Here is a 103,528-nt window from a genome sequence, read left to right as displayed (position 1 = left end):
TGCACATAATCACGGAAACTGTCAGTGTGTCATTCTGTCAGTCAGTCATTCTGTCTGTCCCATGTTTTTCTACTCACTGACGTGGTCAATCTATGTGAAACTGCACATAGGCATTGAGGATTGGCATAGGTAGAAGGTGACAAAGCTACCAATGGGTATGGACTAGTGATACATATTATCAAGAAACAAATCCAGCAGTTATGCCAGGCAGGACTTTTTTTTTTTTAAATACCAGAAAACATCTGCGTTGCGGCAGACCGTCTGCATCTGGCATCTGTTTCTTCACCCCCTGTTATGGTACAGTGCATACAGTACAGATGCTTCAGCCTCAACCTAGATCAAAATGGACAGCAAATCAAGCACGACAGGCACTTTGCTGCCTCAGGGTTAAAAGTTTCCGCTCTATCCAACAAACCTTTAGTGTTCAGGCATGAGGATGCATTTGGTGTTTATGTACTATTTCACTGTATCACTTCCCTACAGTGCAAAAGTAAATCATGAAACCAAAAAAACAACTTTTCTGTAAACAAGCGTGCCTCATACCCCTCTCCTCTGTGGGAAAGTCCACAAAATGATGGGGAAAAGGGGATGGGGAGAGACATTTCAGAAGGGACTATTGAATAAAGTGTCTACTGGCTGTCAGAGTCAGTCTTGTGTAGTTCACTATATGCACAGCATGACACTGACACTCCACTACTCTCTCTTTAGTTCAGAGTAACTGTCTGTCTCCTCTACTCGGCCTGACAGCTGTGTTTAAGCAGAAGTGTCAAAAATGTTTTAATAATGGTAAATAACTGCCTTCTAAGGTATAAAAAAGAACAATATCTGGTATATCTAAGAAGCTGCTGTCTTTTTTAAAGCACATAACTGACTGCTTGCTTCCCATCCAACCGGCCTACTGCTGTAAATGCTTGCTGGGCTGAACTGTAGAGCTGAAAATGCTAACCCCCCATGACACTATCATTATCTGGGCCGGAGCCCAAGAGCTCCGTCTCATTCACATTTTAAATTCAGTGATTCTTTTGACACCAGCATCCCTCTAACGAAGTCAACTGGCCAAAGAAAAATGACAGCTTATCTCTAGTTTTCTAATAGTGGTCCTCCCATTCTAATTCTAATTAATGGATAAAGCAGCCACAGCTGACAGCAGCCCTTTGATGTAGGGCTATCAGCACGTAATATGCCCCTGCGGCTGAGTTTTTATTAGCCAGTGTTTTGATATAGTGAGCTGAGCTGAGGTTAAGGGGCTCCGTTGGTCCTGTGTCGCTGCAGGGAGCCTGTCTAATGACCCTGATTCCACCATCCACTCCATCCCAATCTCACACACCTCATGTGTTGATGATCAACCTATTTTCTCCCTTTTCATCCTCCTCTCAAATTTAGTCTTCCCTATTACATCCACAGTGAAACTCTGTCTCTCTGAAGTTGTGTTTCTCACTGACAGCTGTCAGTCACATGCAGGCAGATGGTAGCTTATACTGAGCCCAAATAGAAATATGGGACGTCTGAAATTCTGCACCAGTGCCAGCTCTTCCCACCAGTTACACTTGGCTCTGAACTTATACTGTAGGGATATTAAATGTAAAAGCATTTGCATGTTCAGGTGAGGTTTGATGACCCCAGAAAGAACTACAAATCTTCATTGTGAATTGTTTTGACTGTCTTACATAATCACAGAAGTATTCAATCAAACGGGTCCCAGTCCGAAGTCGTCGAAATCAGATGTGTGACGAGGTCAGAGTGAGAATGTGAATATTGTTCTGAATATTATGCACCAGACTAAACTGATTATATCCTCTACAGTAATTTATTGTAAAAGCGAAAGACATTCAAACATGCTGTCTTAGGATGATGGATTTAAAAATTAAAAATAAAAACTCTCACCTAAAAACTTCAAATTAACCTGTTTAAGCCCTCATCTGCAATATTTAGTTGTACCCAAGTGTAAAATTGAAATTCATGTTTGTATCCTGCAGTTACCAATGCCAAGTAAAGCCTGGACATGTCTACCTGCTGGAGAGCTGTCTAAGAAAATATCTCATTGATCCTCGCTGCCCTATATATCTATTTTTTACAGCGCTGAGTCTGGCAAGGTTGCCAGAATACAGTGAAAAAGCTAAACTAAAAACAGTGCTGTAAAACAGACTGACACCTGAGGCAGCTGCAAGGAGAAAACGCACAGAGATGTGGTACGAAATCAACGCTCATTTGACGCTGATAGCGTGTGCCAACATGGTCCTCACTGAAGGCAATGCTCTTTTAATGAGCCAGGCTCTGATGCTGGTACTGGGTTACTAGTGCTAATGACTACCCATGCTCCTTCATGGGAAAATGCAGAGCTGGGGGTGGAGAAGGTATTTTTAAAATGAGAATCTGTGTAATGCAGCCACACTACAGCATCGTTATTTTAGAAGGGTTTTACAGGCTTTCATGAAACTGTCTGCGAGCAATTTTCACATTCGCTCTAATGTGGAGTACCAGGCAGTGACTGTTTCCACACAGGATAATGTAGAGATTTACGGCTCAGCAACATAAATGGGTTGCACAACACAAATTAGTTCTAGCATAGAGCTTTGTTGCTGCTTACATGCAATGGCTGCACACAAAAACAATGTCCTTCTACTTCCTTTTGTGTAGTGCTGGCAAAAAAAATTAAGAAACAAATCTGTTTGTTTGTTTTTGAGTTTGTCATGTAGCGGTACTAGACAGCCAACACACGACTTGAGAAATAGCACACTGCGGATGTCAATTTAAATATATATGAGAGAAAGAATTAGACCGGATATGAAATTCCGCTATGTTTTATTTTTTGGATTAATTTATTTTAATGTATTTAAATGCAACCCACGTAACCTAATCCTACTCTACATTGTAAAAGCTGATGTGGTTTTGCTCATTCACTTTGCTTCTGCTGAACTCACTCATGCTTCTAATCATTTTTGCTCAGATGGTTTGGTGTCATGACTGTTTTTGTTCAGTGTGGCTCCCTGGTTTTCTCCCTTTTGTATAAAATGGCTTAGCACCTCAGAGCGTGCCAAACTCGCCGCTTTAGATACTTTAGGTAGTCATTAATCTCTTATTTGTGCTACATTTTTGATACAACGTGCATAACTGTTGTTGGATTTTTGTTTATTAATTGGAACTTGTGGGAGATTGGCCTGCGGTAGATTGATTGGGAAACTAGGTAGCCATACAAAGGTGGGTTGTACGCACTGATAGGCATGCAGAGTTACCTGAAAAGATTTTTTTTTTATACATAGGATTTGACAGCCATACCATTTTAATGAATTTCACACATAATTTGGTTAGGATCGGTGGGTGTGCATTGATGAAGCCATTATCTCTGACTTTTTTCCGATATATATCGAGTAATCTTTAGAGCCTTATACAGCACTGAGGGACAAATGTGCTTTCTTATAGCTTTAGGGTGTAATCTGCCCCCCCACCCCACAGGAATTACACGCCTGGGTTATATAGCTCGTGGCCAGGCCTAGTTTTGCCTCGAGGGTAATCAATTTTTAAAAAATTATTCTAAAATTAATCAGTAGCCAGCAAAAGGAGGCCAAGATAAATGCAATGTTTCCTTGAAATGGTGAAGCCTCGAGGCTGCATTTTGGACCAGTTGAGACAACTCTGGCTTAGACAGGAATAAATAAGATAAAAGCATGGTTACCTTTCGTGAGGGCAGCAGAGCATAAAAAGGTCGTTTCTCTGAGATATTTCTTATATTAAGAGGACAAGGATTTTACAACCACTGTAAGTGGAGCAGCAAAACAAAGGTCTGTATCAAATAGGTTTAGAGCAACAAGCATTATGAATTGTCGTGATGCATTACACGTCCAGGGTGAAGGATTTAGGGGGAGATATCAGCAGAAATGGACTATAATTTTATGTGGGTTTTCTTTAGTTTATAATCCGCTGAATAAAAGAATCATTGTGTTTTGTCACCTTAGAATGAGCCGTCTATATCAACACAGGGAGCTGGTCTGAAGCTATGGAGTGTGCCATGCTGCATCACCATGTTTCTAGAGTAGCCCAGAGTGGACAAACCAAACACTGGCTACAGATAGTGGCATCCATATTCTCAAGTTGGCCACCGTAGTTAGTTAGTTAATACATTTGCACCGACTTCGTCACATATGGACATTTTGGTCACATATGGACGTTTGTGGACGTCCACATATGACGTGCAAGGTACCCTGGGTGTGTTGGTTGTTGACATTCTAGGACAAAGTGTCAAGTTCTTTTCTTTCAAGATACACTTCCTGTTTTCACAGGAAATTTTCCGTTTACATACAGTCTCTTTCAAAATAGACGCACCGGGAATTGACGTTTTTTTTTTCCTCCAACAACAAACGCACATGGTTGGGTTTAGGCCACAAAAACACATGGGTAGGTTTAGGAAAAAAGAACAGGGTTTGGTTTTAGAATCTTATAGAATGTGAACACTCTCACTCTGTTTTCCGCTCTCTCGGGTGAAAGTTGGAGTTTGCTGGACCCATCCACAAACCACTCCCGCCCATCCCACTTGGACTTTCGCCACCTTAACTTTCTTCCTTGTCCCACCCTATGACAGCAACCAACTGCGTATTATGTTGGCATTAAAGGACATCTTTTTTTGTTGGTTTCTGACGCCGCAAGTCACCGCTCAAGCGTCTGATTTCAAAGACTTCGGAGTGAGACATGGCTTGTTTCTTCAGTGTTTTTACCAGTATAAATCACCAGATGTGTTTGTTTTGAAAAAGAAGAGACCTCTGCGGATAGTTCAGCTCCTGGTAAAAACCTCCTGAACATCTGGATCAGAAAAAAGGTGAGCCTCATCATCAAGCGCTCATCGCAGACAGACCAAACATCGTAGGAGAAACACTGATTTGTAAAGTGAAACTGCTTTATTTGATGTTTTTACTTGTTGCAATCTGTAATCCTCACAGCTAGATGCTACTATATTATCCTAAATCGTACACACTGGAGCTTTAAACCCCTCTTATCTGGTGTTCAAATAAGGAGAAAATCAAATCTGTCTATCGTCTAAATAATCAACTACACAGCTGCATGCTAAGCTTTTTTTCCTTATGTTTTTATGTTCCAAGTGGTTTTTGGACTTTAGAATCCCAGGGGGTTATACTATTCTGTAGAGTCTGTATATACTGTATATGCGTGCATGCATGTGTGCATGCATACGTGCATGTTCACCAATGTGAATGTGTGTGTGTGTGTGCATGCACATGTCTATATGTCCATGCTAATTAATTGGGACAGGAACCAAGGGAGAGTGGATCTCCAGCTGCTCTTCCCCGCCTCTGTACCCCTGGGTTAACGCTCTCCTTTGAGACCAATAAACACGCATGCACACACACACATGCACAAACACACACACACACACACACACAAGAAATAGAGAAAAAGAAAGAGAGAGGATGTTGGTGGGAGGGAAAGAGAACAAGAGGTTAAGACTGATAGAGTTTAGAAGAGGCAAAATGGGAGTGAAAAGTGACATTTGGAGCTCCGCATAGACCACTGAACTTGCTGTCAGAATCTTATTGAGAAAACAGCCCCCAGGATACTACTATGGGAGCTTGGTACTGAATACAAATCTGCAGTGGACTGTCAGTGCACACTTCAGATGAACAGTGATCAGTGACACTTTGACTTTGGCAGGCAATGATAACCAACTGCAAATATTCATATAGCACAATGAAGCATCACATTTTCTTGTGGTGATGGTTATGAACACAGTGTTGAGGGATTAAAACCAATATTTATCTATAGGCACCAAAGCTAAAGCCTTCTGACATGTGTGTCATGTGGCAGCTAGTGAAAAATGGGTCGACACTGGAGAACTCACCCAGGTGTTCTACGGCACCTGATCCATGTGTCTGTCAGTCATGCTTTGGGAAACATGGATTGAACACAGGTTCTTGATGTTCTTTGCATAGAGAGTTATAAGTCTGTCAACTCTAATGTAATTTCAAAACTAACTGGGACTGACACTGACAAGCATGTCACACCAGTGAGGGGGTTTTAAACTATCAGAGACTAAGACTGGTGACAACTCAGTGGTTAAACTGACAGCTCTCACAGAGCCACTCGCACTAACAACTAAAGCTAGGTTCGCTCCTCACAACTTTCAAAGTCATCAGATTGTCAGGTCTTGCAGTCGTTATGGTTTTCACACAACATGATTTACTGGCAAAAGGGGGTCAGACACTACAAGATCCTATACCAAGAGGAATCTACTGTATGTCATTAGACAACACAAGATAAGATAAGATATCTTAGGTAAGACATAATACCCATACCCATAAGATAACCCATAAGATTACTGTAGCTCAGGGGTCAGAAGCAAAAGAAAAAAGTGATTAAGTGCAAAACAGGGTAAAAATATTACAAAAATACAAATGAGATTAAATAAAAGATAAAATCTGCATACACTGTCTTCTTATACAGATACTGTCCATGATTGATAGGAGCGCAGGGTAATTGTAATACACACATGGTGTGTAGCATTTTTACTGTGAAAATATAGACATATATCAATATTATTGCACAGCAAGTGGTAAATATTTCAGAGTAGGAAATTGCACAGGAATGTAGCTGTCATGTAGTGAGCGGTTAGTGATGGAGACCGAGACATCAACAGTGTTACATTATGTTTTGTTGTCTTGTTAAAGAGTCTGACTGCTGTCAGAATGAAGGACCAGCAGTATATCACTCCTTCTTGCACTGTGGGTGTCACAGTCTGTTTCCAAAGGCCCCCACAGTGCCATGCAGGGGGTGAGAGGTGTTGACCACGATCGACGTCAGCTTGGCTAACATCCTCCTCTCACCCACCATCTCTGCTGAATCAAGAGGGCAGTCTAATACAGAGTGAGCCCTCCTGACCAGTTTGTTGACTCTTTTTCTGTCCGTCTTCATGCCTCCAGCTCCCCAGTGGACCACTGCGTAGACGTTTGTGGATGCAGCCACAATGTCATAAAATGTTTTCAACAGTGTCCTGTACACTCAAAAGGACCTGAGTCTCCTCAGGACATCCATGTTGTTTGACCAGTCTAGTGTATTGTTGAAGTGAATAGCAAGGTATTCATACGCTTGATGGAGGAAAGGCTTGGGTGTCGACCTGGCCTCTAAATGTCCCAGATCCCTATTTGATCGAGTGCCTATGAGAAGTTCCGGTACCACACCTCACAACACACAGGACTCAAATGATCTGCTGCTAATGCCCCAGTGCCAGACACCACAGGACACCCCCAAATGTCCTGTGTCAATGCCTTGATGGGTCAGAGCCAAAACCAATCTAAGGAGGCCCTAATAAGGATCAGGGGTACCTCTGGGGTACCAGCATGTCCCACACATGCTCGATCAGATTAGGATCTGGGAAATTTGTAGGCCAGGTAGAGGCCTAAAATCTTTGTGAAGTTCCTCAGGCTCCCATTAGGGTGCCAAATGCCAGGAACCAAGGTTTCGCGGAAGAATATTGCATTGTAACAAGATGATTGATTAAATGTTGTCTGGGCGAGTGACCCATAAAGAGTTTGAGTGTCTCAGGCTATGCAACCGGTTTGCATCCTATCTGACGGATGTTGTGGTGTTGTCATACGCCCCTTTAACACTGCCTCTTCTAGGCAGGAATTTGATGCCAGTATGCTGCCTCGCCGTTCTGTATAAAAGGAACTGTCACAAAATGGGGAGAGAGAATTGTCTTGTCTTTAAGACAGCATCAGATGTAGTAACAGTGCCAAAATGACCTCTGTATAAAGCTAAGCTAAGCTGACAGGACAGGATCATGGGCAACATGGGTGCGACATTTTGACAATGTGCTATATGTGCAATTTACCGTGGGAGTTTTAAAAAGTAGCTGATAGCGGTTAGCAGCTAACTAAAAAACAGAAGAACAGCAGCTAAAAATATCTGAAAAGTGGGAAAAGAATGAGGTCCGGGAGCTTCGTACCCTCTGAGCAGAGGATGAGATCAGCTGCTATTTAACAGGGAATACATGATGTTACTGCCATGTTAATGCTACTGTTATTGTTTATAAAGTGCTGCTGACGTGTATGTTTTATGTCACAGTAGAAGCAGATGCTGCTGTGTTACATGTCACGCCTGTCACGTCTGTCACGTCTGTCATGCCTCTTTTGCTTCTGCAATGCCAGCATGCTGTCTAAAATCACATACTGGTGCAGTATGATGTTTGGTTCTGTGTAAACATGCAAAGGCAGCATTAAGAAGGGAATTCGTAGCGGCCCTGTAGTGTGATCTCTGTGTAAAAAGGGCTATACACTCTCTTGGTTCCCCCCACCACTGCTATGCTGATGATACCCAACAATTCTTGTTATTTTCCACCATCCGACATGCATCACTGTTTACTTGACCCATATCTCGAAGTGAGTGTCAAAGCACAGCCAAAACTTGGCCTCTACCTGGACAAAACTGACCTTGTGTTCCTTCACGGAAGAGGATGCCCACGCTAAGGTCTGTTAGCTGACAGTACTGAGGCGATGCCTACTGGGGAAGCAAAGAACCTGAGTGTGACCCGAGATTGCAAACTGTCATTCTCAGCAAATGTGAAGCAGTAGAGTAGAAGGATACGGCCCAGATGCTCATTCAGGCATGTAGAAACTCAGAAGGTAACTGCAGATAGTGTAATTAGTGTGTATAATGTTATAAATAATGTATTTTAAAAATATATATTGTAATTCTTTACCTATAATGTCATAAAATGGTGCATAAATTATGTAATAGCTTTCAGCATATTTTAAGCAAGAAGGCAAGATGGACATTTACTGTTCTTTCATAACCAAGACGCCAAGGTTAACTTGTTACCACTCTGGAGGAATATATAACAATTCACAGAATTGCAATAATCATCTCGACTGGTAGGGTATTTGGTAGTATTACTTTAACTCTCTGAACTGAAAAATTGAATATGTCTCTACAAGAAACAAACTGCAAGACCAGTTACATCAATCTGTGTTTAAATGCAAACACAGGTTCTCGGGATTCACTGGTGCCTGACAAGAGAAAGTCACCCTTTCATCATGACCCAGAATCACACCATCAGCAAAGGCTGTCCTGTAGACACCCAAAACATGATTCATTGTTGCCTCGCTTCTTGTCGTGGTTACACCAGGCACAACACATTGCAGAACGTTCGAGATCCTTGAGATCTCATTGACTTATTGAAGCCCACAGTTTCTTCTTGAATCCACCGAGATGTAAAGCCATAATGTTGTATTCAATTTGGTGCCTCATGATAAGAAGGTAAATAGATTTCTAGATTTCCCAGTGTGCTGCCTCCCCCCTCTCTCTCTCTGTAACATAAAAGCAGACAATCTCTTACCAAGGTCTTTTTCATTGCCACGAGCCAGCTTTAGCATAGGGCCAGCTAATCAAGGTCCTGTCCCTCATCTGCTTACTGTAGCACTTTTTCTCCCACTTCAACAGGATGAAATAAATTCAGATGTGTCAGATGTGGTCTCCTTTTAAATAACCTGTAGGGAGGTAGAATACAGCAGGAGAGCGGACTACTAAGTATGTGTGGCCCTTACTCCACTGAGCGTATTGATGTTACTGGCTGGACCCCGACTCTTATTTAATCATGTTTGACAAAGTGGGTGGTGCTGCCATTTCTTTACAACTGCCTGTGCCTTTTATGGAGCAGGCTAAAAAAAAGGGGGGGTTAAGTTCACAGAAATCAGCAAATAGGGCAAGTAGATGGGCTCCACTGCTTCTAATGGCAGCATCATCTATCACTGTCATTTAAGGGCTCAGGGAGAAGAAGGCTTGAATCACTTTCAAGATAGCCCCAGATGGCTAAAAGTGAGCTTACAGCACAGTGAAAGTTTTGCTCTCCATATATATATATGTGGCAAAACTGAGATAGGAATATGGGAGATAAATACATAGAGACGGCAGCTGTAATGACAGCAACATATAGCAAATACTTGGTTGCTAAGGAGTAAAAGGCAACCCATATTTTGTAATGTCATTTCGCCCATTGTGGCATCTGACAGAGCCAAAGTTTGTTTAAGATAAGAGGGAAAACTTGTGACATTTTCACTGTCAATCACCAAAACAGCATAAAAGCTGTGTACAAAATAGACACTCCCATTACCGCGACAGTGCTGACGAGTGGATTTTGCAGAGGAGCTCTTTTGCCCCACTCAGAGTATTCGCTTATGAATATCATTTAGACAGGGAGAGAAAAATCATTCTGAGGTATTATGAAACCATCCACTTCTTGCGGTATTTTTACATTGTTTTGTACGGTCATTACTGAATCCTCTGTATTACAAGCAGACAGGGAGAGGGAGAAAGAGAGAATTGACCTCTTGATAACGTGGGTGGGCATTACCACATCAAGAGGTGGTTGACAGATACAAAAGGCTTCAGCTTATTCCAAAAAAGTCGATTGGATATTGAAAAAGCAGCGACACGTTATTATGTAAGTGCACATTACAAGCGAGAAAAACATTTTCCCGTAAGAGAGCCATATGCCGCTCAATTACACAAAGCAACTCTGAGGCAGAAAAGGATGCAGAGAAAAAAGTTTGCCTCGACCTTACAATATCAACACGCATGCAGTCTCTTATTTATCTGTATATAACAATAACAGTGAAATCCCACGCAGCACGGCAGAGCCCATCATCACTCTTCTCCAACCATTCGTCTGGATTTACAGTCAACACATAGCTGATGAGTGAAGTGCTCCCATGTGTCAGCAAGGAGGAACAAATACTCCCAGTGAGCCATAAAAGAACAAGAAACATAAGGGACTGTCTCTGCATACCCTGCTCGTGTCTCACATCAGTCACGTTGTAATGTACAGTAGTGTACAATTATAATACAGAACTATTCAGTTTCCTTTATGACGGCTTCAGCTATCTGTATGAAGCAGTGATGTTATATAAACTAGATATGATAGATGAAGATTAATAATGAGTACAAATTGAACATTATATCCATCTCTCTTTCTCCAGCTCTCCTCTCCCAGAGTGAGGAGGAGGCAGCGTCTGTCTTCCAATAGGTCAACTCATAATGTACTGTACGCCAATAGCTCCGATGTAAATTTTTTATCAACTAATGTGGAGGTGGAAGGTCTAAACTTTGGAGGCCTGGGACTGGACTGCAATGTTGATGTTTATGACTGGTTTCATTGAGGGTAAAAAAAATGTTTCTTTTTTACATTTAAGCTATACTTGGTGAATACAAAGTTTCCCAGTTTTACATTGAGACTATGTTATTAAGGACTGCCTCTGCTGCCCAAATTAAGAGGCCAGCAACAAATGGATCACTTCAGACGCTTCGACGTGATGCTTCGCTGCCATGAGAGCGAGCAGTAACTCAAGACCGATGACGTTGAGACAACTGCTCCAAGTGGCAACACTCTGCCCCCTGTGGTCATCCCTGCTGAGGCAAAGGTTTCATTTATAGACGATGACAAGTTTGACAACATCTCATCATCAGTATCCCGCGGGATCCCACACCCCCACCCAGTCTCTCTGCTGGGATTTCTCGCTGGTGATGGGTATCGCAGCGGGCTTCCCCTACTCTGGCTGCTTACAAACTGGGTGTGTTGGGGCTTTTCGCTCACTGTCTTGGAATGACATTTTGTAAATTGCAAATGACACAATATGGTGGGTGCATGGATTTTAAGTAAATAATGTTAAGTATTAAGACTTTTTAGCAGTTTAACCATTTCTCGAACATTAGTTTTATTGTCTTTAAATTAGGGCAGCCAAAATAACGCATTCATTTTGATTAATTAATCAGAGAAAAAAATAACGCGTTTAAAAAAAATTAACGCTAATTAATTTTGTTCCGTGGTGACCTTTGGTTCCATGCATTATTGAAGGCCACGGTGGCAGGACTGCTTGGCCCAGATGGAACTGTTGATAGGAGCACCGCTCTGTGCAATTTCTGCAGAAAGGAATTTTTGTGCCGTCGGAGCACTTGAAACGCGAAACGTCAACTCAACGTAAAACATTTAGCAGTAAACCCAGAGACCCGACCTAGCACAGCCTCTGATGCTAGCGCTAGCAGCCAGCCTCGTTAAGCCACACTTGACCAGGTGTTCAGACGCAAACTGAGCAGGCCTAACCGTGACCGATAAACTAACTGCGTTGCAAATGGACAGGGGGGCAATTGTGTCCAAAATCCAGCAGCTTTACTAAGACACATCTGCCAAAATTACTTTGACTTGACATTTTTTAAATACTTTCACAACAGTTGATATATGCGATTAATTTAGATTTATTAATCACAGAGCATTTAATTAATTAGATTCATTTTTTAATTGCTTGACAGCCCTACTTTAAACACAATTTTATGGTTTTAATGAGTTCTCAAAAAATTATTATGATCTTTTTATCATATAACAGACTGTAGATTTACTATGTTTTAACTTGAAACAAACTGTGATTATATTATCTTTTAATTTAACCTTGTATTCTCATTCAAATCTGATCATAGCCCACACACCACCTGATGAAACAGTAACAAACTCATTAAATAAAAAATACCCTAAATGTCTCCACAAACCCTGCACATCCACATCACTCTGCCACCACAGTGTGGAGCTGCATTGTATTCAGGTCATGCAGCATGTGTGAGGTCCTTTTGCCATCTCCACTGACACAAAATAAAATAAAAATACTGGGTCGTATGTTATAGAGGAACAGTACACACTGCCACCTCCAGTCATCCAGTCCTCTAGGACAAGCAGACAGATGTACCAACAGACTGACAGACAGAGTGGTGCCAGGATGAAAAAAAAAAAAAAAAAAACTCCACCCTCTTTGGCGCAACAGAAGGAGGACAGGATTGTCTAGTCACACTCCATGTGTAGAGCGGGATAACCGTCTTATGTGGCTTTGTGGTACAAGCAACCTGGAGATCCGCACATGGAGCCAGAACAAATCGGTGCATCCAAACACACAGAAAATATACACAGTGTGATTTGTATTCCGTACTGTTTTTGGAGGTCATTCAGAAATGACAGGAAATCACCCGGCCTATTCTCTGACCTCTGACCTGCTCTGCCATGGCTGGGGCTCAAAATGTGTCATCTGTCTGTCTCACTGCCTCAGCACACAGATTGTTGCATATTTACACTATGTGTTTCTTAAATCAGACGTGACTTGCCTTAACGCTAACTTATGACTCAACATGCACTCAAAGCAGGTCCTGTTTCCTCCAGTGTTTACTCCACAGTGACTTTATGTCTTTGTTACAGCATTTATCAAGAGAAAAAAAGAGGAACATAACCTTCATAAGACCTGATAATAAAACCGTCATTCAAACCCAAATTTACATCCTAGCAGCCCACACTGAATTCACAGCGTTTCATAATTCATTTTTAATGAGTACACAGCAAAAAACAAACACTGAGCTCACAGAAAATGCTCCTTTGGCTGCCTGTGAGGAAACAATGATGGCGTGTTAGCCTTTAAATCAGCTGAGTTGGCTGACCTTTTGGGCTGTGCAACAGATACATGGAACCACTTAGCATAAAGTGTTGCGAATTAGTGTGTTTCTATTTTTTGTTCCCTTTTTTTTTCCACTCTGTTGCTATTTTTGACAGCTGTCCTTTTCAGTTACGGAAGAAAACTGTGCATTACACACTGCTTCTTTTTTTCTCAGCCCAAAGCCTCTCTGCAGGGAGGACTGGATGGAAATCATACTGAGCGTCACATGGAGGCAGTGCCCACATGAGAGTCAGGAAAAGGGGCTTTATGAAGGAAAAAGCAGAACTAGCAAAACTCACACTGGAGAAAAGCAGCTTATCTTTTTCTTTTTTTTTCTTACCCTCACTCTTCTTATTTCCTACTTATTCTCCTGGTTCCCATGGTAGTGTTGTGTTTTCATGAGCACCTGACTCACGGCAGCTCTCTGGGCTGTGGGGGAGTTATCAGTGAGCCAAGCCAGATGCCCTCTCTCTGGGTAGCTGGCTGCATGCAGTACTGTACCTCTCCTGCCTATTCCCACACAAACTGTCCACTGGACTCCTTACACAGACACAACGTAGAGCCACATTGTGCGTCTTCTTTTGTTTTTAACAATGATGAGGAAAAAAGAGGCCCCGGGTGTCTTCGCTAGATCTCTGTGTACCTGATATCAAGTCAGTGACTCAGAGTAGAGAGCCGACACCAGCGATGCTTCTCAGGCTTTTTTGGCTTATGGCACCTTAAATAAAGTGTTCCGGCTACTGATCCTCTTTACACAACACTCACTGCATAAAAATTTCCACTTGCAATGCATTTTCATCAACCTAAATGAAATAGAAATGTGTATGACAGTATTGCAGGGTGTGCAACGTCGTCAAGTGATCTATGAGAGGATGATGACTTCTGGAAAGCAAGTGTTTTAAAGTAAGATATTGCACTGGCAGCCTAAGAGCACTGTGCAGAGAGCAGATGGTGTAATGAGATATGCTGTAATAACAATCTTACTGTCAGAGCCTCTGCCTGCATGAGACTGCACTTACACAGTGGCACAGCAATCATCACGGGCCATGTATTTTTCTATAAAATCGCTGCTTTGTAAAATTACAACCAATGCATACAGGGTCACGGTGCACCGGGGGTCTTCCTGAAAGTTCAAAGCTATGCATTTCAAATGAATTTTATTGTTAAGTGCAGCCACAGGCTCATTTGGTCACTATAGCATACATAAATGGGCTTGTAGGGCTCAGTTGGTACACCACAGTTTGATCAGTGCCAGGGTTAGGAGTTTAATTCACAGGGGAGCTACCCAGGCTAAAAATATGCGCAGTCACTGTACCGTAAGATGCTTCAGTTAAGAGTACTGTACATAACATGTTCCTTCTGTAGCATACTGAAGCACACTGTGGACTTTGGGGTTCAAAGGTGTGCTTACAGTACAATAGATTCCTCTGAAAAGTCTGACCTGATTTTCAGTTGTCATATAAACAGCCCGCAGATTCACACAAATCCTGTTCAATTATGTAACTCCCTGTTGTGTTAGGGAAGTGAACACAGCCCATCAAGCGTGACGTGACTGGGCTCCGTCTTCACCACTTTCCCCTGTGTTGTTTGGAAAACAAATACATATCAAAACCGCAGCTTATTCACAAATTATGACCAGAGAATACAGGCAAGGTGTTTTCGGTGTTTGTACGGAAAACCAAAAACACCTCAGAAACATGTTGAGCTTGTGCTTGTGTGCTTTTCTAGACACGTCTGAGAGCATGAGGGGGTTGAAAAAGGATGGTTTTACAGTATGAGACAATACCCCCTCCACACATAATGGATAGCTCTCAGAAGTGAAATGATGAGCTTTAAATGGGCTGAAAAGGATGTTTTGTTTGTCAGATTGGCTTTCAGTGGCAAGAAAATCAGTTAGTGCCAACAATGGACAATTCTGGTGAAGTGAATACGGAGGGTAGGCGTATGATTGTGGTCTCTACCCCGCCGCAAACAGGATTCCCCTCCGTATCAGCAGTATGCAGGCAAAACACACGGATTTAGGCAGAAGAGAACACACAGCTGAGCTAATGTGCAAGAGCAGAATTAGTGCATTGTAGTAAAAACACCCCATTCATAGCAATGAGTTCGGCTAGCGTATTAGCTGACACTGGCACATTACATCTTTCTTTCATCTTTCTTAGAGTCTGACCTTGAGGAGAAAGTCTGCATCACTATTCAGAACACACAATACACTCTGGTGTGCGTCACTTGAGATTTTCTCTCTGTCAAAGAACACATTCACACAAGAATCTATAGATACATACTTTTGTTATTATTAGTAGTAGTAGGCCAGTAGCTGTTGTTGTGGTAGTAGTGCTGTGACATCATTTACCATAAACCCCTGTGATTGAAAGCACAACATGTGTCATTCTGATCTCAGCTGATGAACTGGACCCATCACAGCTGATGTTGTACCACCATGTGAGAGAGCTGCATTTATACATGCCAAGGCCACAACTCCATTCATGTCAACATTAACAGAAGGCCGCGCACACGAGTAGAAACCGTCATTAACATCTATCGCTGCTGGCAAATGTATGTTAGTCATTCTCAATTATTAGCATTGTGCAATTTCCTGGTCTTCCAGATGTTCATACTGTACATGTGTTCCCTAGCACATGTGCTGCTGCTAGTTTTGTTGTTACTATCACCCCAGGCACTTTAAGATGGGCTGCTGCATGACTGCACCATGTGCAGTGCAGTAGATTACCTACTGTATAATATGCATGCAATAGAGGCTCTCTGCCATCTAGTGGTGTACAGCGATATTAAAATTAATGGCAAACTTCAGCAGCTCAATTCAAGTTCACTCAGGTCAATTGATGCCAGTGTAGTGATTTGCATCCAGTTGATATATGAGCCTGTTCGATAGCCCATGTGAAAATAAATGAGTTTATGTTGAATGAGAATCAAAGTACATTCATTCTGATTTCATTTCAATTAAAAATTTATTTAATTCTGTACAATAAAAAATATCCAGTGGTACCATTTCACAGGTACTATTTCTCAAAAAAAGATTGAATAAATTAAACCCCCCAGAAAACTGTAATCAAAACTCTAACAAATAGGCAAAATACAAGTTGTATTTCCAGTCCAAGAAATCTAAAAGTAAGGTGGATCTGATCCTGTGTGAATCAGGTCTGCGATCAGCTCATTTTGATTTCATTTACACTAACATGTACATTGAAAGTGAAGTTCACATAAAGTCCCCACAGATTCTAAAACACCTCTTTACCATAAAACAGATTCTGACTTGATAAATCTGAAAAATGAATCTCAAACCGTGGTGAGTGTATACAGTGAGAAATGATCTGGTCTGATTAGTTTCGCAGCTCAATGATATGCATGAAATCTCTGCACAAAAATAACAGCCCACATTAATCACATGGCCCTAAAAACAACATCAAAGCACTGGAATTACCCAAAATGCAGACATAATCTGACATAATTTTGCTATTACATAGTTAGTGTCCTGCAAAGTCACTTTGAAAGTCGTGGTTTAAAACCCATAAAAGTTACAAATCTTTTTAAGCAATTTGCAAAACACTGGGCCGTATTACCAAACGTCACTGTATTTGACAAATTGAAGGAACGCCATTTTAAAAAAGCAGTTAAATCACTTCTCATTTTTTTCTGTTTGACAGAATGTAAGGCGCCGGGGAGATAAACATTCATCAGAGTTGATCTGTGACACTTGTATCACCAGATGATGGCGCAAAAGGTCTTGTATCTCACCGCAGAAGGCACATTGAGATCTGATTTGGACAGGATGACCCAAACCAAATTCAGTCATGATTTGGTGTTCAATCGTTTTTTGGATTAAATCAAACTGTAAAAGTGTGTGTATCATAAATGTGGGTGCAGGTACAAAATAGCTCCCAAATCCTCCAGTCTTTTTAAGGCTTCTGCTTCGTGATTGAGGTCATGGTAAGAATTCTGCAACAGAGAGAAAGAGGAGCATGGGTATGTCATAACACAGCCTGCTATAACAGCAACCACTTTACATTTGAAGTACTGCAGATGACCGCTACCCACCTTCATAGACTTCATGGTGTCATATCCATAGTAATGGATAGGCTGCCTTTGGCTCTTTGTGTTAGGGTATCCAAAACCAGCAATGTGGACCACATCACAGTAGTTGAGCGCAACAAACACAGCGAGGATACCTGTCGTAGGATGCACTGGCTGCTGAAACAAAGACAAGTTATTGACAGTACACTGCAGTGATTCTGTGTCTTGTGACAAACATATTAAAGCCCCTATGTGCAGGATTTAAACATTTCTGACACTGGTGACTCCTGGTGGTGGTATCAAACAAGACAGCACAAAAAGTAACACAAAGACTGCACCAAATGTCACTGGGATTTTGGCTTTTGCTACAAACAAAAGCATATGCCATCTGAAGCACATAAACATTCTACTCATACAGTAAGGGCTCTAGCTTAATGAAACCGCAGACAGATGAAGCAGCTTGCATGAAATTGTTAGTTAAATACAGGAGGTGCTACAATCTACATCTGCAGACAAGTGAAAGAGGTGATGAAATGAGCATTCATGTAAAAAAAAAAAAAAAAAAAAAAAAAACGCTAAATGCTAATTGCACATCTGTTGTGTCGTGAAAGCTTAAATGTTTTAAACAGGCAGGGAAACTATAACGCAACTGCAACCTCTCATTTCGCCACTAGATGGAAACAGAGGGCAACAGAAACTCCTGCCGCTGACCTTCACTTGCAGTTCAACACAAGTCTTCCCCATGTGCACAGTACTATCCAATGACCTCAGCATTAATTATTGGGCCCGCATGCAAAACTTACAGCAGTATGCAATCATTTTTTGATGACATCTAGCTCTTGTTTCAACAGAGGTTGAAAGCACTTACTATAAGTTGCTTTGAATAAAAGTATGTGCCAGATGACTGTTACGTAATGTTAGACATCATGTGAGCTTTTTGCAAAACAAAACAAGCCCGACATGTTAACAGAGCACTCTGAAATTTGCAAACTTGCAAAGCAGACCTTTTCAAAGTATTCAAATTCTTTATCCTCATATTGTCTTTGAGCTTTTTTCAGAGACAGAGTGACTTAATATCAGGTGAAGTATACAGCCAAAGCAAGACATACTTGTGTGCACTTTACTGCTTTGATGCAGTGCTAATTTGTTTAACACAATGGTATCATCTTTTACACAACACTGCTTGAACCCTTGACCCCTCCTCCTAGCAGCTTCCCAGAGGTCTTGGTTGTGTGACGGATGAGTTACTTCACATTAGCAAGTCTCATCCCACAAACTGGGTTTTTTCCAGCAGCTTACTCACTCCCTTAGTCCGGCCTCCTCTCAAGAAAAGCACTCTTGATGCCAGTAACAAGTCACAACTTCAGGCTAATTTCCCACTTTGTGTTTGAGCAAATACTCGAGGAAACTTGTTCACCTTCAGCTAAAAAATGTAGGCAAACTCTATTTTTGAGAACATGAGAGGGCACTTGGCTCAGACCCAAAGTGCTCGCTGACAGTTTTGTTCAAAGTTGTAAAAATGATCAGAACAGACTTGGATACCAGAAATTCGGGAATGTTGTCTTTTTACATTAGATTACTGTGTCCTTATTTAAAGTTACACAAAAACATAAGTCGTTGACTCATCAGAGACCATGGGCTGTTTGTTCGGTTAGAGTATTTACTACTTTACTTTACTTTTACTTTGATCATGGCACAACAGAGGAAAACTGTTTGTTTAGACTATTTAAATCTGAGGATGAGCCAAGGATGAAGTATGTCATCTCAACTCTGAGGGGGTTGTCACACAAAAACATGACTAATGAAAGACATCACTATGTTCAGCTAACTCAGAGCCCACAGTGATGTTACAACTGCTACATATGACCAATAATTATTATAATGACTAAAGGAAAATCTCTTTATGACAAAGTGAAAGCAAAAATAACTATTGACGCACTTAATTCAATTCAACTTCAATTCAATTTCATTTATAAAGCCCAATATCACGAGTCACAATTTGCCTCAGAGGGCTTTACAGCATACAACATCCCTTTTTCTTGTGAGTCTCACAGTGAATAAGGAAAAACTCCCCCCAAAAAACTCTTTAAGCAGCCGACGGAGTTATAGTTGAGACAGTATAGTCGAAGCAATGTGGGCCCCAACTCCTGCCTCGATTTGATGTGGAGAGGTCTGCACATCTGGACAGTGATGTTGTCCACATTCACACACACAGGGGATCCCTATTCGATGACGACTTCTGGCGTGTCATGGTGAAGGGATGAATTCAGAGTTGTGAAAAACATTAGCATGCTAAACTCCAAGAGGAGGCTTGAATGTTAACAACTGTAACTGTAAACATAAACTGTTATCACAGACACACAACTTTATCCCTGCTATCTTCCAAAGGAGCTGGTCGGAAATAGAGGTATAAAGAGATAAAAGAAAGCAGATGAAGAGACAACAAACTCCAGCCCTGATGACATCCAGCCCTCTGGCTGACTCAAAGTCTCAAAGATACAAATCACAGGGCATCTTGGTGGACTGAGTGTACCGAGTAATTACCCTGCTTTCAATCCAGCTGGGGACCTTTGTCGCATGTCTGCCATATCTGCCTGTTTCCAATGTTTCATGTCTATTTTCTATTTTGTAAAGAAAATGGCAATATCCTGTGTGGCCCTATACAAAAGTAATCTTGGTCCCAAAAATTTTACTAAAATACTTCTGTTTTCTTGCTTGTCACTTGTGATTCGCCTCTGATAAAAACACAAAAAATGAAGGGACCCCACTGACATCGTTTTAGAAAAAAAAGAAAAAAAACTAATGTGAGATTTAATGAGTTGAGACATGTTTGTTGTGTTGTCTCTACCGGGCTCTTACTGTGCTCAGAGATTTCCCTGAGTTGTTTGCCATTTCCCATATGACTGTCAGTGATTATCCATGTTCGCAGGGGCAAGAAGGAGAATCACTTCCACATGACCGCGAGATACAAGAAACTTTCTCTTTCCCGTCTCTCTCCAAAATGTGCTCACTTTCCCCAATGGCCTTACACATCTCTCCCCTCTAAGCCTTTCCGTGTTATCAACAGTATTTTCTCTGCAAGAGCCGTGTCTGCAAGGACGTGTTTACAATGGCCGGCTTCCAACATTTTGTCAAGTCGAGGTTTACTGATTGCTTAAACCATTGATTTTTAACAATAGTCAATCGCCTATAGATTCAGAGTAGATGATGTGTATAAATAGACAACACCAATGGAAAACTCCAGCTGCAAAGAAGTGTACACACACCAGCGGGCTTGCCATGCTTTTTCTCTTTAAAGGAGTAGTTCAACATTTTAGTAAATACATACAAATGAAGCCGCTAATCGTGATCAGGTCTGTGCGGGTCAAATTGATCACCATAAGCAGAAATAAATATTAATCTTTATTTCTCATGCAGATTATCGTCTAACTGGCCACAACCACAGGTGCTTTACCCATGTGCATTTATTTGCTGTCTCCATCACTAACAGCCAGCAGCCATAAGCTTTGAGGAGACATTTATCACTGAGAGAAAACAACTTTCTTTTTGCGTCATGATTTTAATGTGCACAAAACACCAGCCTCAAGTAGCCAGTCGGGAGCAGACAGGTGACTGTGAGGCAAGGTATCATGGGAGTAAAGAGAAATAAAAATACAATTACTGTGGTTTTAAAATTGTTTTCCATATGTTATCATGTCTGCAAAGACCCATACTGAACACTGTACACAGACTGGTCGATTACTATAAGTGAATCACTTAAACGGTATTTGTAAAAAATGATTCTTTTTGAAGCTTTTGATCCATATTAGCATTTTATTACTGTAACATTGATCAGTATAAGTGATTTCCAATGTACCTGTCTCTTGCTGCGAGTTAGATCTTTTATCTGTCCCTCCAATATGTAGCTACAGCTATCGGCCAGTTATCTTAGCTTAGCATTAACACTGAAAACAAGGGAGGACCTCTTTTATTTATTCATTCATTTTCCATAGCTGCTTATCCTGTTGGGGGTCGCTGGGGGGGTGGAGCCAAGAGGCGGGGTACACCCTGGACAGGTCACCAGGCTATCACAGGGCTGACACATAGAGACAGACAACCATTCACGCTCACATTCACACCTACGGACAATTTAGAGTCACCAATTAACCTGCATGTCTTTGGACTGTGGGAGGAAGCTGGAGTACCCAAAGTGGGCCCATCGTATCTCATTAGTTTAATTCATACAAAGACAAGAATGACAAGTCGAACTTTCTCGAATCTCTGGTGATTTTTCTGACAACCCCGAGGACACTGTTGCAAGGCAGGTTTTTAACCTTGGACAGAGGAGGCTGTTTCCCCATCCCCAGTCTTTATGCTAAGCTAACTGGCTGCTGGCTTTATCTTCATGTTTATCTTCAGATATGAGAGTTGTGTAGATCCTTTTATCTCGGCAAGCAAGCAAATAAGCATTTTTTTTTTTTTAACTATTGCTTCAAACATCGCTGACAAGACGCTTTTTGAAATGTGTTTATTTAGACAAGCCTATGAACTAAGCGTGTGTTTTTTCTGCATGTGTGTGCATTTTTCACATATGTGCATCTGTCAGAACTAAAGCTGCATTTGAAAAGAAATTTGCAACATCCTACTTGAGAATTCACGGGAATAAAATATTCAGTGTTGGATTTATGCAAATTATTCAGCCTACAAGACCTTCACCAAAGCACACTGCCTAATAATTGGCCATAGAGGTGTAAACAGTTCAGATGTAACAGCGCAAAAAGAAGTTTTCTCAAGTGTTCAGCTCTTGAGACATGGCTCTCAGATGGATAAGAGATAGGCTCTCTACTTCTAGTTTGCATAATGATGCAAAACAAGCTAAAGGAAGAGCACACACACGCACGTAGCAGTGTGTTTTCCTTTGTGTACATGTTGCTGGGCTTAAGTGCACTTGTGGTTTGTTTTTTACCTAATCTAAACAACTATGAGCTCTGCTGCACTGACACAGAAGGCGATCTGACCATGACAGCCTCGATAAGAATCCAAAACACAGCCTCCTTCCTGTTCTCTTCTTTCCTCTCTCAAACATTACACCGTATCAATTTGCTATTGCACTGAGCCTGACTGATGAGCACCCCGCAATGGGACACAGCTGACATTCTGTGTGTATTAGCTTCATGTGGTCGCCAGCACACGGGCGAACACCAGAGCTCTGCAGCGGCTCGGCGCATAGTTTGGACGCAGGCCCATGGAGCCTTGGTGAGAGAAGGGGGGGGGGGGGCTGCGTAGTGTCACCACTGCGAGCCAGACCTACAAGAGCTCAACACAGGCCTGTGTTTGGGGAGACGGGTGTGAACATAAGAGTTATGTGTGTGTGTGTGTGTGTGTGTGTGTGTGCGTGTGTGCAATGCAAAAAAGAAAGGGAGGAAAGAGGAGAGAAGTGGCTGCATGTGTGAGAGTGAGTTTGTGCTTGCGTGTGTGTGTTGAGGGGGTCCTTGTCTATCTGGCAGGGTCATTAGCTGAGGGAGGTTTCTGCAAAGAGGAGGTCTGCTACAGTCAGAACTCCTGCTGGTATTTGGCAGATGAGGAATACCCAAGGACAGAAAAGAGGGAAGAGACAGAAAAAGACAAGACAGAATGAAGCTAGTGAGCGAAATCTAGGTTTTAGAGTGTGTTAAGCATGTTAAATTATTATCGTATAAAAACAAAGCATACATATTTGCAGCCCTGAATAAAGCGAAACCAGTTTCTGATATTTTAATGCTGCTAAAGCAAGCACACATCTTCCTATTGCTGTATCCCTCCATCTTTCTCCTCCTCTTTCTGCCCACCATTCTCTCCCCCTGACCCTTTCCATAGTGTGTGCAGATGGTGCAGAGCTCCTGTCGGGCGAGCCCGCTGATCGCCTGTAGGATCGCTGCCTTCCCACTGCTCACTCTTCTCATGCACCAGCCAGTTGTGTTTGTACTGCAGTCCAAAAGGGTAACAGCCCCCCCCCCTCTTCCCTCCCGACTCTTTCACAAAAAGGGCTCAGGAGAGGGGAACATGCAGAACCAAAACAAAACTTGGCTCAGGCCCAGGTCAGAGACGATCCCCACCAAACACACAACAAGCCCCACTTGGCAGATGGGATGCAATGGGCCAATAAAAACTTCTATGTGAGTAATGGTCCAAGTCAAATCCCAGGGTGTTTCAAAACCCAGCCCCCTCAGCCAAAGAGGCGAGTTCCAGTATATCAGTCATTGTTTCATAAGTTAATTTATGATTATGTTTCTACATTTGTTTGTTGTAATCTGATGAAGCTAACGTGTCTTTCCTTTACTATCATATTTGTTTCATTGAGCCAAAAGTCACAAAACATGCTCAGTGAAGACTGAGTAAACCTTGAAATCCTGGGAAAAAAGTGATAGTAATTTTTCCCAATTAATCAGCGATAATCAGCTTTGCAGAGAAGGAACACTGGGAATTGTCCCTCTTTTAAACAGAGCATCTGTTTGAAATTTATACAATATTTTGGCTTTCCTTCAAAAGCCAATTATTTTCCGAAGGATTCACTGTGCAGCCTGGAAGACACGAGAAGCTTATCTTGTGTCTCTTGTAATGAGATGCCAGAATGCCAAGCAGAAGCTAATCTTCAACATGTTTTGCTGTAATTGGATCGACAAAATTGCTATTGACCCGGCTACAATTCAAGAGAAACGCCTCTTCCAGGAAACTGTTTATCACAGCGCTCAAGACATATCATTCGAGGAGCTGTGGCTAATCAGTGGATGCTCCATTCAGCCTTGTTAACATTCATGTGGGGAGTACTGAAGGGCAAAAGGGGGAAAGGGGAGGTATGGGAGAAAGGGAACAAACAAGAGAGAAGGTTGTGGTGGGAAAGTTCCTTTGAGGCTGACAGAATGGTCACTATCAATAAGCTAAGGAGGAGGCACTACCATCACAGTGACAGTTCAGTGACGTGGAAGCGATCTCTCACCTGTTTACTCCTGGGGTGCAAAGGGATCTGAAGCAGTCTGTCTGCAGTGTGGTGCAGAAAGTGGGGGTCCAGCACTCTGATATTATTAACGTCACCCAACCAGATTTGGGGAGGGGGCTTCCAGAAGCCTTTCCTGACCTGGGAAGTACACAAAAACATGAAGAAAGATAAGACACAGGATGTTGTGAAACTGAAATGAACAAAAGGACAGAAAGGGGAGTAAAAGATTGCTGTTTTTAGTTAGCACACAGAGTTCATTTGCACAAACAGAGATGCAATTGAGCCTATGACTCCCCCATGTCTGGAGGCGACCGAATCGATGTGCAAATTAGAAGGTAATGACCCTGCAACTATTAGCACAAGAAGGCCGGAGGTGCCGGGAGCAGCAGAGTGAAGGATGCCTGCGATGGAAACTGCATTTAAGTCTGAAGGGCACCAGCATCACTGAAGTCGAACCTTTTAAGTATTTGTTCCTGATATGGATGGCTGGCAAGGGCTGGAAAAGAAGCTAAATGGAGAGTGTTTATGTGAGGCTGAGAGGGAGAGAAAGAAAGTCAGAGAGAGTGAGATGGAAAGAGTGTGTGTTTGTGTGAGAGAGAGTGCATTCTCACACATATCCTGTACCCTCTTCTCGTTATAGAGGATCTCTTTGAGCCAGCGGAGGTCTTGCTGCTTAAAAGGCACCAGGACCATAAGCGTGCCGGGCTCGTTGTGCAGTGCAGGGTTGTAAGAGGCCGACTCGGGGTAGAAGAACCTCATGGTGGTCTTGTTCCCCACGTCCTCCTCATAGCCTCTCACTGGGGCATCATTCAACCTGAGGCAGGGAGAGGACACAAGACTTTTCAGGTTTGTTTAATTTTCACTGTTATTTTCATTTTTGCAATCATTCATCCAGAAATTGGGATTTATTTTTAAATCAGTATTATTTCATCGTGATCTTTGAAATGCTTTTGAGCATGAAAGGCAACATTTTCAACCTGGATTCCCATATTTGTGTCTACTCTTTCTCACCTTGCATTCGCCACCTCTCTCAGAGAGTTGGGAAACGCAACTCTGGCTCACACATTTGTCACTGAGTCCAACCAAAAATATACAAAGAAATAGAGGGCCGAAGTGAAACCGCAACTTTCGAGTTTTGTTTCGGAAGTTTCAAAAAACCTAATTCAAAATCCCACTAACATTTGAAATAACACACATTGCTAAAAATACAACTTTGGAACAAACCCTTTCTACGCAGTATATTGTGTTGTACGCTCAATACAATACAGATATATAGTTGTTTACTCAACACTCCTGTTTTTAGTGGTCTTTAAAGGACACTGATTCCCATAAGCCCACAAACTACCACAGGCTGAAGTCAACAGTTTGACAAAAGAGACAAGTCAGAAGGTGAAGAAGTGTATAGCTGGCGGAGACTAAATATTATAGATATGGATGGAATACAAAGTTACAACGATGTAGCCATTTTCATGGAGCTGTAGGTTTTACATCCTAACAAAGTAACTATTGCCGTAGGATATTGAGATTAAAATTCCAGGAGCATGCTTCCGAGATGCTGATGAAAGAAATACTCCATGACAGACTGCAGAGGAGTTACAGAAGCTAGTAAAACAGAGGCAAGACCATGACGTCAGGACTTTGACTCCAAGCTACGAGGAGTTCTATCGCCTAACCAAGCTAGCAGTTTGGTTAGCCAATGAGCATGCTGTCCATCTGAAGTAATAACCAGGCCCCCAGGAAGCACAGTGAACTCTGAAGCCAATTTGACATAGTGGCCAAACTGTGTAACTACAACTTCTGGATCCATCAGGTGATGGACTCCCGCACGGTCTGACAAGGCAAATGCCTGTCTGATGAAAGTTTAGTCACTGATACCTTGCAACAGCATTAAAATCATTATTTTTGCAAGTTAGACAGTGTGCGGGAGTCTTTTCTACAAGTTTATTCTTCTCGTCCCTCTCCTACGCACTTGTTTGAAAATAGATGTGCGAAGTATTCCTTCACCATAGAGATTTGATCCATTTGTTCGGATAATATTTCTAAAGATTAGAAGAGCCACACAATTAAATATATTATTATACTAAGGGGCTAAAGTGGGCTCTTGAGAGGCCACTATGTTTGAATAGTTTTTGTTTTATTGTGGATTCTTGTATTATATGTTGTATTTGTTGCATTTTAAATGTGTTTTGATTGGCTGCTACCTTGGCCAGGTTTCTCTTACAAAAGATTTTCAATCTCAATGGGACTTCCTGGTTAAATAAAGGTTAAATAAATAATTTTTTTTTTTTTTTTAAACGGAAGTGGCCAGCCTGGCCGGTGAAAAAGTCTCCAGTGTGCTTGTTCTATGGGTTCAACGATGTGAAAGATACAGATAATTTTACACCATTGAAGTCAAACTTTTTTGGCTTCACCGCAACTGAGCAACTTTCAAAGGAATGAACAGGGCCCCGCCTCCAATGCTGTATCCAGTTTTCTGTATTCATTACTTTTAATGACAGACATTTATTATGCTTTCACATGATTCCTGTAACAGTGTAAGAGGTATAAAAACATCCTTGTCACTGTGACCTGATTCCCCAGCCAGATGATTCATACAGTCTCTTCAGTTAATGTTTGTTCTAAGGAATCATGTTAATCCAAATTAAATATTGTTAAGGTGGCCTCTTGATCTAGGGTTTATACTTGATTAACAACCAGGATACTTTTATATTCAGGTTCTTCTTTTCTCTCTAGATATGTCCTGTCATTTTCCAGAGCTGACTCTCTAAAAAAGGGAGAGTTACCTGCAAATAGGATAACTAACTCACATTAGAGCGTTGTAACACATCTTCTAAAAACACACATCAAAACTCATTCTTTGATCCAATAATTAACACAGACTGACACCTTGTTTGGTCAAATGATTAGTTTGCACTTGGGAACTTGACTCTCAACAGGCTTTAACAGAATCTAGCCGTGTTTCTATGACAGAACAGGCCTGATGACGTCAAACTCTCAGGCATGCATTGAATTCTGAATGTCAATAACCTTACTCCACTTGGCCAGGGAACGATTAGGAAAGGGCGAGATGTGAGTCAGGGGGGAGGAGGGACTGATGGGGGGAGAAAAATGCATTGTGGCCAGGCCAAATTCTGGCTGTTTGAAAGAGGCTTATAAAAACTCAGAATGCATGTGCTCATTCCAAGGCTGTAAAGTCAGATTTGCAGAGTGCCTTTGTCCTTAAGTAAACTAAACGCATTCTTTTCTCTTTTGAAAGAACTGAGGAAAAGTTTTGCTAATTGCCGAGAGGGCGGCTCGATGTCAGGGTCAGACGGTCACACAGTCGGATACTGTCCGTCATTAGTCAACAGCCAAGCAAATTTATATCCCACTTTCAGCGGCAGGGAAAATCACCGCATTCCCTTTTTAAGGTCATCTAGCAAGGATCCTTCTGTTCCTAATTTATCAGTCCTAACCATCCTGAAACATGATGGTAGTTATGAAGAGGCCTTAGGTTAAGAAATTGTTGTATTTGTAAGACATGAAATTATAGTACAGTCACCTCCTAAAAATGCAGCTTGGAGTGGAAACAAAAGGCAAAACAGCAAGTTTACAAAAATTGTATGTTTTACCCTAATTCATCTTCTTCTCCATGATCAGCATGCCAAGTAACAACAATAACTGAATATGACAGTACTAGCAACAATACTTCTCTGAGGTTTCCTCCATTGTACTTACCGAATGACCACATCATATTTGTTGATGATGCCTCCCAACGAGCTGTTTTTAATGGCAAAGCCGTTGCCTATGACTACACAGGTTCTGCATTCCAGGCTGCGGAGAAGAACACCACAGACAAACATGAGTGTTTTGTACAATGAGGAGAAAAAAAATGTCACCCTAACTGAAAACATATTCATCAATGCAAAAGCACCCGAGGGTCTTCGCTTGACCATAATGACGGACAGTTATGTGGCTAAGCACTAACAGCTACCATAAGTACCCATAATCAGTGATGAAGTCATGCAGAACTGAAAGCGTATTACAGGATGTGTACCACAGCTGGAAAACATCTTCGACCAATCAATGTTGAAAATATTCCTGTTGTATAGCATCAATTATTAGATATGTGTTGGTGCCAATTCTGGACTTATAGTATAGTAGTCGTAATTATCACTGTACTGCACTACGGACTTAAATCAGTAGAGAGGTCCTAGGTTAAAGAAGTATTTTACTACTGGGTAGGTGGTCTTTTCATAATACTAGGGTGCCTTCGCAGTAGAAATATGCAAATACTTTTGAGATTGATGCTACATGATCAGAGAAAACAGAGAAAAGGGACTGTGGTATTTGGTTTTGCACAAGAGGTAGAAAATCTGCAACTACCAGAAAGCATTGTGCCGCACCAGACCAATAAACGGTCCTGCAGGTAAGTGACATGAGGCGAATTTGTGAATTTGACACAATGGCAACCGGCTGGTTATAAACAGTCTCACGTTTTTGAAAACAAGTGAGAAATAGGCAACACAGTAACAGAATTTTGGTTTATATTTGATTAGCACTGTTTAGTTTTACCACCTTTTTTTTTATCCCTCGTTTTCACAATACAGGAAACAGTATGGCACCCACTTCCTGTTCACAGACTCTCTCATTACACCTAAACAGGGCACTAAAATATGTTTCCAATGACATTTTTGGTGAGAAATAGGAAGCGCAGTGACATAATGTTGATTCATATTTGAACTCGTTTTGCCGGATTACGCGTTTTGCGTCATCAGTGTCATGTTTCAAGTTTCGCAATGAGGGAAGCAGGGAGATCTGGGCTCTGGTTACAAGACGGGTGGTTTACCACAGTTCATTCACACATACCACCCATATTGTTATGACACCAATCTGGTTAAAAAACTGAAGTATCCCTTTATAAAATGTTGAGCCTTAGCATCATAAACCAGGCTGGCTGAAGTGTGCTGACACTTACTTTTCAATGTTGGCTGGCACCTGGTAATTTGCAATTACAGAAAGAACTTTGAGTAGCAGCAGCTCTGGAAGGGAAAGAGAGAAACGTTTGAATACAGAAGTGCAACTCACATAAAAGTCTGTTGTTTTGTACTTCAGAGCTAAAGATCATAAATCCTAAATCTAATTACAACAGATACACGGTTGAAGTCACAGAGGAACTTTGCGTTTATGGCAGTAAAGTAGCACTGTCAGGTCCGGTCTTTAATTCGGTCTTAGAATACAAAGATTTATTTTTAAGTTCTGTGAACGTGACATGTTAAGATAAGTGAATATATGCATAAAAAAGTAGACGCCTTTATAAAATAACCAGTAATACCAGCATGTGCTGAGTAAACTGAGCAGAATAAGCCGGGGATAATTGTAAAGTCAACATACCACTGCCCTTAATGCCATAAGGTAATGCCAGCTTTGACAGATGCTCCCGCCAGAAGAAATCCTCCAGTTTCAAGAAGAGCTGCGTCTGTCGGCTAATGCTGCGTGAAAAATGTCAGAGCAGGAATTACAACACAATACTGCAGTGCACAGGCTTTCACTGTATAGATGAGTTATATTACAGGAGGGTTTGCGGCTGGGAGAGAAGGGAGGATATGAATGAGGCGTAAGACAGCGAGGATGGAGGAAAACTAAAAAAAAATCTGGCTATAACAACTATCAAACCACACAATGGACAACACTGACTGTGCTGCCAAACAGCACAGTGTTCATATTGGCACATGGAGAGGCCTGCCTTAGCTTTCCCAAATGTTCTGGTATCTATTAAGCAGGTAAACCAGACTCATTATAAGTAAACCAGCCCTTTTCATGATGTCATTCAATAGCAATTTCCCTCATTAAAAGCCCCTGTTGGCATCTCTCTGCTGAGGAGAGAGGAAAGAAACAATAACATTCACAGAGCCTGTGGAGTGAGACAAATGTGTCAGGTTGTAATATGTGAAACAGTTGCTTTTCTGTGTTCGCTGGCTTCAGACTCCAGCTGTTTATGACCTACTGTCTTTGACAGTGAGTCCCTCAGACATTTATTACCCTCGTGTGTCAGCTAGCTCATCGCGGGAGATCAGGATAAATCTCCAGGGAGGGGTCTAATTAGAGAAATGTCACTCTTGATTGCCTGGAAGGCCTCCCTGTGACTGTAATGACTGATGGGAAAACCCAAGAACAACCAGCCGGCAACTTTATGTGAGAATGCAAATCATGTTGTTTAACAAGGGTTAAGCACAGTCATTATGAATCTTAAAAGGTCAAAGGGTGGGCAGTGGACGGTCCACTGAGTTGAAGAAATAAACAGTGACCTTGGAGGAGGCTGGGACAAACCACAGATGGATACCATATCGCTATTTTGTAACAGAACAGATCCCACAAAAGGACTAACAGTAAATATACAGCTGAATAAACTGATAATAGAGCGAGAGAAAATAAATGAGAGGGGGCTCAGGGCTGTGGAACATTGATTACTTAACAAGGCAAAACCTGAGGAGGACAAACAAGCTGTCGTCTGGCCTCCAAAAATCCAACTTTATCAAGAGCTCATTCTTAGCCAACATTGGGTTTTATATTAACTCTCCCTCTCACCCATTTCATCAGCACATTCCATATGAGTTACTGAAACTTACATGATTTAGATGGAAAATCAGTTTTCGTAATAAGTCCTGTTCTTTCTCACTGAAACATGCTTTTTCTCCATGACTGGTAAAGACCAGTCTTAACAGAGCCTGGCACCTTATGTTCAAATAAAAAAGCTGGCATACCTTCCTCCCTTAATAAGCCATCCACTCCCTCAAGTTTATATATATATATATATATATATATATAAAAAAAACAAAAAAAAAACAGGCATGCCATTACTCACTTAAAGTTAAGACTCTCCCACTTCTTCTGGGTTAGCCAACCACCACACAGCGACTTGCTACTGTTCGGAGACTTGCTGGTGCCTCCGTAGCTGAAAGACAGACAATCAGCACAACTGGCATGAGAGTTACTGCTGAATCCATAAAAACACAGCGTGCCAGTAACTGGATCCAGAACACTCAGAAAGTGCAAGAATGGGCATGTGCGCAGGCCTAAATTGACCAGCAGCTCAGACCGCCGGATGATCAGAATCTGGGTTTGTCCTCTCGACTTTTAGTGACTCAGCACTGCACAAACCTCACGAGCTTATTTCTTACCAGAAATTTCTGTAATTGTGTGACCTCAATACCGAGAGCGACCGAGACAGGAAGAAATGGTTGTGTTAGCGTGTGTGTAATTACCTCTGAAGTATGGCATAGGAGCAGTAGTATGTGACGAAGGAGATGAAGAAGAGGAGGATTGGGAGAAGCCTAAGGCACCATGCTGGAGTCAAAGATGACAAAAACAGAGGCAGAGGAACAAGAATTTAAAATACACACATAATACACGCTGGCTTCAATTTTCACATTAAAAGAGATATTTCATCTATGTTGTGGCCATGGATGTACAAGGTGCTGCAGTGAATGACCCCATGACAGAAAATAATTTTCATTGAATGATGAAGTGTACTTTTAGCCAGCGACAAATAAAAGCTTTTAAAATAATTTAGTGTTCAACAGTTGGCTTCCCCCTTAACACAGGTGTTGTATCGGTACTAGAATGGATACTGAAAAATGACACTGAAATGAATACTAATGGATTTCTAGCAAGTGCCACTTGCTATTTAGAGATAACTGCAGAGGTCCATGCGAAACACTCCATCTATTTCAGTCTCTTATTTATTAGCAGAGACTGAAACTCACAAATGTGGGAGAAACTGTCTGTATCCAAACGTATTACTTATTCAGTAAGACCTAAAAGTGTTCTTCTTAAAATCCCATCACATTTAAAGAACATGTACATATTAAGTGTCACATACTCGAGTGAAATTTGGAAAAATTGGTGAGCTTGATTTAAAGGTCCAGTGTTTAGGTTTTAGGGGGATATACTGGCAGAGATGGAATAATATAATAAATGTGTTTTCTTTAGTGTGTAATTGTCTGGAAATAAGAATAGCTGTGTTTTTGTTTCCTTAGAATGAGCATTTATATCTACACAGGGAGCAGGCCCTCGTCTGCCGAGATCACCATGTTGCACCCCCATGTTTCTGCAGTAGACAAAAGGACAAACACTGGCTGTAGATAGGGCCATTCGCATTTTAACATTTTCGAGTTGGCCACCATAGTAAGAAGTCCCTCTATGACAAGCAGCGTCCAGAAACTACAGATTTTTTTTAACATGAAACTGCTTTATTTAGAGTTTTTACCGGTTTATTTCGTTTTGGAAACCTCTGCGGATCATTCAACATCTGGCCCTTAACTTATTAGAGAAAATAGTCAAGCACATAGCAGCTGAGGGGCGAGCTGCCTGTCTATGACGTGCCAAACAGCATAGAATAAACACGGATTTGTAATATGAAACTGCTTTATTAAGTGTTTTTACCAGTTTTAATCAGCAGGTTCGTTTGTTTTGGAGAGGAAGAGAGCTCTGTGGATAGTTTGAGCTCCCGGTAAAAACCTCCTGAACAATGAATACTGACAGAATTCTAACCAGGAGTGGATTTAGTGGGTTGCAAGTGAGTGCGTGAGTGCATGAGGTAAGGAGTCCTCCATGAATTCATATCTACGTGCAATGAATTAATGTTCCATTCTTCCCATCAACAACAGGACAGCAAGAGAGATATCACAGTTTTTTAGGGAGGATACATACACAGTTTAACCTTTTTGGAAAAATGCATATTGGCTTTCTTTCCAAGAGTTAGATGAGAAGACTGATACCACTTTCATATGTGCACGCTGCATAGGAAGCTACAGCCATTTGCTGGTTAGCCTAGCACAAAGACTGGAAGACAGGGGAAACAGCTGGCCTAGCGCCAACCCAAGGTAACAATAGTTTAATCCAAACAAAAACAAAGTGTAAAAACTAAAGTTGCAGTATTACAGGAGGTTCTTGAGCTTTGTCTTGGCCGGGTAAATTGACTTCCTGGAGTCTTTGCTGGTTGCAAGCTTATGCTGCTCTCACTGACGTAACAACCACATAGGTTAGGCATGTCCAAAGTCTGGCCCAGGGAGCAATTGTGGCCCCTGGACCTGTTTTAAATGGTCCGCGGCTTGTCATTCAAAATATACTATATGTGGACGGCCACACAAATTGGGTTAATCAAGCAAGATCACTCTGCATATTTTCTGTTCCCCTCATGATTGCAGGGCTATCATACAGTTTTCAGACATGTACCAAATAGGAACTTTACAGGTGAAATTAACATGTTTTTATAAACAGATGGAAAACAAGCATACAACAAAGATTAACTGCTAGGTAGGCATGGCCACGGCAAGTCGACAGCACGGGCCGCCACTTTCAGGAGTGGTGAGTTGTATAATTTTGCATTGAAAGATATAACAGTTACATTATCTCATTTGTATGTGACGGTTTTAATAACCCATATGATACCAGAAGCAGCTGGCGACACAGGTATTTTCACATTTTCTAATCTGGCCCCAATTCAAAAAGCTCTGACATAGGCTGACTTGAAAACCAGCTTATTATTATGTTGATTGTTAGGCGGCACCCTCTAGTGGTTGTAGTAATTACAGAAGCAGTGGAGCAAGTGAGGTAACGTAGCATAAGTCCGCATAATTTTGTACAAATATTAAAGAAGCCCCTAAAGGGTGGGTGGATTAATCACACATCTGACTTTTACCCCGGATGCCGGTGTCACACCCAAAGTCAACACTGACTTGTTTTAATAAAAACGTAGCTTAGAATGCTAGAACATGGACTTGGACTTGTATAGGGCCTCTCCAGTCTTCTGACCACTCAAAGTGCTTTTACAGCCTATAGCGTACCAAGTACCAAGAATGCACTGTAATTAAGACTGGCATCCAGTGACAAACCACACTGCGAGCACTCAATGGCATGACAAAATGCAACAACTTTCAAATGCAACTGCAGCTCTTTTGTTGTAAATAAATCTTGGCAGAGGCTCATTGTTGACGGGCAATATCCCTCCTTTAATTTAAAGGGAAGAAAATCTACAGAGCTTAGTGTTTTCTCACAACATCTGGAGTAAACAACACTAAATGTTGTGTGGCGAGAGGCACAGCAACAAGACTGCTGTTGCAAACTTTCAATAGTTATCTCTGTGGAACATGCAGTGTCATCGTACACTGACGGTTGTGGATTATTTCAACGTGTTACCTCAAGTCTTAACAAATAACCCAATGAAATAAACTAGCAGTGGTTATAATGGTAAAAAATGTAGTCATGAATGTGTGACAAAGTGTATTCTGGTCCATAAACCCTCTCATTGCATGTTAAAATAACACACAGTGCTTTACTAAATATCCAAAGAGGGAAAAGTCCCATTCAAGTAATCTGACCAAAACAACAACATCTGATAAAAAAACCCAAAACACCCAAAGCAAAAGAGCTTACTTTTAGTTGCCTTCTGGGACATCTTCACGTGCTCCTTGGTCCTCTCATGTCTACACAGTGCATGAGGTTATCCTGAGTGATGGGTACAAGAAGTGGAAGGACCAAATTTATTAGCACCTCCTTCAACTGAAGAGCATTCTCACTTTCTGAGAAGATGATGTAAAACAGGAATCACCGTAAAATGAATTTCACAGCGGCTGATTGAGTCATAGCGGGCATCCCACACCCACAACCTCACGCACATACACATACAAATGAGCTGCACTGCCTAGGCTAAAGCTAAGAAAGGGTTGGAGTATATGGGAGTGGCAGAGAAACAAATCAATGCAAGGAAGCATAAACACAACAAGAGCACGTACAGACAAGAGGAGGATAGAACAAGAGAGAGACAGAAAAGCTGAGAGCGAGAAGGGCAGCAGATGCAGGCCGATCACTTTAAGAGGATCATGCTGAACTGATAGACACTCGCTCCCTGCACTGAGGGATATATGAAATCCCAATGCATCACATCAGCACTGTGTGCTCGGTTGCTTCGGAGAGCTCAGATTACAGCTAAAACCAGATTTAAAAGGCATGTTGTGTTACACATATCTGACTATTTAATGCACAATGCACATTTTATCCGCAATCATCCTGATTCATGGTCTACACAGGAGGGCCAGAGCCATCCACACTACCAAATGGTTGTACTAAACACGCCTGGCACTGCTTCAGGGCTAGCTCATTGCTGAAAATCAATAGCAAAGTGAAGGAGTGCACAGCTGAATATCTATTTTGAGATGTGCATGAGTGCACATGCACTGGCTACATTGCAACAACAGTAATGTAATACTGCTGTAAATCTACCAGTAAATCATGCACACCCCAACTTGGAGACAGCGAGGGAGCAGAAACCACATGATCGATTAACACCACCACAGGGGCGCTCTGCAGATTTTAACAAAAGCCCCTCCCTGTAAACCCAAACCGTCATTTCACAACATAAAACATGATATGATACTGCTGCCTCCTGAATCAGAGGGCAGTGTCTGAGTTGCAGTGAAGTGGCTGTGTTTCCATCCTGTGCAGGATATTAGGCTGGGCCGTGTGTGTTTCCTAAGTTATTGTTTAGGAAATGATGAAAACACCAAAGAATGTCTCGAGGAGCAAACTTCAAACAAATCTTTTTCTTTTAAGAAACAAGCAAGATGAGTTTTTTTCCCCCCCAGCTCTGTTGTGCTTTAATGAGGTGGCACAGGATCCAACTGTTCTCTGCCTGTGTTCAATGTAGAGCTGAACAGTAGTGCCTAAATTAAGCTCATTAGTTGATTAAACCATAAGTCAATTTGTTGACATTTAATCAAGAAATCTGATAAGTGATTGTCTTTTTGAGCCATTGATTGAGCAAAAATGCTAAAACTGCTGGTCCCAGCATCTCAAATGTGAGAATATGCTGCTCCTCCCAGTCTAAAATGGTCATATTTCACGGTTGTTTTTTTACAGACTATATGCATCATTTAAAGAAAAAGTCATGAAACAACCTACGCTACTGCAGCTGATGGAGCAGCTCCAATCAGTACATATTCTTCAATGCACTTCATGATAATCAAGTGCCTAAATATTGCAAACAGATGCCTAAGTTTCCAAATAAAACATAAATGAGCGTCTTGGGGAACTGTGCAGTCACAAGTTACATAACAACAACAACAATAACAAAAAAAAAAACAACAACAATATTACAGGACATCTTACCTTTTCCCTCTTTCATTTCCGATGATTATCTCCTCAGTGGTACAGATGTAATGAGTCCGGGCTTCTCCCTGAAGTGAAAGCACAAAATAATATCACAAATGAAAACTACAGGAGAATATCTGCACAACCATCTTAATATTTATTGTTTTCTACTTGTCTTTGTACTAAAATAGCACCTGTCAGCTGAAAGTAGCTCCAATAGAGGAAACTCCACGCATGCATGGCCGAGATATTTGTATAAAGGAACTACGGTTTGTAACGAGGGTTCTGGGATGGATGCAGTAGGACTACAGATACATGCAAAAATACAGAAATGTCATTCTTGGTCTTGGATATGGGCTAGTATTTAATTATCTTCATTTTAGAGCACACAGCTACTGTTGGAATGATTACTATGGATTAATCATTTGATTAAAAGAGAATAAACAACTACAATTTTGATACTTTGAGAATAAAATGTAAGCATTTGCTGGGACTTGCACATTTAGTCGGACAAAACAAGTACTTTAAAGATGCCTGACTGGGCTCTGGGAAATTGTGATTGGGATTTTCTGACGCTGTAGCAAGTAAAACGAAAATTTCCCCAGTTTAAATTGATAATTTAAATGCCAAATATATGTATTACAAAAATAGTATCAGAGTATTTCTACATTATCTTTCTGTAAAACCAGTTAAAACAGTTCCAAATGTTTGATGACTCATCCTACACTCAAGGGCATTTACAAAAGTTCAACCAATCAAATGAGACTTTGTGCGACTAGCTAGCCGCACCAGTCATATCACACTTCACTGCTCGTGGGTTGTAACAGCTATGCAACAGAGCAATACAGTGAGAGATAAGTAGATGTGTTTGAATATTGGTGGAAAAAAACGAAGGTAACAATATTGTAACCCTTGTTCTACTGGTGCAAGTGGAGCCCTCTACTGGATTCTATGGGTAACTCTTTCCAATCAAGAGCACACATTCACCCACTGAAATTTGCATTAACATAGTGGCCAATCAGGACGTCTCTAACCAAATACGTGCAGAGTCCTGAATATATAGGACACACATTACATCAGCATCCCACTCACTGCATCAGCATCCTACACTCTCGGCAGTGCGTACAGGAGCTATGGGGTCCATAGGCAGAGGGCCCCACCTGTGCTAACAGAACTAAGGTTTCAATATTGCAACTTTTGTTTTATGTCACACTGGCTCCGCCCACTATTGGACTCTATGAGTACAGTGGTTGGAGCCCAATGGATGAACACCCTGTCATGATACAACATCAACCCAGCCACATTGATCCTGACCAGCTAAAGGCTGGTCGCTATAGTCCACCAACATCTTTATAACCTAGGCCACTGCAGCGGAGAAGTAGGAAGCCCCAGCCAACCCACTGTATGCCACCAAACTGGGTGAAGCCATGGCCTAACCCCTTGCAGAGGTTGAAAGACAGTGAGCGCCGTCGCTGATGAGAAAAAGGATGCTCAGTCCATCATACTGCCCAATACACTGTGGGCTCTTTATATATGGGTAGGCATGTCCTCAATGGCCAGCTATATTTATGCAGACTTCAGCGGGCGACTGTGTGTTCATGATTGTAGGAGAGTATTATCCATAGAGTTCAATAGAGGGCGGAACCTTTGTGAGATTTGTTTTCACTTCCATAACAATGTGGCTGAGGTCTAATTTATTCATTTCTCCCTCAGTCTCCTCCTGATCAGACGCCAAGAGAGGTGTGTGTGATGTGAAGCCAACAGTCAGCTCAGCAGCAGACTGTGCTAGCTCTGTATTGTGCTAAACTCTAAACCCACCCATTTTTTAGTAGAGAAGCTAAAGACGCTCCGACTTCCAGTTCACTGGGACTATTAAGATTATTTAACGCAAAAATAACTGACAGATTAATAACGAATGCTGAATAATTTGTCGCAGCCCAACATATAAGGCCCGACACTTGCATCAACATTCAATATAAAATACTATCACGTCCAGGCTCCTCACCCCCACCCTCCTGAGCATAATGTGAGTCACAACAGCTGGACATACTGTAGCTCTCACGAGCGTGACGCACAGGAGGCACAGTACCTCCTCACAGACACCACAGGCAACACAAGAGCGGAGCAGCACAATACCTGGCTGTGTGTGATATGATGCATGGAGGAAGAGGGGCGGATGGAGGGCTGGCTGGGAGAGCGGAGGGGGTCAAGCGGCGCGCTGTGCGATGCCGTAAGGCACGCTGGCTGACTGACTGACACTGGCAACAGTCCTCAAGATGTGAGAAACCAACAGAGGAAGACTTAGTCCTGTCAGAAATGCCCCTCACCACAGACGTACTTAAAGCACTGCTATAAGTCTAACCGTGGGTCACCAAAGAAATGCAGACGGACCACTTAAAGAGCTTAGTCACACACTGGAGTGATTAAAGATGAGTCAGGAAGTAATTCCGGCAAAAGCACTGCATGGGAAAATGTTGTCAGGGATTTACTGGTTACAGCTCCTTCCTCCCAAAGTCCTAAGGAAGGTGAGGGCTCACAAGGCTAATACTATAGGTACTTTGCATTAGTAGAAACATATGCTAATGTTCGCATTATCAAGCTAATTAATACAGATCACCATTAATTTAGAGATAGTGGCATTACTATAAGGCAGCATTATGCAATGGTAACAAACCATCATTATTATATTCACATTAATCAATATTACCGTTCAAATTGATGTATACATTCTGAGTTATTGTCAGGCATCACCATGACAGCATGTCCTTTTACCATGACTAATAGCTGAACAAACATTACAAGACCTGACAGATTGATAGTGAGATTTAATGGGTCAATTCTAAATGGGTACAGTCCTTGCAAACGCGGTCAGCACAGGCATAAATGCTGACTCAAAATGACCTTCTTCTCTAAACCCCTTTCACCTACCGGCTCATTCCTCTCCACCACAGACACACACTCTCCGAAGAAAATCACATGTGCGTTTTGCTCACAATAGAAAATCACCTCTTAAACGCATAATCCCAGAATTTAATCCAGTCAGAAGAGCTAAATCTGGTGCCCATTTTGTAACACTTCGGCCGCTTTTATGAAGAAAAGCTTTCAAAGACATTGCAGGCAGTCATGGTGAGGGCAATTTTGATCCTGGGATGTGGCTTTTCTCCAATATCCTGATCCTCTTTGCCAACTCCAACATTCCCAGATTTCAGATGAGTATTATTCGTTATCCATACTTAAGGATTTTGTCATGAATCTGCATCTCTGACCAATTCCATATACAGACAAAGAATTTGCTAAAGCTAAAGGACCCTTTTATTATTTTTTAATTACTCAACATGTCTTCTCAGTTTTTAACTTTGCTCCAGACCACTCTTAAAACCTTGCCAAAACTAGTATACTGGCATGGCTACACATCAGTGTGGATTTAAAATGATGCTGGATTAAAATGGATGCATCGGTCTCTAGTAATTGGCTGGGGAAAACTGAATCCACCTACTCCATGGAAATTATTGGATGCAGACTAAAGATGGAAATGGAGTATAATGAGTTGAATATTCTGTCTGATATCTGGCAACACCATTCCTGCTATCCTGAACATGCACAGGCCTTCAGTGATCCCAACCAGGCAGTAGTTGTACCCCAGGTGTTACTTGTGCAGCTGCCAAGCGGTACATGGAAAGACTTTGTGGAACTAGTTAGCAAGCGAGCAGTCTCAGCTGTCTAAACAGTTGGCTACAAGAACAATAATGGGTGAAGTAGTTAGTTAAATGTAATGAGTAAACAGCTCCAATAAAAAGCAGCTTCTGCCACGCAGCGCGAATGCAACCTTGACCGAACCAAACCAAACACTGACAGCCCACTTGTGTGAAAAATACTGTCACAATGTCAGCTTTCATATAATTAATAGTGTTGGGTAACATCCAGTTTGTAATCAAATTAAATGAACACATTTGGAACCTGAGGGCTGGTGTGGATGAAGTGGTACTGAAGTGGTGCATACATCAGACAAAAAAGGTTGAGAACCGCAGCACCAACGCACTGAGGCCAATAAACATTGATTTCCATATTCACCGTTAGCCTGTGGTTTCATTTTGTTGCCTCACTTTTGCATTAACCAACTTGTAGTTGCCTCATAACTGATTGTACTTGCAGTTGCTCTCCATCCTGCACTCTTTATCATCCACTTTCCATTTTGCAGTTTAGGTAAGTCTTTGTTTTTATTCCTCCATTCTTGTTTGTATCAAAACTAAATGTGAAATAAGTAGTCTCTGAAATAGAAACAGACATGATATTATTTTGGTATTATAGTCAGTGCCTTAGCTGTATAGCTGTAAATCTAACAGTATACTGTGTGTGTGTGTGTGTGCGTGTGCCCGCACACTTCCAGGCAAACACGCTCCTTGGTGACTCAGCATGTTCATCCGCCCACTACTTTGGAAATCAGTCTGGTCTTAATTAGCTCTATGGAAGGGAGGGTTGCTCTGTTGCATTTTGGCAGCAGCTGACCGTTTCCAGTTGGTCAACGCAGATTGTTCCCACACTGACATACTGAACTAAGGTTACACATCTCTGGGCTCCATGGTCCTTCCCCTCCGCAATCGACCGCTGATTGTGTCGCATCTGCTGCTAATTGTTTGCATGTATTATCTGGAACAAGGATTCCAAGAAAGAGAAACTTCTAATAGGATAGCCATTTATGTCAGATATTTTAAGGGACAGGCCTTTACCGTCTGAGAAGGCTGTCTGGTGGTAAGGTAAAGGGGTGAAAATATTCTATATATAGCAAACACTTGATGCTGCAGAACTGAAGCTTCACCCATGTGCCAAGCGTGTGGGAAGACTGCAGTAGCCAACTTAAACACGCGAATGGCCTGTCTAGAGCCTGTGTGTGATTTGTCTGTTTGGGGCCACTGTCAAACAACATGGTGGACTCAGTATTAAGATATAAACTGCTCATTCTAAGGTAACAAAAACACAACAGTTCTTAGTTTCGGGTGATTATAAACCAATGAAAGCATAGTAACAATATTATGTGTCATTTTTTGCCAATGGATGCCCTTAAGTCCTGAACACTGGACCTTTAAGGCCGGATTAACCCATTTAAGGGCCTTAGGGCAGAAAAGGGCTGTGTGTCCTATTGAAAGCTCCCATCACCAACTGTACGCATTGTGTGTGCCTCTTGTGCCCTTCAAGTAAAAAAATCAGAAGATTTGACACATGACTACACTTAAATAATAGAGGCATTAAAGCCGGATCCTCCAACAAGAAAGGGTGATGACGCAGGATTGGGTTAAAGGCCCTTGCAATCATTGAAATGACAATACATACAGTGAACCATAGGCCCCAGATTTTTAGAAGTTGCAACTAGCTTTTCATATTTCTTGTCTCTTATTGTCCTAAATACAAATCTCGATAACAATAAGATGTTTTTAATTTGTTACATCCATGAGACACAGCAGTGACCAGTTCACCAGAGCATGATTACATTTGGCGGATGTTTTCAGGGCACATGTGTGTTCATCAGATTTTAAAGGCCGGATTGATTGTTCCAAGCGAGGTTGAGTCATCACTGCGAAGGGGATATGGTGGGGTTTCATCTGATTTGCTACAAGTTGCCATGTGCTTCATATCTCTAAGCCCCATTAAATGCAACATCTGTGCAAAAGAAAAAAATCTCTCTCCTGTAGCTGCTGCTTCAGTGAGCAAATACAACAGCCTAAAAATAGAGTAGTAATTTGTAAAAGGAACAAATTCAATGTCTGTTCATTTACCTACCAAGATAGCAAAAGCTGTTTATTGAAAACTGAGTGACGGCAAAAAAGGCTGTCATTTAAAGATCTACTTTAAATTACATTTCCACAGCAGTTGCAGTTTATATATTGGGAAAATGTCACTGAAACGTTTTATACCTGTCGTGTTTTCTACAATAAGATACATTTAATCAATATGCATCAGTTGTTATGCTGTCCACAAGCGCATACTCTACATTCAAATTCAGTCCAAAACAGCAACTGCAACCTAGGTGTATTACATACTGCACAGATGTTACTTTCTATCCACCCCCTTTCTCACTCCAGCCCTCCTCTCTCCCTCTGTAATCTGTCAAGGTTGGACTTCCAAGGTGATCTGCAGAAAACTGTATTCTATCCCTACAAAGGGTTGACTGTCAGCTTCAGGTGGGAATACAAGGCAGATGAGAGGCCCTTCAAGGACACAGTAATGAAAGACTGCATGTTATGTGAATATGCATCACAGTAACATGTGTAAAATGGATTTAATCCGCTCATTTTAGCCCCATTAAGATACATGGTCTCAGATTTGTTAGCACAAATAATATAAACGTTTGATTTCTTTTGTTTGATATTTTAGGACACGTGAACACCTGAGCAGAGATGCAGGCCTTTCATGTTTTTAAAGTCTAAAAAACAAAAAAAAGACGCATGGAAACGAATAATGTGCATCGCAAGATCATCTTAGTTCATATGATAAGGATGAAAAAGTTTGCACGCGTTTTATATATTAGTTTCTTTTTCCTCACATCTGTCTTTCTTGCATTTCTGCACTGCAACAGAGATGGCAGCTGACCTTCAGCGAGAGGTGTGCTGGAGAGACAGGCTGAGCCACAGAGCAAAGACTAGCGGAGCAAGTATCAACTTGATATTAGAAGTGTGAAATCACATGAAATGATAACAAATATTTGATTAGATATGTTTCAGAAATAACTTAAGGCATGTATTTTTGTTTTAGCATTATGCAATCGTTTGTTAACCCGTGTTATCATTTACTTTTTGGAAATGCTCGCTATGTTTTAATGAAAGCAAAGGTTTTCTTGAACTTTAATTACACATAGAGAACAGTATAATAAAGGTTATATCAATAAAGAAAATGTCATGAAAAGGTCTGGTTTCTTTTAGCTAATTAATGTAACATTTTCAGTATATCAATATCAGCCACGCTGAATGTCACTAACAACTGAACATCTGATATTTATTCAACATTAAACATAACAAGCACTTTTTATTTGGTTTCAGCGTCAGGCATTGTTGTAGATTAAAAATTTCTGTCTGTTAATATTTCACTCATACAATCATATTTTGATATCTAGGTATCTTGCCTATCGATTTCTTTCAGATAGATGGTACCAACCATACAATCACCCTGACATTCATTTGCAAGCTAGAGTTGTGCCAACCAAACTTAAATTGAACAGAACCCAACAAGAAACAAATGACTGCATAGTAACCTTTATTTTTTTAATAAATGTTGAAATATCTGTACCCAGTCGGGGCAGTATGGGTACAGTCACATTTCTCGACCTTATGCCATGACGTAAAACCTTATCGTGGCAATATTTCCCAAATGTCCTGCCACCCACGAACAAGTCTAATCAACTTTTCCACCGTGCAACTTTGAGAGATTGTGGTTTATGGCGTGACATACGCTGTCTTGATCCAGCTGTGACGATCAGTGGCACAGGGCCAGACAGGAACAGAGATCTCATCACACAAGAGGACCTAATCTGAAGGGTGAGGCGCAGTACAAAGCCACCAGGCTGTATGACTTTTCATCTAACTTTGTCTTATACTTTAATGTAGCTCTTCTGCAGGTTAAGAGCTCTTTACGAACTCTGTTTTGTCTCAGGTACCTCACCTGAGGACATCGTTACATAAAAGGTTAAGAGATATAACTGGAAAAATGAATCCCTTTTTCATAATACCCATTCTTAGTTGCTGTCATATATCGTTCTTGTTGCTGCTAAACTAAATGACACAAGTGGTGCTTTGCTTACTTTTCTTCAGTAACTTGCAAGAGTTCAATTGCATTAAATGAATATTTCGAGGGCAGATATGTTTTCAACTAAAGGCAGACTGTAAGCAACAGAGTGATCCAAGGACGAGTGCTTCCCAGCAGAGGGCATGGTCTGTTAGACAGTAGTCAAGTTGCCATGTGAACAAAGACTGCGAAGCCCCATTAAATGCAACAAAATATTATAAAGTAAAACTCCAGTGTAACAGATCTGAAACAAACTCAATGTGTACTTTTCAAATGTTGCATTTAGGTGTAGGCTATGTAGTGTAAAAACACATCTAGGTTTTGTAGCAATAAGCAACACACAGGGCTGATGCATCCAAAACAATTTAGATGTGTTACTATCTTACTAATGCAGCAATGCCAGTGCAGCTCCTTGGCCTCTGAACCAACAGCTTTGGGCAAAAATATTTCCCAGTGTATCTGTGCCTGATAATTAGAGTGAGAGCAGAGAAATTAAGCCAGGAGTCTCATGGTTTAGACTGTAACTTAAATCCCACTTCAAGTCAGATTCAATGCCCCTGATCACAGGGAACATAATAACTGTCTGTGGTTGAATAAATTCAGGAATACATGTCATTATCCTTCACAAACATGATGCAGCCAAGTATTTTCCAGCCCAGTCTTCAGTCTATCTCTCCAACCGAGTCAAAGGAGAAAGAAAATCTAAATTCACTGACACAAATGTACAAATCAAGGCTCGTGCCAGGCAAATTAAATTTGATATCTTGTGATCCAATGAGGCCAGTTACAGCACATCAGTCTTGTTCCATGCCTCCCTACAGGCATGTACAAAACTCCTAACACACACACACACTCACATAGGCTTCTCTCCACGTTAGCTCGAAAGGGTCTTTTACTTACCAGCAGTGCCGCCCGACAGATGAGCTTCAGTCCGCGGAGCGAGCCTGTTGTACAGTACAATGATGTTGCAACCAAGTTCACGTTGCTTTTGGTAACACACACTGCGTGGGAAAACGAGAAATATGCGTCTGCCTGCAGCGCACACACACCCGGGTAGAAGCTGGGATGTGATGTGAGCATCAAAGTTCATCCCTCGGAATAATGTAGCGGAAACAAGACGCGTACACGCAAACCGCAGGGGAGTTTACAGTGGGTCTGAGTGGCATGAAGTCTGCAGGCACATATAGCGGTTTACTGGAACGCTTTCTCTCTCTGTTACAGCGCGTTCCCTTTTTCTTTCAACGTCGGGACGCATGCGCATGTGGGTACGCACACTGGAGAGGACAGATCCAAATACCATGCCTGTGAAAAATGTACAAGCCGAAACCTGACGGTGCTGGCGCTGAAGCTGAAGAGCACAGGCTATCGAAATCTTCTATGTGATCTCTGCTTCATCGTGGTTGTTTGCTCCATGGCTCCTCGAGCCGCCTCAAACTGGACTTTTATCCCAGAGGGAATAACATCTGGAAAGACTTTGCTGTTGGCTGTCATGTTTTTAAACCTCTGACTTCAACAGATAGCAAAGTGAAACAAGGACAAGCAGTGGTGCAATAAGGACTCACTTCTGTTACATGTAAAAGTCCATAACAGCATCAAAATATACTTAAAGGGGAACACCATCTAAATTAAGAATTCCAATATGTAATGTCATGTCATTTCCATGACCTAGAAAAGTTGAATCAATATTTGCAAACAGGAGCTACTCTCTCTGAAAGACAAAAACCATAAAAGTCTTAAACTTGTGATGTCATCAAGTGTAAAGTCTGGAGCTGCTCGAAAGACAATGAACAGAAGTCTGATTTTGTGAGGTCACAGAATGTTTGAGTTCTTTTTTTATACCCAAATGAGCTTTATGTTATCGTAGGTTGTCATTACCGAAACAAAAAATGCACCCATATACTCAGAACATTCACCTGGGTGCTCTCCTATTCATTGTCTATGAAGCAACCTCAGACTTTCTTCTTGATGACATGACAAACTTGAGCTTTTTAGCGCTCTAGTTTTTGGATGTGAGAGAGAGTTGTTCATATTTACTCATAATTTTTGGAGGGTTCCCAACTAGGTGGTCACAGTCCAAAAGTGGGTCGCGGATCCATTCTGTATGGACCACAAGTGACTTGCAAACACGCACTTTATTTTAAGGTATGGTAAATTTCAAGCACAGAGCTTTTATTTTTAAGTGGCGTTATCTGCTGTAAAGTGAGCAGCGACTTGATAGACAGTGATTCTCAAAGTTGAGGAAGGATCCTTAAATGGCTGAATTTCAAGGAGGCTACGCCATTGAATCCAATGTCAAGGATCCTTGAAATTCTGCTGAACACCGACTCCTTATTTCAGAGAATTTTCAAGGATGCGTGTGTGTATCCTCACTGGGCATGAAGTATTCACAGTTCTTTGTGCCAACGCAACTTGACAGGACCTGTCCCACCAAGGAAGTGTCCTTGACTTTGAGAAGCTCTAAGAGACAGCAGGGCAAACACAAGTATGACACTGAATTAAACTTTGTGGACCTTGAACTGATGACTGAGATTGAGAAATCTGGACCTTGTGGCTAAACCAGTTGGTAACCACTGTCTTAAAGGATAACTTCGGTATTTTGCAACCTGGGCCCTACTTCCCCATGTGTATGTGTGCATATGATTCATAGGTACAACTCGTTTTAAAATTGGTTCAGTATTGAGGGAGGCGGATGCAACCGGGAGCCGTGAAACGAGCTAAAACGGTAACGGGGGCAAATGCGTCCCGTATAAGTTTGCACATTAAAAGTGCTTTTTTTCGCCACTGACCGGTTCAGACCACCAGTGCTATCTCTGTAGATAGCATACTAAGCGTTTCCCTTACCCTTCACTTCCTCTGGGCTGTGTGCTTGTTGCCAGAAGAAGACAGAGGAGCCATGCTGAGCGCCGCTCAGAGTGGCGCTGGTTGTCCCAGAGTACAGCTGAGAGTTTTACTGCATCGATTGAAAACAATGGTTCGTGTTTGTGCTTATCCGAATTGCTAGAAAAGGATGTCGTGCAACACCCCGTACAGCTTTCATAGGCTGCCTTTGTTGGACGGCGAGATGCTGAAGTTGTGGCTAGTTGTGCTACAAATGGATGCTAACACTCCTCTCCAGACACTGTGCCTTGCAGATCATCGAGTCTGCAGTGCTCACTTCTCCCAAGATGACTACTGCCAGCCGAAGAAGAGAAGACATCCAATCCCGAAACACCTCTTACTCAAGAAAACGGCTGTCCCACGAGTGGAGAGAGCTACAGACACAGTGGAGCAAAGCTCTCGCGAGATGACGTCACACAGCCCAGAGGTAAGGGAAACGCTTAGTATGCTATCTACAGAAATAGCACTGGCGATCTGAACTGGTCAGTGGCGAAAAAAAGCAAACTTATACGGGACGCATTTGCCCCCGTTACCATTTTAGCTCATTTCGCGGCTGCCGGTTGCATCCGCCTCCCTCAATACTGAACCAATTTTAGAACGAGTTGTACCTTTGAATCTCAAAAATGAGCATAGTTCCCCTTTAATGTACCAACAGTTGAGCGGAATAATTCGGGTCTACTGTGTATTATTGGACTATTCATGGGTAAAGTAAGGCGTTGCTGAACTCAGACATCTCAGTCTGACGAGACTGAGGAGCTGCCATCATTGGGCACATGTAATATTGACTTTCACGTTAGTCCACTGACGTCACTCCACATCTGTCATGCTGCACCTTTATTGGACTTTGCTGCTGTGGATGTTCGCACACGTGTTAGTTTTACTTTTCTGATTTTTTTTCATAATTAAAATTGCTTATATTTTGTAGTTACTTTGGGGGGGGGGGTTTCTTCTTTTTAATAGTATGTGCTGTTTGAGGATGATAAATTTGTTTTTTAAAAGCATCATTTTTTTGTTGATTACATTCTTTATTCATGATCTGAATCTGCAAAAGCAGCTAGCAACTAAAGTTGCCAAACAAACAGTGTAACATTTGCCTTTGAAACACAGAGGAGTAGAGGAATAACGGGAGCATCAAAAGGAATCACTCAAGTAAAAAACTTCAAAATTACTTCTCGTCAGCCGAGGTTCTGTTTTTGAGAACCTCTGTTAAATATTAACTCAGAATTGATTTCGATTACTCACCTATGCACATATGGATACTTTTTGCTCATGTTGAGCAACAGTGAACTTTGAACAAAACCTTTCATGCTTTGTTAAATCAAATTATTCAAATTTCTCCAGTCAGTTGAGAAGTCGTACTCCCACCCTGAAAATCTGTTGCTCATTGTTTTTAAACTTTATCCTCAGCTCCTGCCATTTTGTTTTGTCTATATAAGGCAACATCTGTGTCTGTTAGGAAGGGGGAAGTCTCATGTTACACAATTATTTTGGAGCATCTTGGCCCTTTGTCATGCCAAAGAACCTGCACCGATTCGAGTACACATGTGGCATTAAGGCATTGTAAATACAGGTTTTCAGACAGAGCCTTAAGCTGCATATTTACAAGACTGCTTGGTAAAAAGATAAATATGTGTCTTTTTTTCTGTCTTTTTTTTTTTAAAGATGCCCACAGGGAAGCAGTAATGTGATGTGAGCATCAAAGTTCATCTCTAATGATTGATGCAGGCAGATCCAGACACATCCAAATACCACAGCTGCATGAATGTGGGCTGCAGCCTGTGGGGCTCAGACTAAAGTGCACAGGTTAATGAACTTTTCCATGTCAGTGAGTTCCTGCTAATTATGATGATTTGCTCTATCTCTTCTCAGTCGAGCTGTATGTTTGTTCCGGAGACACCAGCATCTGGAGAGGCTTGTTGTTGTTGGCTGTGATTTTGTAAATGTCTGTTTGTAACAGAGATAAAAGACTTAAGGGATAACTTGAGCTTCTACAGGGAGGATACATTTACTAGAGAAATCCAGTTCACTTACCATATCTCAAAGGGTTTAATAAATATGTTTGTGTTGATTTCTTTTCAGATATTATAAGAAAAATATTTTGCAAACTGATGATGTTTTGTTGTGGAACACAGATCTCCTATCAGAAAGTGAATACCCACTGTCTGCATATCGTCTGCGCTCTATCTGCTGGCAGCAAAATTGTTTTGCACCAAAGTAAACCTGAAGATTACACAGTGAGCAAATGTTTGCTGGCTCCACACCAGGGACAATGTCGGGGTTCTGTAAATATTCTGAGAGAGCCTGCGTGCATCACTCGTTAACAAGCCTACTAATTCCACTGTAGCATTTCATTATCAAGTTATGGTGTCCATAATTCATGTTTGACTCAGCATACAATAAGTGCTGTTTGTTCTGTCTGCACCAAATGCTCGTGCGGACATGCGAGAGGGACTTTTTTGTTGTTGATGTTGTTGTTGTTTTACAGATGACATGGTTTGTGTGCATAGTGTGCAATTTTAATTTGCCAAATAATTGTATGCAGCTCCTCTGTGGTGAACATGGACATCTTGAGTCTTTTATATTTCATGCAAGTTCCTGTTCAGTTTAGATTAGATCTTGTTTTGTTTGTACCGCTAAATGTTTACTTTCTTCCAGCTTGACAACATAAAAAAGCATTTAAACAAAAGCAAACATTGAAAAACCCAATGAAACATTAGGCAATTGATGACATACACGCTAGAAAATGTTAGGTCAAGTCACAAAGCCAGTTTCAGGATAATCTTAAGTGCCCTCAAGAAACTCAAGCAAGTCCAGTTGCCTATGATATAGCACTTAAGGGTACCATGACCTAGGTGACTGAGAATCTTCACTAACAGTTTCAGGATGTAGTCTTCAGGTCTTTCTACAGTGTTGTTTTCTGATGCAGAAAGAACAATGAACCAAATATTAGTTAATAGCTGACTTTGTTGACCCCGTACATAGGTGGCTGGCAGAGGATACCACAGTCGACCCAAAACTGATATTTATGAAAGGTATTTGTTTCCTGAGAGAGTGGATGCTAACAGTAATCACCTGTCTGCATCTAACAGATAGTGCAGCTGAGGGTAAGTTCACAGAAAACATTATGTAACACTCATCTTTGATTTTGTGTGTATACCACTGTGCTGCTGCATTTGGCTTGCAGCCGTCTCATGTCTCATTGCACTGTACATTCACTTAAAACCCTGTAAAAGCTTTGGATCTGCTTCTCTCCTTTAATTAACCCAGCTGACGCTTCACTGTAGCACGAGAAAGCTGGATTTACTCACCACAGATAGAAGCGTCCAGGTCAGTGCTGCCGCGCCCAGCACGGACCACCATGCTGACGAACAGCCGAGTGCTTTTCCATACTGTTGGTGGTCCAAAGCACACCAGCATGCCATCCTGTGGCCTGAACTCTCTCCTCCCTCTCATTTCTTGCTTCGTGCTGAAAGTGCTGGGATGCTGACACATAACATGCCTGCTCAGGGGCTTTCCAAAACCTACCTAGTGTTCATTTTGCCAGCCATTTTTAGATATTGTTTAATTCTTAGTCCTGAGATCAAGAGTCTCTGTGGGTATTAGTCATATTTAGTAACCTTTGTCCCAGTTTTAGTCAGTTTTTAAATAGTCAAAGACCACACCTAACACGTCAGTCTGGTTTTAGACCACAAATGAGCATTTTAATCAAACTTCAACAGACTGCCTTCAGGTTAGAGTTTATATTGATTTAAGTCAAACATTTACATGAATTTGAAAAGAAAATATTTGCAACATCTTTGCACGCAACACAAGAGAAGACAGCCAACCAGTGCCCAGATGACTTAGACATGAGATTGTAAATACAAAATGCTGAGCATTTACCTAAACAGCAAGCAAACATTACAAATAGACATTTAAATGGTACAGAGCCATTTTAAATCATTAGGACCTGGCTTTCAAATGTGTGTTTATATTATGCTTTAGTGTGGATAGAAAGTTTAACAATCCAAATTTAATAAACTCATTTTAAGAAAACTGATAGCTGTCTGGCTGGGATGACTTTTAAATTTGGATAAACCTCCACATGCAAGCATTGTTAGAGGCTAATGTTACACCAGTGCCTTTTGGAGATGCTTAATACAACTTTAAATGAATAAGTTTACATTTTAGGAAGTACGCTTTGTTTTCTTGCAGAGAGTTCATTGAGAGTTGATAAATATGAGACTGCAGCAGCCGGTTAGCTTTGCCCGGCGTAAGGACTGGACACAGGGAGAAACAGCTGGCCTGGCTCTTTCTAGCAATAACAAAATCTGCCCAGTACCTCTGAAGCTCACTAATTAACATGTTATATGTCAGCTGTTTATTACGCACTAAAAATGAAGTCTAGAGATGACAAATCATCACTTTGCAGAGTGTCATGAACCAAACAAATCAGGTGTCTCTTCATTTTTGTAGTCTTTTCAGCTAATTTTCAATCAGTAGTTTTCTCTCCTGACAATACTCACTGTTCTTTACATGCCATTTCAGAGGGTCCAAATGTCAATGTGAAGTTTTATTTGACCAAGTCCTGCTGTTCATTACACACACTCTTATACCTTAAACCATAAACCAGGAGGCTGTGATCATGTGACCTGTATGCTGCAGGCTGTTCTCCATCATGACAGAAGCAAAGGAGGAAGTCAGGTCACATAGCATAGAGAGCGATTAAGTCTGCATAGGGACGTGGTTTGGGTGGTGGACGGGTCAAACAAACACAGGACTTTGATCCAGGAGACCACAGTTTGTGCCCCTGTCGCTTCCCAATCCATACCAGCAACCTAATTTGTTATATGCATGTGCAAAGGTGGTCGCGATCAGGCAATTACCTTGAATGATTAGGGTCAGGGTGGTCCACTGGTTAGGGGATAGGACCTGAACAAATCTAACAAATGAATTGAATAGTGACATCCTCGTGTGAAACCAAAAGTCATTGTTGAGTTAGTTTAAGTTACATGCATACGTAACGTCCTTCCATGATCTTTTTCCCAGACCTAACCTATTCAAGGCGCTAATTAATATAATATTATACAAAGTGTTCTGTGCGCATAATGTTTCAGAAGATACTGTTGTATGAGGATCAGCGGTGGATGTTCTAGTTGAGTAAAAGTAGCAGTACCCAGTGTAGTTATACTCTGTTACAAGTAAAAGCCCTGCATTCAAATTGGACTTCAGTAAAAGTAAATAAATATCAGCTTCAAAATATACTTAGATAATCTGAAGTAAAAGTTCTCATAATACAGAATGGCCCAATATAAGATAAGGCCATAATTACTGATGCTTTATTTTGTTCATCACTTTAAAGTTGCAGCTGGTAAATGGAGCTCATTTTAATTACCTCATATACTACTGGGTAGTTTACCTTGTATTAATACATCATTATTTATGTGTTGATTCATATTTTTTATTAATGATCTGACTATGCAAAGTAATAAGTAACTACAGTTATAGAATACATTTAGTGGAGTAAAAGTATAGTATTTCCCTCTAAGATGTAGTGGAGTGGGACTATAAAGCAGTAGAAAATGGAAATGCCACCATCTTACTGTACACATGTCCAACTCCTATAGCTGTAGGGTGCATAATGTAGCTAGCTCAAGACTTTAGCTCACTGTGGCAGAGTGTTGCTGGCATCCAAATGTTACCAGGAAGATTAAGAGAAATGTACAGCAATCAAGTGTTAAGAATTAAGACTTTTTTATTCCATTTTTAGTTTCCTCCTTTGTCGTAAACGTTATATGGAGATATAGTCAGTTGTTGCTGAAATCAGTTTAGTCTTGTCTTGGCTTGGTCGAGAAAAAAAGATTGTTGGCAGATATATTTTATGACAAAATTGACACCACTGTACAGAAACTCCGCCCCATCATGCCCACATATAATCATTTCAATAAATAACAGTTTGTAACTTCAGCATTGAAAATTAAAGACAGATAAATGTGTATTTTGATGTTGATACATATGTCTTTTATATTAATGGTATGAAAGTTGTGTGTTTGTGTGTATGTCATCTGGAAGAGGATTTGTTATGGCAACAACAAAAGCTTCGTAGAACATCTGTGCCTCTCAGAGATTAGTCTAATTTTTCATGTTACAATGTTGGCTTGCCACTAAAGAGACGATTATCGAGGGTCTTTTATTGTGGTGCTCAGTATCTGTTGTTGTTTAGGGGGATGGGTAAATGGGAGGATGATACAGCATTAATAAAAAAAAAAGAGGGAGAGAACATGTAGCACTTCTTGGAGGCAGATGGTGTCTCCTGTAAGAAGAGAAAAAACAACCTTTGCCTGTGTCAAAAAAATTACGATCAAGGATCACAAATTTCACGCACCACTTGATTCAATGAATACCTGATATTCCACATTGAGTGGTTCAAATGCCAACTATCTGAAAGGAAGCGCTGCCAGTATTCTTGATTAACAAAGGAAGGTTCTGCCAAGGACATTTAATCATACCTAACAGAGGACTGAAAGTTTTTGTTTGGATGGAGAAGCGAAAGGGTGTTCCTTCCAATTCTTCAACATGTTCAGACTTTGTTCCAACCAACCACTCAGTCAGGAATATTGTGACTTAGAATATTAATACCAGCACACCAGAGCCATGTGTGAGGCTTTTGTTGCGAAACATAAAGATGTGTCATATATCAATAGGAGTCACTTCCTCAGTTTTTAATTTAAGTTCCAGTTCAGTGGAAAGGTCATGTCACTGTCAGTTTATTGTGGGTCGGTCTTTTCCTTTTACTCTCGCGCTCTCTTTTACAGACATAAACACACACATAGAAGAGACATAATGCTACTGTCATCATTATAGGTCATGGTAAAAGCTTGAAGATTATACCACAGAGATCACACCTTCATGACTGGCATCCGCTCCATAGACTGAATAATATCCTCACTAGTACTCTCGATTGGATAGTAGAGCAAAATACACCACCTAGTGGTAAACACTGTGTGCATCACAATATTATCCTTTCACAGCAATCTGACAGGTTTTACTCTGATACAGTATAGAGGTGATCACATGCGTTTGTGACACTTTAGAGCCCTTTGCTGTGAAGATAAATTATGGGCTGCAATTGAACTGAATTATGTGTAACAAGCTGAGACTGTGACCACAGGTTCTCATGATACACGCTCATCAGCATCATTATTGTAAACTGTCATTTAACTAGGTCAGAGCACGGTGTACTTCTCTAGATCTGATACAGGAAATAAGCCCCAGTGCTGCTTGGCATCAACTGCTTCCTGTCCGCTATATGAACATCCTTACCACACACACAGAGACACCCAGTGTTGGTTGTGTACATAAAAGGTGCAAAAGTCGTAGCATAACTTTCCTTAAAATCCCAACATGATGTGATAAACTGGTCTCTAAATTTTAGTTTGTTCAATAACAGCAGCCTTCTCCACCCGGAGCCCTCTCACCCTCATCACAGCCTAATTACTGTTGATGATGTTCACAAACGTCACTGAGGCTTTTATCTCTCTTCTCTATCACTTCCAGCGGTATTTACGTCTCAGTGGGGTCATTACTTGACATCAGATTGTCTTTTTTAGGGCTGCTTTCTCCACTTGGTCCGTCAGAGCTGTCTGTGTTGCATTCAAGTTCTTTCTCTTTTATAGCCAGGTCTTGCAGGTCTGGAGAAGACAAGAGGTAGAGATTATTAAGGATCACTCCAAGAACTGTGGAATTATCTGCAGGCCGTCTTCATTTTTAGAGTTTACAAGAACCTTAATGTTAATTTAATGTATTCTGGAGAGGAATAAAACAGCTGGTTGGAAACAAACTTAAAGATAGATCATTTTAAACTTGGGGTTAAGGCCAAGCTCGAGTTATGCTTATGAATCTGTCCCAGAGAAGATAATTTTTTTCCATTACTCACACTTGAGCACAGTCTTGTTGACGAGGGTGTAACCTCGGTCAGGGTTCCTGCTCAGGTCAATGTAGAAGAAGAACCTCAGTTCCTGTGGATACTGAGAGCGGGAAAGGTTCTGAACCAAGGGGATAAGCCGATTGGACATAGGCCCCTCTGCCAGAGCCTGGTGCATCATGTATATGCACCAGTCATCCTGCAGGAAGTTAGGAGTGATAAGCAGGGCCCTTAAATGGCTCTCCTCCACAGCCTGGCATAACTCTGTGGACATTGCCCCCCCTGGACAGGTGTCCCTCTGCCACAGAAAGCACCTCAGACTTTGTGGTGAGGCCTCCAGGAAAGACACCAGGCGTATTGCCTCTTCAGTGTCACTGTGCACAGAGCTGTGACACACAAACACGTCATACTTTCGGCTCCATCGCAGCAGTGAGCTCAGACCAGACTGTGGCTGTGATGTTTTTTTAAAAGGGGTTGTCCCCAGTGATGATGATGATGACAAAGAAGAGCTTGTCGATGTAGATGGAGATGAAGTTGACACACTGCTCACAGAGGACACTGACTTTTTTGCCACTTTTGTCTCTTGTTCACGTTGTGCTGGTACAGATGCTCTTGATTTCAATAGTTTCTGGAACCAACCTAATATTAGAGAGACTAAATCAAAATCAAATCAAACTGTACATATTTCTGACTTGATACTTTATACATTTTGATATCTATGAGTCCTTCCTTGTCCACTTATAAATCATAAAGTTTATAGAGGCATAAACAGCTACACAAAGCACAGTTACTGATAAAATACAACAATGGTATTCAAACAGAAGGATATGGTTTATATCCAAAATGAAATGACTTAACTTACCATGCATGTTGTTAACATCATGATGTCTGTTCAACGTCTCACCAGAATCCTTCCAGTCAATATCAGTTTAATGATCTCATCTCTTAAAAGGATCTCCTCTGCCACATACACACGTTTCTCAGAGATGGCAGCTGAACAAATAAGTGCTACAAAAATGTAATATAATCCAATGACGGCGGCAGGTTGTAAAAAAGACAAAGTGAAAACTTGTCGAGTGTCACATACAGCAACCGGATAAAAGAGGAAGTTGATAACTGCTGACAGAAGAGTCGAATTTCAAATGCAAAGTGCCTCTAATTTTATACATGAACGAGCAGCTAGTTTCTTAGAGGCAATAAAAAAAAAAAACAGGAGAGAGAAACTGGGCATAGCTGAGTCTTGCTGATTTTCAACAAACAAGAATGTTTCATAGGTCAGAGTAAGACCACTTTCTAATCTGGTGTTAGTATACTATTATTAGGAAGACATAAGAGGAAGGACCACATCAACTGATGTAATCCAAGCCACGGATATGCCAGAAGCCGATGTCAAATCTCTCTGCCAATCAATGTGTGTGTTTCACATGCATTTATTTCATGTGCGTCATTTATGGCTTGTCATTATCTGATCCAACTTATTCCTATCTATTGTGTAAAAATGATACAAATGACAGCATACAAACATAACTTAAGACACTGAAAAGTACAAGACAATTGAGATTCATCAGATGTGCACACTTGCACATCTGAAAGTTTTTCTGCCTTTATAAATAATATTTCTAAGCTAAGTGATTGATCACATGCAGATAAAATTAAGGGGAAACTATGAGGGCAAGCTGGAAAAATTTTATACTTGTATCTAGAAAAGCTCCTTCCTGCACGCACATCACCTATTCATCACTTTGAGTTAAAAAGCAGATGTCCTGATGACAGTTTGGTCCCAGTGCAGTGTAGAGTGACTGACAGGTCTTAAATTAAAAGCACTCTAACATTCTTACATTAGTGGGAGTAGTTAGTAGTTAGGGCATGTTATTTTATGGAGTGGCTTGTTGGGCTGTTTAACCAGTTGGTGGCACCATGATCCTGTCTACAAAGATATCTCAAAGACATGAAACAAATAAAAAAATCAGAGAAGAGAACAACCGAGCAGTATACTAATGGCAGTGTATTCCTCTGGTGAAGGGAATTATCAGATCTTGTAGTCTACTGGGCGCAATATCACACTGTAAAAGTACTTCATTAAAAGTAGAAGTACTGTAAGTACCTTAACATAAGCCAGCATGAGCCAGGGGTAGGCAGCCTGAGGCTCCTGAGTTGCATGCGGCTCTTTGGCTTTCTTTTTTTTTCACATTCTATGGCCTGGTATCTTTTCCTATAAAATTTACTGAACCTAAACAGCTTCATTTTCCAAGCTAAACTAGCTATGGATTCCAAATAGGAGGAAAATAGAGAATTTAATTGTGTGGACAGATTTCTTTGCTTTCACTGCTAATGCTGCAAAGTTAAAGTACCAAGTTATTATAAACAGGCCACTGCAGAGTAGCCATCCTGTAGTAAAACATATTAATGAATGCTCATTTAGACCTATTAGTAATGTTTATAGACTAATTAAGACTTAATAGGCAGTTTTACTTACATTATAAGGCTCAAATATGTTCTGTGGCTCCAGACAGTTTATTTCATTTTGGCTCATTTGATTATAAAGCTTGCTGATCCCTGACATAATCTAAGTGTAGTACTCAGGGTCGGGAAAAAATGGGCACTATGATTTATATTATGAGGACTAAGTGTGCACAAAATCATTTTTTAATATACTTTAACCTACTGTTGTGTACTTTAATCTATGCACCAGATTGTATAAATTGATCTTTTTTGTAGGCCATGTTAAATCTTAATTTCTAGGCTACTAGTCACAGTTGTCAGATAAATGTAGGCCCTGACATTTATGGCCAAACGACCCATTTACCTCTGAAATATTGCGCAGTGGAGAAGAGGTGTAACCATAGAGTGTAACGTAGAGAAAATATAAATAATAATGTCAAGAGAAAGTAATCCAATTTGTACTTTAAAATGGGGTATTTATTTATTAAGTTAGTTATGTATTTATTTATTTTAATTTACATCGGGCCTATATTTTAAGAGCGGAGACAAAAAAAATATCGTTGTGAAATTGCGCATGCGCGAAATTGAGAAATAGAAATTGCCGGAAAACGAGATTGCGTCACTTCCTGGTTCTGCATCTGACGTGTCTAAAACAGTTTTGCTCTGGTGGTGGGATCGCACTCGTGGGGGATTTATCAGCTATTGGACTAATATCTAGTAAGATTTATTTGTTTGAAGAGTAGCTGCTACCTCTGTAGATATTTACAGACTCATTCATTCACCGCAGGACTCCTGTTTTACCTTCTTTTCTCCCTGTATGTGTCTTTAATCCAGAAACGTCGTGGCAAGATGCTAGATTTCTTCACCATCTTCAGCAAAGGGGGGATAGTGTTGTGGTGTTTTCAGGGAGCCGGGGTCACTGAATCCTTCACCGGCCCTGTCAACGCTCTGATCCGCTCCGTAATCCTCCAGGTGGGACATAACGACAAGTCCAAATCCTGTGACAGTTGTCTGTGTTTTTCTAAATCTCAGTATGGCTCGAGCAGCTAATGCTAACGCCAATAGGTAGCAAACGTTAGCCGCTAGTTAACGTTGGTTAACGGTCGTGACGTTTGAGGTGTGAGTAGCCTATAAAACACCTCGAATCTCGAATTGTAAACTGATGTTACAGTGACTTATTTTACAGTTAAGAAGACACGCAAGGCTAACGTTACTTGCTGTGGCAGCAACAACGTGTGTTCAGCTACTGTTTACATGTCAACAATGTTTGTGATGTTTCAGGAGCGAAGTGGGAACAATTCATACACTCATGACAAACTGAGGCTGAAATACAAACTCGACAATGAGTTTGAGTTGATTTTTGTGGTAAGTCTCAGCTCACACTGAATAGATTACAGCTTAACAAATCTGTTACTGTTGTTCACGTTGTTGTTAGTTTTATATGTTGAAAATCACTTAACTCTTTTCCTTGTCTCTCTCTGCCCAGGTGGGTTTTCAAAATATCCTGACGCTGACATATGTGGACAAGTTCATAGATGACGTTCAGCTCCACTTCAGGGATCGTTATAAGAATGAGCTGGAGCAGAGGGGAGCTCTGAAGCTATTAAATAACAACTTTGAGTTTGAGGAAAACTTCAAGATGCTTCTCAGGTAAAGACAGACAGTTTCACCCGTGGAGGGGGTTTTTTGTAAAGAGGAAAGTCATTGTAATATTGTCACAAAGTACATCCAACAGCCTTCTATTCAAGATGCTTCATTAACCAAAATCTTTTTTTGTCCTGCCCCCTGTCCTGTGACGTACATCCAATGTTGACTACAAGAGAGGCGGAGGAGAGCAGCAGAGTTAAAGGCCCCACCAACATGCGGTCCTTTAAGGAGTCTGAGAAATCCCAAAAAACTGTGAAGTCAATGATTGAGACCAAGGGTGGGGAAAAAATCAAGGAGCAGGGTGGCAAGAAAAATAAAAATACCAAAAAGGAGGGTGAGTGCTGTTGTTCTGAAATTGCTCATTGTAAATAGCTAGTGTGTGACATACTTTTAATTTCAATTCTTACTTTTTCCTCCAGCTCCTGCAGCTGAGCCTGTCAAAATGGATCAAGGCAAGGCCTCATCCTCTGGGCAGAAGGTGGTCGAGAACGGTAACCAGGGCTTGACTCCTGAGGAGATCATGCTGAAGAAGAGAGAGGAATTCTTTCGCAAGCGCACAGTGGTACCTGTTGAAAAAGCCACGTAAGGGAAACAACATTCATGAATGTCAAGCAAGATATGTAATTAGTTGAAATAAATGCCGTTCATACAGGTGCATTTTGATTTACATAGTTGACTCAGTAAGAGCGGCATAGAAAGGGCATGCACAGGGTGATTTTTATCAAGTCTCAGCATTGAAGTCATGTTCTGATGTGCTAAAAATAAATGCAGGTTACATTAGAGTCAGAAACATAGTTCTAATAATTATGTGTTTTTTAATATTCATCAAAAATACTAGCAATATGCTTTGAAACGATATCCCCCTTTTTGAGAATAGCTAAAAGGTTTTGTCAGTCTCACAGTGTAAAGCATGTCTGATTGCTTATTTCTGACATCCTGTCATCCCAATCACAGTAAGTCCCCAAAGCCTCAGAAGCCTAAGGAGAAACAGAGGCGTATTTGGGACATGGGTGGTAGCAGCACCAAGGACCTGGACTACAGCAACAATGATGGAGGCAGTTCCCAAAATGGTGACAAACAGAATGAGGAAGCACAAATTGATCTGGTATATACCCCCCCCCCCCCCCCCCCCTCCACTCCCAGTTTAGGAGACATCTGTATTAGTCACATTAATTATGTTAAGATAAATTCCAAGTTCTCCATTTCCCGGACGTGTTTCAGGGGATGCAGCTGAGCTCCATGAAGGGAGACCTGCTGTCTGTGGAGTGTGAGTCCAGTGAGGAAGAGGAGATGGAGGAGGAGGAGGAGGAGGAGGAGAGAGTGGCTGTCAGTGAAACAAGCAAGGCAAGGTAAGAGAGTGTTTTATTGTAGGATTACTGTTTAGGGGATATTGTTGGATTTTTATTCCAATTTCTTCAAAGTCTAGCCAATGTTTCTGCGCAATATTACCTTTCAATACCCTGCTATATCACCTTGTAAAACTATAGTTGTCAATATTGCTTTTCTATTCTTTTTTAGCTCACTTATTTTACTAATTTATTCCACTTTAATTGTTATTCTATTAGGCACCTGTGTTAGCTTCACTACTTGTACACATTACATTAATTACTCCGCTGTTTCCATCCTTACGTTGTAAGTTTTGAGCAATGACTAGTACAAGAATTTACTTCAGGATTAATTAAGTTTTAGCTCAGTTTATCCAGTTTATCTTTAGCTATCAAATTTAAGTTTGCACTGTGAACATATCGTTTGTTGATTTCAGCTCTAAAAAAGCTGGCGGTTTTGGGGGCATGTTTGGGATGCTGAAGGGCCTGGTGGGCTCCAAGAGCCTGACTCGGGATGACATGGAGTCAGTACTGGACAAGATGAAGGACCACCTCATCGGTATGACATCACGTATCTCTTTCTCTTTCTCACCATATTGATTTTCTGCTTTTAAACGTGCACTGTCTGCTATTCATTCTCCATCCTTTTGTGATCCCACAGCAAAGAATGTAGCAGCCGACATCGCCTCCCAGCTCTGTGACTCTGTAGCCAAAAAACTGGAAGGCAAAGTCATGGGCACATTCACCAGTAAGTTAACTTTCTCATGCTCACAATCCTCACCCACTTTCTTAAATTTGTTTTTATTTGGTGCAGAAATGAGTTTGTGTAGAAGTGTAATGTGCATCTTCCCAACACTTACATCCTCCTCAGAGATCACCAGTCTACATCCTGGGAAAATGAATGTGATTACAGTAATGCATTTTCCCCAACACTGTCGGTAGGATTGCCACAGTAAATTAATTAAAATAGATCGCCCCCTCAGTTTCATCTACACAAGATGCGATTTAAAATGTTGCTCAGACCACTACAGATAGTCTGTGTCAGTGAATAGCAGTATGAATGCATGATGCAAGGAGACCCTAACAGAACTTTGTGTGTGTGTGTGTGTGTGTGTGTGTGTGTGTGTGTGTGTGTGTGTGTGTGTGTGTGTGTAGCTGTGGCCTCAACTGTAAAGCAGGCCCTGCAAGACTCACTGGTGCAGATCCTGCAGCCCAAGCGCAGGGTGGATATTCTGAGAGATGTCATGGAGGCGCAGAGCCAGCGGAGGCCTTTTGTCATCACATTTTGTGGTGTCAATGGGGTTGGAAAGTCCACCAACCTGGCCAAGGTGAGATGTCAGTTTTAAATGGGTTTGAAATACCCATTATTTTCCTGAAAGTGACCAGCCTGGGTTACATTTACCCACACAGGCTGCCAGTTCTAGCCGTGTGGGCTTTACTGTGTGGGTTTGGGACAGTTTGTTGTCATTTATAGCTCTATTAGTAGAGCCTGGAATTCACCCTGGGGGTAAAATGCTCTACAGAGGGCACTAGGGGCTTTTTGGAGTAAAGTGTCCTTCAAATTACATTCTCATTCTTCAGGAACTTCATATTTTAAACTTCTGTATTTGACTCTTTAAGCCCATATAGCTAAACTAGTGCACCGATACAGCTTTATTTAGATGGGCTCTTCAGTTTAGCACATGACCTACATTTTGGTAAAGAGGGAGCCAACACTCACCACATCCTACTGAAATGTACCACCTCAGTCTGCTGTGCACCTTGGTTAAGAAGTGCAGCGTTCCATAATTGATCAAACTCGATTACAGATTTTCTGTAGCTGACATATTTGAGTTGGTGTTATGGATGGGTCACTGACAATATGAATAATTGAAATAATATCAGCATTATGCCAGGGTAATAACGTTATGATACTAAAGTATTGATAATCACATCATGTACAGTCAAATGCTTTTACTTTTTCACAGCAGACATTCTGACTTGTCACATGTTTTTATTGATTTTGTTTTTCTTTAAGTCTATACCCATATTATAAATGAATTAATTAACTCTTCTGGCTTAAATGCCAATTTCACGATGGTTACTTTCAAGTGTATTCAGCGTCATCTACAGCACCATGAACAGCCAATATTAAGAAGTTCTTAGCAGCATGCACATACACTCACTCTTAAAAGCTGCTTTTGGAAGTGTTTGGAAAACACTAATTTGAGAGCGTCCACAGAAACATTCTGAGAAAACACTCTTACTTCTAAGGTCAGTCATTAACAGGAAACAGGGCCCTGTTTATTCAAGTGCCCCGTGGCAGTCAGCCAGTGTGATGATACCCAGACCCTAACATTGAAGTAGCTCTAGTTGTAGCATACATTGCTTCAGAATGTTACTTTTTAAATGCTCGTGTTCAGTTGTTACACTTCTCCCAGGCAACATGTACAGATTGTGTCCTTTGCATATTCATGTGAACGAAATGTCTCTCTCTCTTGCTTTAGATCTCTTTTTGGCTGATAGAGAACGGTTTCACTGTGCTGATCGCAGCCTGTGACACGTTCCGTGCTGGAGCAGTGGAGCAGCTCCGCACTCATCAGCGCCGCCTGAACTCTCTGCATCCTCCAGAGCAGCACGGGGGGCGTCCGGTAGTCCAGCTCTATGAGAAGGGCTACGGAAAGGACGCTGCTGGAATCGCCATGGAGGCCATTGCCTATGGTAAAATACATTCTTTCTTTTTGTGTAATTATTAACTGTTAAGCTATGGTTCTTTGTTTATTCCACCTGCCTTTTCCATTAATGATTAAAATCGCCCATATGGTGAATTCACATGTGCCCCTTCTGTGTTTCATCCCCTCCAGCCCGCAACCAGGCCTTTGACGTGGTGCTGGTGGACACTGCTGGGCGTATGCAGGACAACGCCCCCCTAATGACAGCCCTGGCCAAACTTATTGCGGTCAACATGCCCGACCTGGTACTGTTTGTTGGAGAGGCTCTGGTTGGCAATGAGGCAGTTGACCAGCTGGTGAGACCACTGACAAATTCACACTTTTTTTTTTGCTCAGACACATCGTGTACTCAGAGGAAATGTAGGTGATGACTGAAGAGAAAGTCGTTATCTTTGTAACTAGAATGAAAATGCATGTTTTACAGGAGCACTTCAAATCCTTTAATTTACGTTATACTTGCGTGGTCAGCTGCGAGAACTGACGCAGTACTGACTGAGTAGGAAAATGCTGTAGGACAAACTGAATTTGTTGTTCTTAAACTCTCCAGCAGGGGTCAGTGTTTCTTCAGTGATCTTTTGTCATGCTTGTGGACAGATGTGAGATGGGAAGATGGTGCCATACGTAATAACCCTGTAGTCAATTTTCCAATACATGACTCAGCTTTCTTTCTATGTGTGCTCAGGTAAAGTTCAATCAGGCTCTGGCAGACCACTCCATGTCTGACAAGCCTCGCCTCATTGATGGAATCGTTCTCACTAAGTTTGACACCATCGACGACAAGGTATTTAATTCTTTTTCCTCTACATTCCTATCTGATTAATCACATCATGTGGCCTCTAATATAGTTAATCGTTGTCTGTGGCTGTTTTATGATTTATGAATAATTCACAGATGGGAAGTTGGTAGCACTCATGCGTCATCCTTCCTCCTTCACAGGTTGGTGCTGCCATCTCGATGACCTACATTACAGGCCAGCCCATTGTGTTTGTGGGCACAGGGCAGACCTACAACGACCTGCGCAGCCTCAACGCCCGCGCCGTGGTCAGCGCCCTGATGAAGGCCTAAGCGGCTGCATGTTCTGCTGTTTATTCATCGTCGCAACAAAGCCAACAATGCGTTTTTGCCACGCTGCCGTGAGATGTCCCAGCCCCACTAACCTGCGTTTCACATCCTCCTGTCGTTGCCCGCTCTACTTTGCATCAAACAAAGAACTGCTGTCATGCACAGGACTTTATCCTTCCAGTAAAGGACAAGTGCGCACTTTGAAAGACAGAACATTTTGCAGCAAAGCCAGAGGGGCCTCCCTTTGAATCATGTCTAAACTTTTGGGCCTACATTGAAACGTACCTCAGACCAGCCAGAGTTTTGAAACAAAAAGTCCCATCCCAATGACATTTTAGCTGACTAAATGGACCTAGGCTGTAAATGTCATCAGCTTACTGGTTTACACAGTAAAGACTTAAAAAAAAAAAACCTCCCTACCTGGCATTTTGTCAGTCAGTTTTCCCCTCTTCATGTAAATGAGGTCAGGTCGTGAAGGCTTGCTGGATGTGACATTTCAGCAGCTGCCTGTGCCTGAGGAAAGCTTAGTGACCATAGTGCCTATCTGTCTCCTGTCTTCTTAGTTAACCCTTTCACTACACAGGTGGTTACCAGTCAAGAGTGCCATGGCAGTTCAGGTCAGGAGTCTGAATCTGTTTACAACATACAGTCAAAAACTGGGCATAATTATTAGCACTTACGAAGTTGGTAAACTCCCCTGTCAAAAATGGTACACCATTTCTGGAGTGATTGCTGTGAATATCCCAGAGCTCTTTGCCAACCCGACACACAGTTAACACATTTGTTATAAAATGGAGACTTTGATTCCTCAGTTTATCTTCAAAGAAAAGTGGAAAGATATTTTGTAAATTAATGTTTTAGTTCCTACAGGCTTTCCTTATATTTTCAGGTCGGTTAAGCTCTATGGGCCTTTTTATTTGTTCCCCCCCCCCCTCTGATACACTCCTCATTTGGAAGAGGAAATATGTCTTAAATATATCTAGCCCCCTTTAATTTGTGGTAGTGCAATATGAGAGAATCAAAAGTTATAAAGATGATTTGAGCTAATTTATGAGAATGTAAACATTTCTAAATAAAGCTGCTATATGCTATGACAGCCTGTAAAGTGGAACTCGCTCTGTCATATGTTGCAGGGGCACATGCTCTCTAGTTCCATTACAGATCGCTCCGGTATGATCGTCATAAGACATGTAAACACGACAGGACAAATGGGATACCAAAAGCTTTATTTTGAAAATAGTACTTATAAATACTATGTCAGAAAACACATGCAGGTATTAAAAATACAAAAAAGGTTTACAAAGAACATTTTCAGCAAAGGAGTGGCAAAGTGATTGCTACTGGCTGGGAGCCTCTCTGCTATGAAAACATAATCTTCTGAACATTAGAGGACAGAATCATAACAATGTATTTGCAAACCAAGTAACCATCCATCACTGAGAGAAATATTTCCACCCATTCCCCCGTCCAGTAGTGTGCAAATCAAGTTTTACTGGTTTCAGGGTCGAGCATGACAGATACAGTCCTTACATATCAACACAAGATTGCTTTGAGTTAAGAGGATGTGGTGTGCGTTACAGCCTGCACCTAAGACTTTTCTTACAGGGCAGGTAGGTCAAGGTGATGCAGTCTGTTTGATTGCATCGTTGTAATCCAAATCTAAACAATGAATCAATGTAGCACAATCAACTTCTGTCAGTGGACTCATGTCTGTAATTTTTGTAAAGTTGAAATGAGAACAAACCATTCCATCACCTGTATATTTAAAACTTCCTTTTAATGCAGCTTCCCAAATGTTGAGCATCATTTAAATACAGTGCAGTGGAACTGTGAGGTTGGGTATCAGCGTTGACGGTTACTTTAAACTTCTCATTTCCCTTTTAAAAAAAGAATTAATGAAGGAAAATCACAGAAACCTGTGAAATACTGACAACGGCTTTAAGGTCTCCCATGGCCCATAGTTTTCCTGGATTCCTAAATCCACTGATTGAAATCAGACTCGAGTACTACTCAGAGTAGACTGATCTCTCGACGGAGCTGTGGAGGAAAATGACTGATACTGATCCCGACTGTGTGCCTGTCAAGAATGATGGTCTGGGGCAGAAAGAGAAGGAAGGGACTTGAGTGAACAGCTGAGAAACAAAGAGCATCAACTGAAATGTTGCCGCTGACTGCCATGCAAGTAATACTGCAAAGTCAGTTGTATCTTATCTTTGTGTAAAGGAATACCAGCAGGTCTTTTTGATACTGAAAATCAAGAAGAGACTTGAATTTTCTATCTACCAGCATGCAGTACAAAAACAAGAAGCTTAGACAGTGCTTCATTGTATTATTCTGGAAAATGTCTCTGTCAAGTGGCCCCTGCCTGAAGTCAAAGAGAAGTATTCAGTCCTAACCTTGAAGGAGGCTTTTCTGTGTGTTAAAGCCGTTCTGCTGTTCTTCCCCATTCTGAGAAGGAGATCCTGGAGATAAAGACAAAAATTTTACAAAATGAGGGCAACTCACATCCTGAACTCCTCTCAGAAAGAAAAGCAACAAGGTTAAACAGATATGTTGAACTGAAATGTAATAAATCCCACATTTTCTGATCGCTCAAAGGAAACTTTTGGTGTGAAACCAGGACGACTGACCACAATTTACGCCCTCAATCAAATCAGCAGGGCAAATTTTAATGCTTCAACTCAAAAATCAGCTGGTCAAGATGGAAGCAGCAGAAACAGATATCCTGCCTTTTAATTCCTTGTATACATCGAGCTCCAAAAACACTGGCTCACATATTTTCCAAAATACAACCCAACATAAGCATCTCAGCCTCTAAGATACTCACACCTCTAGTTTGAAATGCAGGCTTTATGTTGAAAATTCTCAAGCTCCAGCTGAGATAACACTGATGCCTTCATCAGCACAGTACTCCCCAAGCCAAGTTCATATGTCAAACTGATGGGGTGCCCCTTTAACACCTTCCTACAAATGTAATCGCAAGCAGCTCAGGAACACCCCTCCTCCTACAAACTGGCAGACAAATTAATTCTGATTGACTTTAATCCTCCTTACCCCAGCCGTTGGTAGACACGTCGCGGTTGCAGATCTCGTTGGCCAGCCTCTCAAAGTACTCAGGCAGGTCAGCGTACTCATCTCCATAGGAGATGACCTTGATGCCCTTGTCTAGCATGTTGTCGCGCAGCTTCTTGAACTCCCCCACGTCCTCTCGCCGCACGAGCATGAAGTGTTCCAGGTCGGACTTGTGTTTGACTGCCTCCAGGAACAGAGCCTGGAAGGTCGTGTCGTCTACTGTGCGCCCGCAGCCGAGAAACACGAAAGATTTGGTCTCGTAGAGCTTCTGGATCTCACGCTGTTGAAACCAGTGGGAAGATATGTCATTACACTTGCATAAAAGCGTAGGTAGGGGGAGTGTAGGGGGTACATTTACACTTAAAGGTATCCTTTACAGGATTATTTTGCAGTGGTTAGGACGCTCCTGGGCACAGTGGGCAGGTGAGTTCAGGACTTTACATAAACAAAGAATTCAGGTGCCAGACCGTAAGCATTATGAATCCAAGAGGAAGTTATGAAAATGGTGGACACAGCGCCACATAAATGCAAATATGGCGAACGAGAGTGAATCTGAGGTTGACTCCGAGGCTCACATTCATTTGTGATGGTGTTAACAAACAGTACCCGACAGTTCCTGCACAGTTTACTTTTAAGCCGTTTAGTAAAGAATCGTGCAGACTACAGTCCTTTTGATCAGAACCATAACCAGATGCTCACCATAACTTCAGTGTTCCTCAGTACATTCTGGTAGCCTGCAGGGTGCAGCACGATACCGCTGGGGTTGGTGTAAACGCCGTGGATATGCAGAACACTTAACCTCCGTTTCTCCTGAGCCCACTCTAACACCTAGACACACACACATTAGCACACACTTTACAGTCCATTGCACTCAATCCTGTTCTGGCTGGGCTGGGAGTAAAATCACTGAACAGCAGTTAGAGGATATTAGCCCTGATGGAGATGAGGCATAAATACCAGGACTGAGAGGCAAGGCGACGGGTCGCTCAGAAAACTCTGACCAATTTCTTGCAAATCTGTGTTCCATTTAACAAATAGCCAAACTAAGTTTAAATGAACTGGGACATAAGTTACACAATTGAACAACTGCGTTTTTTGCAGGGAAATTAGAGGAGAAAAAAACCCCTTTTGTTTACTGGGAAAACACACGCTTCTTCTTCAGCCGAGTCTTAAACCAAAAGCAAATATTGTTCAATCTATAAAATTCGACCGCAGATGAGTAATGACCAGAACTTTAACCTTACTCCACCTGTCATAGACAAAGGGGTCTTTCAGGTCAAAGCTTTATCTATTTTTCTAAAACAGTGGCCAATGAGGAACTACACTGAAAGGTAATGTTGTAAATCTAACTGTGAAACTGCAGTGATTGAGTTGCATAGAGAAGAAAATAAAAAGAGTGCTAGCGGCCATGCTTCAGTGTGTTTGGAGGTGAAATAATCTACAAAATGTGACTTGAATTTTCAAATCTGTCAGACTTGTAAAACTCCTACAATCTGAGCCTGGCCCAACATAACACATTTCTTTAGTGACCTTTGCACTCCTCTAAAAAAGCTGACTGGCAGGAAATGTCAATCCGTGCCGTAACATACTCCAAACATACCTTCTTCTCATCTGTCAGGTCCAAGGACTCCAGCTTGGTGCCCTGGTGAGCTGCATAGATCTCAAGTAGGTTGTCAAAGTTAGTAGTGAGCACCAGCGCGCCGCTCTCCATCAGCTGCAGCACTGAGCGCAGTAAATGTTTCCCTGCGTGCTCCATCTTGCACTCCAAATCGTCAAACACCTCGTATAGACAGTCCTTAAAGAATGTGGATCGCACATTGCCAGTTCTCTGTAAAGAAAAAGACAGTGAATGCTAGACAAACTGTACAAGTAAGAAATTGTCCAGGTGGCAGACCTTTCATGCAACTATTTTGTAGGTTTTTAAGTTAAAACATCAAGAATCTTTTAATAACAAAGTACATTGAACTAGGACAAGATTTGGTGGTATTACTAAAGAAAAATAACTGACTTTCTGACATGCAACATACAACAAGATGTCCTACACTGCACAAAAACACAAGGCCATATGGACTGTGTCAACCTACTTTTACTTGATCAATAGTCAGCTGAGCACCTTTAAACAACACTGAATGCAGAGTGATAACAGCTGGAAAGGGAAGTACAGCAAACAATAAGCAGCACTGTGATCTAGTGCACGAAGAGGAAGTTAGGCTGGTACAATGAAAATTAAATTAACAATGAACATTGTAGCACAGATCCCGAGGCTGAGAAGTATCATGTCTAAGTTCTATTCATTGTTGCTGCAATGTGAGACAGATTTGCTACCTCACTCCATGCGTTCTCATGACAGAAAACATGTGCTGACTGTCCCTAAATATGCTTTGATTTGTTTTAACACAAGAATGACCAAACTGTAGTAAAACAAAAGCAGCACTCGACCATGTATTTATACTTGGGAGAGTGCCTAAGTAAAAATTTACAGTGTTTCCACCCTATAACTGCTGTGTGTACCCACTGAAAACTGACTCATAAAATAACCTCTGGCAGGAAACAAAAGAGAACACAGCCCTATTGTGAGGTATAAATCTGTACGTTCCTCATTTAATAAAACTTTACCGTACTCTGAGTATACTGTCTTTCTAGCGTGAGTGGCCCCTGTGGGAATTTAACCCCTGCCTCTGTCAGTGTTTGACATCCCCACATTCACTGGAAATGGCATGTTACACTTGTTTGAACACGAGCAGAATCGCTGCATTAGTTTAAGGGAAGTATTTCTTGTCAAGATTATTTAAATACCAGTCGTCCATTGTTAACTCGCCACAACTCTGATATCAAGGACGCTTTCACAAACCCACAACAAGCAGCCTTTTAATGGGATTGAACTCTTAAGTACACAGTTTTACTTATCAGACCATGTGACCTGACCATGTGTGTCTTAAAATAAATGTGTGCAGTTGAGCAACAGTTGTATGTTAATGTTTCTTTGTCTGAGCTTAGGAACAAGGTGGAACCACAGAATAATTGCGACCACTAACACAACAGAAGAGGACAAAATAAAGTAACACTGCAGGGTAATTTCTCAGAAGAGACAGAATAGTAGGTATATATCTGTTTTTGGTTTTGTTTACAACCTAATATTGGAGTATGCACAGTTATTTTGCCTAGTCAGCGCTCCTACTCCTACACACGAGGTGCAAAGGCCCCAGCATAGTTACTATACTAAATTGGGAGCTTAGACCCAAACTTAAGCACTAACTAACTCATAAATAGTCATGTACGCCACCAGGCCTTTCTGATTTCGTTTAAACGTGCTTTTAAGAAGACTTCTCCTTGGCGCTGCCCTCCACAAGAATCCAAACTGCCATCCCATGTGTCCCAACTTACCCTCAAGTGAAACCTAAGTAGTGTGTCAAGTGTCTGCCAGTTTTCAAAATATCTTCTCATGAGCAACTTTGTTCTGAATCAAACTCTCCATCACCCTCTCTGATCCTGTCCACTGCCCTTCAAGCAGCATCTCACACACTACCCGAGTAGTCTGCTAAGAGATTACAGGGCTGTGACTACACAGTCTAAATCACAGCCTTACCTGAAGGAGTCTGTTGTAAAAAAAAAAAAAATAAATAAAAGAGAGTGAGAGGCATCAAGAGTTGGGCAGCTAAGAATAGCAAAGAGTAGCGCAGAGATGCAGTGACCAAGGTGATCCCAGAACAGGGAAATGCTCCGCTGACTTCCACAGATTACAGCTCTAATGGGCTAAACAGCGGGAGTCCTTTCCACAGGAAGAAGCTCATTATCCGCATCTAGTGTCTACAGCACCCATCCTGATCACTGTGTCCTTGGACTGTCTCAGGACTTATGTAATGACCAAATAAAGTGCAAGTAAACAACTCTGGTTTCTAAATATTCGTCCTAAACTAACAGATTAAGCTGTGGACCTGACTGTGGACATGCAGTTAGTAAAATATAGAAATATGTGTGCAGCAGCAGTGACAGAGACTGACTTTTCATGGGTCTCTTGCCACTGGAAAATTCCCAAATTAACCAGAACATTTGATCTTTCTCCACTGACAGCTATGGTTAATTTCAAAATGATAGCTGACATGGAAAAATAGACCACAACAGCTTCCTTTTGCAGCAAGGGCTTTGCTCTATCATCTGAAATCTCAGATAACCACCATCACAAATCAACAGATAATCAAATGTTTCTTCCACTGACCCCGTGGAAAATATTGTTTACGTTTCTTTCATGACATTAGCAGATAAACTTGTCAGCAAAGTTGTTATTAGCCTTGTTTTTGTCAAGGTCAAAGGTGTGTGAGGATTTACAACAAAAACATTCTCTTTCAGTTTTAATTTAAGATTACCCTAATTACCTGAAACTGTGCGCCTGCACACCACCATAATCCATCTGATACACAATGCCATGAAAAGTGGGTTAAACTCTCGCAGCTGTAACTGGAATTAACTGGACTTAAGGCAGGTCTCTCACTCCCTCATATGCTTCGGTTTCTAACGGTTTATTGACAGTAGGACATATTGTCTAGTATCATACGCCCCTGGGAAAGACTGTTTCAAACGCTTGAAGAAATCTGTTTTCTTGGGTCAGAGGCCTTCAACTCAGGTCCAGTGCTAACATGTGAAAACTGTAGATGGGTTTTGTGAATGAAATCACTACACTGACATGTCCTCTATGATAACTTACTGTATGCTTTCTGTTTGGGTGGTTCTTTAACTCGGTCTGAATGAAAAAATTTGGGCTCGGGGGCTGCTGGTTCACATTATTCGCGCTTGTTTTTTTCATCAGCATGCTAGAGCCTTCTGTGCCCATAGCCAACAGCAGTGGGCTGGTGTCTGCACGACTGTGGATTGGAATAAACACGATAGATAAAGCCATAAAAGCGCTGTTTGTTCCCTTTGTGACAACAGGCTGAGGGCTGAAACAAAGCGTGTTTTATCAATGTCAAAGGTGCGATGAGACATGACTAACACAGGAGGCAAACTGTATTAAGGCTCCCATCTGCCAGCCCTGCTCCAGACCAGACCGGTCCAATAGGTAGAGACTGGAGTTATATGGAAATACAAAAATGTTTTACATACATTTCAGTTTTCGCAATTCATCTGTAACAATCCAATTGATTTGGAGCTGCAAGGTCCTGTAAAAAAGAACTCACAGTTTATGATTTGATTTATTAGGAGACTATAAAAAATGCCATGACTGTAACCTTCCTGAGCCTGTGAAAGCTCTGTCAGGGATGGTGATGCCTTGTGTGAGGATCTTGTTGTATTCTTATGGTCATATTTATAGCACAGATTTTCTGGTAGTTTCAGTGGGCTACTTTGGTGTATTAAACTGTAATGTTTCCCCTTGGTGCCACAACTGTGACAAAACATTGTGTTTTTTGCTGTCATAACTGTCTTAAAATCGAAAAAGTTCCACACTACAGAATGTGACCCATTTTAAGTGTAATAGCACATTAATTTGATCAGACCTGGTGTTAAGAAAATGCATTTTCTATTCCTTGCCGAGCAAGATTTCCTAAATTTTTATTTAATTTCCCCAAAGTTAGTCTCTCTTACACAAGTTAGGATTATTTTTGTTTCTGTCCTCTCTGCTGTCACATGGTGTAATGATTCTTGTTTGATGTTAATGCAACTTCAGGGAAAAATTAAGACAGTTTGGTGTGGTTTGATGGAAATAATTTTTAAAACAAATATGTGTAAATTCTAAGAATGTGAATGCGCAGTCATATTTGAAATTACAATTTAATATGATCAATCATGCAGTCTTACAGGATGTCCACACCACAAGGTGGGTGGCTCAGTTTCTTGTATTAAACCGGAGGTCTTGTATATGATGTCAGGCTTGTTTTTATATAAATTTTATTTCTCTTCGGAAAAACAAACAATTATCATCTGAATTTGGAAGAATGTGAGAGAAACAAAGTGAACACCTGACTGAATAACAAGAACATTTAAAGGCTTTGCACTGCTTCACTAAACAGTTTGGGGAAGTTATTTCCAATGCAAACTATTGTGTATGTCTGTTTGGTGATGAAATGGAAATTTCAGTGGCCTGACTACCCAAACTACCATCGTAGCTTTGTGCATTTCGTACCCAGCGAAACATTAACCTGTAAGATTTTTCAGTTTAAAGTAGAGTTTGGCAATTGATCGAATGTTACGCTCGATTTGAGTTTGGCTTCCAATTATTACGAAAACAAGATAATCAAGATAAATCGATTACTGCGCTGCATTCTGTTTTGATGAACGATGCTCTCCTTTTGTCTTTTGTTATAAATCCAGCGCACTCCTTTCCTTTACAGTGGTATGCTTTTGCTCCGCCCTAAAAGCCCAGGCTGTGGCATGTTTAGTTCACCTCAAGCCAAGATGACAGAAGAAGAGCCTTTGGTGAATGAGTAATCCTGTTGTGATCTCAATATTGACCAAAATAATAGTGATTGTGATTTTTGCCACAATCAGGCAGCCCTAGTTTAAAGATAATGTTTTAAAAATCATGTTTATAGAAAGGGACAAAGATGTGTTTTTCACATGGAAAACTAGTTCAATGCAAGTTTGTATGCTGTATATGAGCTGTAAATATGCTGTATGCCTTGATTAAGGACAGCAAGAAAGGGTTTAAAAAATAAACACAACTGTGGTTCAGCTCGCGTGTCTTCATTAGTGTGTGTGTTTTTTTTCAGGAAGCCTTGAAGAAAGCAGATGTGGTTTTCTACACACCAGTGCGTGAGAAACCAAAAACAAGCCTGCTCTTCACATGTGCGATTGATTCCACATCCAGTGTTTGCATTGATCACAATTTCTAAGAACAAGTCCAACAAACAAGCCTTGTGTCATTAGCTATGGGTCTTTTAATGAGATAGGGCTAAGGTATCTTATCTCAATCCATAGAAGTTGAAACAAAATGTCCCTGGCTGAGGAAAGGACAGTGAGCTGGCAGTCTGTCTGCCATGTGTTTGTCCTTGTGCGACAGGGTGGTGCAGAAAGGCAAGGAAAGGAAAAAGGCTCAGGCAGACTTACCGGGGAAAGTTTCTGAATGAGGTCATGGGCCACATGCACCAAATTCTTATCTTCCTGCATGTGCTTCTGGAAACGCCGACTCTCCTCCTCCTCCAGCAGATCAAAGTCATTGGCTGCATCAAGCAATGCCTGGATGAGGCCCTTCCAGGAGCGGAGCGCAGGGACCTGAGGGGCCACTGCAGAGCTCACCCCCGTGCCAATCACCAGGACAAGCTCGGGGGCTCGCTTGGTCTTCAGGCTGGGCAGCAGTTTCCTTTGGGGCAGGCAGAGATTGAGTGATGATGGTTCCAAACGTGGTGCTTCCCAAATCCTTCCACACAGCATTAAACACACCGTTTTCAAGCAGAATAACATGCAGTGTGAAACTAAAACCTACCTTAGGACTGGAAAAAAAAATAGGATCTCAAGAAAATTTAAACCAGCCCTGTAGACAAAACTGACGCATGAGTCAGGGGCAGATTACGCAGCACCTTTGCTTACCTGGGCTTTTTCGCATTGGAGTCTGCATCCTGAGAATCAGCTGCAGGTCGCTTCTCAGTTTTCACTGCAACAACGGAGGCCATTCAGGTCCTGTGGCAGAAACAGGATCAACCACATGCTAACTATGATGACTACTTAAGCTGACAATGAGAAACACAATACAACAACTCTGGATACAAAAGGATGTCACATGCACATGGTGTCTGACTGTCATTTGATAGGCTTTCATCTTTGCAACCTTACATGTCATATAAGAAATTATAATGTGGGTAAAAGTGCCCCGGAGAATAAAAACAGTGGTTTTACTTGTCCTACTTGTCTTTATCATTCTGCAAAGAGGAAATAAGTGATGTGTTTCCACCCGGCAACACACCTTCCCTGATAACATATGCTCTTAACCACTCCATAAATACAACCTATTGTTCCTGGAATCTGAAGCAGACAAGGTGACGTTAGCAAGTTTGTGTTAATGAGTGTTTCCTCATTTATGTTTTCTAAAGCCAGTGTAAGTTATCGCCAATACAACAACAAGCATATGCAAATGAAAGTTATTATTTAACCCAGTGCACGTTTCACACCAACATTGATTTCTGAGGAGATAACTTAATTGCCAGTTAACTTACAGTCCACACAATAGATACACGGTTACACCGGAAGCTAACGTTAACATAAACGTACAGTTTACTTACCTTGATATAGGTGACGTTGAGTTAATGTCCAGTGTTTATTTCCGTTCAACAGAAATCCTTTTGATTCAGCTAAAGTCGGCTGAAAGCCACGTTAAATACTTTGGATATCGACTTGAGTTCAGAGCTTTCAGCTCTCGATGGTGTTAATGCTAAATTAACCTGATATGTCAGCGTCGGTGCGGTAAACAGCTACTGAATCACAAGAGTAACCGACAAAGAATCCCCAACTAACTTCTAACAACTAGCGCTAAGCTAACTTAAGTTTGTTTTCAGCTTTAAGCTAAGTTAGCTTTCTCCGAGGTTGTCAGGAGCCCGAAGCTGCCTCTGTTTTACTTTTCATTCTGAAGATAGAGTAATTAAAGCAGCATACATATGTTGTTACCTGTCTCTTTAGTTAAAAATGATGTCAGGTAATTTCCCCAAAGTACCGTCATACAACAGAAATGCTCTCGGCGTTGCTGGTTGCTACTCTTGACTGTGACAGTCTGTGTTTAAGTTTTGCGGAGCTGCCGAAGTCACCGCCTGCGGTGATGTGCACCCGGTCTTATGATGCCTTCAGGTGCTGTACGTATAACTGTGATTGGCTTTGTTGTCCCGGGAAGGAAACTTGTATCAGTGCACGGCGAAACACATACTAAAGCAGACTCGTCCATTAGTAAAACTAAAAAATCTTTAGATGTCAAAATTAAAGTCCCACAATAATAACGTAGACGCCCTGGCATTCCCATGGTAAACGTGACATGGAATATACATAATGTATTATTCTGTGTAATTTACATCCAAATATTCATGCACACACTATCGTTTTAGCCTTCCACCACTTCACAATATATAACCTACTAATACCACTCATTTTGTACTACAAAACAACACTTATTTAAAATTTAATAGCAAAGTACCTATATTTATAAAGAGCACCTGAATGCAGCAAAATCGGTACTCTTTCTGACTGTGTGACGTCAAAATGAGCATGAAGCCAGACAACGACCTACATTACCAGTCCCAGGGTGCTTTAATGTCATATTCTCAACTTTTGGACAAGTTGGGTGTTCATATACCACCAAGGGAATATGCTTTAGTTTTTTATGCAACCCCTCCTGGCTCCTACAACAACTCTGCTGTATTTAAATTGACTTTTCTACCTCTGGATCTTGTTCATTATTTTGGTCAGACTTGTTTCTCATCTAGAAAGACAAATAGTAACTGGGCTGTGTGTGCTTTGTTTCAAAAAGTAAAAGTTTCTCACCTCAGACCTGGACTGGAAGAAAATCTGGTGCCTACCTTCTAAATATCTTGTTACAAATAAGGTGAAGGAAGTGACCTTTAAGGTGACTCATTTTTTATCACACCAAGATATTTCCTCAAAGATATAAATGACATTGTTGTGCACTGCTCATTTGTCAACTGACTCTAGAAGATTTACGCCATCCATTTTGGCCTTGTCCCCACTCCTGTGTTTTTGGCAAGATGTCTGTTCTTTTATTTTCCAGTATATTGATTTTGAATTTCCCCTTTCTAATGAGAATGTATTGTTTGGCGTTTTTACTTACCCTTCTACCAAAGCAAATCAATACAACATCATAAATCTGATTGTATTACTTGCAAAATGTCATAATCAGAAATCAAAATTTTCCAAAAACCCTGTATAACATTTAATGAGCTGATGTAAGAAGACGTTTGGATGTCTGATCCCCTGGCATTATCTAACTATTGTATTATGTTCATGCTGTTTATCAATAAAATGTTGAAAAAAAGACCTACACAACAGTACAATCTAATGTATATAAACTGTTGTTCACACCTTAAACACTAAAACAAGTGCTTATATAGCACTTGTCACTTTCTAATACAGGCTATGACAGCATTATACAGAAATCAGTGTAATCAAATATGAAATATCATTCATAAAACTGCCCATCAGTCTTTGTGTTCAGTGCCTTATGATTAGAAAAATAGTCAAAACTTTCTGCCAGGTCTAGTACACACTGGTTTTGCCCCTGTATTCAAAAGCAAGAGATTTCATATTTGAGAATGATACAATAATTTGATTTTAAATCACCAAAAATGAATCACAGTTATAGTAAAGCTGTCACTTATTGATACACCCTGCAGCAGGCATTTTCCCAGATGGCCTATTTTACCAGAGAGCATGTTTTTCTCCCTCTCCCATAACTGAACGTGTGCTCAACAGGAACACGTCAGTAAAGACAGAAAACTGCTACAAGGCTGCCATCTACTGGTTAAAATAAGAACTGCATGTTTAAAGCATGAAGGGCAAAAGTCACAGCCCCTTTACAAAACAAAGCTAAATCTTTTCGTGATTTGTCTGACATAAACCAGTGTTTTTTTTTCAAATGTTACATAAAATAACTACATATAAATATATTACTGCTCTTGTGTCAAGTTATAACTGATGTAGAGATGGCACAAAGTTATGCAACATATCACACATGGTACAGCACTGTACACCAAGCAGAGCTACACCATAAAAATCCAGGTGTAGATCTTTTATGTACCCTACAAATTCGATTTTTATAATTGATTCCTTATAATTAGTATGTAAATATTTACCGTGAAAATGTGCACCCAGGTGGCCTTAGTATACTCTATATGCGTGGCAGTGTTTCCCAAAGTACAGGCCTTAAAGCAGTCCTACCTCATTACTATGTACAAGTGGAGCTGCTGACATTAATAGAAGGACCAAACTTAATAAAATATACACAGACCTCGATGTTACAGCTCTTGCCAGATTTGCAGATAAAGTTGCAACATTAATAAAGCTGTAATGCTTATTCTGCACAGAATCAGAGCAATGTGAAGTCCGATTTTCCTAAAATTAAACACAGATGACTCTGTGACAAAAGTATTTCAAACTCCACAGCCAAATTCAACAAAAGCAGCTGTCAAATTCCCAAAATGCACAATGAGTTTCCTTCACATACAGTCTACAGTTTAATTCCACTTATGCAGGCATTGGGGCGACTGTGTGAAAACAAGCTGGTATATAGTGACGTATAAATACTGTATGAGGGATATAGAAGGTTAGATTATATGGTTGCAGTCACAAAAAATAGCTAGACAGTAATCTGTAAAGTCGGTGCCTAGAACAGTCTGTGCTGAGAACATTCAAAGGCCCACTCATGATCTTTCTTTTATTTGACAATAAACCCGAATTAACATCGTCATGATCAAAAATTTGACATACCTCCCTCAAAGTACCAAATAAAACAACAATATATATATTGGAGTGAGATGATCCACACATGTTCACCTGGTGAGTATATAAGTTATAATTATAGTGCAATACATATTGTGTATAGGCATATATGAAATCATAGCCCACATCAATGCATACAAGTCAGTATTAGATATCATTCAAATACATAACTGAATCAGCAGACACATTGTCAATCTACACGTATCGATGTATTCCAAGACACAATCAAACATTTAAAGGCATAACATTTGTCAGTCTTCAACATTCAAAAAAATATTTTTTTCATTTTACACATTTTTATCCCAAATCATGAACTGTTAAAGAAAATGAAAGCTGTAAAGATTTGTGTCTCCGTGTTCATTTGATAACAGGAGAAAAGGCATACTGGTCACGTTTGATGACTTAAATCAACGCTCTCTCTTACAAATGATTTTTTAGTCACTGGTTTATTTGCAAGAAAGTTATAATAATAGGCTGTTTAAAGGTCAAAAATCTAACCCAGAGCTCCGAAAGGTAAAGAGGTAAAATCCCTTCATAAAGCAAGAGCTTCTTACTTTTCAGTCTTTCCCTTCTTTAAATGCAGCAGTTATCTTAAATAGCACATGAACCTGAAAGTTGCATGACGCACAACAAAAGCTTTAGTTGCTAGGCTGGCAGATCTGGAGCTGTAGTAGTAAATAACATAGTAAATAACAAAGATTACAGGTGTATAAACAGTCACCGTTTGATAGTGAAATCAGTCATGACTGGTGTTTGCAGATGTGTGTTGTAGCTGACATGAAGTCTCACAGGAGATGAACGTACTGTAAAGTAATTTATGGCTTTAAGGGCACAAAGGATTAGCATAGGTCTGGATCCAGCAGCTTCTTCTTACTCTCTGAAACCTCTCATAGAGCCTGACAGTAAAGTCTACGAAGAGCCAAAGTTACAGGAAGAAGAATGCACTGCTTTAGGATTCACAGCTGCTCTATACGGAGATAGAGCCCTCTCTAAAGTTGGTCTTCCCTATGAGAACGTTGAGAAGTGTAGCCTTGCCCTCCCGGGTCTCCTTCTGAGCCTGTTTGATGATGTCGCTTAGCCTGTCCTCGTCCTCGCGCCCTACAAGGTAACCCTTACCGCCGTAACCGTCTGCAACTATATGATAATCTGCAAAAAGGAGAAGAAATTATAACTTGTCAGTAAGTAGCTGCTCAGTCATCATACACAAACATTTATGTATAAACGGAGCACATATTCCTACATCCAACACAGAAAACTTACCTGTAAATGCAAGGCCACATGCCACGTTACTGCCGAGTATGGGAACCTGCTCTCTGGATATCTGACTCCAACATGCGTCATTTCCCACCACAGCTATAACTGGTGTCTGGGGGAAAAGAGCAAAACGTGAATAAGCAGATGAATCCAAAAAGAAAAACTGTAACAGTCTCTAATTCGTATCTGCAGACAATCCTTCATATATGCAATATGTATTCAATATGTGCCTTATGATTAGATGCAAAGTCTAGCACACACTGATTTTTACTCCTGTGTCTACAAGCAAGACATTTTATATTTGAGAATGATACAATAATTTGATTTTAAATCACTAAAAATGAATCACAGTTGTTGGCCTATTTTACCAGAGAACATGTTTTTCTCCCATAACTGAACGTGTGCTTAACAGGAACACGTCAGTACAGACAAAAAAAAAAAAACTACTACAAGGCTGCCATCTACTGGTTAAAATAAGAACTGCATGTTTAAAGCATGAAGGGTGAAAGTCACAGCCCCTCAACAAAACAAAGGCTTGATCTTTTTGTCTGATATAAACCAATGTGGGGTTTTTTTTTCAAATGTTACATAAAATAACTACATATAAATATATTACTGCTCTTGTGTCAACAAATGTTACATAAAATAACTACATATAAATATATTACTGCTCTTGTGTCAAGTTATAACTGATGTGGAGATGGTTACAACATATAAGCCAAGCAGAGCTACAACATAAAAATCCAGGTGTAGATTTTTTTATGGATCTCACAAATAAGATTTTTGTAATTGAGTATTAATAATTAGTACATTAAATATTTACCCTACGGATGTGGGCCCCCTTGCATCACAGGCACAGGCGCAAGTGGCCTATAATATGCTTGATAGTGTTTCTATTCACTTATTCTTTAAAGTTTATGCAGTGCACATTCAGCAGCTTTATACATCCTAAAAATTGAAAATAATAAGTCAACTAAATCTAACAATAACAGGCCAAGATGGACTCACCATGCCTTGTACCCGAGTCTCCTATGTGACAATCCTGTGCTTAATCCACGTCAGCTGCAGCCACGACATTGCCTTTTCTTACATGGGATGCCTGCTCTACCCACTGAGCTACTGGGTGCCCCCTAAAAATCCTGTGCTTAACCCATTCATCCACCATCTTACTCCCTAGATGGACTGTGTCGCTCTTTACACTGCATCACCTGACTTTCTGGCACTACATTTGTGAGTTTTCTCATAAATTTACCTTTTTAATCTCAAACAATATCCAAGAATTTTACCTTGTGTCTGGTGAATGTGTCAATCTCTGCAACACTGTATCCTAGGGAGCCGTCACCATACACTATCCACACCTGAAAAGCACACAAAGTAGCATTTCATTCATACAAGCTGAACACCGATCATCAGATGATCACTCTCAGAAAAGCCTGAATCAATACTACACCTCAGATTCAGGCCGACACAGTTTTGCCCCCAGGGCAAATCCTCCTCCAACTCCCAGGGTCCCAAAGGCTCCTGTAGAAACAAGGAAGAGTAAAGGTATGTCACTATGACTGCAAAGAAACCTCTGAATGCATTGCTATAATAGGGATGAAACATGACTTGACATCTGTAGCTCACTCTTGTAATTTTACTGTTCATAAATTAACCTGACAGTGACAGAATTCTGTTCTGTGCACTTCTTTAACTGCCTCACATGCCGTCAAAAAAGCCACAAATCAACAAACAACTGAAATCAACAAATCAATTGACTTGAAATAATATTTCTGAAATTACAAGCCCTCTCCTCTCACATTCACATACACAAACATCCACTTTTTCATGAACTAATTGTGCTTTGGTCTGCGAGATCTAACCTGGATCGAGCCAACGCAGAGGTCCTCTTGGCCTCATTATGTAAGCAGCACTTCCAACAAAATCACCCCCATCAGCAACAATGATGCTGTCCTCTGCCATTAGCTCATCCACACAGTGGAGGACTTTCAAGGGATTCAAGTGGTGTTCAGTCTTCTCATCAGCTTTACCCCTGGAATAGAAAATACTCTCGTTTAGGTGATGGAGACATGGTTTTATAGTTACAGGGTTGTGGTTGCATAAACATTACATTAATTGATAAAACTGTGTTTGCTTTCTCATTGTTTTTTAATCAAAGAGGTTTAACAGATGGTTTCACAGTACATGCTGACACACCTAGAAAGACCAGGGACCAGGGATCATCAGGTCTGCTCACCTGTTTGCATTTTCTTTGGTTATATCTCCTGCTTTAAGGCTCTGAGTCCATTCCTCTGCACAGCGATGGCCCTTAAGGCCTTTGGAAAGCCGCACTAACAGTGAGCCAGCATCACCTAAAATAGAGCAACGTTTACATTTTTAGACTTTAAACTGTTTAACTGAGGTATTTGACATATGGTCCAACCCTGCAGTATGAATCAATAGTAACTGTTATGTTTAAAGTCACATCGCCTGAATAATACATATCACACACACCGTATTTTGGTCATTCTGTAATCACAAATGGTAAAGGTTGTTCTCTGTAGGAATAGAGTGGTGCGAGGATGATATTTTTTTCCCGGAATTTAGCATCGTCTTGGTTCCCTCAACAAAGAGCCAACTGGATTTTTCCATTGGATTCTGGATTATTGCAGGAAATAAGATTTCTGGCAAACAACTATTTATGATACCTACACAGTTTGCTCAGCAAGATAACCTTTATGAATGAACACCATTTTTATGATTTTTGAAGCATAAATGCAATCAGCAGAAGTTAACCGCAGGCTATGACCGATCTACACCGCAGTCGCATGACTTAAACATCTTTGTCTTATCTATAATCGCGTGTGCGTGTGTATTTTGTTTGCTTTTGCACCAAAGTGAAGCAGCGCTCCTATTTTCGTTGTATGCAGAACAATGACAATAAATGCCCGGTAGTAGTGTGGAGTTTGCATGTTCTCCCCGTGTCACTGTGGGTTTTCTCCGAGTACTGCAGCTTCCTCCCACAGTCCAAAGACATGCAGGCTAGTTTGACTGGTGACTCTAGATTGCCCGTAGGTGTGAATGTGAGCATGAATGGCTGTCTGTCTCTGTGTCAGCCCTGGGATAGTCTGGTGACCTGTCCAGGGTGGAGCCCGCCTCTCACCCATTGTCAGCAAGGATAGGCTCCAGCACCCCCGTGACCCACAGTGAATAAATTCCTTCTGTTCTGCTGTAAATGTTGTGTATGTTTTTTGGCATGATGACGTTTAATGTCCCCAACAACCTCTGTAGTCTAATTCAGCCAGTTGCAGACAACTGCCTTTTTTAAGACACATAAAAGCTTTGAAATTCATGTGCGGGGTATTTACTGACTTATTTTACACTGTAGAGCAAAACATAAAAATCTCTAAAGCGTGTCTTAACTACAGACTATATTTCAGACATCTAACCAAAAACCCATCAAAGAAGCACATCTACTTTGAGATGAGAGAAGTAGAAGTGCAAAAACCCAAACTCCTTTCTGGGTTTTAGGACTCATTCCTGCAGCACTCGATTGGGGCCAGTGACCAATTCATTTTTTATAAAATGGCACATTTACCACTAATCACAAAAAATCTAAAATGACATATTAGTTTAATTATGACCATGCATCACGACGGGAGCTTATGAACATACCCTGAATTGCTATAGTTGGTTTCCAGAACATATCTGAGTTTTTTAGCAGTTGCGTCTTATCTCTGTTGACAGCGATGATCTTACTGCGTCTGTTAAGAACTCTGCCGTAGCTCAGCCGAAAGTCACACACAGTGCCTGCAAACACAGAACACAATATTCAACATTGTCCACATTCCTTCTAGGAATTCTGGATAGCCTGTGGCTATACTGGCTACGAATACAGTTCAAACTCAGTATTTTAACAAACATAAAGCACCTTCAAGAGTCAGTTTAAATTAATTTTAACAAGGAACAGCTGTCATTTTATGAAACCATAAATAAATGAATTAATACATTATTAACGGTTGTGTTACTGCTATGTTAATATTAAGGATTAAAACTGTAGGACTGTGTGTCTGACCTGCTAAGAGCACCAAGTCGGCCTCCTTCAGAGCATCTCGTCTGTTCTGTCTAATGTGGATGGGACTGTCTTTACCCAGCATGCCACGGGACATGCCCCCAAGGAAGCAGGGGATGCCCAGGTCCTCCAATGCCTTCCTATAAAACAGAAGAACATGTTTAATCCGATGAGCATTGCTAAGTAAAATCACAAACACTGACAAGAAAACTAATGTAAGCCAGTTTTAACACATTTTAGAACACTACAATTTTTATTATTATCAGTAAACAAATAGTAAACAGCGCCTGAAAAACAGTAAGACGCAGGATAGAAAAGTACAGACAGAGGGCGGCATAACACAATGTCCTTTACCTGATGTCATCAGCTGGTGTCGGAGGAAGTGTTGCTTGACTACCGAGCAGAATAACAGGTTTCTTGGCTCGACTCACCAGCTCTATGCACTTTTGTACCTGATTTACAACGAAAGAAAAACAACAAATAAAACCCTGGTGTAGTCATCTCAACACTGTACACAGTGAAAGGGAAGAGTGTTTAAGTAACATCAAATCTTTAATCCTAAGAGCAGTGTTACCTGATCGGCTGTGGCTTGAGGGATGTCAACGGGAAGTGGAGACACATCTCTCGTCTCCCAGGCTCCAGCAAATAGGTGCATGAGGTGGTTATTGAGGTACCTTACGAGAAAACAGACCATCACATGAAATCATTTTATATGTATGTAGTGACAGTTGAGAGTGACATGAATCTTGGGAGGAATGAAAAGCACAAAAGGTCCACCTTGTAAAAAACACTGAGTTCAGAATCGAGCCAAATATGTTAAATTTACAAGGTACATGTTCAAGACCTGGGGCTCCTCAGACACCCCACATATGTCAAACAATATAACAATTTTCATATCAATTCACTTATAAAATTGCTGATTTCAGTCGTCTATACAGCACTCTTCAAACTCTATTTCCATGTAAGTGCGATTTTGTATTTCTTTGTCGTCCACCAGTCTTTTTTTTGTATTTTATATACACTAAATAGTAATGTGGAGTGTTTACAAGACATGCTGATAACATACCATGTGACAATTTTTCCCATCAGGCCTTTGGGAGGGTTCTTGACTCCAAACTCTTTGGACACAAGATGGAAGGGATAGAGCGTGTCGATGGGAAACTCTATGAAAACGGGACCAGGAGTTCCTGACTGGGCGATGGCCAGGGCTTTCCTGACAGTAGGCACGATCTCCCTGACAGTCCTGATTGAGGCACAGAACTTACACAGTGGCTTGAAGAGAGACATCTGGTCGATATCTTGCAGCGCTCCTCTGCCCTGTCCCACAAACATAGTTGATGAAGAAGTTAGATACTGAGGCTGATTAAAGGTAAGATGAAGTATACCACATACACTGCTTCTGGCAGCAGCAGCAGCAGCAGAACCAACTGCAAGACTATCTGGTTTTCTTATTTTATTCTACCTGCATGCTCACATCATATATGCACCAGTATTTGAGTTCACCTGAAGTAGTGTACCAGCAGCTCCCCCCATGAGCAGCAATGGAGATTCAGCCATCTGAGCATTCTTCACTGCTGTCACTGTGTTAGTGAGGCCTGGGCCAGCAGTCACTACTGCCACACCAACAGTGCCTGGTGGGGAAACAATCAAAACAGCTATCAACCACAGCCAGAGCTTAGCATACGAGGCAACGGAGACAGCCCTGTCTAAACTTACTGCTGCACTAGATTGTTTGCAGTACCAGGGCCAAAACCCTGGCACACCTAAATGCAATCCAGCCACTATTGCTGCTGTCGGTTACACCTGTGCTTGACACTCAAGAACGACCACAGCGGGAACGCAGCAAAACCAGGACACACCTTAACAAGGCAGCAGCACACCTAATTCCTTTATTCTACATAACTGCCAGTGACATGAAATGAGCTCATATGAGACTGAGGGTCATTCTCGTAACACAAATCTGCACCTGAGAGTCTTGCCACAGCATCTGCAGCGAACACAGCAGTGGCCTCGTGTCTGGTGTCCACAATGCGGATGCCCACCTTCTCGCAAGCCACCAGGATGGGCGAGATGTGTCCACCGACAAGGGTGAAAACGTACTTGACCCCGTGGGCGCGGAGCACTTCTGCCACACTCTCGCCACCATGTCGTGGGCTCTTTGTCTCGGTCTGGAGTGAGTCAGAGGACAAAATAAAATAAAAAGAGAATATTTGTGTTACTCCTGTTATTTCACTCATTTAAAATAGGAAAGTATGTTTGTTGAAGTAGGAAAAAGGCTCTGCCCAGAGATAAACAACTGTCAGTGGGAGATGATGACCCCTCCAAAGGTCATCTGTCACACTATCTCTTTACTCCATCGTCTCTTATATTTCACAACCACACATTGTTCTGGCTTGCAGAGGTGAAGTGCCTCCAGGCTTAAGCCATCCCACTAACAGCCTGGGTGTTGTGATAGCCTTTGTGCTAGAAAACCACAAGGCTGGTCAAAGTTTACATGGAGAGGGGCCATCTTACCTTTCACCTGTGACAGCCTGCAAGAATACAGGTGATTTTCTGCAGGCAGATAATGCATGTGTATTGCTATCTGTGCAGTGATGCTTTAAGATAAGGAAAAAAACACGTGGAGAAAGGAAAAGAAAGGCATGGAGTTTATAATAACCGTGTTGTATTGTGACAACCTACCTTATGAAACAACCGGTAGAGTAAGCCAAGTTTGTAGGCTGCAAGGACCAGCCCCGCTAGCGCAATGCCCACAGAGCATCCGAGAGCTGTGCCAACGGCTCCAAATGTCTCCATGTCGGGACACGGAAGAAAACCGTTGTTAATAAAAACTCAACTTACCTAAACTTAATATCCAAACCTACTCGTAACTGGCTCAGCTCAGCTCGGCTATGCTAGGTAATGTGGAGCTGCCCCTACAGCCACTATACTCTCATTTCGAAAGTAGTAATTTTACCACGACATTCACTGAGAAATTAAATAATATTAAGTTACTAATAAAAGGCTGTTCAGGGCATGTATTCGGCTCTTCTGTAAGTTGAAATAACCGAGTACGCTTCCTGATATTGCTGTGCCGACATAGGAGCACCAACGGATATATTTACAAGTCAAGATAGCCAGAACTGTGGAAATACACGGGAACGTCCGGTTATTGATTTCAAAATAAAAGCATAGATACAACGTGCGCATATTACATGAACGCTTTCTGGATTATAGTTTGCTTTCACTGTATATATTCGCAACTATATGTACAATTTAAGTTAATATAGACATTAAAATGAATATTTTGATGTTATTGCCTCACATTTAATCTACATTTTTGCTTTGTGCATTTTATTTTGAAGGGACAGGTGTCATCTGTTCCGGTTACTAGGCTTTGTTTCTACTGTAATTGATATGGTTGTGTGTGATAGGTGTCTTTTGTGAATAAGAGAGCGTCACTAATGTGAGGGACAAGCCTGTGGTCCAATGAGAAGCGCGTGAGGGCGTGTCACGTTGTCAAAGGGTCAAACATAGCTATTTCTAATCAGAGCAAAGTTCATACTGAAATGAGGAAACATGACAAATCAGGCAATGTTGTATTATTGGATTTAAGACAACAGAATCAATGGCAACATGTGACATTTATTTAACCTTTCAGGCAAAAAAACATACTGTTGTACAGTAGCAGTTATGGTTAGTAAATTAATGGTTTACATAATTGACAATAGCTGCAGGTATCAATAAACTGTCCCCTTATGTGTGTGTGTAAAAGTGCATGTTGTGTTACTGTATTTTCACAGCAGAGTGCAAAATGGCATTTTGTAAACATCAATTGTCTTTCCATGATTAGGATTCTCAGCAAACAGTATTTTGTCATCCGCTTTTTGTTCCTCGAAAACAATAATCTGAAAGAGAACATAAAAAATTATGACATATTGTACCCACAAACAATCTGCCACAAATCATCCAAGCAGAAATAGCAGGCAGAGGTGAACTTCACCTCACTAAAAGTCAAACAAAACCATAATGTTTCATTTTATTATGGGTTTACCTGATTCTCTCCACTTCTGAGCCAAGGTCCTGGGAGATAAAGGAAATGCTGGGGGCCAATAAACCAGTGGCGTCCAAGGTTCTGCCCATTGACAAACACCGCTCCTTTACCCCAACCCTGTGGATGGATGCACTGGTATGATCAACAGTGTGGACAGTGTGTTTTCAGACTGTAATTAAATTCCACTTAACTGCAGTAAAACACTGAGGCATCAGAATGTTTTAAATATATTCAGTCTGTTTCAAAATGTCTCAATTAGAGCGCAAATACAGATGTAACAGAAAGACTAAGACGCTGATTAATATTGCATTTGATTTCACTAAGCATGCATACAAAGTACTGTGTTATAAATAATAGATCATTTTGAAATATAAGCAATAGTAGAGCTAATACAAATTTATCAGCAGTTAAAGATGCAGTTTATCATAAAAGATAACTAACAGGGAGTCTGATGAAGGTGTCTCTGGGAGGGCCATCCACATTCAGCCTGGCCTGGAAAAATCCAGGAATGGACGACTTGAAGTCAGACTTCCACTGACCTGAACTCATTAACCTGAAACAAGATCAAACATCCATGAAACACTCACTGTAATCACATGAAACTAAAAACAATCAGGACGCTATGAGGCAAGAAGGATGTGGCAAATGTAGTAACTGAATTCTGCAATAAAGGGATTTTTGTTTTTGAATAGTCGTGTTGGGCTTTGGTTCACTGATCTGCTTCATCGGACTTGGGATTTCTCACAATTTCCAGGGTGCTTTTCACTCCACATACAGAGTAAACATATGAACTATTCTATTTGTGCGTGTGCATAAACTGTAGATAAAGGCAGGTAGTCATATACCCACACCACTTAACACTAAAATGAAGTTAAATTTGCACAGTAAATAACCAATGCTGTTTTATAAGTATGACCAGCGACCTATTAGCATATAAAACTCAGGATGAATCTGCCTTTTAATTTACAGTCAGCAAATGTCTATTACTGCCCATTTAACAGAATGAAAAATGAAATTCAGTTAACCAACCTTTTCATGAAGCCTGGCTTCATATCTAGACAGAAGATGGTAAATCCTCTCAGAGGGGTGTGATTCAACACAATGTCTCCCACAATACCTGCAATACAATATGAGGCAAAAATATACAATGCAGCCTTACTAGCATGTGGTTTTGGTGTGCTTTCTTCTACAGTCAGAGGGTGATGCATGAGGCCACAAAGCATAGCAATGTCAGGTTTACACAGTAGCAGTGATTTGACTTGTTTAAGTGAATTTGATATTAGTTTTCAGTGTCCAAGCAAAATGATCTAAACTATTACGATACTTTCTTTGGCTTGCACAATGTTAAAATTAATGACTCAGGTCTGGAAATCTGCTCCAATATGAACAGTCCAGGTCTGACATATTCAATAGCAATTCACAGGAACGATATTCCTGATTTTAGATGACTGAAAAAAGCAAAAGAACCGATGTATGGCACAGCACAAGACATTGATGTTTGAAGGCAGAATACCTTTGCGCTGTTCATCCAGAGCTTTCCCGTAATTCACTCTTCCACAGTTCTCCACAAGCAAGCTCAATGTCTTCTCTCCCTTCAATGCACAAAACATTTGGAAGTTATTTAGTAAAAAAAAAGAAAAGTTACCACAATGAGACAATGACCCATCTGTTGCTGCATTGGATGGATTAATCATGATCCTGCAGATAAAGACATTGATTAAGACGAATAAATCTGGCAATAATTTTGCATGAAGTTGATACTGTTCTGTCCTGCTATCCTCAATGGATGGAAACATGCACTGTCATTATCGTTTCTCTTCTTTTCTTTTATATATTTTTTTTGCTTTGCAAGCTGATACTGGACTAAATTACTTGCTTGTAAGATGAGCACCTTTGACTACGTGTAACAGACATGAACAGTGACCAAAACCATTTTTATTATGTCAAAAATTCCTTTACTCCAAAGACAATGCTAAATGGATGCATTCAGTGCTTTGGCAATTCACTCCACTTTAATTTGCCTGTCATTCACTCATCCACACACTATGAGGGTGCTGGGGGTTCAGTGTCTAGCTCAGGGACTTGACAGGTTTCAAGCTCCTCAGAAAATTATTCCTGGGATGATTTAGACACAGGGACACTTGCACTTTGGTGACTAACCCTAGCCAAAGATCTGAGTCAAAGTTATATTCTATAAAATTTTAAATGCATGTTTCATGGCATGCACAGCTAAGAACGGACATAAAAAGCAGTCAGTACCTTTACATCAGGGAGTGCCAGCTCATGAGTCTTGTAGTCCAAACTGCCAACACATTGTCTGTCGACGAAAACCTAGACAACATGTAAAGTCACAATGGTAGGATAATGTATAACCTCAGAAGACACATTTTTAAAACTATTTTTGCGTGCACTGTTTCTGTGTGTGGGTCAGTGTGTATATCCTCACCAGTGCTCTGTCTCTGATGTTGTTCCTGGAGTTGAGGGTTCCTCCACTGGTGATGGTGGTTTCGTACAGTGTGTAACCATACGACTGCCCATTGTTATTGTTGACAGGTAGATTCTCCATGTTCACTGGTCTCTCTGACTTGTATGGCTGGATGAATAATCAAACACCTACGGGTATTAGATACAGGAGTCTGACAGAGCACAGTAAACATCAGATCTCTGAAAACAATGAAATTAATTTTGTATTAGTGTGGTTTTACAGGCAGGGCAAGATACCAGCATATACGTGTGCATGCATGACACTGCAACACACTTGGAATAACATATCAACATATGACAGATACTTCTTTAAAAAATAGCAGGTGTGTTGACACCGTGAGGCATGACCAAACCCAAGCTGCCAGGTGTGAGACATCTGTCTTAAGCATGAGCAGCATGTTGCTACATCTCTACACAAGTGGAAACACCGACACAGACACATAGGCTGATAACAGAGATGTTCTGTCTGTCTGGAGCTCACCACAGCTTACAGCTTGCTCTCACCCCAGCAGGCCCCTTTATGTATCCGATGGTATGGATAAAACATTTTCATTTTCCACTATATGATCAACTGTTATATGTTTTCTGTCGGTACCCCACCTTGTCAATGAAATGCAGGCTGTCCCACAGTGACAGGTGCTGCTGGATGGCAACAGGGTGGTATGCGCTCCTCTCCTGAGGAGAGGGTACTTCAGGAAGAGGCTCAGCTGGAGCAGAAATTGGCAAGAACATTTAATTGATGCTAATTATGACAGACTCAATTACTCTGGGCAATAAAAGCAATCAAAACTCATCAAATTACGTGCTAGATGTACATATTATCATAACATTTATGATAATAACTCATCCAATCATTGCATATGGAAGCTTAAACAGGCATTACAGTGGTACTGGCTAAATAAAGTCCTCAAGAGGTGATATTTTGGGGTGCAATCTCCGGCCTCAGTGAGCGGAGCATCGTAATCTGCAATGAAAACATTTACATATAAGAAGCAATGCATTTGTTAAGGGGAATCATATTCATTAAAAATCTTGACACATCCTTTGTTCTTTGGTCTCTGAGCCCTGGGGTAATTCCTACCAACCATAACTGGTGACCTGAGGCCTGTAGGTGCCAAAGTCCATCGCTCCATTCATGAAACCAAAGCTGGTTCCCCCATGGAACATGTACAGATTAATGGAGACACCTCTCGCCAGGATCTCTGACACAACGGCAAGCATATCTACAAATCGAGTGATGACACAATACAGAGAGTGAGCCAAAGAGCAATATGCAGCAATGAATGAGTGGTTAAGTAAGGCTCTCTTCTGTCAGTTGAAGTGTCCTTGAGCAATACCTGAGTTACATTCTGGATGTCTGAAATCAGACGTTGACCGTTGTGAAGCTTGTAAGTGTGTAACAAGATAAATAGGATGCAGAGTGATGCTGAAAATGAGCAAAACTGTTCAGTGGAAAATAAAGACAGTTAAAAAATGTGTTGTCCATACCCTCAGCATGGAACACATGGTGATGTTCTCCCCACACGTCAAACCAGCCGGACCAGTACTCCATCACCATTAGAGGTTTCTGGGGCTACACAAAACAGAACACATGCCTGCACTGTAATTTAAGTCATAGCAAGGCTTTAATGACAAAATCATCCAACATTTTCTCTTTAAACTTTTAGCCAGTGCTCTTGCAAAATACTAAACATTATGCTAATATAAACAACAAAGATTTTTTCCCCCGAAGTAATAAGCTACAAAGCTACCCATGATCTTTTACCTGTATGTCAGCTAAGTGCTGGATTGCTCCGAACGACAGTCTCTGCAGGTTTATCGTTTGAAGAACTGAAATGAACGAGATTTAGATCAAAGGAAGGACAAAGTCAAACTACATCATGAATAGAAAATATTCATATAAGGAGAATAAATTCAAGCACAATAAAACTAAGTTACAGTACAGTAAAAATAAATATTTTAGGCAGTCCTCGTTTTCCTTTTTGTTATCTCCATTACCTCCCTCCATCCCTCCACATCTCAGACCCTCCCAGTTGTCTGAAGTCAGCAGGAGCTCCTTGATCCCTCTGGACTCGAGACACTGTAGGAGAAGACAAAAATATGTTTTGCATAATATCTTAATGTAAAACTCAGTAAAAAAGAAATATTACAATACATCAGTAAACTCACGTTCTTTATAAATGGCATGTAGTCCTCATCTTTGGCATATGATCCATACTCATTTTCAGCTTGGACTGCAATGATCGGGCCTCCCTCCTCAAACTGAGAAAGCAAACATGGAAAATAAATGTGTTTCAGGAAATATAATAACACAACTTTGAGTCTGACTTACCATGAAAGGTTTGATAACTGAGACAAGCTTGTCAAAGTAGAGATTGACAGCATCTACAAATCCAGGATAAGTGGTCCTCAGCTGCATGTTTTTATCTTGTAACAACCAGCTGAAAGAAACACAAGAACAGTTTCTTGGCATACTGCTTATATATGGCAATGTTTTAAAGCAATGGCCAGATGGTGTTACCTAGGCAACCCGCCCAGGTCCCATTCAGCGCAGATGTAAGGTCCAGGACGCAGGATCACCCACAGACCCATCTCTGCTGCTAGAGCGACGTAGGCCCTGAGAAAGGCAGAGAGACCTTCTGCTTCAGTTCAAAAATAACCACTCTGCATGTGTTTGGGGAATATTTACTGTCTACAAAGAAGAAACTGAACATAAAAGATTTACTTGAGGTCCAGCTGATCTTGAAAGTTGAATGTTCCTCTCTCAGGCTCATGCAGATTCCATGGCACATACCTGAAAGAGCAAAGCAGAAAATAATTCTTTGTAGCTTATACACAACAGTGTGGTCCAGCAGCTGGTAAAAAAATCCATATATTTGCTTTCTTTCTATTTCATTTCAAGGTGAACTAATACGCCATTTCATACAGACAGGCATTTGATTTAATCTGATTTGTGTTTGACCCTCTCCAGTAACACAATAGTGACAATCCTGTGATGTGAGGCATTGTCAAGTTGCAGTGGGAGCCTACGTCGTGAGAGTATTCAGGCCACAGGCCTTCATCTTCAGCAGTCGGTCCTCCCAGTAGGCTCTGGGGACACGGAAATAATGGATGGAGCCCCCCAGGATGAGGAAAGGCTCTCCCTCCAGAGTGAACTGAGATGAGTCGGCTCGCAGACCCTCCACACGGCTCATTCTTCTCACTTCAGGGTGATGCCTGGTGGGGAAATAACTGTTAGATAAGAAAATATTGTGAAAGGCTCAGCATCTGCAGCAGGTCATACATGCTGGATAATATAATTCAAAGGTGTACATGTGTTACTGTAATAAAACCTTACAAACAGCTATTACAAATGATGCATATGCATATAGTATGACTATGACTGGCACAAAATAAATGTTATTTTTCTATGAGCAAAATTAAAATAAAAACTCACCAAGACTTGACATGAAAGTCCCAAATGCAGGATGATTTAAAATCCCAGCTACATCAAAAACATTGCTGTACCTTGAAGCTGAGCTTGCCAGGGAGCATTTGAAGGGAGGATGGTGCTGGGAGGCCTCAAACACTGTGGATAAGGGAAACTATTGTTGTTCTAGAACAAAAAATATAATAGTGCTCTGTCTCTTTCTCTCTCTCCCTCTCTCAGTCAGAGAAGGGAGGCATTACTTTGTATACAGCAATGTTGCCCTCATGATATAGTTTACACAAAGCATGTACGCTGATACCCTGTACATGGTTCTAAATGCAGGCACAGCTTTAAAATAAGGCACCATGTGTTACTGTGGTCACAAGTTAGTGTGTAATAGCACGAGTGAGTGTGTGTGTGTGTTGTGTGTGTCATGTTGTTTTTCCTCTCTGCCCCAACGTGATTGTTTTTTTTTCTTGCTCCTTAGAGCACATCAACTTTTCATGACTACTAATAAGATAAAAAGTCAAAACCACAAAAAAGCAAATAATAATATGTTTTTGTCTGACAACAGAAGACAAACTATTGCATATAATTTTGTCAACAAGAGTTGTCAAACAACTTCACAGAATATAATACATCTACATAATATATATGTTTTATCAGAGAGAAATATTCAATAGTGTCACTGCTGACACATAAATGCAATTTGCAAATACAGATTACAGCTGAACAGACCCTTGGTCTTTGCCTAAGTACCACATTCTTGACACTGTTGTTGAAAATGTTCTGTTCTCCCATTATATGTCACAAAATTAGCAGATTGTGTGGCAGAGATTTTGGAATGGGCAGTCAAAATATAATCAAATGCAATTATATGTTTGCATGTCCCTGTGTCAGTGTGGGTTTCCTCCAGGTACTCCAGCTTCCTCCCGCAGTCCAAAGACATGCAGGTTAACTGGTGACTCTAAATTGCCTGTAGGTGTGACTGTGAGCATCAATGGTTGTCTGTTTCTATGTGTCAGCCCTGTGATAGTCTGTCAACCTGTTCAGGGTGTACCCCGCCTCTCACCCAATGTCAGGTGGGATAGGCTCCAAGGTCCCATGACCCCCAGCAGTATAAGAACCTCCAGAAAATAAATGTATAATTGTAATAATAATAATAATGAAAAGAACTGACTGATCAAAAGGTACAACATCAACAACCCACATGCAAGACGAAATTTAATTTCACCCCTCATTAAAAACGGATCGTAGGAACTCAGACTGAAGGAGACTGTGGGGCAGGCTATTACTTTTATTAGCCCAAAAAGACAGTCATTAAAAAGTAGCTGGAGAATAATGATATTAAATGGGTGGACGTAAAAACGATATTCCCTCTTAACTTTGGGATGTAATAGAAAAAAATATATATTCTTGAGTGAATGAATGACTTTGTTTTGAGCAAAATGAAAAAATAAAAACAAGACATAACAGACAAAAAAGTAGGAAGAACTGTACACTTATTTCATCCGACCCCCTTGAAAATTGTCTATTACAAACGCATTCACAACCATTAATATAAACAGATATTCTTACATACATTATATTCTCGTACCCAAACTTTTTATTTTTTTATTTTGTTTAACTAAAAAAGAATACAAAGCAAGGGAGGGTAAAGATAATTTCAATTTTCCGCGTTTATTCAGCAGCGTAATTGTGCGACGTTCCCTAGACAGGGGCAGCGGCACACTCGGGTGTTTACGTGTAACGTCACTTCGGGACAACTTCTAACGCCAACTTCCTCTGATAACAAGTACTGGTCACACTACCTGCAACTATGGAAAACTACAGTTGAATTTTTTCAGACCAAGTTTCGTTTTCTTTCAACTTTTAATCCCGGAAGAAACGTTACATATAACCTGGCGCTGCGTCGCCTAGATATGGGGTAGATCAACTTTGGCGTTATCCTAACATGCCCTCATGTCAGACAGGTTTTGCAAAACTGGTTTTGTCTACATGATAAAGTCGTACAACAAGATATGTACTCAAATGCGCATAAACTGAGGAAGCGTGCAGGGAGCAACTCCTAACGTTACTGAAGTCCTGTTTTATGGCCACACATGGAAATATCAATGGTGAGGCGTCGTCTGTCATTAAAGAGGAGATACTGTCTTCTGCTGTGCTTTGCTGTCGGACTGTTAATCGCTTATGAGCTCACAAGGTAAGCTGAGACATCTATCTATTCCACTGTGCATTAGTTTGTTTGACTTGTTATGTCACTGCCTGTGTGCAGAAGTGTGGACTCAGCTATGAAACCAGCCAAGCTGTATGTGAACTCTGACCTCACTCACCTGCTGACCTGTGGACATTGGACATGACTAGGGTTGCACATAAAGTCACCTGTCACTGTGTTAGACTTTAGTTTGTGCTGTTTTGAGCTCATGACACCATGTAAGTGCATTTTCCCATATTGAATCAGGGAGATAATTATCTTCCCTTTATATTAATTTGATTCATTTTCAAAATCAAATGCCTTTAGGACAGGGAGCTATAACGGAGCCTTGCATGATGACAAAGAAGAGGTTGTGCCTCTTGTGTTATGATTACATTCATATGCAGTGATAACACACAGGAGTGGCACGCAACTTTTGCCACCATGATTTCTGAACAGGTGCATCAGGTTTAAAGGTTCAGTGTGTATGATTTAGGGGGATTTAGTGGCGTCTAGCGGTGACGATTGCAGATTGCCACCAGCTGAAACTTCTCATGGCTACAATTCCTTCAGTCATGTTCCAGGATGTTTATATCAGGAGCCGAATTATCTGCAGAGGTCTTTTCCTCTCTAAACCAAACAGACCAGGTGATTAAAACCGTTATAAACACTGAATAAAGCAGTTTCATGTTACAAATCAGAGTTTTTCGCTGCTCATTAGGGCTTCAACTCACGATTATGTTCATTGTCGACTAATCTGTCGATTATTTCTTCGATTAGCCGAGTAATTATTTTATCGAAAAATGTGTTAAAAGGTGGAAAAAGTCTGTCTGTCTTTTTTCCAAACCACAAAATTACGTCATCTAAGGGTTTTAGTTCACCGTCATGGGAGAGTGTGTAAAGCTGCCACTATTTGAATGTAAGAAGCTGCAATAAGAGTATTTTGCGGTACTGCTCATTGTGGAGGGGCTTCTAACTACGGTGTCCATTTCAAAAGCATGAATGGCCCTATCTGGAGCCAGTGTTTGGTTTGTTAGTCCTGGGCTACTGTAGAAAAATGGCGGTGCAGCATGGCGATCTCCATAAACGAGGATCCGCTCCTTATGTAGATATAAACGGCTCATTCTAAGATAACAAAAACCTGGTTCTTATTTTCAGGTGATTATACACTGAAGAAAATATACTCTTTATATTACATTCCATTTCTACCAGTACGCCCCCTGAATTTTACACACTGGACCTTTATACTGTATATTTAGCTCACCCACAAGCTCGCTTCCCATAGAAATATGTCTCCAGTGTCTTCATGGCCTCCAGTCCAGTTGCACTTGCTCAACAAAGTCTTTTTCAGTTGCAAACTGTGTTTTGCCCCCCTAGGAATCGCCTTGAAGTAGGAAGAATGAGCCGTGCGGAAGGTCTGAGGGCCAACTCGTCTCAGTTCACTCTGGAGGGAAAGCCCCTCCGCATCCTGGGAGGCTCCATCCATTACTTCCGTGTCCCCAGGGCCTACTGGGAGGACCGACTGCTGAAGATGAAGGCCTGTGGCCTGAATACTCTCACGACGTAGGCTCCCACTGCAACTCATGGCTGGTTGGATACCGTGTAGCTCAAAGCAGCAGGATGAACTGTGTCAGAGAGTTGTTTTACTGGAGAAGATTATACACAGATCAAATAGCACTTGAGTAAAGCAGAGTAGAGCAGACAAAATTAATGAGGCATGAGAAAACACAAGGATGTTGTGATATATATATTTTTACAAGAAACTAATGCAGTCTTAAAAACCATGGAGTTCACTACCACCAAAATACTCAAAGCACACACACATAAAAATGTCTTTTACTTCCACTTTTTTTTTCCAGATATGTGCCGTGGAACCTGCACGAGCCTGAGCGAGGGGTGTTCAACTTTGAGGATCAGCTGGATTTAGAGTGAGGAACGACAAAAGGCAGTCCTGCAGATGGCACTGTTGCATCACAGCGCGGCTCAGCTTTCCACAGTCTTATAATTCGATACCACTGAGAGGGTGTACATTTACCCTCAAGAAATGCTTTTGATTAATTAGCTGTGCACTCAGTCAGTATCACTGATTCTTGATTTATTGATAAGACGGCATCAATCCATCAAATGTGCCGCTTGCTGTCAAGTCTGGCGCTGAAAGCAGAGGTTGCCTCAGTCACAAATAAAAAAATCTGAAAATGGAAAAAAAGAAAAATAATAATGGAGTGAAACAATTTAGAATTAATGATAATGAGATATCATTTGCAGCTGAACATCTGCTTTAATTCAGAATAATTGTCTGTCCCCACTTTTTATCTGCTGCAGTAAACATTTTAAATGGACTGCACTGAAAGTAATAGACCTCACTGACTGCACCTTCTCCACACTTGTACCTTTCTCTTAGAGCCTACCTGCGCCTTGCAGCCAGCTTGGGCCTCTGGGTGATTCTGCGTCCAGGGCCGTACATCTGTGCTGAGTGGGATTTAGGGGGACTTCCAAGGTAATAATCACAATTAAGTGTTAGCTCTGCAGATTTTTTTTTTATTTGCCTTACACAGGCTGTCTGCAGGTCCTTAACAAGTTGAAAAATGTCTTAAATTTGATTCAGTTAAATTTGAATTTGAGATATCCTAATTGTGTAGTTTCTTTTATACATGTTTTAATTTTTTTTTTTGTCAAATGCGTCAGGCTTCCCTCTGTGAAAGTCAATATATCTGATGTTACACACCTTTAAACCTAGCTCTGAAATTAATGCCGTCCTTTTACTTAATACATGCATTTACCTGCTGGCAAGATGTAGATTCACCTGACTCACTCTAGTAACCATGAAGCCTACCTGTGCACAGGACCACATGTATACGTACCTTTATACTTACCTGCAATGCTCCAGTTGTTTGTCCAAAAATGAGTCTCTAATCTGATGAAAAATGATCTTGAAAAGGTCCTAAAAATCATTAAATTTAAGTGTCTGGTACCTGTACACACCCTGTTACAGTCATAGTAACATTGTAAATCATTTATTAGAATAGCCAGTGGGGTGCTAAATGAATCCTTTAAATTGGCTCGGAAATGAATTGTTCAGTCAAGTAATCTGTTTGTTAGCGGTATCTTTGCTGCAGGCTAAATCCATTAAACTCGTGGAAGTAATTTAGTTATGTGAATTCAAGTGTGCCGTCTCTGTCATCTATTTGGCCAGTTTCATCAGACGCGTTACTGCGTACTGTACAACAAAGAGTTTGTCTTGGTGAGATTGGTCCATCTCACAGTGCTGTATGTGTATGATACAAAGATGGCGTGACTTTAAGACAGGACATTATGCATCATATAACTACACCTCTTATGTTACTCAGATGAAAGTCACAGATGATTTCCCAGCTTTTAGTGAGGTAGTAGAAAGAACAATAATTAAATCTGACAGGCACAGCTCCCTGAAAGGATGAGTTCATTTATTTCTGTAATCAAAATAGATTTGGACAGATAATGGGGTGTATGTTGGAGGGGGAAAAGACTGGAAGTAGGTATTTTTGGAGTGGTTTTGCCTCCAGGGAATGTGACGTTGAGGTAATATTTATTTGATAATCATCAAAACAGAGTGTTTCTGGGGGCACGCAGTGAAGCATGACTTCCCCTGCACTGCACTTTATGATAGTCATGCTTAGGTCGGTGCGATTATCTTCGATAGCTTTAAAAAAAAACCTAAAGAGAGTTCACAGAAGAGCACTTTGAAGAACTCTGGTGAAATGTTACTTTCTTTGCATTTTAAAGGTTTTGGTTTCTTTGCAGTTGGCTTCTACGGGACCGAAACATGAAACTGAGAACAACCTACCCGGGATTCACTGACGCAGTCAACTCCTTCTTTAATCAGCTCATTAAGAGAGTTGTTCCACATCAGGTACTTTCCATTTTATCACAAACAAATGTAAACATTAATTTAATTGATGTACACACACACTACAATATTTTCCAGAGGCCAAATGTATAAAAAAGAATATGACTAAAATACATATTTTCTCAAAGACGCAAACACTTTTTCAGTGACATCTATAAAAACAGGTCAGCATGCGTGCAATCAAAAAGTATTCTGTACAAAATATATATAAATATTTTCACAATAGAGTCATTGTATTCACGGTTATATTTTATCCCTGCATGCAGCATTTCTGTCATTACCCCCTCAGTAAGTGCAGCTGCTGGTGATCATTATGTTGACCATTGTTTGCAGTACAGTGCCCCATACACAGTGTAATGACTTTCATGACTGCTACAGCGAAGACATTTTCAGCTTTTGAGACCAGCACATCTAGAATGTATGAACTGGTGTCTTGTGGTGTTTTCATTATTGTATCCACCTGGAGCTCAAAGGGACAGTTCACCTCAAAATAAAAAATAAAAAATATTTCCTCTTGCCTGTAGTGCTGTTTACCAATCTGGATGTTTTGGTGTGAGTTGCCAAGGGTTGGAGATATCGGCCAGAGAGACGTCTGCCTTCTCTTGAATATAATGGAACTAAATAGCACTCGGCTTGTGATGCTCAAAGCATCAAAAAAATAAAAGAAGACATTTGGAAAAACTCAACAACAGTGTCACTTTTCAGAAATCATGACCCGGTTACTCAAGATAATCCACAGACTAGGGGTGTGCCACATCATCTAATTCACGATAATACCGGTATAATTCTTCATATTATACGAAAAATATATGGTGTAATATTTCGACTTGCTGAAATAGCCGTACTGTTACCCACGGCAACAACAAACATGGCTGAAAGCAAAACTATTACCAACTCCGCGGTGGTTCCAAAAAGAGGAACAGCTTCAGTAGTGTGTAACAAACTGTGGCGTCCCGAATGTTTTATGAACAGCCCCGGACTTCTCAGACTCTTTTAACGAGTTGCTGCTCAGAGGGAACTCATTCAGCGGCTCCTCCGGCAGCAGCACAGCGTCTCTCCCTCTCCTCTCTCGCCTTGCGCACATGGGAGTTGGTGTCATCAAGTGATTTTGTCATAAACCTTTGGTAATGTCAACCTACGTGACGCTCGCAGCTCGACAGAAAACTACATATATGTGTATGTGTGATAGTTGGGGTATCATAACAGCGTGTCACAGGTTACAGTGTGATGATTAGAGGAGAAATGGCAGAGCATAAAGGTCCAGGTGGAAAAAACAAATTAAAGATTTTGCTAAAAGAGAAGGAAATTGTCTGTTTATCTATAAATATAGATCCCAGGGTATATTTTATGTATTTGGGAGCTGCTGACTTACTGTTGTTGTTCACAAACTAAAGAAATTACAGATCATTTTTGTTTAGTTTTTACTTAATATTTGATGGCAAGCTGTTCTGTTGACATGTAAAACTATATCACTGATTTTGTTGCAACTCTGTTTTCTTAAATTAATAATACAATTTCTTTTTACTATTTTGTCATTGTCAAAAATATCGTTATTGCTAAAATACCCTGAAATGTTGTGATATTATTTTAAGGCCATATCGCCCACTCCTACCACACACCTTGCTGTGAGCAGTTTCACATAGGAACTATTTTCTTTCTACCAGCTACACCCACCAACAACATCACTGCACAGAAGGAAGCGTGTATCTACTGCTAGCTCACTTAGCACCACTGAGCTAGCTAATGTTACAGCTCAGCAGAGGAGGACACCACTGATGTTTACATCTCGCGCTGTCACAGTCACAAGCCTCTCGTCCATGAGTAGATGTACTCTTCCTTCTGCGCAGTGATACAGTTGGCAGGTGTAGTTCAGTAGAAAGAAAATAGTTCCCACATGAAACTGCTCACAACAAGGTCTATGGATTATCTTGAGTAACCGCATTGTGATTTCTGGAAGGAGACATTGCTGTTGAGTTTTTCAAATGTATATTTGGCATGTTAAGCACCACAAGCTGAGTGCCATCTAGTTCCATTATATTGGAGAGAAGGCAGACGTGTCTACGGCTGATATCTCCAACACTCAATAATTCACACCAAAACAATCAAGACTGATAAATCACACTACAGGCAAGAAGAAAAAAAATGTTTTGGGGTTAAGTGTCCTTTTATTAGTTCAGCAGCCAGTTTTCCTTTTTATCAGCTCCATGCATCATTGAACAAACTCTGCTCCATTTCACAGTGTTTTTAAAACGTATCTGTATTGAGGGAACGAATGGTCAAGAGCTGGTGGCAGGCCCTAATATGTGTCCTTTCATTGGATAATTAATGTCCAGTACTCCAAGGGTGGCCCAATTATCGCGGTTCAAGTGGAAAATGAATATGGCTCCTACGCTGAAGACGACTCGTACATGCCCTTCATCAAGGAGGTAAGAAACAGAACTTGGATATTATTTCAGCGGTAATTGGTAGCTCATAGATGAGAGTGCACTTATTAGGGGCCGGGCAGCCTAAGCTGTCAGGACCCTATTGTTTTGCTACATCTTCTTCTTCTTCTTCTTCTTCTTCCGAGGAAATCATACTTCCTATGCGCGAAAAATCACCAAACTTTGCACAAAGGTCCAGTCCCATGCCAGATTGCCTCAGCTGCAAAAACAGGCCAATAGTCCTGATGGTGGCGCTACAGCAAGCCTCTAAAGTTCAAAATTTTGAAAATTCACAACAAATCAACCACATGTGCTACAGATTTGCAACTTTAACCAAACTGTAGCCCCAATACCGAAGAAACTTTTGTACATTTAAACCTATTGCAAATTATGAAGTCCATCGCTCTGTTTTTTCAGAAACTGTAAAACTTCTTAAACCTATCTCCTCCCACAATTTTGCTCAATTGACACCAAACTTGCTACAGCGCATCCTCAGACTGTCCTACACAAACAATCCACACAGATTTTTGATTTATTGAAAATTGAGCCTACAGTGCATCAAAATGTTTGACTGTAAACGGTACTGTAAACATATACATGCAAATTCTTGCAAAATACATTTTCAATGTTCATTAAAAAAATGACACAATTTTGGAGTCATGGTAGATGATGTGTGGCAAATTTCAGAATTTTATCTCAAAAACTGAATTTTTTACAGTATTTTGAATTTCGCTCTCATGCGAACAATTGGAGTCAATGCAAAAATGGCATTTTTAAACATCAGTTTTTCACTTATGGAGCCAATAAATCATTGTTAAAAACAAATTACCAACATCTCCATGCTGTCTAGATGTAATTTGTGTATTTTTTGGATTTTTGTCTTAATAAGTGAATTTTTGACAGCCGTTGGAAATCTGCCTTTACACACTAACAGCTGCTGTCTTGCACACAGGTGACTGGCTTAGTCAATTTGTGAAGC

General features: G+C 41.0%; 7 protein-coding genes across 14 annotated transcripts in view; 2 read left to right on the top strand and 5 right to left on the bottom strand.

The window, feature by feature from the left end:
- Nucleotides 1-16,413: 16,413 nt before the first annotated feature.
- st3gal4 (ST3 beta-galactoside alpha-2,3-sialyltransferase 4) lies at nt 16,414-50,601 on the bottom strand. Of its 3 annotated transcripts, none has more exons than XM_050064353.1 (12): nt 50,538-50,601; nt 36,598-36,665; nt 34,867-34,938; nt 31,695-31,776; nt 31,295-31,384; nt 29,824-29,921; nt 29,408-29,471; nt 28,168-28,263; nt 25,075-25,264; nt 24,451-24,588; nt 17,520-17,672; nt 16,414-17,420 (listed from the first exon to the last, which is right to left on the bottom strand). In XM_050064353.1, the coding sequence occupies exons 3-12, from the start codon at nt 34,886-34,888 to the stop codon at nt 17,331-17,333; spliced, it is 1,023 nt and encodes a 340-aa protein (XP_049920310.1). In that variant the 5' UTR covers nt 34,889-34,938; nt 36,598-36,665; nt 50,538-50,601; the 3' UTR covers nt 16,414-17,330. The 3 variants fall into 3 exon arrangements, with proteins under 3 accessions (XP_049920310.1, XP_049920300.1, XP_049920319.1); XM_050064343.1 differs by lacking the exon at nt 50,538-50,601 and adding an exon at nt 45,253-45,762; XM_050064362.1 differs by lacking the exon at nt 50,538-50,601 and adding an exon at nt 45,253-45,743 and having other exon boundaries at nt 17,520-17,669.
- Nucleotides 50,602-53,953: 3,352 nt separating this feature from the next.
- Nucleotides 53,954-56,246, bottom strand: LOC126404814 (toll/interleukin-1 receptor domain-containing adapter protein-like). The gene is made up of 3 exons (XM_050068149.1): nt 55,995-56,246; nt 55,145-55,786; nt 53,954-54,899 (listed from the first exon to the last, which is right to left on the bottom strand). The coding sequence occupies exons 1-3, from the start codon at nt 55,999-56,001 to the stop codon at nt 54,772-54,774; spliced, it is 777 nt and encodes a 258-aa protein (XP_049924106.1). The 5' UTR covers nt 56,002-56,246; the 3' UTR covers nt 53,954-54,771.
- Nucleotides 56,247-58,171: 1,925 nt separating this feature from the next.
- Nucleotides 58,172-65,424, top strand: srpra (SRP receptor subunit alpha). Its single transcript, XM_050061212.1, has 15 exons — nt 58,172-58,291; nt 58,409-58,546; nt 58,856-58,939; nt 59,061-59,224; nt 59,395-59,555; nt 59,641-59,803; nt 60,176-60,326; nt 60,443-60,570; nt 60,984-61,105; nt 61,208-61,294; nt 61,702-61,874; nt 63,033-63,246; nt 63,390-63,553; nt 63,940-64,038; nt 64,194-65,424. Exons 2-15 carry the CDS (start codon nt 58,424-58,426, stop codon nt 64,320-64,322), a joined length of 1,962 nt encoding a protein of 653 aa, XP_049917169.1. The 5' UTR covers nt 58,172-58,291; nt 58,409-58,423; the 3' UTR covers nt 64,323-65,424.
- On the bottom strand, nt 65,242-76,126 carry fam118b (family with sequence similarity 118 member B). 4 transcript variants are annotated; one of them, XM_050061225.1, is made up of 8 exons: nt 75,599-76,126; nt 74,910-74,999; nt 74,430-74,739; nt 68,992-69,219; nt 68,091-68,219; nt 67,374-67,671; nt 66,716-66,781; nt 65,242-66,413 (listed from the first exon to the last, which is right to left on the bottom strand). In XM_050061225.1, the coding sequence occupies exons 2-8, from the start codon at nt 74,990-74,992 to the stop codon at nt 66,400-66,402; spliced, it is 1,128 nt and encodes a 375-aa protein (XP_049917182.1). In that variant the 5' UTR covers nt 74,993-74,999; nt 75,599-76,126; the 3' UTR covers nt 65,242-66,399. The 4 variants fall into 4 exon arrangements, with proteins under 4 accessions (XP_049917182.1, XP_049917200.1, XP_049917192.1 ...); XM_050061243.1 differs by having other exon boundaries at nt 74,430-74,682; nt 75,599-76,125; XM_050061235.1 differs by having other exon boundaries at nt 75,981-76,122.
- A 2,610-nt stretch (nt 76,127-78,736) lies between these two features.
- On the bottom strand, nt 78,737-87,228 carry ilvbl (ilvB (bacterial acetolactate synthase)-like). The gene is made up of 14 exons (XM_050072130.1): nt 86,803-87,228; nt 86,087-86,288; nt 85,624-85,751; nt 85,187-85,437; nt 84,695-84,794; nt 84,475-84,572; nt 84,124-84,260; nt 83,724-83,858; nt 82,306-82,420; nt 81,932-82,101; nt 81,520-81,590; nt 81,356-81,427; nt 80,076-80,181; nt 78,737-79,961 (listed from the first exon to the last, which is right to left on the bottom strand). The coding sequence occupies exons 1-14, from the start codon at nt 86,914-86,916 to the stop codon at nt 79,783-79,785; spliced, it is 1,878 nt and encodes a 625-aa protein (XP_049928087.1). The 5' UTR covers nt 86,917-87,228; the 3' UTR covers nt 78,737-79,782.
- Nucleotides 87,229-87,727: 499 nt separating this feature from the next.
- LOC126405702 (beta-galactosidase-1-like protein 2) lies at nt 87,728-97,624 on the bottom strand. The gene is made up of 20 exons (XM_050069576.1): nt 97,505-97,624; nt 94,074-94,205; nt 93,668-93,868; nt 93,363-93,431; nt 93,159-93,254; nt 92,970-93,078; nt 92,807-92,899; nt 92,636-92,717; nt 92,403-92,467; nt 92,126-92,210; nt 91,723-91,860; nt 91,521-91,601; nt 91,238-91,344; nt 90,600-90,746; nt 90,413-90,484; nt 89,667-89,745; nt 89,183-89,270; nt 88,595-88,706; nt 88,154-88,270; nt 87,728-88,007 (listed from the first exon to the last, which is right to left on the bottom strand). The coding sequence occupies exons 3-20, from the start codon at nt 93,829-93,831 to the stop codon at nt 87,897-87,899; spliced, it is 1,815 nt and encodes a 604-aa protein (XP_049925533.1). The 5' UTR covers nt 93,832-93,868; nt 94,074-94,205; nt 97,505-97,624; the 3' UTR covers nt 87,728-87,896.
- LOC126405691 (beta-galactosidase-1-like protein 2) overlaps nt 95,807-103,528 on the top strand; it is a 31,212-nt gene continuing 23,490 nt past the window's right edge. For all 3 annotated transcript variants that reach the window (XR_007571603.1, XR_007571602.1, XM_050069561.1), the window contains exons 1-6: nt 95,807-96,249; nt 97,618-97,803; nt 98,100-98,168; nt 98,642-98,737; nt 100,021-100,129; nt 102,460-102,552. Coding sequence is in view for 1 of the 3 variants with exons in the window: in XM_050069561.1 (XP_049925518.1) it covers nt 96,149-96,249; nt 97,618-97,803; nt 98,100-98,168; nt 98,642-98,737; nt 100,021-100,129; nt 102,460-102,552 (654 nt within the window). In the remaining 2 variants the exon portion in view is untranslated. The remainder of the gene's footprint in view (nt 96,250-97,617; nt 97,804-98,099; nt 98,169-98,641; nt 98,738-100,020; nt 100,130-102,459; nt 102,553-103,528) is intronic.

Source organism: Epinephelus moara, chromosome 2, assembly GCF_006386435.1.
Source record: "Epinephelus moara isolate mb chromosome 2, YSFRI_EMoa_1.0, whole genome shotgun sequence".
Taxonomy (NCBI): Eukaryota; Metazoa; Chordata; class Actinopteri; order Perciformes; family Serranidae; genus Epinephelus; species Epinephelus moara.
The sequence above is the reverse complement of the archived record's forward strand: the minus strand, read 5'-3'. Positions and strand labels throughout refer to the sequence as shown.

Bases quoted from the DNA above. Each gene is read 5' to 3' on its own strand.
- st3gal4 (XM_050064353.1), bottom strand. From the start codon at position 34,888: ATGTCCCAGAAGGCAACTAAAA. The intron at 31,385-31,694 runs GTAATTACACAC...TCTGTCTTTCAG, and splicing joins TCCTATGCCATACTTCAGAG to CTACGGAGGCACCAGCAAGT. The intron at 17,421-17,519 runs GTGGGTAGCGGT...TCTCTGTTGCAG, and splicing joins ACACCATGAAGTCTATGAAG to AATTCTTACCATGACCTCAA.
- LOC126404814 (XM_050068149.1), bottom strand. The intron at 54,900-55,144 runs GTGAGTAATGGA...TGTCTTCTCCAG, and splicing joins CAACAAGACTGTGCTCAAGT to ACCTGCAAGACCTGGCTATA.
- srpra (XM_050061212.1), top strand. From the start codon at position 58,424: ATGCTAGATTTCTTCACCATCTTCAGCAAAGGGGGGATAGTGTTGTGG. The intron at 59,804-60,175 runs GTAAGGGAAACA...TCCCAATCACAG, and splicing joins GTACCTGTTGAAAAAGCCAC to TAAGTCCCCAAAGCCTCAGA. The intron at 63,247-63,389 runs GTAAAATACATT...CATCCCCTCCAG, and splicing joins CATGGAGGCCATTGCCTATG to CCCGCAACCAGGCCTTTGAC.
- fam118b (XM_050061225.1), bottom strand. From the start codon at position 74,992: ATGGCCTCCGTTGTTGCAGTGAAAACTGAGAAGCGACCTGCAGCTGAT. The intron at 69,220-74,429 runs GTAAGTCTGCCT...TTTTCTTTACAG, and splicing joins TCATTCAGAAACTTTCCCCG to AGAACTGGCAATGTGCGATC. The intron at 66,782-67,373 runs GTAAGGAGGATT...CTTTATCTCCAG, and splicing joins CGTGTCTACCAACGGCTGGG to GATCTCCTTCTCAGAATGGG.
- ilvbl (XM_050072130.1), bottom strand. From the start codon at position 86,916: ATGGAGACATTTGGAGCCGTTGGCACAGCTCTCGGATGCTCTGTGGGC. The intron at 85,752-86,086 runs GTGCAGATTTGT...TTTCCCCACCAG, and splicing joins TGCTGTGGCAAGACTCTCAG to GCACTGTTGGTGTGGCAGTA. The intron at 81,428-81,519 runs GTGTAGTATTGA...TGTGCTTTTCAG, and splicing joins TGTGTCGGCCTGAATCTGAG to GTGTGGATAGTGTATGGTGA.
- LOC126405702 (XM_050069576.1), bottom strand. From the start codon at position 93,831: ATGAGCCGTGTGGAGGGTCTGCGAGCCGACTCATCTCAGTTCACTCTG. The intron at 91,602-91,722 runs GTTGGTAGGAAT...TTTTCATTGCAG, and splicing joins GCCTCAGGTCACCAGTTATG to ATTACGATGCTCCGCTCACT. The intron at 90,747-91,237 runs GTGGGGTACCGA...TTATTCATCCAG, and splicing joins GCCTGCATTTCATTGACAAG to CCATACAAGTCAGAGAGACC.